The 128,867-nt window shown below is 34.0% G+C and overlaps 2 protein-coding genes and 3 long non-coding RNA genes across 10 annotated transcripts; 2 read left to right on the plus strand and 3 right to left on the minus strand.

Annotated features, from left to right (window-relative positions):
• Positions 1–1,170: 1,170 nt before the first annotated feature.
• On the minus strand, positions 1,171–15,871 carry LOC126750249 (testicular acid phosphatase homolog). 3 transcript variants are annotated; one of them, XM_050459800.1, is made up of 8 exons: positions 15,730–15,871; positions 9,264–9,410; positions 2,446–2,544; positions 2,146–2,382; positions 1,906–2,091; positions 1,726–1,849; positions 1,455–1,666; positions 1,171–1,402 (listed from the first exon to the last, which is right to left on the minus strand). In XM_050459800.1, the coding sequence occupies exons 1-8, from the start codon at positions 15,766–15,768 to the stop codon at positions 1,226–1,228; spliced, it is 1,221 nt and encodes a 406-aa protein (XP_050315757.1). In that variant the 5' UTR covers positions 15,769–15,871; the 3' UTR covers positions 1,171–1,225. The 3 variants fall into 3 exon arrangements, with proteins under 3 accessions (XP_050315757.1, XP_050315759.1, XP_050315760.1); XM_050459802.1 differs by lacking the exon at positions 15,730–15,871 and adding an exon at positions 15,501–15,548; XM_050459803.1 differs by lacking the exon at positions 15,730–15,871 and adding an exon at positions 15,240–15,381.
• Positions 4,770–8,216, plus strand: LOC126750250 (uncharacterized). The gene is made up of 5 exons (XR_007665651.1): positions 4,770–5,356; positions 5,433–5,837; positions 6,036–6,104; positions 6,235–6,303; positions 6,363–8,216. It is a non-coding gene; the product is annotated as an uncharacterized LOC126750250 (long non-coding RNA).
• A 648-nt stretch (positions 15,872–16,519) lies between the features above and the next one.
• Positions 16,520–16,987, minus strand: LOC126733553 (uncharacterized). Its single transcript, XR_007659759.1, has 2 exons — positions 16,853–16,987; positions 16,520–16,724 (listed from the first exon to the last, which is right to left on the minus strand). It is a non-coding gene; the product is annotated as an uncharacterized LOC126733553 (long non-coding RNA).
• Positions 16,918–94,129, plus strand: LOC126733550 (sialin). Of its 2 annotated transcripts, none has more exons than XM_050436884.1 (11): positions 16,918–17,079; positions 27,084–27,344; positions 36,250–36,428; positions 39,328–39,567; positions 40,637–40,721; positions 59,707–59,926; positions 59,988–60,138; positions 60,196–60,328; positions 73,173–73,286; positions 73,377–73,600; positions 82,049–94,129. In XM_050436884.1, the coding sequence occupies exons 2-11, from the start codon at positions 27,269–27,271 to the stop codon at positions 82,205–82,207; spliced, it is 1,581 nt and encodes a 526-aa protein (XP_050292841.1). In that variant the 5' UTR covers positions 16,918–17,079; positions 27,084–27,268; the 3' UTR covers positions 82,208–94,129. The 2 variants fall into 2 exon arrangements, with proteins under 2 accessions (XP_050292841.1, XP_050292842.1); XM_050436885.1 differs by lacking the exon at positions 16,918–17,079 and adding an exon at positions 17,700–18,050.
• On the minus strand, positions 42,226–45,173 carry LOC126733552 (uncharacterized). 3 transcript variants are annotated; one of them, XR_007659756.1, is made up of 3 exons: positions 44,851–45,173; positions 43,508–43,579; positions 42,226–43,196 (listed from the first exon to the last, which is right to left on the minus strand). It is a non-coding gene; the product is annotated as an uncharacterized LOC126733552 (long non-coding RNA). The 3 variants fall into 3 exon arrangements; XR_007659758.1 differs by having other exon boundaries at positions 42,226–43,579; positions 44,851–44,952; positions 45,018–45,090; XR_007659757.1 differs by having other exon boundaries at positions 42,226–43,579.
• Positions 94,130–128,867: the final 34,738 nt, after the last annotated feature.

Genomic DNA, 128,867 nt, shown 5'->3' on the forward strand with positions numbered 1-128,867 from the left:
ACTTAGTATCAGTTCATACTTAATACTCGACAATATAACTGCGTAAATGTTGCTCTTAATTTAGTGTCAAAAGTGTCCATTACTTTTAATTATAGAAATAAGAAACTCCAGTACTATACATATCTACAGTTTTGAATCTGTATTCTGGCAATGTCATAGAAAATATTGTCTTGGATCTTGGATACCAATGCTTCATGCATTTTTAAAGTTGAATAGACAGAATAGTTGTATTGACGGAACCCCTTATATTGTGTAAGTAATTTTAATACCTTTTGTAATTTAGCAATTTGAATCTATATCTTATAAGTTTCCTTGGTTCTTTTATCGCATCAAGAAACATGTTGGATTAATAATTTTTAAATAAATTTAGTGGAGGATGACCGAAGTATTTTTAGTTACCCATTGGCTTTATGCATTGTTTAGGATAATCTTTCTCGAGTTAATTTCCGTACCTTTCTACTGTATATAAAGAGATGACGATTTCTTAATATATAAGCCACAGAACACAAATATATAGCTATTAGGTATTAAGTTAAAAAATGCCTAAAAGAATACTTAAATGAAGATTTAATTCTAGCCTAATTCTGAAAATGTTTGAGGTACCAGATTTTTCTTAAATGAAATTGTTCGTGTTATGTGCTTTAACTGGTGAATAACTTATGAATAGGCAGTACTTACAAGATGTAAGAAAATAATATACATTATAATTATGTAAATAAATATAATACAACGATTTTTTGAGGTTATGTCGAATGTCAAAGTTTTGACAGATTAGGTTCTCCCGCCACCCTATTTTTGAATAAAAGTGCGCTATTGATAACGATGAGCCTATATGTGTGTTTCCAGGCCGGAAAGTATCATCACAGATTTAACTAGCTACACTAGTTAAATCGGCGGAGCTAGTTAAATCTGTGGTATCATTTCGTGCTGAAGTTCCTTCGTAATGTGTCTTTTAAGATCAAAATGATGCCAAAAACAACCTCCTTGAAAAAGGGCAAAAATCGAGAAGATAAAGTGTGGTCAATTTCAGGTTTTCTGCTCCGAAATCCTACTTGTTTTTAAACCGACTAGGCACAGCTACAGTCCGGAATATCTTACTTTGAAATCGTTTCATAGGCCTGTTATTTCCAAAAAAATAAAACTCTTAGAAAGGTAAAACAAACCACTACATTAAATTAAAACTCTTATCTATAAATATATACACATTTCCTAAAAAACTGCCTCCCTAAGGCCCACCAGGGGTAGGAACTTCATAACTGCCATCATTATGGCACTCCTGCTCCCAATCGCCTGGAATAACATCCTTTGTCAGATCTACCAATTTAGTTAGAGAGCAAAAGCTCTCGCAACCAGGCACAGTGAGTTTAAAAGGAGCCTCACTGGTCGAATTCCTTAAGTACATCTGTAAGAAAAAAAAGTAAGTTAAGACAGTACTATAATATGAAAGGATTCACCTCCACTCCATAGGTGCCATTGGTATCCTTAGAAAGTTCCATTAAAATGGTAATTCCATAGTCAGGAAACTGTGGATCCCATACTTTTAATGTTCTTAATAAGTTCACCACAGTTGAGTCGTGTCCGCCATACAAAATCCCTTTAATAGCGGTAGAGGAGGTTTCGTTGGTTTTTGCCTGCCAATCCGATAAGATTTTCTTCAGTAGAACCCCTGTAAACATACTGGAGATGTTCATAAAATAGATTTATAAGAGTTTCGGCTCATTATACCCCCTTTAAGCCTATTCATTTTATCATTCCAAGCGTTCAGGATAAAACTGAAAACAGTTGGCTCCAACATTTTATCAGGATAGTAGTCTTTGGTCCAGTCGGGCAAAGTAAGGTTAAAGGTTTCCTAAAGAACATTTTATTCATATAATAAATCATAAAACTTAAACGGATCTATTGTACTTCTGCCTTTAGTGTGCTAAAAATATCCTGAACATCATCAAAATCCTTGACAGTTCTCCCAGTAACTTCTGTCAACTCACTAAATAAACTCTCAAACTGTTTCAGCTTGTCTTGGATATCTTTCGAGGCAATAACTCGGTCTCGCTCCTTATGGTATTCTGCGCAAGGTTTTCTCACCAACAGTAACTTAAATCAACAATTTCGAACTTAAACAATTTTTTAAACAAATAAAGTTGTTACCATATCTTGGCTAAGGGGCTCGGCATGTATAGGGATCGGTTGCCAATCGAGCGGCCCCCAAATTTGTTTCCCTTTTGGGGGCCACAGTCCCGCATTGACCAATTGCATACTTGCTTTAGTCCGATCTACATCCGTGGATTGTGTGAAATATTGTTCCGGATAATAGTAATCCCCCAGGAATGTACTATAGCGGTTTCTGAGAAACTTTCCTATATCATATACCTGGAGTTTTCCTTCCTGTGGAGGAAATTTTGCATTCGTTATTCGGCTTTAAAGTGAAACTTTTATAAATGGTTTTACGTTTGTCAACTGGCCCCAGCCTATGGGGTATAATGTGTCGTTTATGTGGGGATCCGTTGGGTATGTGTCTGCGGGGGTTCTTTTACCATGTCTCATTACCTATATGAGATTAATTTTATATATATATTGTTATAGTAATAATAATAATAATAATAGAATTTAAATTTCCCGCCAAATTGTTAAGGCCTGCAATGATTTTGGCGAATTGTGACCTGTGAAAAGGGTGGGTATACTGGGTAGTTTTTAAACGCGGTGTTTCTTTTGCCTTCCGGTATTACCGGAAATAACGACGTTTAAAATTCAAGAGGCGATCCTGTATGTATGACTTATTTAAAGAGAAAATAAATAAAGACGTTTATTACCTAAATTAAATATTTTTTTAGCTTATGCCAAAGGTCAAAATTGACAGCTCTGGTCAAGGGCATCGCCAGCCGGTAAGCTAGGGAGGGGCAGCATGAAAGAACTAAAGACAAAAAAGAAAAATTTTAATTAAAAAAAACCGAACAAAATATTTACATGAAAATCAATTGAAACATAATCTTCTAGGGTTCTTTGCGAATTCATTAGTCACTTTGTTAACAAAATCGTCCAAGTTTTTAAAAATGTGTTGCCTGTGTACACTCATCATAGCGAAGCTATTGAGTCGAGTTTCAGACATGGTGCTCCTCAACCAGGTTTTGATTCTCCTAAGGCTACTAAATGACCTTTCAACTGTACAAGTCGTACAAGGTAATGCAACAAGGATCTGTAAGGCCTTCTTAATTTCAGGAAAGAAATCATCAGTTTCCTTGAGGATGTCCACAACACTCATTCTGAACTCTTCAACACTTAACACCGTAAAAATTTTTAAATTCCTCGCAAGCCTCTTCAAGTTCTTCCAAAGAAATGTTTGTCATTTGCGCCGGATGTAGTTTTGACAAAGTAAATGATGGTCTATTTTCTTCAGAAAACCTTATTTCTAGGGAATTTATAATTGAGTCCAAATAAGGAATTGTTATGGACCTGCGCCAAAATTCTGAGAGGCTTTTTGATGGGTGGTTGCTACGGTGTTGTTGTTTTTCAGCAGTACGCGGTATTGATTTCATATCCAATCCAATTTTTTCCGCAATAACAGAAGCATCTTTGAAAATTTGTTCTGTTATTTTTTCGGGATTCTCACGGTGGTTTTTGATCAGTTTTAAAATACGACCAATATGCTGTGATGCCTGAACTGCATCCAAGGAGACTGATTGGAGCACGTTTACTGTTGGTTCTAAAAGAGCGGAATATTTGGCTATCAATCCAAGGCTAAAAATAAACGAAACTTTGGAAGCTGCAGCATGGAGCTGATATGCATGTTTCCTTGTCGCAATATTGCCATCTCGAGAAAGGGTTTCTAGTGCCTCCATTATATCACAAAAGTTCTCTTTAAAAACTCTGATGCTCTTGTATTTCTCGCTCCACCTTGTTTCTCACAGCTTGGGAATATTGGGTATTAATTTTCTTCTTAGAACCGATTCACGAAAAAATGTAATTATATCTTTGATGGCCCCAACTGTATTTCGGATCTTCGGCAGAGCATTCCAGGTTGAGTTTATGTGACGAGCAATGAAAAAATAGTGCTTTCTTGTATTTTTTACGCAAAATAGTCTGAACGCCACCTTCTTTTCCAGACATCGTGGAACAACCATCGAATCCCAAACCAACGCATTTATCTGGATCGAGAGCCTCTTTCGTCAGGAATTCGTTTATTGTCGTGGCAATCGATTTAGCGTCCCAGGCTGTAAGCTCAGCAAATCCGAGGAATACTTCTTGAATGTTGCTGGTTTCCTCATCAAAATATCTTATGCCAACTGAGAGCTGGTCCTTTCCAGAGATATCCGCTATTTCGTCTGCTAAAATGCTATATGCTTGCGATATCTTCACATTTTTGATGCAATCGGCCTTAATAACATCTCCACAAATACTGATAATATCATTCTGGATGTCAACCGATCGATAACTTGCATTTTTCTTTCCATGCTCAAGATGGTTTTTTAAAATAGTGTCTCCTGCGTCAATTCGCATCTTATACAGCCCTTCCAGAATTCCATCACCATAGCTTGCCCCTCTTAATGCTAGGTCGTGGGAGCCGCAAAACGCAATGCAGGAAATAATCGATCTTAGAATTTTCCTGTTTATTTCAAGACTTTCCTGAGAGTATTTGTTAATTTACACATCTACTGGCACATTATCAAGAAAAGATTTAGCTGCTTCCAATGCCGTCTTATGAAAGTGAGTATATGCGTGTTTTCTGCAGTATTCATGAACATCTTTGAACTTACAAAACGGCCTTATAATGAACGAACCTAAAACACCTCTAACGGAGCTCAGATTGGGTGGAAATAGTGTACAGAATTTACAGAAGGCTCCCTTTTGTTGGCGGGAGTATGCTGCCGTCCTAAGTCAGAACCCTGTATCTACATTTTTTTTTAAATTGAGTTATCAGCAAAAGTGAACTGGTAGTGGTTTTTTTCTTATCTGTAAATCCCGTGAATCTGTTAAACCCCGTAATTTTCATTTAAAATTGAGTAAAATTTAAAAAATAATACACCGTAACTGCATAAAATAGCCAACATCCTAAGCAAAAAACTGGCATCGTAGAATTCCTTAGATAGAACCTGACAAATGCACGGCGCGGGCGAGTAGTTCCGTGGTTATTTCTAAGCATTATGCACATGCCAGGTTTTTCCTAAGCTTCGGTCTTGATACGGATGTAGCTGCCAGGTTTTAACTAGGCAATAACAACAAAATTCGCGGGAGTCTAAAAATATTTATTTAGTTCTAATCAGACAGGCATGTGCGTTAGTTGTGATTTTATGTTAGTGAGGTTTGCTATTATTTTGTGTGTGTTTTTTTATGGATATTTTACTGAATAATCTTTAGTACATAGGTAGGTCAAAATGTGATAATATAAGAATGATGTATGTACTATTAATATTACACAGCATATATTTTTTAATCTTTAGAAACTAAAATGTCGAAGAGATCTAAGCTTATGGTCAAATTGGCCAGAGAATGTCTTTCTTCAGAAAATCATAATGTGCTACGTGAATTAAGACCTTGCAGTACAACAAACTTAGAAAACAGTTGTCTAGTAGATGAAGAATATCAATTGGGGTTCTTGCGATTGCCTACAGAAGATTTTCGGATTGAGCCGTATATCGATAATACTGAGGATAATAATATCGATTCTAAAATGGATTTAGAGAGAGAGTTCGAGATTCCTGGTCATGAAGTAATTAATCCTCAAGAAGCCATCCCTGATAATCGCGTGTGTCAAAACCATAACGTAGTACTACCATCATATGACGAATCGGACAACTACAACATTACTAGAGAAATTGTTGAAATCAACGAACCACAAACTGACGGTAGGTGTATTTAAAAGGAAATACAGAGTGTATTACAAAGACCATGTTCCCTTATTTTAAAAATGTATCTGCCTTAACAAATATGCTGTTATTATGAAGATAAAGAGCTACCATTTTGCGGAACAATGTTAGCCCTTTGTATAAATGTTTAAAATACGACTGTAATAATAAATATTTATAAATTTAACTTTGTTTTAGAATTATCAATATTAAGAGAAGATAATGATAGAAATTAAATTAAAGGATCGATAGAACAGGAGCCAAAAGGTGAGTCCAAAGTTTATATTATAAAAAAAAATTATATACTTGTACAAATATAATAAAAACTAAAAGAACCTAAAAATGAAAAATTGAACTTAAAAATGGAATTAAAAATGTGTACACTTTCCACTTTTAGAACTACAAATACTGGAAGAAAACAGAAATATAATTGAAAATGGTGAACAGAGAGAACAGGAGCCGGAAGGTAAGTTTAAAGTTTTATTATGTTTTATTAAAAAGTATTTAAACTTCGGACAATTTTAGAACTACAAGAAAAATATACAAAAAAAGGAACGATTAGAAAAAGGAAAAAATTCAAAGAAATTAAATCAGAAAGATTAAAAGCGTTTAAAGAAAGCATTAAAAATAAACATCAGGTGACAGAATCCTGTGACAAAAACAAATGTAAAAAACAATGTATCTCTTCTATAGACGATGAAAGGCGAAAGGAAATTAATAATAACTACTGGAATTTAACCTGGATTGAAAAGAAAACATTTATTTTAAATTCGATTTCGCGCACGAACGTAAAAAGAAGAACTACTTTTGTAGAAAATCCTGTGAGACAAAATTCCCTTAAATATTATTATAAAGACAGTAAAGGGGAAGAAATAATGTGTGTAATTTTTTTTTCCTTGCAACTCTGGGATACAAAAGAAGTAATGATTGGGCCATTCAAAGTTTTTTAATTGGAATTGAAAACTCTCCGATGAGTAACCTGTCCCAACCCAAACTTGATGGACGAGGTCGTAGACCATCAGAGAAAAAAATTGATAGGAAATTTATCGAAGAACATATAGAAAGCTTCCACCCAACCATTTCCCATTATCGGCGAGAGCACGACCGAAATCGCCGCTATCTTCCAAGTGATATAAATGCTACTTTTATGCATAAAGATTTCTTGGAGAAATATCCTTAAAATACGTGCTCATATGAAGTGTACAGGAAGATAATTAAACAAAAAAACATTTCTTTTACCCAGCTTGGTCACGAACAATGCGAACTCTGCGAAGAATTTGAATCACTTAAACTGGACTGTGAAAATTGTGATAAATGGAATACACATATTCTTCAAGCCAAACGATCAAGGGAATTGTATCAACAAGATTGTGAAAAACCAGAGACAAATGACACGTTAAGAGTCTCAGTTGACTTACAAAAAATAATAATGTTACCCAGGATTGAGATGTTCAAAAAGATGTCCCGATAGGTAAAAAAAGGAAACAATCATCAGCACATGCTGTACTTTGGCATGAAGCTGTGTCCGGTCGGTAAGAAAACATTATAAGTTGTTTTAATTCCTTTTTCTTGCATAATAGAGATTATAAAAACTTTGTTATTTGGCTTGATAATTGTGCATCCCAGAACAAAAACTGGGCTTTCTTTACTTTTCTTATTTTTCTAGTTAATTCAGAATAGATTGCCGCAGAACAAATTGTGCTAAAATATTTTGAGACTGGACACACCTTCATGTCAGCGGATAGCTTCCACCATCAGTTGGAGCTTTCACTGAAACGTCAAAAAAAAATTAGATTTCCAAGATTTTGTAAGAGCAGTTGAAATGGCCAATTCTGGTCGTGTAACTGTAAAATCAATGAATCCAACAGATTTTTATTTATGGCCAAATTTTGCATCACAACAAAAGCTTAGAAAAACGAATCCCCGTCCATATTTGAGTAATATTACACAAATAATTGCCAGAAAAGGTCAATTTAAACTTCAGAATATTTCGTCAAAGGACAACAATTTGCAAGAGCTAGATTTTTTGCAAAATAGTAAAATTAAGATCGGTATAACTTTTCCAGCTTTTCAAAAAGAACCAAGAGGCGTGACAAAAGAAAAAAAGGAAAATATATTAAAAAATGTAAAGAGTATAATTCCAAAAGAGCGTTTTCACTTCTGGGAAAATCTACCTTGTGATAGATAAATTTAAGATTTTGACATCTTTCAAAATCATTGTTTTTTGTACCACAAAAGTGTGTTGTTTTTTTGTTAAAATATTGATTTGTAATATTATTTGTATCGGTTTATTATTATGTAACAATATTTGTAATAATTGTAAATATCAGCCTTATTTGTAATACTGAAATGTGATGGAGTACCTATTAATATAATCAATATTTTAATTTGTAACTTTGAAATGTTACTGAAATAAGAATAAATGTTTTCTTTAGTAACCAGTTTTTTATTTAATTTCAGTGCCCCAAATGAAAAGTTAACAAATTTCATTCAATTGAAGGAAAACCATATAAATTACTTTGTAACAATATGAAATACTTAATATAAACCATGATCTGCTACAGATACCAGGTTTTATTTAAGTAATTTTCTAGAATTCTGAAAAAAATAATATGGCATGTGCTCCAAAATTTGTTATATTTTTGAAATACATGTTTTTATTATTAATTAATATAAATTAGCTTATTTTTTGCTTATCCGTCCAAAAACTTTCTTTACAACATTTTTAGTTCAGAAAACATACCATATTAACTTTCTTTGATTTTGTTTAAAATTAACTTTTCTGTAGATGCGTGGTTCTGACGTAGAACGGCAGTATGCTAACCATGGTGAGTACATTTCCAACCAGAAATGATTGAATTTTCTTTTCAGATACTGGGCGTCTTTGGCAAAGTCGTACGTTTTCCGTAGTATCCGTTGGTTCTTGGCTCAAAGTGAGCGTAATCGTTTCAATTCGCTTTTCACTTGCGAGCGCTTCGTGCCCCCGAAATGTAAATATGTATAGGTATAGTAAAGCCTTATCTTAGATTGAAGTTACCTAATAGCCTAATTATTAAGTGAGAAAGAAAATTAGAAATTAATAAGTGATAAGTTACGAAATATACGTTTTCAAAAGTAAAGTTTCAATTAGCCGGATGACTGGTTTAGCGTTAACCTCTAGGCCTCTAGGGGGGAGGGGGCAGCTGCCTCTCTGGCGACGCCCTTGGCTCTGGTCGAGTCTTTGAGCAACAAAATGTATTTTCCAAGCCTCCTTGTTTGAAAAATTACCTGTTAGGACACATCCTATATACCCATCACTGTTTCACTCATTTTAAAAGGCACAAAACGACAAAGTCTTTTGAAAGTTGAAACTAGTCCAGTGTGCGGCATTTTAGAGGGAAATTTGAATTATTACTTGGATAACTTAGATTTTAAAAAAAAACTTACAATATGAACCATCTGAAGCTGCTTCTCTTCCCCATTACTGGTGGTTGGATTTCCCGCGCTTACTGCGACTACTATAATAACTAATATCACAACTGTAGCAGCTAAACCCATGACCAACAAACATGTGGTCTTTTTCCGTTTCGGGACCTTAAATTAATCACAGGGGAGATTAAATAATTTTTTATATACAGGGCGGTTCAAAAAACCTCCCCAACCCAGTGGTTTTCGCCATCCACGACTGGATTACGATATAATATAACTATCACTGTTCCACTCATTATAAGTTACTGCAAAGTCACTTTTAAAAGTATAATCTGGGTATAGAAATTTACAGAAACCGATTTAATGATTAAGTAAGGGATGCTACCATATTCTAAAGGCTTAAACCTATCCGAACATGTACTTAAATACCCCTTTTATGTTTGTTAGTAAGGGTAAATAACTATTTAAAAATTTGGTTTTTTGACGTTTACCGCCGCCATCTTTTTTTTTGTTGCGGGTTTTGTCATTTGCTATTAAGGGTTGCCCACAGCTTATAACAAATCTCAAATCAAATTTGGCGGGAAATTTCAAAAAAAAAACCTAATTAGTCTTATTTTGAACCACCTGCATTATACAGGGTGTCCGGAAGCTAGATGCAATCCTTTAAGGGGGTGATAGCTGATTTAATTTCAAACATTTTAAGCTAAATATGTGTAGGTCGAAATTTGTTTATAAATTTTTTATGGTAATTTTTGCATTTTTCTCAAGAAATACCAACATTTCACCCTTAAACGGTAATAGAGCGCAAGTTACAATAATTAATATCGGAGTTTCAAAGTTTATTTTGTTTTGTCTAATGTGTATTAATAAAAATACGATCAATTTCAAGCTTCTGCGTAAACTTATTGGAAAAAATACAGATATTGAAACGTAAAAAATAAATATGGAGTTAAAATAAAAATGCTTTGTTTTATGTTTAAATAATTGTTATGAAAATGCTTTCGTCGTTCAAACCTCTCTAAAAATATGCCTAGCTTCTGCCCTTTATTTTAAGATATCACTCATGCCGATGCCTGGCCAATTCTCAGAATTATGGCCTCTTTTGTGCGGCAGATCATGTAAACAAAACTTTATTATTATGGGACAGTTCAAGTAAATTATTCAAGTAAATAAAAAGTAATAAAAACAAAATTAAGCAGAAGTACCTAATAGTAGATACTGTAGGGTAAGGGGTACCTAGTAGGTACTTTGGGGTGGGAGTTACAAGTTAGGTACTCGCTTAATAAATAAAAACTAAATAAATAAGAAACTTAATAAATTAAAGCTGTGATTTTAGCCTCTTGTTGTTTAGTTTCACTCTCGCCTCTAATTTTGTAAGAGAAAAAAATTAGTTACGATTTAGATTGTCAACTTCGTACTGACTGCATCCACTGTTTTTTAAATCGAGTTTCTGCCCGTTTTATTAAACAGTATTGTAAAATGGAATTTACCAACCAAGAGTACACTGACATTGTCTTCACATATGGACGCGCTAACGGTAATGGAGCTTTGGCACGACGCTTGTCAGCAACGTTATCCAGATCGGAGGTTACCAAACTTCAAGGTGTTTCAAAACACCTTTCGCCGTCTTACTGAAGTTGCCATTGGGAATAATCCGGCACGTGGAGTCAACCCTGGCCATAATAATGTAGAGATTGAGGAGCAAATACTGGAACCTTTTACCGCAGACCCTACTGCAAGCCTCAGAAAAGTAGCTGAAGACCTTGGCCTTTCTAGATGGAGGATGTGCCATGAAAAAAGATTGACAGTATCCCTTTCATGGTACGGGGGTGCAGGGCTTACAAGAAGAAGACCCTGCAAGACGAATTCAGTTCTGCCTCTTCTTATTGAACATGGACATCGATAACCCGTTATTCTTAAGAAGTATGTTGTTGACAGACGAGTCCAATTTTTCCAGGGAGGGTATTACCAACTTCCACAACCTCTACGAATGGGCTGCCAAAGATGCAAATCCGCACTGGAAAAAACAAAAATCATTTCAGAACAGATTTTCGGTCAATGTGTGGGTCGGAGTAATAGGCAGGACTATTATCGGGCCACATTTTCTACCAGAGAATTTAAATGGTGTCAACTATTTAGATTTTCTACAAAATGATATCCCCGTTCTTCTAGACGAAGCTGGATTATTGGAACGAGAAAGACCAATAAACTTTCAGCAAGATGGTTGTCCAGCGTATTGGTCCTTGGCTGTCAGGAATTACTTAGACGACTGTTTTCCGGACGGTTGGATCGGTAGCGGCGAAACCTTTTCTTAGCCTCCTCGATCGCCTGACCTAACTCCGTTGGATTTTTTCATATGGGGCCGGGCAAAGGAGCTTGTATACACCACCGAAATAAGAACAAGAGAAGAGTTGATATGCAAAATAAATGAAGCATTTGACAGGATGAAAGAAGATATGACCATAAGAGTAACCACCACCGAAGTAACAAAAAGGGCTCGTGTCTGTATTAGAAATAATGGCAGTGGCGGCCCGTGGGAATAGGCAGAGTAGGCCGGGCCTACCCTAAAATTTTGAGCATACAAAATACAAAAATAAAATTTAAAAAATATTTTATTTTAATTAAATATCATGTTAACACACGAATTTATTTATTATCTTAAGCCGCAAAAATTTATCGATTTGTACTTGAATTTGTTCTTAAGTTGCTAATTCGTAATTTGAGGGTTCGTGGTTGAATATTTTCGTGAATTAAAAAGTTGTAGTGTTTTTAATTTAAAAGTTGTAGACATTGGTGAAGTAAAGTTGGTAAAGAACCTAATAATTAAATCCATAAATTTGCAATGTTTTTACAAGGCTTTTGCCTATTACGTTTTTTTTTTAATTTAACACTAATTGGTTGTGTAATTAAGATAAAGGCGTAAGAGGCCAAAGCCTTTTATTGGGCCTTTATTTTAAATTTTTATTTAAAAATTAAAGGCTAAGTTTGAGGACTTAAATATTACTTTTTTTGGAATGGTAAGATAATACAATAGACAAAAATGAGTTTATCTGAGCCTGAAGTTTTACCAAGTTGCAGTACTAGTACCAATAATGTTATGTTGGCACTTGGCAGTGGATTGGACATTATTGTTTCGTTGTTGGAATTACCATTGGCTAAAAGACCTGATGCTGAAAAACGAAAAATTATTTTGAGTGACAGGCCTATTCCAAAACTGTGTATTGACCAAAAAGATGGGAAAAAAGTATGTGCTTTTAATATCTCTTGGTATGGTGTGTATAAATGGCTGTGTGGAAGTTGTATTACAAAGAAACTGTATTGTTGGCCATGTTTGTTGCTTTCGAATAAAAAGTGTGTATGGAATTATGAAGGATACTCCAATTTAAAAAATATATCTGCATCGCTTAAGAAACATTCAACTAAAGAGCATTTAAGTAGTTCTTTGTCCTAAGGATGTACAAAAAAGAGAGTTTTCTGTTCGTGACTTGCTAGACTAACAGTCGAAAATTTCAAAAGTTAAGTATAATGCTGAAGTTAAAATAAACTGAGAAATTATTAAAAAATTAATTGCTTTAACTTGTACTTTAGCTAAACAGGAACTGGCTTTTCGTGGCCACGATGGGTCAGATGACTCTCTAAATCCTGGAAATTTCAAAGCAATTTGGGAATTAATGTTAAATTCAAATCCAGAACTAAAAGATCACTGGCAAAAAAAGACTTATTTTAGAGGCCTCCCAAAAACGATACAAAATGAACTCATTGATCTGATTAAAGACGAAATTTCCATTTTTATTCAAAATGCCATCATTAATTCCCAATTTTTTGCAAGTATTGTTGATGAAACAACCGATATAACTGAAAAGGCACAGTGTTCAACTGTATGCAGGTTAGTAGATGCAAAAGGCATAGTTCAAGAATATTTCTTAGGATTCTTTGATTTAGGGGAAGATCGAAATGCTTCAGCGTTACGTGATTTACTGTTTAGTGTGATTGGTAAATTTCACTGTAAAGCGACACTAATTGGTCAAACCTATGATGGAGCTAGTGTTATGTCGGGCCAACTAAACGGACTACAAAAATTAGTAAAAGACTCTGCACCATTAGCTATTTTTACCCATTGTTTTGCGCATCGCCTTAATTTAGTTTTACAGCAAAGTTGCTCCAATATTACGGCAGTAAAAATATTTTTTTCGACTCTTCAAGGAATTCCGGCAAAAGATCCCATTTCTTAAATAAATTTGTCGGAAAACGAATTCCTACAAATAGCGAAGTGAGATGGAACTCGAATGCTAATGTGTTAAATGCCGTATTACAGGAGAGAAAAAAATTAATTGAAGTATTTCAGGAGATAATGACTTGTCCAGAATCAAATGCGAAATCAATTAGGCAGGCAGATGGGTTTAAAAGAAACCTGGATGATCTGGAATTCGTATTTTTATTAAACGTTTTTCAGCGACATATTTCAACGAACAGAGCTCTTATACAATGTGTTACAGAAAAAAAAAATTACATCCAGTTTTGTAACAATTCCGTTTCCAGATGTCTTGAAGTGTTAAAAAGCTGGAGAAATGACCTGACCTTTTCTAAGCATATTAACGTTGCTGTTAGCGAGACAAATACAGAACTTAACTTAAATCGTAATGAACGTGGTTTACCTAAAAATGATGGTAATCAAAGCACATGGGATAAAGTCAAAACTAAATTTAGATGAATATTTTTTTGAAATTTTGGACAATAATATAACTCAATTAGAGCAACGTTTTTCGGACTATAGCAAGTTTCAATTTCTGCAGTTGGGTGATACTAAAAAAATTTCAGAATATGGAGGAGTATTTCCGCAAAAACCATTAGACTCGTTAATAAATACTTATGGAGCACTTTTTGATAAATCATTATTGAAAACAGAACTAGAAACCATTTTCTCACCATTACACCGTGAACAATTTTACGATAAAAGTTTGTTGGGTCTAATTAAAAGTATGCATGATAACGAAACAAATGAAATTCTTCCTAAAAGTTACAAGTTGTTCTGTTTACTAGCTACAATACCTGCAACCAGTGCTTCAGTTTATAGGACTTTTTCTACGTTAAAGCGAATAAAAACATCTTTGCGGAACACAATGACTCAAAATCGGCTTTCATCCTTATCTATTTTATCAATCCAAAAGGACATTCTCGCTCAATTAGTGGGAACACATTTTACGATAGGGTAATTGACAAATTTGCACGAAACAAAGATAGAAGAATTAACTTGCTTCATAGGTAATAAAACTCAAAACTGATAATTTGTTTGTGTTTAAAATACTTTTAAATGACTCCTTCTTTCTGTGCCATTTTTAGTAGTTACTTGATACTTTTATGTACGTAGGTAACAATAAATGTACATATAATATATATATATTTTAATAATTATATATATATAAATAATTATATATATATTTTATTAAGCTTAATTACTGTCGTTTCTTTTCATAGTGTCCCCCTTTTTAGTTCTCCAGTTCTCCTAAGTTTTTTAAATTTGATAGAAAAAAAAATGTTTTTTTTTTTGGAAAAAATTCTTAGAGTTAATGTTTTAAATGTATAATTACTTGACAACACCGGCCTATTATATGATTCTTCGGGCTTCATCGTGAGTGGGCACTCCTCCTATGGCCTACCCAAAATTTAACCCCACGAGCCGCCACTGAATAATGGATTGCATTTTGAACATGAACAATAAATAGTTTAAAAACAAAATTGTGTTTTATGTTCAATTTCGACCTACACATATTTAGCTTAAAATGTTTGAAATTAAGTCAGCTATCACCCCCTTAAAGGATTGCAACTAGCTTCCGGACACCCTGTATATGAACATTACAATTAAAATAATCTTTAATTAGAAATTCACTGCACCAGTAAATTTTGACATTTATTAGGAAACGTTGCCGGATTGCCTTCATAAAATTGTAGGTCGAAATCTGGCGCGATTTTCGAATTTTTTATGTGGATACTTACCGAATGAACACTCTGAACAACCACTGAGCATAAATTTGCTTAAAATTCAAATTTATACACGGGCAAAATGTTATCGCACACATTTTTTTTAAGTTAAGGCGATTATTTAAAAGCAAACATTGTATTTTTTAATAAAAAGTAACGATAACAATTCGATAGTATGTATATATGTATACCCTCTATCTGACATTTAATTAAACATAAGTAAATAAATAAATAAGACTTAAACCTGTTGAATTGTAAGTATTAATAATATATTACCCGTTTTACTTTTTTAGGCTTTTTTTTTGCCATAACGGAGTAAAAAGGAACACAACAGTTGCAACTTTTGTCTTTACTTGTAGGACGTGCAAACGTAACCTTGAATAATTGCAAACAGGTTCACTAATGACCCCGATTTAAAAAAAAATCAATTATCGAATCGTGCAGGAGATAATTCCATTTTTAATTAATTAAATTTAGTGCTATAATTGCATATTAATTAACTTACCATATTTTTTCGTTTTTTTACTTTTATATATAAAAACATATTTAAAACTAATTACTATGTACACGACAATTGCCCCCCATATTTGTGTATGTCTACGTACAATCTGATAAAATTTTTGCGGGATAAGATTTAAGTAGTAAACTACCTTATTATTATTATGACTGAGATAAGAACGATAAAGTCATAAAAGTATTTCCTGCTCATTCTTTTATTGTTAAACAATAGACAAACAACAATAGACCTAAGAATTTAAGGAAATTAAGGCCACTTGGCAACGTGGCACTACAATATAATTTTTTTTTAAATTAACGAGTCGCCTGTGCTCTGAACTGTCAAAGGTCACTAGGACTATGGTACACATAACCTTAAAATTAAGGCAATTAAACCCCTATTTATTACTCAATAACGCAGGTATTAATTAAATTAAGATATTTTTTACGATTTTAATACCCGGTATGACCTCCGGACAAGCAAGAAATTGGCTTGAAATTGGATCTCTCCAGCAGATTGAGCATCCGAACTATTGATATCATTTTGACAATAGTGCTCTATGGTTGATACACACATAACCTCAAAATCGAGAAGTTTAAAAGCTATTTATTGTTCAAAAATGTCTTAAATATAAACCCAATTCACCTTAAATACCAATGAAGTACAAATAAAGATTACCATTAGAATTATAGTATTATTATTAATATTAGTGCTGACAGTAAGTCAGGTGAATGCGCCGGGAAGTTTCCGACTGCTTGCTTGAGCATCTAAACTTCAGAATAACTAATAAGGTATAGAATAAAAATCAAGAATTTATTGTTCGATGTTAAGAACACAATAATTAATGTGTTTATTTGCAAATTAAATAAGAAGAATTATTACAATATTAATATTAATTGGTGAAGACGCCTGAATATCTCAACAGTTTTAGAACCTCGGGATATTTTTCAGTTTGACAGCTGACACACCTCACTGTCAACTGTCACTAAGGGGACACACATAACCTAAAAATGAAACGAATTTAATGCTTTTAATAGTTCAAGAATCAATTAAATAAAAACATAATTATTATCAATTTTAATATTTTAAATTTAAATATTATAAGAAGTGTTTGATTGGTAATATGACTTACGTGCCCCCCTTCGATGTCAAACGAATCAGCTGATTTCAAAACGTCATAATAATTGTCATCCTGGAAAAATCAATATTTTTTTTCCGACTTTTCCTAGTGGTGGTGCGAGATGGAAATGGGGCCGGGGCTTTTTACAGTTTTCCCGTGATTAAACCAGTGATACGATGTCGGGATTTTTAGTCTGCCCGGACTATCATCCTTCTTTGTTATTATTTTCAATATTTAAGGTAAGTTTATATGGTTGTTCCCTTGTGATCATCCCTCATTGGTATCACACTTTTTTTTTTACATAATTAATTTATGGTGCAACTTATGAAAAATCAATGCATTGACCAGTTTGATTTTATCAGTAGAACCACATGATAAAGGTTAAATTATATTTAAATTTTATGAGTGACTTTAAGTTTCTCGAGCGGTACTTTATTGCACTCTAAATAATGTTCATATAAAAATGCATGTAGGTAATTTATAATATTGCAATTAATATAAACCTATTCAATATGGGCCAAATTGTCTTTTCTTACCCTTGCTAGCAATATGGGAAGACCATTAGTACCAATGATCTCAGTACAAGTACAGCAAGTTTTAAGGTTGAACCATAATTTTGCATACAATTTACACATTTATTAGAAAAGAATGATTAATTAATCAACTTCTTAATCAGGCAAGATTTTTGAGAGCAATTAATTCTAATTAACCGTTAACATAGCAACAACTTTTTAATCATGTGACTCGGGTAGCTGCTTATATTTAATGTTCTGCAATAAAATTTAATTATTGTTAATAAAACTACAATCATGTTGTCATTTCGGTTTTATTAAGACCATTTTTTATTCTATCGAGTAAAATTTTCAAGGGTCCAGAGGCTTTAAGGAATCTCTACCACTATTATTTTTTTATATAGTTTAATTATTTCTATTGCAATTAATCCATGTGACGACCAATCAATCCGCGGACCGCTTTAAAACTCGACCAATGGGGAGCTTTTGAAACGTCAAGTTCGCACTTTTTCGCTTTTTAAACATTATAAAGCGCTTTTTTGTTAGTTTGTACGCGATTAGGAACGAATAAGGAGCTCGACACGTGCTTTCATAAACATTAAACTTATCGTTGCTTAATAATTGTTGTGATTTGTGAGTTTATGTTTTTTTTTAAACAATCAGTGAGCATTTCCCCTTTGGAATATTCCCTTTAAAAGGTATACATTAGAAAATGATTTTTCTATTAAATAATATCGATTTCCGCTGTGCATATTTTTAAATTTTTCATGATACCTAATTAGTTTTGTACCTATATGTTATGATAGTTTCAACCTTGTAATACTTATTTCTGTATTTTCTATAATTATGGCTGATATTGATTGTTTATATTGCATTGCAAATATTCTTTATAAATGTTCCTAAAGGTTAAAGCCAATCTAAGCAAAAATATAAGAAATTTTTTAGGCAGTTAAACGAGTACTGGCTTTAAAGTCCAATAGCTCAAAAACTATTGGGAATATTCTCATGAAACAAAAGGATAATAATTCTATAAAGTATTTTCTATTTCATCAGGGCAATTCCATGCATAAACCTAACCCATATGCTAATTGAATGGGAAGGATACTGGATAACCCAAGAATAAAAATTATTATTAAAAATAGCTAAATCATTAAATTCTTTTATAATAATAAGATTCTTATTCGAGGCGTTTAATCTGTGTGTTATCGGCACGCGTTATCCCATATTGCATAAAGTGTGGAATTTTTTTTCTAGGTCAACATCAAGAGGACATAGAAGCACGTTTTACCTTATTATATGAGAAAAAAAAGTTTTATTCAATAAATTTGCCAACTAGCCATTTTAATATCAGTTGAATTGTGTTTTTGTGGCGTCCGGTTTAACCGGAAATAACCATAACGTTTGAATGTTTAATGGAATATTCTATTCTAACTTAAAGCCATGGAAAATGACATTCTGAATAGGATAATGTTATATTTTAGTTTTTAAATTTTAATCTAGTGCTCCGTGACAATCGGTTTTCAGTCAAGTAGGCTTGGAATAATTATTTGATGATGATTTCAAAGCCTACTTGGATGCCTACTTGATTTTTAACAAAATACTATGAATTGAATTTGATGACGTCATCGTTGGTGTAAAATTCAAAATGGCGCGGATACGCGCCGACTTGATAGAAAATAAATTCAATGACGCAAATAAAAGCACACTAGATTAAAATTTGAATCTAGTGTGCCATGACAATCGGGTATGAGTCAAGTAGGCTTGCAAAAAGTTATTGATGAGTAATTTTTTTCTTAAATTACTGACGCCGCCATTTTGGTAAAAAGTGCAAAGGAGGCCTTGATGTATATACGTCGTCGTTGTTGTCAATGTCAAAATGACACATGGATGCCAACTTGATTTTTTTTTTGATTTTTTTAAATAAAACTATGAGTTATTACATATTTAATAATTAATAAATTGTTAAGTTGTATTTGATGACGTCATCGTTGGTATAAAATTCAAGATGGCGGAAAGCGCCGACTTGATAGAAAATAAATTCAATGACGCAAATAAAAGCACACTAGATTAAAATTTGAATCTAGTGTGCCATGACAATCGGTTATGAGTCAAGTAGGCTTGCAAAAAGTTATTGATGAGTCATTTTTTGTAAAATTATTTGTTAGCCTACCTGATGCCGCCATTTTGGAAAAAAGTGCAAAGGAGGCCTTGATGTATATACGTCGTCGTTGTTGTCAATGTCAAAATGACGCATGGATGCCAACTTAATTTTTTTTGTGATTTTTTAATTAAAACTATGAGTTTTAATTACATATTTAATAATTAATAAATTGTATTTGATGACGTCATCATTGGTGTAAAATTCAAAATGGCGCGGATACGCGTCGACTTGATAGAAAATAAATTCAATAACGCAAATAAAAGCATACTAGATTAAAATTTGAATCTAGTGTGCCATGACAATCGGTTATGAGTCAAGTAGGCTTGAAAAAAGTTATTGATGAGTAATTTTTTTCTTAAATTACTGACGCCGCCATTTTGGTAAAAAGTGCAAAGGAGGCCTTGATGTATATACGTTGTCGTTATTGTCAATGTCAAAATAACGCATGGATGCCAACTTGATTTTTTTTTGAGATGTTTTAATTAAAACTATGAGTTTTCATTACATATTTAATAATTAATAAATTGTTAAGTTGTATTTATACACGCCGACTTGATAGAAAATAAATTCAATGACGCAAATAAAAGCACACTAGATTAAAATTTGAATCTAGTGTGCCATGACAATCGGTTATGAGTCAAGTAGGCTTGCAAAAAGTTATTGATGAGTAATTTTTTTCTTAAATTACTGACGCCGCCATTTTGGTAAAAAGTGCAAAGGAGGCCTTGATGTATATACGTCGTCGTTGTTGTCAATGTCAAAATGACACATGGATGCCAACTTGATTTTTTTTTTGATTTTTTAAATTAAAACTATGAGTTATTACATATTTAATAATTAATAAATTGTTAAGTTGTATTTGATGACGTCATCGTTGGTGTAAAATTCAAAATGGCGCGGATACGCGCCGACTTGATAGAAAATAAATTCAATGACGCAAATAAAAGCACACTAGATTAAAATTTGAATCTAGTGTGCCATGACAATCGGTTATGAGTCAAGTAGGCTTGAAAAAAGTTATTGATGAGTAATTTTTTTCTTAAATTATTGACGCCGCCATTTTGGTGAAAAGTACAAAGGAGGCCTTGATGTATATACGTCGTCGTTGTTGTCAATGTCAAAATGACGCATGGATGCCAACTTAATTTTTTTTGTGATTTTTTAAATTAAAACTATGAGTTTTCGTTACATATTTAATAATTAATAAATTGTTAAGTTGTATTTGATGACGTTATCGTTAGTGTAAAATTCAAGATGGCGGATAAGCGCCGACTTGATAGAAAGTAAATTCAATGACGCAAATAAAAGCACACTAGATTAAAATTTGAATCTAGTGTGCCATGACAATCGGTTATGAGTCAAGTAGGCTTGAAAAAAGTTATTGATGAGTAATTTTTTTCTTAAATTATTGACGCCGCCATTTTGGTGAAAAGTACAAAGGAGGCCTTGATGTATATACGTCGTCGTTGTTGTCAATGTCAAAATGACACATGGATGCCAACTTGATATTTTTTTTGTGATGTTTTAATTAAAACTATGAGTTTTCATTACATATTTAATAATTAATAAATTGTTTGATGACGTCATCGTTGGGGTAAAATTCAAGATGGCGGATAAGCGCCGACTTGATAGAAAATAAATTCAATGACGCAAATAAAAGCACACTAGATTAAAATTTGAATCTAGTGTGCCATGACAATCGGTTATAAGTCAAGTAGGTTTGAAAAAAGTTATTGATGAGTAATTTTTTTCTTAAATTACTGACGCCGCCATTTTGGAACAAAGTGCAAAGGAGGCCTTGATGTATATACGTCGTCGTTGTTGTCAATGTCAAAATGACACATGGATGCCAACTTGAATTTTTTTTTGTGATGTTTTAATTAAAACTATGACTTTTCATTACATATTTAATAATTAATAAATTGTTTGATGACGTCATCGTTGGGGTAAAATTCAAGATGGCGGATAAGCGCCGACTTGATAGAAAATAAATTCAATGACGCAAATAAAAACACACTAGATTAAAATTTGAATCTAGTGTGCCATGACAATCGGTTATGAGTCAAGTAGGCTTGCAAAAAGTTATTGATGAGTCATTTTTTGTAAAATTATTTGTTAGCCTACCTGACGCCGCCATTTTGGAAAAAAGTGCAAAGGAGGCCTTGATGTATATACGTCGTCGTTGTTGTCAATGTCAAAATGACGCATGGATGCCAACTTAATTTTTTTTGTGATTTTTTAATTAAAACTATGAGTTTTAATTACATATTTAATAATTAATAAATTGTATTTGATGACGTCATCATTGGTGTAAAATTCAAAATGGCGCGGATACGCGTCGACTTGATAGAAAATAAATTCAATAACGCAAATAAAAGCATACTAGATTAAAATTTGAATCTAGTGTGCCATGACAATCGGTTATGAGTCAAGTAGGCTTGAAAAAAGTTATTGATGAGTAATTTTTTTCTTAAATTACTGACGCCGCCATTTTGGTAAAAAGTGCAAAGGAGGCCTTGATGTATATACGTTGTCGTTATTGTCAATGTCAAAATAACGCATGGATGCCAACTTGATTTTTTTTTGAGATGTTTTAATTAAAACTATGAGTTTTTATTACATATTTAATAATTCATAAATTGTATTTGATGACGTCATCATTGGTGTAAAATTCAAAATGGCGGATACGCGCAGACTTGATAGAAAATAAATTCAATGACGCAAATAAAAGCACACTAGATTAAAATTTTAATCTAGTGTGCCATGACAATCGGTTATGAGTCAAGTAGGCTTGAAAAAAGTTATTGATGAGTCATTTTTTTCTTAAATTACTGACGCCGCCATTTTGGAACAAAGTGCAAAGGAGGCCTTGATGTATATACGTCGTCGTTGTTGTCAATGTCAAAATGACACATGGATGCCAACTTGATTTTTTTTGTGATTTTTTAAATTAAAACTATGAGTTTTTATTACATATTTAATAATTAATAAATTGTATTTGATGACGTCATCGTTGATGTAAAATTCAAAATGGCGCGGATACGCGCCGACTTGATAGAAAATAAATTCAATGACGCAAATAAAAGCACACTAGATTAAAATTTGAATCTAGTGTGCCATGACAATCGGTTATGAGTCAAGTAGGCTTGCAAAAAGTTATTGATGAGTCATTTTTTGTAAAATTATTTGTTAGCCTACCTGACGCCGCCATTTTGGTAAAAAGTGTAAAGGAGGCCTTGATGTATATACGTCGTCGTTGTTGTCAATATCAAAATGACGCATGGATGCCAACTTGATTTTTTTTGTGATTTTTTAAATTAAAACTATGAGTTTTCATTACATATTTAATAATTAATAAATTGTATTTGATGACGTTATCGTTGGTGTAAAATTCAAGATGGCGGATACGCGCCGACTTGATAGAAAATAAATTCAATGACGCAAATAAAAGCACACTAGATTAAAATTCGAATCTAGTGTGCCATGACAATCGGTTATGAGTCAAGTAGGCTTGAAAAAAGTTATTGATGAGTAATTTTTTTCTTAAATTACTGACGCCGCCATTTTGGTAAAAAGTGCAAAGGAGGCCTTGATGTATATACGTCGTCGTTGTTGTCAATGTCAAAATAACGCATGGATGCCAACTTGATTTTTTTTGTGATTTTTTAAATTAAAACTATGAGTTTTTATTACATATTTAATAATTAATAAATTGTATTTGATGACGTCATCGTTGATGTAAAATTCAAAATGGCGCGGATACGCGCCGACTTGATAGAAAATAAATTCAATGACGCAAATAAAAGCACACTAGATTAAAATTTGAATCTAGTGTGCCATGAAAATCGGTTATGAGTCAAGTAGGCTGGAAAAAAGTTATTGATGAGTATTTTTTTCTTAAATTACTGACGCCGCCATTTTAGTAAAAAGTGCAAAGGAGGCCTTGATGTATATACGTCGTCGTTGTTGTCAATGTCAAAATGACACATGGATGCCAACTTGATTTTTTTTGTGATTTTTTAAATTAAAACTATGAGTTTTTATTACATATTTAATAATTAATAAATTGTATTTGATGACGTCATCGTTGATGTAAAATTCAAAATGGCGCGGATACGCGCCGACTTGATAGAAAATAAATTCAATGACGCAAATAAAAGCACACTAGATTAAAATTTGAATCTAGTGTGCCATGAAAATCGGTTATGAGTCAAGTAGGCTGGAAAAAAGTTATTGATGAGTATTTTTTTCTTAAATTACTGACGCCGCCATTTTAGTAAAAAGTGCAAAGGAGGCCTTGATGTATATACGTCGTCGTTGTTGTCAATGTCAAAATGACACATGGATGCCAACTTGATTTTTTTTGTGATTTTTTAAATTAAAACTATGAGTTTTTATTACATATTTAATAATTAATAAATTGTATTTGATGACGTCATCATTGGTGTAAAATTCAAAATGGCGCGGATACGCGTCGACTTGATAGAAAATAAATTCAATAACGCAAATAAAAGCACACTAGATTAAAATTTGAATCTAGTGTGCCATGACAATCGGTTATGAGTCAAGTAGGCTTGAAAAAAATTATTGATGAGTATTTTTTTTCTTAAATTACTGACGCCGCCATTTTGGTAAAAAGTGCAAAGGAGGCCTTGATGTATATGCGTCGTCGTTGTTGTCAATGTCAAAATGACGCATGGATGCCAACTTGATTTTTTTTGTGATTTTTTAAATTAAAACCATGAGTTTTTATTACATATTTAATAATTAATAAATTGTATTTGATGACGTCATCGTTGGTGTAACATTCAAGATGGCGGATAAACGCCGACTTGATAGAAAGTAAATTCAATGACGCAAATAAAAGCACACTAGATTAATATTTGAATCTAGTGTGCCATGACAATCGGTTATGAGTCAAGTAGGCTGGAAAAAAGTTATTGATGAGTAATTTTTTTCTTAAATTACTGACGCCGCCATTTTGGAAAAAAGTGCAAAGGAGGCCTTGATGTATATACGTCGTCGTTGTTGTCAATGTCAAAATGACGCATGGATGCCAACTTGATTTTTTTTTGATTTTTTAAATTAAAACTATGAGTTATTACATATTTAATAATTAATAAATTGTTAAGTTGTATTTGATAACGTCATCTTTGCTGTAAACCTCAAAATGGCGGATAAGCGCCTACTTGATAGAAAATAAATTATATGACGCAAATAAAAGCACACTAGATTAAAATTTGAATCTAGTGTGCCATGACAATCGGTTATGAGTCAAGTAGGCTTGCAAAAAGTGATTGATGAGTAATTTTTTTCTTAAATTACTGACGCCGCCATTTTGGAAAAAAGTGCAAAGGAGGCCTTGATGTCTATACGTCATCGTTGTTGTCAATGTCAAAATGAAGCATGGATGCCAACTTGATTTTTTTTGTGATTTTTTAAATTAAAACTATGAGTTTTCATTACATATTTAATAATTAATAAATTGTATTTGATGACGTTATCGTTGGTGTAAAATTCAAAATGGCGGATAGGCGCCGACTTAATAGAAAATAAATTCAATGACGCAAATAAAAGCACACTAGATTAAAATTCGAATCTAGTGTCCATGACAATCGGTTATGAGGCAAGTAGGATTGCAAAAAGTTATTGATGAGTCATTTTTTTCTTAAATTACTGACGCCGCCATTTTGGTAAAAAGTGCAAAAAGGAGGCCTTGATGTATATACATCGTCGTTGTTGTCAATGTCAAAATGAGGCATGGATGCCAACTTGATTTTTTTTTGGTGATGTTTTAATTAAAACTATGAGATTTTATTACATATTTAATAATTAATAAATTGTTAAGTTGTATTTGATAACGTCATCTTTGCTGTAAACTTCAAAATGGCGGATAAGCGCCTACTTGATAGAAAATAAATTCTATGACGCAAATAAAAGCACACTAGATTAAAATTTGAATCTAGTGTGCCATGACAATCGGTTATGAGTCAAGTAGGCTTGCAAAAAGTTATTGATGAGTCATTTTTTTCTTAAATTACTGACGCCGCCATTTTGGTAAAAAGTGCAAAAAGGAGGCCATGATGTATATACGTCGTCGTTGTTGTCAATGTCAAAATAACGCATGGATGCCAACTTGATTTTTTTTTGTGATGTTTTAATTAAAATTATGAGTTTTTATTACATATTTAATAATTAATAAATTGTTCAGTTGTATTTGATGACGTTATCGTTGGTGTAAAATTCAATATGGCGGATAGGCGCCGACTTGATAGAATCTAGAGTGCCATGACAATCTGTTTTCAGTCCAGTAGGCTTGGAAAAAATTGATTGATCATGATGATAGTTTTTTTAATTCATTTCAAAGCCTACTTCACCATGTAAGAAAAAGACAAGACGGTCTTATTGCTTAGGTATACGTCATTGTTGCTATCATTGTCGCACGAATGCCAACTTGATTAAAAAACAATTATGAATTTTAATTATCTATTCAATAAGTAATTAATAAAAGTTAAATTGTGTCTTCGTTTCTGTAAAATTCAAAATGGCGGATGAGCGCTGACTTGAAAATAAATACAATGACACCTCACACGTCATCTTTTAACGTTTTGTCTTTCAAATATTTAATTTAGTATGCCATGACAATCGAATAATCGTCGAGTAGGGTTGGGTAACGTTTATGGATGATTTTTCTTAAATTTTCTTCTAAGCATACTTGACCCTTTTAGAAAAAAAATGCAAAAGAAGCCCTTGAATGCGTCATCGTTGCTTTCAAATTCAAAATGGCGCACAAGTCCTAAAATAATTAAAAAAAAAAAATATTTTTTTTTTTAATTAAAACTGAATTTTAATTACATGTTCAATAATTAATAAAAGTTAAATTATATTATATAATACAGCGTTGTCATCGTTGGGGTAAAATTCAAAATGGCGGACGGGTACCAACTTGATAAAAAATAAATACAATGTAAAGCAATGACACAAATAACTAGATTTTCATTTTAATCTAGTGTGCTATGACAATCGTTTTTCCGTCATGGAGGCTTGGGTAACATAAATCGATAATTCTTTGAAGAATGTATTTCTAAGTCTACTTGATGTTTTTGGAAAAAATACAAAGGAGGTCTTGCTGCTTATGCGTCATCGCTGCTATAAAATTCAAGATGGCGGATGGGTGCCAACTTCATAAAAAATAAATCAATGACACAAATGAAATTTTTATCTAGAATGCCATGACAATCGGTTTTCAGTCCAGTAGGCTTGGAAAAAAATTATTGAGTCTTTTTTTTTTTTTTAATTATTTCAAAGCCTACTTGGCGGCACCGTTTTGAAAAAAAGTGCAAAGGCGGCCTTCATGCTTATAAATGTCATCGTTGCTGTCAAATTTAAAATGTCAAACGGGTGCCAACCTAATAAAAAAAATCTTCTTTTGTTGTTATTTCTAAAATCAATTTTTCCCAGTCTCCTTGACCAATTTGATACAGTCACTGGTCACTGGATTTTGCCAATTTTATTTAAAAAAAAAATAGTGTTGCCCTCTAACGGACTAATCAAGAACTGTTTTTTTCAGCTAATCACCTGATTTTTGACACTCCACATAGCAGGACGCCGCCCCCCTTCCCCATTTCCGAATATGATTTGGCCATACGAAAAACCGTAATTTCCCGCACGCTAGTAAACCCGAAAATTAATTCCCTTCCTTAATTTGATTGAACAAAAAACGAATCTCAGGAATACAAATTGTAGAGTGTGAAAATGGAAGAGCGAGTGTATAGTAGCGATCTGTCTTATCCTAAGGAAGCGAAGAAGTGCCTGATTTATAGAATATTTGGTAAGTAACGTGATTTATTGTTTGGCAACGTTGCCTACGAGTAATGGCCTGAGCCAACGTTGCCAGGTTGTGCTGCTTTTTGGATTTTCAAGGTTTACTTTTAAGTTATTCAAGGTTAAAAAAATTAGGGCATGGTTCTTGTTGCTTATTACATTATAATCAAATTTCATTTTTTATTCCTATAAAAATCAAACAGAGTTTAACGTTTACATAGGAACTAAATAACTGTTTCTTAAATATTCACTTTTGCGAATGTTTTCTGTGGTTTACCAAAAACATCTGGTCTATTTAAGTTGCGCAACCATAAACGACACTAATTTATTTAATGTTGCGCAACATTAAAATTCATTGAATAAAAAAACCCGTTCGGTTTTCCATACATCGGTTAATTAGCATGAAACTTAATATGATGAATAATTTTGTGGGTACAAACTATTGACGTTCGTCATGAAATTTGCATATTTTTTAATGAAAAAGTGCTCATTATGATGTTAGAGATTTGAAAATTAGAACATGTTTTAAGAAAAATCAAAATCAAAAATTTTAAAAATGCAGTCTTGGAAATTGATGAAATTATTTTTAAAAAATTGAAATTTTTAGGCACAAAGTGCCCATATGTCTAAAACTAGTGAAGTTAGAGATTTGAAAATTGGAACATAGATTCTTCTAAGAAAATCATTGGATACCTATTTCAGCATTTTTTCCAAACATTTTTAAAAATGGAGAAATCAGCCGTTGAATTTGATAAAAAAAAATATTTAAAAAAAATTTAAATTTTTAGGCACGAAATGCTCATATCTTTGAAACCAGTGAAGTTAGAGGTTTGAAAATTGAAACATAGATTCTTCTAAGAAAATCATTGGACACCTATTTTGGCATTTTTTCCAAGCATTTTTAAAAATGGAGAAATCAGCCTTTAACTTTGATTAAAAAAAAATATTTAAAAAAAATTGAAATTTTTAGGCACAAAATGCTCATATCTTTGAAACCAGTGAAGTTAGACGTTTGAAAATTGAAACATAGATTCTTCTAAGAAAATCATTGGACACCTATTTTGGCATTTTTTCCAAGCATTTTTAAAAATGGAGAAATCAGCCTTTAACTTTGATTAAAAAAAAATATTTAAAAAAAATTGAAATTTTTAGGCACAAAATGCTCATATCTTTGAAACTAGTGAAGTTAGACGTTTGAAAATTGAAACATAGATTCTTCTAAGAAAATCATTGGACACCTATTTTAGCATTTTTTCCAAACATTTTTAAAAATGGAGATATTATCCTTTAAATTTGATAAAAAAATTGAAATTTTTAGGCACGAAATGCTCATATCTTTGAAACCAGTGAAGTTAGAGGTTTGAAAAGTGGAACATATATTCTTCTAAGAAAATCATTGGACACCTATTTTAGCATTTTTTCCAAAAATTTTTAAAAATGGAGAAATCAGCCGTTGAATTTGATAAAAAAAAATATTTAAAAAAAATTTAAATTTTTAGGCACGAAATGCTCATATCTTTGAAACCAGTGAAGTTAGAGGTTTGAAAATTGGAACATATATTCTTCTAAGAAAATCATTGGACAACTATTTTAGTATTTTTGCCAAAAATTTTTAAAAATGGAGAAATCATTCTTGGAAGTTGATAAAAAAAATATTTAAAAAAAATTGAAATTTTTAGGCACAAAATGCTCATATCTTTGAAACCAGTGAAGTTGGAGATTTGAAAATTGGAACATATATTCTTCTAAGAAAATCATTGGACAACTATTTCAGCATTTTTTCCAAAAATTTTTGAAAATGGAGAAATTAGCCGTTGAATCTGATAAAAAAAAATTGAAATTTTTAGGCACAAAATGCTTATATCTTTGAAACCAGTGAAGTTAGAGGTTTGAAAATTGGAACATATATTCTTCTAAGAAAATCATTGGACACCTATTTTAGTATTTTGGCCAAAAATTTTTAAAAATAGAGAAATCATTCTTGGAAATTGATAAAAAAATTATTTCAAAAAAATTGAAATTTTTAGGCACAAAATGCTCATATCTCTAAAACCAGTGAAGTTAGAGGTTTGAAAATTGAAACATAGATTCTTCTAAGAAAATCATTGGACACCTATTTTAGTATTTTTGCCAAAAGATTTTTAAAAATGGAGAAATCATTCTTGGAAGTTGATAAAAAAATTATTTCAAAAAAATTGAAATTTTTAGGCACAAAATGCTCATATCTTTGAAACCAGTGAAGTTAGAGGTTTGAAAATTGGAACATATATTCTTCTAAGAAAATCATTGGACACCTATTTTAGCATTTTTTCCAAAAATTTTTAAAAATAGAGAAATCAGCCGTTGAATTTGGTAAAAAAAAATATTTAAAACAAATTGAAATTTTTAGGCACAAAATGCTCATATCTTTGAAATCAGTGAAGTTAGAGGTTTGAAAATTGGAACATATATTCTTCTAAGAAAATCATTGGACACCTATTTTAGTATTTTTGCCAAAAGATTTTTAAAAATGGAGAAATCATTCTTGGAAGTTGATAAAAAAATTATTTCAAAAAAATTGAAATTTTTAGGCACAAAATGCTCATATCTTTGAAACCAGTGAAGTTAGAGGTTTGAAAATTGGAACATATATTCTTCTAAGAAAATCATTGGACACCTATTTTAGCATTTTTTCCAAAAATTTTAAAAATAGAGAAATCAGCCGTTGAATTTGGTAAAAAAAAATATTTAAAAAAAATTGAAATTTTTAGGCACAAAATGCTCATATCTTTGAAACTAGTGAAGTTAGACGTTTGAAAATTGAAACATAGATTCTTCTAAGAAAATCATTGGACACCTATTTTAGCATTTTTTCCAAACATTTTTAAAAATGGAGATATTATCCTTTAAATTTGATAAAAAAATTGAAATTTTTAGGCACGAAATGCTCATATCTTTGAAACCAGTGAAGTTAGAGGTTTGAAAAGTGGAACATATATTCTTCTAAGAAAATCATTGGACACCTATTTTAGCATTTTTTCCAAAAATTTTTAAAAATGGAGAAATCAGCCGTTGAATTTGATAAAAAAAAATATTTAAAAAAAATTTAAATTTTTAGGCACGAAATGCTCATATCTTTGAAACCAGTGAAGTTAGAGGTTTGAAAATTGGAACATATATTCTTCTAAGAAAATCATTGGACAACTATTTTAGTATTTTTGCCAAAAATTTTTAAAAATGGAGAAATCATTCTTGGAAGTTGATAAAAAAAATATTTAAAAAAAATTGAAATTTTTAGGCACAAAATGCTCATATCTTTGAAACCAGTGAAGTTGGAGATTTGAAAATTGGAACATATATTCTTCTAAGAAAATCATTGGACAACTATTTCAGCATTTTTTCCAAAAATTTTTGAAAATGGAGAAATTAGCCGTTGAATCTGATAAAAAAAAATTGAAATTTTTAGGCACAAAATGCTTATATCTTTGAAACCAGTGAAGTTAGAGGTTTGAAAATTGGAACATATATTCTTCTAAGAAAATCATTGGACACCTATTTTAGTATTTTGGCCAAAAATTTTTAAAAATAGAGAAATCATTCTTGGAAATTGATAAAAAAATTATTTCAAAAAAATTGAAATTTTTAGGCACAAAATGCTCATATCTCTAAAACCAGTGAAGTTAGAGGTTTGAAAATTGAAACATAGATTCTTCTAAGAAAATCATTGGACACCTATTTTAGTATTTTTGCCAAAAGATTTTTAAAAATGGAGAAATCATTCTTGGAAGTTGATAAAAAAATTATTTCAAAAAAATTGAAATTTTTAGGCACAAAATGCTCATATCTTTGAAACCAGTGAAGTTAGAGGTTTGAAAATTGGAACATATATTCTTCTAAGAAAATCATTGGACACCTATTTTAGCATTTTTTCCAAAAATTTTTAAAAATAGAGAAATCAGCCGTTGAATTTGGTAAAAAAAAAATATTTAAAACAAATTGAAATTTTTAGGCACAAAATGCTCATATCTTTGAAACCAGTGAAGTTAGAGGTTTGAAAATTGGAACATATATTCTTCTAAGAAAATCATTGGACACCTATTTTAGCATTTTTTCCAAAAATTTTTAAAAATGGAGAAATCAGCCGTTGAATTTGATAAAAAAAAATATTTAAAAAAAATTTAAATTTTTAGGCACGAAATGCTCATATCTTTGAAACCAGTGAAGTTAGAGGTTTGAAAAGTGGAACATATATTCTTCTAAGAAAATCATTGGACACCTATTTTAGCATTTTTTCCAAAAATTTTTAAAAATGGAGAAATCAGCCGTTGAATTTGATAAAAAAAAATATTTAAAAAAAATTTAAATTTTTAGGCACGAAATGCTCATATCTTTGAAACCAGTGAAGTTAGAGGTTTGAAAATTGGAACATATATTCTTCTAAGAAAATCATTGGACAACTATTTTAGTATTTTTGCCAAAAATTTTTAAAAATGGAGAAATCATTCTTGGAAGTTGATAAAAAAAATATTTAAAAAAAATTGAAATTTTTAGGCACAAAATGCTCATATCTTTGAAACCAGTGAAGTTGGAGATTTGAAAATTGGAACATATATTCTTCTAAGAAAATCATTGGACAACTATTTCAGCATTTTTTCCAAAAATTTTTGAAAATGGAGAAATTAGCCGTTGAATCTGATAAAAAAAAATTGAAATTTTTAGGCACAAAATGCTTATATCTTTGAAACCAGTGAAGTTAGAGGTTTGAAAATTGGAACATATATTCTTCTAAGAAAATCATTGGACACCTATTTTAGCATTTTTTCCAAACATTTTTAAAAATGGAGAAATCAGCCGTTGAATTTGATAAAAAAAAATATTTAAAAAAAATTGAAATTTTTAGGCACAAAATGCTCATATCTTTGAAACCAGTGAAGTTGGAGATTTGAAAATTGGAACATATATTCTTCTAAGAAAATCATTGGACAACTATTTCAGCATTTTTTCCAAAAATTTTTGAAAATGGAGAAATTAGCCGTTGAATCTGATAAAAAAAAATTGAAATTTTTAGGCACAAAATGCTTATATCTTTGAAACCAGTGAAGTTAGAGGTTTGAAAATTGGAACATATATTCTTCTAAGAAAATCATTGGACACCTATTTTAGCATTTTTTCCAAACATTTTTAAAAATGGAGAAATCAGCCGTTGAATTTGATAAAAAAAAATATTTAAAAAAAATTGAAATTTTTAGGCACAAAATGCTCATATCTTTGAAACCAGTGAAGTTAGAGGTTTGAAAATTGGAACATATATTCTTCTAAGAAAATCATTGGACACCTATTTTAGCATTTTTTCCAAAAATTTTTAAAAATGGAGAAATCAGCCGTTGAATTTGATAAAAAAAAATATTTAAAAAAAATTGAAATTTTTAGGCACAAAATGCTTATATCTTTGAAACCAGTGAAGTTAGAGGTTTGAAAATTGGAACATATATTCTTCTAAGAAAATCATTGGACACCTATTTTAGCATTTTTTCCAAACATTTTTAAAAATGGAGAAATCAGCCGTTGAATTTGATAAAAAAAAATATTTAAAAAAAATTGAAATTTTTAGGCACAAAATGCTCATATCTTTGAAACCAGTGAAGCTAGAGGTTTGAAAATTGGAACATATATTCTTCTAAGAAAATCATTGGACACCTATTTTAGTATTTTGGCCAAAAATTTTTAAAAATAGAGAAATCATTCTTGGAAATTGATAAAAAAATTATTTCAAAAAAATTGAAATTTTTAGGCACAAAATTCTCATATCTCTAAAACCAGTGAAGTTAGAGGTTTGAAAATTGAAACATAGATTCTTCTAAGAAAATCATTGGACACCTATTTTAGTATTTTTGCCAAAAGATTTTTAAAAATGGAGAAATCATTCTTGGAAGTTGATAAAAAAATTATTTCAAAAAAATTGAAATTTTTAGGCACAAAATGCTCATATCTTTGAAACCAGTGAAGTTAGAGGTTTGAAAATTGGAACATATATTCTTCTAAGAAAATCATTGGACACCTATTTTAGCATTTTTTCCAAAAATTTTTAAAAATAGAGAAATCAGCCGTTGAATTTGGTAAAAAAAAATATTTAAAACAAATTGAAATTTTTAGGCACAAAATGCTCATATCTTTGAAATCAGTGAAGTTAGAGGTTTGAAAATTGGAACATATATTCTTCTAAGAAAATCATTGGACACCTATTTTAGTATTTTTGCCAAAAGATTTTTAAAAATGGAGAAATCATTCTTGGAAGTTGATAAAAAAATTATTTCAAAAAAATTGAAATTTTTAGGCACAAAATGCTCATATCTTTGAAACCAGTGAAGTTAGAGGTTTGAAAATTGGAACATATATTCTTCTAAGAAAATCATTGGACACCTATTTTAGCATTTTTTCCAAAAATTTTTAAAAATAGAGAAATCAGCCGTTGAATTTGGTAAAAAAAAATATTTAAAACAAATTGAAATTTTTAGGCACAAAATGCTCATATCTTTGAAACCAGTGAAGTTAGAGGTTTGAAAATTGGAACATATATTCTTCTAAGAAAATCATTGGACACCTATTTTAGCATTTTTTCCAAAAATTTTTAAAAATGGAGAAATCAGCCGTTGAATTTGATAAAAAAAAATATTTAAAAAAAATTGAAATTTGTAGGCACAAAATGCTCATATCTTTGAAACCAGTGAAGTTAGAGGTTTGAAAATTGGAACATAGATTCTTCTAAGAAAATCATTGGACACCTATTTTAGCATTTTTTCCAAAAATTTTTAAAAATGGAGAAATCAGCCGTTGAATTTGATAAAAAAAATATTTAAAAAAAATTGAAATTTTTAGGCACAAAATGCTCATATCTTTGAAATCAGTGAAGTTAGAGGTTTCAAAATTGGAACATATATTCTTCTAAGAAAATCATTGGACACCTATTTTAGCATTTTTCCAAACATTTTTAAAAATGGAGAAATCAGCCGTTGAATTTGATAAAAAAAAATATTTAAAAAAAAATTGAAATTTTTAGGCACAAAATGCTCATATCTTTGAAACCAGTGAAGCTAGAGGTTTGAAAATTGGAACATATATTCTTCTAAGAAAATCATTGGACACCTATTTTAGTATTTTTTCCAAGCATTTTTAAAAATGGAAAAATCAGCCTTTGAATTTGGTAAAAAAAAAATATTTAAAAAAAAATTGAAATTTTTAGGCACGAAATGCTCATATCTTTGAAACCAGTGAAGTTAGAGGTTTGAAAATTGAAACATATATTCTTCTAAGAAAATCATTGGACACCTATTTTAGCATTTTTTCCAAAAATTTTAAAAAATAAAGAAATCAGCCGTTGAATTTGATAAAAAAAAATATTTAAAAAAAATTGAAATTTTCAGGCACGAAATGCTCATATCTTTGAAACCAGTGAAGTTAGAGGTTTGAAAATTGAAACAAATATTCTTCTAAGAAAATCATTGGACACCTATTTTAGCATTTTTTTCAAACATTTTTAAAAATGGAGATATTAGCCTTTAATTTTGATAAAAAAATTGAAATTTTTAGGCACAAAATGCTCATATCTTTGAAACCAGTGAAGTTAGAGGTTTCAAAATTGGAACATAGATTCTTCTAAGAAAATCATTGGACACCTATTTTAGCATTTTTTCCAAAAATTTTTAAAAATGGAGAAATCATTCTTGGAAGTTGATAAAAAAAATATTTAAAAAAAATTGAAATTTTTAGGCACAAAATGGTCATATCTTTGAAACCAGTGAAGTTAGAGGTTTGAAAATTAGAACATATATTCTTCTAAGAAAATCATTGGACACCTATTTTAGTATTTTTGCCAAAAATTTTTAAAAATGGAGAAATCATTCTTGGAAGTTGATAAAAAAATTATTTAAAAAAAATTGAAATTTTTAGGCACAAAATGCTCATATCTTTGAAACCAGTGAAGTTAGAGGTTTGAAAATTGGAACATATATTCTTCTAAGAAAATCATTGGACACCTATTTTAGTATTTTTGCCAAAAATTTTTAAAAATGGAGAAATCATTCTTGGAAGTTGATAAAAAAATTATTTAAAAAAAATTGAAATTTTTAGGCACAAAATGCTCATATCTTTGAAACCAGTGAAGTTAGAGGTTTGAAAATTGGAACATATATTCTTCTAAGAAAATCATTGGACACCTATTTTAGTATTTTTGCCAAAAATTTTTAAAAATGGAGAAATCATTCTTGGAAGTTGATAAAAAAATGGAAATTTTTAGGCACAAAATGCTTATATCTTTGAAACCAGTGAAGTTAGAGGTTTGAAAATTGGAACATATATTCTTCTAAGAAAATCATTGGACACCTATTTTAGCATTTTTTCCAAACATTTTTAAAAATGGAGATATTAGCCTTTAAATTTGATAAAAAAAATTGAAATTTTTAGGCACAAAATGCTCATATATCTCTAAAACCAGTGAAGTTAGAGATTTGAAAATTGAAACACACATTCTTCTAAAAAAATTATTGCACACCTATTTCAGTGTTTTTCAAAAAAAAAATAAAAATGGAGAAATCAGCCTTGAAAGTTGATAAAAGAATATAAAAAAAAAGATATTCTTAGGAACAAAATGGCCATATCAAAAAAAAACTATTACTCCTAGAGATTTAAAAACTGAAATAGAACTTCTTTTAAGAAAATCATTAAGACACCTATCACATTATTTTTTTAAATATCAATTTTACTATGCAAAAAAAAACAACAAACCACCCAACCTTGACCCAACAAATAGCCAACATACATATAAACTTTTAAACCACGAAACCAACTTTCAATGACAATTATTTATTATGTAAACACACTAACAAGCCGCTATTTCACTCCTAGACAGAGTCTAAGGTTTCTGGTACATTTTCTAGGTCAAGTGCCCGCCAGGTTGGTCCTCTACCTGCTGTCGTGGTCCGGATTCCTCGTGTCGTTCATGATGAGAAACGACATCAATCTCACCATTGTGGCCATGGTGGCCGAGAGACCTCACGACAACTCATCGGTAGAATATTGTTTCATCGTCGAGGATAATAATAATACAGCACCAGAGGTAAATAGAACGTTTTATGGGTATTTTATTAACATTCCCGCTTTTATAGTACGCCCCATTTTTTCAATGTTTGTTTTGGTCACATAATATTGAGCAGATAGTATTATGGGGTTTTAATGATTTAATAATTGTTTAAATTTAATTGTCTGTATTCTCTACGCTTATGAGGTATTTAGAGCCAAAAAGAAACAAAGTTTCAGTGGTTTGGCCTATCCGGAGACAAGGCAAATACCAGCAATTATCGACCTATTAGCGTAATAAATAATTTTTCGAAAATCTTTGAAAAGTGCCTTAAAGACAGATTATTAACATATTTAAAGAAAAAAAAACTTAATATCCAAACACTGATATGGTTTTCTTAATGGATCTTGTACCACTATCAGCGTACTAAACAAATTACAAATTCACTCGATGATAATAAAAAGTGTATTGGGGTATTCTTAGATATGGCTTAATAATTCAGCACCCGAGGTAAATAGAACGTTCTAGGAATATTCTATTAATATTCTCACTTTTACAACAATACATCTCATTGAGTTACTTATTTTATTGGGTATTACGTCACTTATAGTAAAAATCAATTTAGAAAACACAATGTCACAAATTGAAAAGAAGAAGAAAATAGACTTATTCAGGTGTTTAAAAGAAATATGAATTAAACTCTTTAGCGATACCTCTCGTTATATTGAATTTAAGTTTTAAATGTAATAATTAACTTTTTTTCATCATGGTATAGTTTGAAACAAATTTTAGGATGCAATCCAATGTTGCACATCGGCGGTCGGTTTCATTGTTGGTTGACTATCAGATGCCCAATATTATCGAATCGTACGTCATGTAATGGTCGAGGCACTCTGGTTTTTCCTTGCAGGGGTTTAGTCTCAAAACTTTTCAAAAAACTTGGCGATATGTATCGTCGAAACGCCAATAAACTAACAGAGTCAGGATGATTTGTTTTCGATTTTCGCATAAGTAACCAGGCATTCACAACAGATACGTCTAATAAATATAAGACTAGTGGTCAATACCATTTCCTTTGTCGAAATCTTGATCTATAAGCCGCAACAAGACCATCTAATTTGTCCACACCACTCATATATTTATTATAGTTGGCTACTATTTTCGGCTGAGGAACGGTCTTCTTAGATCGGGTGACCCTGTCCCAACGAAGTGTGTTAGTTACTTCAGTGGTTTCAAAATTGGATGCAACAGAAACAACTTTATTATCTTTCCATTGTACGAGCATGCTGGTGTCATTTCTTTCGATAATACTTATAGCTTCCCCTTTGCTGATTATTCCATTCCTTCTTAGTTTGTACCAGACATTTCTCTAAACGATTATCTCTTATTGTGCCTGTGGCACAATAATTGTTTTTCGATAAATAGTCAAAGAGAGGAAGGCCTGTAAAGTAATTATCCATAAAATTTTATAACCCTTACCTGAAGGTAATTCCTGAACTGGGTTCATACACACTTTCAGCACTACTACCAGTGCGCTTAGAGTCTTTTATTTTCTTCAATTCCTTCCTGTAATTACTACGTAGTGTATTAATTTGCTTTTTCACATCTTCAATAGTGGCTTGTGCCTTTAAACGTACATAAATTTGAAGCAAAGCTTCGTATCCGCGTCTTTTTTTGTCTCGATCGGAATACTCTCTCAATTTGATATTCCACAACTCTGGCATTGACTTATAAGCTGCAATAAACCTCTTTAATATTGATTTTCTTGTTTCTTCTTCTTCAAAAGATATGCTGGATGAAGGTGACCCTACTGGAGACTGCATCGATTCCATGATGCCTCAATGACCACTTGAAATACTGAATTACTTTACTGCGCTCGGACGATCAATATTTTCATCAGTATTTTGGCTCCGCCTAAATACTTTCAGGACCCCGAAAGTATTATCAGTATACTGAAAGTCCATCAGTATTTGCCCTCACACGATCAGTACTATTGTCAGTATTTCGAAATACTGTCAGTAATACTGATCGTGTGAGGGCCACTTAAGTGCTCGATGTATCCCCACTTTTTTTTTTATCGCAAGGAATTTGCTGGTCCCTTATAAGGGACGCTAGGTATTAATGGGCTAACTGTGATATGAATATTGAAATTGAAAACGATGAGAAAACATACTTATTAAATAAAAATACCTAATTTGAACCAACTTTTTGGTAGTTAAATCTACTACCGTTATCAAGGTAAGTAAAATAAAATGAAATTAAAAATATGAAAATAATATACTTATCGGGTGTCCGGTAAAGTTAAAGAGACGTCTAAAAGCCGATTTTTTTTAAAAATTTTACATAGAATGTTGAGTTTAAACGTTTTATTAATAACAAGGTGAGGATAAAGTAAAAAAATGCAAAATTTTAAAAATATAAGGGATTTTCTACTTAAGTACAATTCAAAATTACACCCGGCTTAACTACACTCTATTTGCGGCTACCCATCACGTTGATCATTATGTATGCTATTAATTCAAATTAAAGCCTTAAGTAACCAAATTCTGTAACTTGTTAGGCTACCCCTTATACATTATGGCTATTGCGAGAAATCAGCAGAGAACTACACGCGTGACTTTTAATAGGTGGTTAGCGGGGTATAACCACTAGGGCTCAAAAGGATAAAGTTATATAGGAATTTTTCGTCTTATTTTTAAACAAGGATTACACCCTCGAAAGGATGTCGCTTTCTTTTGAATCACACGGTATATGCACGTTCCTAAATATCCTATTTCTAGTTTTGCAAACATATAACCTATCTAAATGAATTTTGCAATTCTCCATTTCCTTATTACCCTACCAAAGTTTGGATAAATTGAATTTATACGTTCATAATGTTTTTAGTAAACTATATTCCCCTATTTGTTTTTTTCAACTTTGATTTTACCCTTTGAAGGACTACGGAGGTACACTGGAATGGTCCACCCGCATCCAATCGTTCGTCTTGGCCTCCTTCTATTGGGCGTACATCGTTTCCCAAGTGGTGGGCGGTCTGGCCACCCAAAAGTTGGGCACCAAAAGGGTGTTCGGATACGCCCAACTGGCCACCGCGTTGTCCAGTTTGTCCATTCCGATGGCCGCCGAAACCCATTACGGTTTGGTCATCGCCTTGAGGTGCATCCAAGGATTCGCTTCGGTAAGTTCTCTCGTTCTATTTAATTTTGTTTTTTATGTAGAGTGTTTGGAAATGATGAAACAATCACCCTGTATAACTAATGTAGTTGAAGTTCGGGCCATTTTTAAACACCCTATAGAAGTTAGTTTATTGTTCCATGTACGGGGGGTGAATCTTTAAGAAGAATAGTTTGGATAAATCTCTTAACTTTTGAGCTACAGGAGGTAACTTCGTTATGTTTAATGCGGCACCCTGTTTATTATTATATATTTGGATTCTACGTGGAATTATGACGAATTTGAGGCGTTACATGGCATACTTTGGTAAAGTAGGTTTTCAGATATTTGCACTTGAAATTCGCCATTTGTTTACTTTTAGGGTATTTAATATGAAGAATTAAATGTTTTTTACTTTACTATTGAATTATTCGAAAGAGTATAATATCAACGGGTTTATCTTGATTTTCAAAAATATTTTTGCAAGTTTGGTTAATGCTATAAAAAAAAATGAGCTGAAAAAGAGGACCATGTCAATGGGTTTATTTGGATTTTTACAAAATTTGGGAAAACGATTGATGGTGCCCAAAATCTGATTTTATCATTCAATTAGTGACTAAAAAGTAGCTGAAAAAGAGTGCCATATCGATGGGTTTATTTTACTTTTTTTAAAATTTGGGAATTTTGAGAAAACGGTTAATAGTATTAAAAATCTGATTGTACCATTCGATTAGAGAGTAAAAAGTAGCTGAAAAAGAGTACCATGTCAATGGATTTATTTTGATTTTTACAAAATTCTAGTTTCATCATTGAAATTCCCGTGAAAAAATTTGCTGAAAAAAGAGTAGTATGTCAATGGATTTCTCTTTATTTTTTGCTAAGCTCAAAAGTCGAGGGATTTAAAACTAAAACACTTCTTCAACAGAAACAACCCGTATAAACGAATCACACGAATGGAGAAAAATATAAACAAAAATTTGAACCGTTTAGCGTTGAACCGAGCACGCAGAAACGCCCGAACAATGTCCGACAATCCCCGAGAACGCGGTGTTGCCGCTGATTCCGTAAAATCAATGACAATTAACCTATTTTAGGGTCTCACATGGCCTGCCATGTACGCTTTGGTCGGGCATTGGATCCCCGTGCCCGAGAGGAGTAGATTTATGTCTAGTTTTCAAGGTAAGAATTTACACGTTGTTCATTTATTAGGGCGTACGATAATCACATTTTGGCAACGACAATTTGTTTGTTTGTTTGTCTACGCGACCTTGTCACATTGTGTTATAGCGTTGATTGAATATTTGGGAAGATACGCAATCCTATGTTAAAAAGTGTACCCGGTCGACTATCGGATGGCCGTTCAGTTTTGTGCACCGTGTGGTGCTGCCGCAAAGCGTCAAATCAAGGAACGATTTATTTTAGCTGCGTGGACTTGGCTTTTGGCTTCTTTGAGTCAGGTTTTCAACGACGCTGGAATCTCCGGTTACGCGGCCGTGTTGGATATTTTTTTAAGATATGGGAACTGCCAACTATGTTTTTATAATTTTTTTTGAACATACAACACAATATGTTTTTGAGACAAAAATTAATACAAAAATATATATAAAAAGCTATTTTTACAAAATTACCATCAAAGTTTAATACAAGTTATAATTCCAACAAACATTATGTTTCCTCCATTTTGTGTTCAAGAGGGTCAAGTTTAAAAAAAAAAACCCGTTGCACTTAATTAACTAAAAACTAATATACAAAAAATATGTGGAACAAATTTTAAGATATAAGTAGGTTTCACGTAAATATTATAAAGAATAATTGAAATAATTCATAAGACTTAATACCGATGGTAATATAACTTCTTGATCAATAATTTTTTGTAAAAAGTAACCCATTTTGTCATGTGATTCAATATCTGAAAAATTGTGCAGCGTAGTGAGATCTGTAAAGTAAGGGGTTGTGAGTGAGGATGTTAATAGAAATAGAAAATAGGCCACATTTTAAGTTTTAAGCGACACAGGAAAATTCTCAATTACCAGTTGTTACAACTATACTTAAAACTATAAAAAGATACCTAGTAACAAAAAAAAACATTTTGTTTAAAGACCCCGCATCATGGTTATACAGGACGTCAATAGAGGTGGTATAATTAGAGGAAAGTTGAGCAATATAGTGTCCTTTTATAATAAAATCTAAATACTTCCTAAATTTTGCAAAAAACTGAAATTTGGCAAAATCATTTTATTTTTTTTCTGGCGTTATTTCAAAATATACGACAAAAGTATTTATTAAATGAATAAATTATTGTGACCACTTTTTCTTGCCTATACGATGACACCTTTAAATTTAAAATACGACGTTCTGTCTTTAAAGAGCCATCATCAACTTTGTTTTTCTTTGTCGGCACTATATTGACCATTTGCAGTTTAACGACGCGGGAATCTTTGGGCGCCCGGCCGTTTTGTTATTTTTTTAAGACAAGGGCGATGATGATAACAGCGCTTTTATTTATTTTGTTATTGCCGCTATTTAAATGCGCTGTGATCTCGCATAAATAACTAGATAAATGTGGTAGTCAAGTAATGTATTGGAAGGTGCTATCTCTTATAACTAATTTTATTAACAAATAATAAATTACTTACCAAAATCCTTTTTTGAGACAAAAATAAATAAATAAAAACAAAACAACAATTCAGTAAGCTTTTATTTATTAATTAGAAAATTAACAAAAATATTAAATAAAGGTGATGATATAGGTAGGTTTCACGTAAATATAAAGAGTAAATTAAATAATTAAAGATTTAATATCTATATACGGTACTATAGTTTTTTAGAGTCAATAATTTTTTGCAAAAAGTAGCCCGTAATGTGATTTTTGACAATACGGGCTTGTGAAACCAGCCAATATCTCAAAAACTGTGTAGGATAGTGAGATCTGTGAAGTACACTTTTTTTGGACAAAAATATTGAAAAATAGATACCTTTAACTGAAATTAATATAAAAATAAAATCCCAAAATTTAAAAGGTTTTCAATAAGGGTGTAACAACACTATGAAATATAGAAAATAGGCCACATTTTAATTTGCAATACAGGCAAACACTTAATTACTAATTCTTAAAACTAGAAAAAGTTAATAAGAAAAAAAAACAAATATTTTGTTTAACAGTATGAAGGGTCTCATCGCGATTATACAGGATGTCCAAAATAAGGATGAGCAGTAAATATTTAATTAGGCAAAAGTTGCGCAATATAAATGCAATGATTGAATAAATGCAATCTAAAAATTAGAAAAATGCCAAATACTTCCTAATATTCAGGAAAAAGGTGAAATTTGCCAAAATGTTTTTTTATTTTTTTCTGGCGTTATTTGAAAATATAAAATAAAATCATTTATACATTGTTGTAAACACTTTCTCTCATTTACAAGTTAACATCTTTAACTTTTAAATACGACGTTCCTTCTTTAGAGAGTCATAATCAACTTTGTTTCTTCTTGTCGACGCCATGTTGGCCACTTGCAGTTTTGAATAACCCTTTTTCAACGAGGTAATTTCTAGTGAGTAGTTGGAATCATCCCTATTAAATATTATATACCTCTCTCTTAAGTTGTATCATTATATTACAACCAGCCAGTTAAAGCTAAATTTGTTCTATATCACTAAAAATAACAGGTGTAGAATTATTTTTGGACAATTGCTAAAGAATATTCAAATTCTTTAAAAACACTAAAGTTTAAAAGAAAATTTTAACTTCCTTTATTTAGAAACATATGGTTTATGGTTGATCATTCTCACATATGCTTACTCGTTGACATATGCTTGATCTATTCAAAGACCAGAATAGATCAAGTGTTACCAATTTTACTAATTTTTAAAGAAAATATATCTCCTTAAAATTCAAGTAATTCATTTCTTATTTAGATTTTATTGCAAACAAAAGCAAATTTGGAAAAATTTACCAAACACTTACCATTTTTTGGACTATGCTGCAAAATATCAACTTGAATATGCGTGCCAGGCAATACATTTGTATCAATTGTATCTACAAATAAAAACTTTCTAAAGACTTGTATTATACTATCTGGTAAATTTAGAGACATTTAAGTACAAGTGCTCAAAATTGACCAGTGCATTCAGTTTTTTGTTTGTTAAATATTAGGATTATTATAAATATATATAATAATATTACGATTTTCGAAACACCGTCAAAGGCTAAAGTATCTAACAGAAAATTGAAAAGTAATCACCCAAAAGTAGTTTTCACTGTATTTTATTACTTAGATCTGTTATAAGTTACTTATTTTATTGGGTATTACGTCTCTTATAGCAAAAATCAATTTAGAAAATACTATTAAAAATACATTACTTGTAATAATCAATATTTAACAACTGAAAAAGATTTTAATAAAGATATCTTAATACAAAATAATTATTTTAGTTTGTTAGTTTAATTAGAGTTTGATAATGCACGTATAAAATTGAATCAACCTATTTTTACGACAAGTCTTATTTAAGAAGATTATTTAAGATAAAAAGCATTGCTAAATTTAACATAAGAATTATTTTTAAATCACAAAACACATTACGATATTTATTAAGAAAAACTTAACCTTTCAATTAAAATGAACTTAATAAAAATCTAATATATAAAATTCTTTGTACTTGTGGTAAATTTTACATAGGTGAAACCTGTAGACCATTACCAATAAGAATTAATGAAAATAAATCTTACATAAATAAATATATACCTATAGATATACCTATAGATGTAAATATAGACCCTATAAATAAAAAGTAATATCCTATAAAAAGCTTCTTTATCCCGCCCAAAAATTTTTGTGATTAACATCTTAACATCTTCTAGTTAGGAAATTAAGTGGCCTGTTAAATTTAAAATATTTGTTTGCTGTAGAACTTTTTTTGAAAAGCGAAGCTTTCTTAAAATAAATAGGCATTTCCAAATTTTGCTAAAAAACAAACAAACTTTTTATCCTAAAATGATGAGATCTATCGTCCATTTACATTTGTGCATTAAAAGAATTATCCTGTCTATATGTAAGTAATATATAATAATAATTATAGTTATAATAATATTATAATACTTATTGTCGTAATAGGTAAGGTTTGTCACCAACTTGTAAAAGAGTTTGAAAATATGCAAAAGGGCAAATAGGAATATTTTCAGTAATGCGAGCACGAGAATGAGCATTAAAAGTATACCCACTCATGTACTTTTAATACAACAGTTAAAAAAATCTGCCTCTAAAAAATAAAGTGTCATGTTTAAGTAATATTATAATATTCTTTACTTACCATTTTCCCAATTTATTGATGAAACTTTTGCATCTAAACTCTCAAGGCTTTGAGCGTTACATGAGGTATCAGGCAAAGAAATTGTGTTTCTAGAGGCCGGTTCTATAATTTAGAGTAAATTTATAACACTAATTTGGAAGGAAACAGTAAAATATCAAAAATAATACCTTTCCATGAAATTGGTACAGCTGATTTTAAAAGTCTCTTTCGCTTATTACTTACTGCAATATATATTTTGTCAAAATGTTTCTGGCCAACCACTTTGTTTTTTAATAAATTTTTATCCATAACATATGTTTCCGCATTGCCTATATTTTCTATCCACTGGTTAAGCAACACTGGTTTTAAAATCGGAAATTTGAAAAACTGAGAACATTGTTTTTACATTTTCTTACATTATTGCACCCACGATACGCACACTGATTAATTTTGCCTAAAGGAGCCATTGTCTCACAAACTAAACACATTTACATATATCTATCTATTTGTGATTATGATATCCAAGAAAATTTTTTAACAACTACCAAATTGCAATACGGCAAACACGAACCTGTGCAAAAACTCTCCCACACGACTCAGGGATGATCGGCCGATTAATAATGAGAAGCGACGGACGAAATTATTTTCGCGCATACTGGAGAGAATCGCCATCTATTTTTCACGCATATTTGCGGTCACGCTTTGGCCCATAAGGTTGCGTATCTTCCCAAATATTCAATCAACGGTTATAATGCATTAAAACGGCGTGGCTTAGTGGTAGTGGATTGTTGGTATGAAGCGGACGATCCCCCGGGTTCGATTCTCTCTTTCGACTCTCGAAATTTAAATTTTAAATAAATTTATTAATTTAAATTCTCTAGTTAATTTAACATTAAAAAATACAAAATAATGAAAGAGTTTTGTCCAGACTGGAAATCGAACAACACCGGGATCGTCCCTTTGACACTGACACCAATAGAATTTGGCGACACCGGATAATCAAGCTGGCTCCGATCTTTTTGACAATGACAGACGTCAAATATAAGTCATATGTCAAACGACTGTCAGATTTACATTTTACTGTGATAAAATATTATTAAAGCAAAATTAATAACCAATTAGAGTAAAGCGGGGGAATATGCCTCAGTTCGCTCATAGGTCACTCTGCCGGTTACGCCATCGCACTACCTGTCGACATTAACGTAGTCAACCACCTGTTTACTGATTTCCTATAATTTTCATCATTTAGTGCACTAAATAAACCCCAAAAACTGGTAAGTACCTACCAAAAATTATTTTTATACTAATATATTGGTTTGCATCTTACGATGCACGTTTGTCGATATTAAAATTCCGCAAATCATTAAAAAACTCCGGAATACACATATGTGAAGACTTAACAAAATTACGGCTCTTATTGTTCAATCGGGCTAAGCTAGCTTTTGGTGAAAAAAATACCTGGGTATGGAGTGGAAATGTGTTAGTGAGGTGCGCAGATAACTCTGTGACTAGAATTATGTCTGAGGTAGATTTAGCAAGGCTCCAACGCTCAGGAAGCAGCTAGAATTCATGAGGTATATTATTCTATTAATTATTTTTCCAAATGGTGACAATACATTTTAAAGTTAAAATTTACCGTAGCTTTTGTGGGTGTGTGATGGGGCTAATTTAAGTATAATTTTTAGGGTAATTAAACTGAAACTGCTAAAACTTTTTTTATTGTTGATACTTAATAAGTAAGTTTACAAAATCCCAGTAAAGAGAGTAATAAGCTAGTTATCTCCAATATTATTTTGTTAATGAATATTTAAACATATGTATATTTTGTTCTACTAAATGTTTTTTTTAAGATAATTCTATTGTAGGTAGATTAACTACAGAGCGGCTATAGTATAATGCCTTGTTTCACAGATTTTTTCATATTCTAGTTTTTCTTTTTGCTTGTTATTTGGTTATAGACTTAAGTAGTAATAATAAAATTTTTATAATATGTTAAAGGTTGGACGCTTAAATGTTAGATCGTTGCTGAACTCATTCGATGATATAAAAAACCACATATCTAATTACAGTTATGATATTTTTGCCATTACTGAGACCTGGTTGTCTAATAATATTGCTAATAATTCCATAAATATTGATGGTTATCTGCTAATCAGACAAGACAGACCTTCGCGAGGGGGAGGAGTGGCTGTTTATATGAAAAGTTTCCTAAAATATAAATTATGTATAAATCAAACATTAAATTTTCTGGAGCATATCTGGATTAAGGTTCTTGTTGATGGCTCGAGTCTTTTGATAGGGGTAATATACAGGCCACCCAATACCAATTGTAATGAGTTCTTTGCTTGCTTTGAGGATACTCTTTTACAGGTTTTTACGACTACCGATAAAATATTGTGCTTGGGTGATTTTAATATTGATTTCTTGGATGACAGTTCTGCAAACACCAGTACATTAAATAATATTTTACACACTTTTAATCTAAGTCAATATGTTTCTGAGCCAACTAGATTGACTAAAAAAACCCAAAGTATTATAGATTTAATCTGTTTTGATAGTGATTTTAAAATTAATACTGAGGTAGAAGATCTTAATATTTCGGATCATTTTCTCACAAGATGTAACATTCCTTTTCAAAATGAGGCGCCACCGAGCTCGACAGTGGTTTATAGAAATTTAAAAAAAATTAATTTGGCTGAATTTCAAATGGATTTAGAAATGATCGCTTGGAATAAAATTTATAACTTAGATACAGTTGATAAAAAAGTTAATTTTATTACGTCAAAATTAACAACCCTACTTAATGCACATGCTCCTCTTAAAACTAGAAAAAGATAGTTTGAAATTATTAAAAAAGTTAAGGACTGATGCACTTAATCGCTTTCGTCACTCACGTTTGCCAGAACATTGGGAATACTATAAACAGCTTCGGAATAATTTACATCAGCATTTCGAGCTGAAAAAAAAACATATCTAAATATTAAGCTTTCAAACTGTAATGAAAAATGAACGGAATTAAAAAAAGTTGGCATCATAAATAAAAAAATAAATACAATACCAGATCAGCTAAGAAATCTTAATGAAATCAACACGCAATTTGTCAATGCAGCTAACTCTACTATTTCTCCAAAACCTGAACTCTTGGATTTTTATAAAAAAAAACAAAAAAACAAATAAGGAATTTAATTTTACTCAGGTTACTGAGGAAACTATTTCTAATATTATACTTAACATGAAGTCAACTGCATCTGGAAGTGACAATATTAATAGCACTTTTTTAATATTATGCTGCCCCTTTGTTATACCTTACCTGACCCACTTAATAAATTGTTGTTTACGAGATTCAGTTTTTCCAAGTGATTGGAAATCTGCTATAGTGGTTCCGCTTCCTAAAGTGAGTAATCCTGAGACCTATAGTCAACTTAGATCCATTTCTATGTTACCATCTATGTCTAAAATTCTGGAAAAGGTTATGGCGTCCCAAATTTCAGGCTTCGTGTGGTCCAACAACCTTTTGCCAGAAAAACAATCAGGATTTCGCCGCGGTCACAGCTGTACGACAGCACTTGCGGATGTTACGGATCAACTTACTGGTGCACAAGACGAGAGTATTCTCGTGCTTTTGATATGCTAAATTATGATATTTTACTAGCCATATTATCTTATTGTGGTTTTGGTGTTAATGCCCAAGCTTTGGTTAAGTCGTTTTTAAGTAAAAGGACGCAAAGAGTAACGCTTGATAGTACATTTTCCAAACTTATGTCTATTTTTGCTGGTGTTCCTCAGGGAAGTGTCTTGGGCCCTCTTCTTTTTACCATTTATACGTCTAATTTTATAGCATCCTTAAAGTTTTGTAAATATCATTTTTACGCCGATGACACACAATTAATATACTCGTTTAAGCCGGAGGATGCTGTAGAGGCAAATTTTAAACTAAACATAGATCCTAAAACTCTTAACGCACTATCGGAAGATCATTTATTAAAATTAAATCCACAAAAGTCAGTGGCTTTACTTTTCTGCAGTGAAAGACTTCGAGAAATAATTTATAATAAATTAAGACTCACTATTGGGCAGTGTAATAACTCTTTTAAAAACTCTTCAAGGAACCTAGGTTTAATAATTGATAATAAACTTAAATTTGATGAACATATAACTTCATGTATTAAAAAATCTTATTCAGCCCTGAAATCCCTTTTTCCCCACCGCCATTCTTTAGAAAGGAAAACAAAAATAGAATTGTGTGAAGCACTTGTGTTGTCACATTTTAATTTTGCTGATAGCGTTTATGGGCTCTATTTGGACACAACTCGGGCTAAAAGAGTGCAGAAAGTACAAAACTCTTGTATACGATTTATATGCGGCATTAGACGAAGGCAACGTGTATCACATAAGCTCAGGGAACTTAATTGGCTTTCTATGTACAATAGAAGAATATTGCACTCGGCTTGCTTTTTTTATAACATTGTTAAATATAAATGTCCTATTTATCTTAATAAGAAAGTAGTATACCGTACGGATATCCATAATCTTAATATACGAAGAAAACATATTTTTACAATCCCAAGACACAATAAAGAGTCTTTCAAAAAGGGATTTTCATATAACATAGCCTCCACCCTTAATAAATTCAAAATTAATACATTTAATTTTTCTGTTGTGTATTTAAAAAATAAAATCAGGCAGCAACTCCTTTAGCAAATTTAGATTTTTATCATTGAGTTTAGCAGATCTAGGGTAGATGTAGATAATAATATTATTATTCGTCCACATTGTTAGTTTGGTTTAATGTAAGTCTTTTTGCCTACTTTATATATAATTGGGTTACTGGCAAGAATTGAGGAATTTTTGTGAAGGTTATTTGAGTGCTATAATGAAAAGTGTATAGCAATGCATGGGCTTTAACAGCCCCTTCCTTGGGAGGGATGCTGAATAAAAAGCCTTTTCTTCCAGTATTATATGTATGTAAATATTATAAACTATGTAAATGTTATGGAACAATAAAATGATTTATTATTATTATTATTATTATTATTATTATTATATTATGGTATATTATGGTAGGAGATTTTAAAAGTTTTTGTGATCCGATTAAAATAATCCTGCACGTTGCTGTGGCGCGGTGAGATTCATAACCTAACATTTAACACCTTCGCCGCTGACTGTATGTACACCGGGTTTTTGCTTTTCAGTTGAAACGTTGGTGTTGCACCGTGGGGTGAAAATGCAAGTGCGGCATATTACCCCAAGTACTTTTTTGATAGGTATAGCTCATGGTGATTCGTATTTTTTATCACTCCAGATAAACACAATGCCACGTTCTTATATTCGGAAAAATAGAAGGGCCCGATGGTCAGAAGTAGATCTTCGAAATGCAGTAAGTGATATTCGTGCAGGCAAAGGGTCGGTTCGGGAAATAAGTCGTACTTATAATGTTCCAGTTAGAACCTTAATGAGAAGAATGCGTTCCGAAAATTTGGATACGATGGCATTAGGTCGCAAAGGCTCACTTACTATGGAACAAGACGCAAGTTTAGCCAAATATATACAAAACATGGCATTTCACGGCTTTGCTTTAACTGCTCATGATATAGGAAAGCTTGCTTATTCTTTTGTGGTCCAACAAAATATTCCACATAAATTCCATACTGAACGGAAAATGGCAGGACAAGACTGGTTTCTAGCCTTTATGAGAAGACACCCTGTACTGGCCGTTCGTAAGACTCAAGGTATGTCTACTGCCAGATCCAAGGGCATGACAAAACAAGAAAGTACACAATATTCTGAATTACTGGGAAACGTTCTTAGAGAAAATAATTTATTAAATACCCCACAAAAGATTTTTAATCTCGATGAAACAGGAGGGCAAAGTTGTGGTAACAAAAGGCGCTAAAATGGTAAATTGTATCACAAGCGCTGAAAAAGGAGAAACTATTTCCGTTATAACCTGTGTAAACGCAGAAGGAACTTTTTTCCCCCACCCTGCTGCATATTTAAGGGCAAAAATACAAAAAGGGAATTCGAAGATGGCCTACCACCTGGCGGCAAGGTTGTTATGGGCGAAAAGTCAGCTTATGTCACATCTGAATTTTCTTCCAATGGTTTAAAGACTTTTTTATTCCGCGGAAAGGTACCGGTAAGGTTCTATTAATTATGGATGGACATTCCTCGCACTGTTCCAATGTCGAACTCTTAGATTTTGCTGTAGCGAATGACGTGAAAGCTCTATCTTTAATACCAAAAAAGTTATTCAAAATTTTCGATCTAAAAAAGTACATGTTAATTGTAAAAAACCGAAATTTCGATTTTTCTCAAAAACTATAATTTTTTCAGTTTTTTATAATTACGTACAAGGTGCCCATTTGCTAGGAGTACTTGGCAGTTTTTAAATGAAAGCTCTATCTTTAATAACAAAAAAGTTATGCAAAATTTTTGATATAAAAAAGTACATGTTAATTGTAAAAAACCGAAATTTCGATTTTTCTCAAAAACTATAATTTTTTCAGTTTTTGATAATTACGTACAAGGTACCCTTTTGCAAGGAGTACTTGACAGTTTTTAAATAAAAGCTCTATCTTTAATACCAAAAAAGTTATTCAAAATTTTCGATCTAAAAAAGTACATGTTAATTGTAAAAAATCGAAATTTCGATTTTTCTCAAAAACTATAATTTTTTTAATTTTGATAATTATGTGCAAGGTGCCCCTTTGCCAGGAGTACTTGACAGTTCTTAAATAAAAGCTCTATCTTTAATACCAAAAAAGTTATTCAAAATTTTTGATCTAAAAAAGTACATGTTAATTGTAAAAAATCGAAATTTCGATTTTTCTCAAAAACTATAATTTTTTCAGTTTTTGATAATTACGTACAAGGTACCCTTTTGCAAGGAGTACTTGACAGTTTTTAAATAAAAGCTCTATCTTTAATACCAAAAAAGTTATTCAAAATTTTCGATCTAAAAAAGTACATGTTAATTGTAAAAAACCGAAATTTCGATTTTTCTCAAAAACTATAATTTTTTAAATTTTGATAATTATGTGCAAGGTGCCCCTTTGCCAGGAGTACTTGACAGTTTTTAAATAAAAGCTCTATCTTTAATACCAAAAAAGTTATTCAAAATTTTCGATCTAAAAAAGTACATGTTAATTGTAAAAAATCGAAATTTCGATTTTTCTCAAAAACTATAATTTTTTTAATTTTGATAATTATGTGCAAGGTGCCCCTTTGCCAGGAGTACTTGACAGTTCTTAAATAAAAGCTCTATCTTTAATACCAAAAAAGTTATTCAAAATTTTTAATCTAAAAAAGTACATGTTAATTGTAAAAAACCGAAATTTCGATTTTTCTCAAAAACTATAATTTTTTCAGTTTTTGATAATTACGTACAAGGTACCCTTTTGCAAGGAGTACTTGACAGTTTTTAAATAAAAGCTCGATCTTTAATACCAAAAAAGTTATTCAAAATTTTCGATCTAAAAAAGTACATGTTAATTGTAAAAAACCGAAATTTCGATTTTTCTCAAAAACTATAATTTTTTAAATTTTGATAATTATGTGCAAGGTGCCCCTTTGCCAGGAGTACTTGACAGTTTTTAAATAAAAGCTCTATCTTTAATACCAAAAAAGTTATTCAAAATTTTCGATCTAAAAAAGTACATGTTAATTGTAAAAAACCGAAATTTCGATTTTTCTCAAAAACTATAATTTTTTTAATTTTGATAATTATGTGCAAGGTGCCCCTTTGCAAGGAGTACTTGACAGTTTTTAAATGAAAGCTCTATCTTTAATAACAAAAAAGTTATGCAAAATTTTCGATCTAAAAAAGTACATGTTAATTGTAAAAAACTGAAATTTCGATTTTTCTTTTAAAAACTATAATTTTTTCAGTTTTTGATAATTACGTACAAGGTGCCCCTTTGCAAGGAGTACTTGACAAAACAAAAAAGTTATGCAATCTTACTGTTTTGTTTGCCCAGCCACACCACTCATTGGCTCCAACCGCTTGATCGTTCATTCTTTAAGCCCTTGAAAGCTTATTGGGCTCAAACTTGTCAAAACTGGGTACATAACAATCCTGGTCGAAAACTAAGCCGATTGCAATTTGCCCAACTATTAAATATTGCCTGGTGTAAGGCTGCAACAATTCAAAACGGGACTTCCGGTTTTAGAACCTGTGGGATTTACCCTTTTAATCCCGATTATGCTTTTATGGTCAACGACGAACCATCGGTTGAAGATAGTCTTAACACAGAAGAGATTTCCAGTGAGGAGGAGAATGATCCCAGACCAGGTAATGTCACTGCAGTTGAGGAACCTGAAGATACGAATCCCTTTGAAGCAATTTTACCGGTTCCACGCGTCGAACCAGAACCAAGTGGTTATAAACGGAAACAACATGCCGAGATACTAACTTCACCAGAAACAATTTCTGCAAAACGTGTTAAATAAATAAAAAAATAAAGAGTTAATAATTATAATTAATTAATAACAATTTATTACTTTAATATTGCTTTAATTATACTTTAATACTTTATCTTATTAACCTGGATTAAATGAAATTTGAATGGACGGATGGCTAATAACAGGCAGGAAAAAGGGAGAGTAAAGGTATGGGAAGAGAGGCTTAGAAAATGGGTACAAGGGAACCAATGGAAGGAGGGAGACTTACTATAGACTATAGAGACAGCTCAGGGGATCTTCTCAAAGGGAAGCCGACTAGCACTAACCACTTTGGTAGAGTGGCGTGGATTCAACAAGAGTTCAATAAAATATAAGCGCCACCTGTTTTATCCCAGATGGTTAAGAAAATCCCGATGACCAAGAAAATTACTAAAAGCACTGTACCTATAAACCTGAAAGAAAATCTCACAAGGAAGAACAGACAGGGAGATTTATAAATACAATTAATTATATTGAACCTTAATATTATATACAAGTGTTATGGTGTAATTAATAAATTAACAATAAAACAAATATTAACCCTTTACTTTGGCTATTAAATTATATCCTATTGAATTAACAGCTTTAATGTGAGAGAACCTTACAACTCATGGGCTAACACCAAAAGTCGTTTGCCTAACTTAGTAGTACGAAAGTAAGGTTATCTTTCAAAAATCAAAATAAACATAAAAGAAAGGCTTTAGTTCTGAGATACATTCAAGTGAATCTATATTAAAAGAAAAGTTAATAATCAAACTTATTACTTTAAAAACAAGTTATGTAGCCCTTCCTGAATATAGTGTCTATATCAAGAGTAAAATCTCATAAGCTGTTTGGGGCTAAAAGTTCGCGTGAGTACTTTCGAAATAGGCCTATTTATCCAGTTTACAAGGAGATCTATACGGTCTATTTCAATAAAATTACTAATATGCACCTAGTTATTATGAAACTATTCAAAACAACAGTGTAGTAGTGAAATCTAATAATGAGAGTGATAAGTGATAACAATGTAATTTTGAGGTTAGTATTTAATATGATATACTACAGTAAGGCTAATAAATGTTGATAGGACTTTATTAGGTTACTAGTTAAGTGGTTTACTGACTGCTGGGTTCACTATACATCACAAACATTGATCAAACCTGGCTCCAAAAGGGCTGCATGATTGAGATGGAGGACCTGGGTGGATCGGTTTAACAGTCAATGTAGATGTTGTGGACGTTATTGGAGTAGATAAGTGGAGATTTCTACCTCTTATAATAGTGGATAAAGACCATACCGTGGGATAAAAAAAAGCCTGAAAGTGGAAGAATACCCAGATTGAGGAATCGCCAATAGAGTAAGTAGATATAAGCATTGATGATTAAACTTAACGGTATGCTTGAGTCTACTTATATAAAATTACATGTGTAATATGTAGAGTATCATAAACCAAGATGCCAAATGAAAATATTAGGACTTACCAATGGAATTGGCCTTTTCATCGGGAACACAAAACTGGACACTTAAACAAAGAATCTTGAAAAAGTTGGGATTTAACTACACTACTTATAATCCTGCACTATTGCAGTATGGCATTTAGTATCCACAAACTAAAATACCCAAAAGGTGAGTTTTCAACTTTTCATTGGAGTAAAATCGGCAAAAATACCAAGAAACAACCTTCTTCAAAGGCTTGTTCTTCAAGACTCCTAGGTCAAATAATTTTCGCGCCAGAAATGGTTTTAGTAGGGATATAGGAGAATGAGCTGGGATCTTATTGGCTAGGATATGACTTCTGACATTAGTGAAATCAAAACAATTAAAAAAAATTAATATTATGATTAATAATTTGAGTTTCATCATAAGGATTGAAAATTATTGATATCAAAAATAGAATTAATACTGAAATGATAACTATTTATTTTATTAACTTTAGTACCAGAATAACTTAGAAATTGCCTCTTAAAGTTCTATAATCCAGCTATGCTTTCGCTAACATTCTGGATTCATTTTATTTTCTTATTCTTTATGTATCTGAAGAAAATAAACTGTAACATACGGGCAAAGAAAGAAGAAAAAAAACAGAAAATTAAAACATAAAGATGAACGGAAAAAAATACAAAATATTAAGAAAACGAAGAAAACCGGGATACCAAAGAAGAAAACCAAAGAACTACCAAGCCCTTCTTCGTCAGATACCGAAACAGAAGTAGTAACGCAGGAAAGCGACGAATCCGAAGTCGATATTGATGAATCAGAATTTTGCGCACAATGTCATGGATCATTTTACGACAAAAAAGGTCCCAAATGCGACTGGCTTCAGGGCGTGACATGTATGAAATGGATCCATGAGACATGTACGAGATCCGACAGATTTTGCGTAGAATGTCCGCCATTATCCGAATTTGCTTAAAGAAACAGTTAAATTAGAGGATATCTACTAGTAGCCACTAGGAATTATATTAATAAATTTTCATGTTTTGTATTTGACTTCTTTCATTAGAAATAAATTTATGTTTTTGGGATCATTAGCATTTTTTATTAAAAAAAATTCCTAATTTCTAATTTTTACATAACGAAAACATGTTGCCATATTACCCATGGCAATACCGCATCATTGGACATTTATGATTATACTCTTTCTGACGACGAGAATATGGCAACGAGAGTTTACACGTCGCGAACCTACATGGGTACGCTCTAAGGTTCAGTGTTCGTATTGCGCGTAGGTCCGATGGAGGTCAGAATGTGAGCGATTGACATTTATGTTGCCATATTTCCCCGCTTTACTCTATAATCAATTTAATGTTATTTAATTGATTAATTAAAAAAAATTATTGTATAGAAAAAAAAACTTTAAAATAATAAATAATGAAAATATAATATACATAAAGAAAAAATAAGTTCTAGTTAATTTAACATTAAAAAATACAAAACCATGAAAAAAAAATGAATAAGTGGTGTCCAGACTGGGAATCGAACCCAGGATCATTTTCTTCACATACACATACACACACACACCATGTACAACTATGCCATGCCGCTTTGACGTGCTGTCCAACAACTGGTAACCTCAAATAATTCAACTGTTGACAGATGCCAAACACCTTGTCATATGTCAAATAGATATTTTTTCACGAGGCGTTATATTCCGAGATGTATTCCAACGGACTGTCAACGAAAATTGGGATCAGGGCATGCGCTAAAAATTCGTGCGTAAATTCAAAATAATAATTTTTATTCTAATTTTGTAATTTACGAATTTCAAATGAAGCTCGTACATACTATGTACTAAAAAATTCAAATAAAAGTATATAAATTCGTAGTTTGTACTTTAATTTTTATTTGACCAATATCTATAATATCATATTATTTGTATAACACATAGAACATAGTAATTGCTGAAAAATAAATAACAAAAACAGTCACAACTTGCCTATTCTTAAAAAATATCAAAATTAAAAAATATATAACTAGTTACCACTAACCATAACAAAAAATATAGGTTTTTTATAAGTAGCTGTGATCAAAAGTAGAGTTAGTTGAAATAAATGGTAATTTTTTGCCAGGCAGAAATGTCATCTATTTCTTCTTTATTTGGGTTTTTGATAGCTTCTTTTGCCGTTTTTTTCTTTTTTATTGTAGAAAATAATCGTTTTTGTGGAACAACATTTTGAGAAACAGATAATTCTTTTATATCCCTAAAAGTTTCTATAGTACTTTGTTTTGAAGTGGGCAATTGAAGTAAATTTTTAGCAGTCTGTATGTTACTGATAACTTGTTGAAAAATATTATCATGGTCAGAATCAAAATCATTCAATCAACTGTGAACTAATGTTTGTAAATGCGATATTTCTTTTAAAACTCTATCTTTTTGATCACATCTACCAATTGTTTCACCATTAGTTGCTTTAAGAGAGCTTAAGCACTGGTCCATTACACTAACTTCCTCCACCTCATTTATCACATCTACAATCCAGTATTGAATAGGAATGTAATGAATTAGTATTTACGTTATTATTAACAGGGGTTTTTAAAACTACAAAATGAATATGTTTACAAATCACAGTATTGATAAAATAATTTGGACATGTACAACTATATTGGTGAACACATATATCACAAAATTGACAAATTAAACTGCAACATTTTTTTAATAAGGGTATTTGTTTTACAATATATTCATTGAGGTTGTTACTCACAGCCCAAATACCAGGAGTCTGTACAACTAGATCAAAACTAGAAGAAACTGCCATTCTATGGGATTTAAAAATTTCATGGCTCTTGCAAGTGCTTTTTCCTTTTGTATGTTTTATTAGCCGATCTACAGTTTTATCTCTTAAATATTTAAGAGTTGCATGCAACCCTTTATCCAATCTTTTGACACGTTTACCGTTTAGGTAAAAATATTTAATAACTTTATGCAAGCTCTCTAGTCGCATATTAGTATTAATTCCACATTCTTGACGAAAATAATACGGCCATTTTTGATAGTTATTAGAGTAATTCTTTCCAAAATATTCTCCAAAAATTTTAGTATGAGCATTTTCACTCATATTATTAATGGCAACCCGTAAATGTTCACAAAATGTATTTATACTGTCAAAATCGGTAGTGTTTTGTAAATATTTGAAAGTTTTATAAACCCAAAACTTATCTTCTTTATTTGAAATTTTACTTAAATTTGTACGCCAGGCACGGTCCACATGCCATGAACAATATAGTTGAAACCTAGATAAACCCATAACTTGAACCCAGCCATTATAAAATGTCCCTGTTATATCTGACATAAACGTATTTGATTTAATTGTACCAACTTTTTGTTAAATTTTGCTAAAGAATATGTTATTAATAAAGGTGTCCTTTTTATTACTAAACATAAAGGCAACAGGAAATCCCTCATTAAACTCATCCACTATCATAAGGGTTGTTAATTCAAAATCGTAGTTGTTAAGACCATGCGTGCTATCTATTGCTATAATATTTTCACCAAATTGCTTAAGAAGTGATGCTTGCAAATCATTCATTATTATTAAGCAAAAGTCTGAATTTACAAAATCCTTTAAAGCCTCTCCTTGGGGTTTATAAAATAACACAGGATTATTTTCTAAAGACCTACACTCCTCCACTCAGAGTTCTATACTAATAGCGTCATTCTTATGCTTTACCCCTTCCTTATTGTGAATGTTATATCTTCTTTAAATATTGTCAACGTCTTGCCTTGTTAGTAGATCAACCCTCTTTGTTTCACCACCTATTTTATTTCTTGTATCATCTAGGATCCTGAAAATTTAATTTTTTGAGTAACACTTATGGTATTTTCAAAGTTTAATAATATTGGAGGCCACAATAACATGAAATATAAGCTGATTTCTCATGCTATACGAGGCCAGTGTTCAAGAAAAATTATTTTATTTTTAGTTTTAAATATAACAAATTCCGAGACAAATTCTTAACACCTGTATTTATTTTTTTAATTACCTTACTGTTGAGACTCCTTCTACTAATTTTACTGCAATTTGCTTTTTATCCAAACTACTTATTTTTAAATGTTCAATGGCTGTAGAATGACCATAATGTGTTATAATTCGGTGAACCTAAAACTTTCCATTGCTTCTTTTTAATGTTATTTTACTAATGCAATTATATTCCAACTTTGACAACCCTTGTGATTTAATATTTCGTTTTCTCTTTGTTACATCATCTATATTTTTTGATGTTCCTAAAATAAACAATATCACATTAAACCAGGAACTTAAGGAACTAAAATATATTACCACTTCTATTGCACACAAAATATTGTAATTCACAAGAAGGAGTTTTTTTCTTTCCAGCAAGAACAACATAATTACACAGCTCCCTTTCTTCCAAATCATGTTTCCATCATTGAAATTCTGAAACATACATAATTATAATACTACAATAGCTTGAATTGCTGTTAAATAAAACCTTTTTGACAAAAACTACTTATTATTTTATTTCTTTATCTTTTTAGTTACATGTTTGTATTGACATTGAAGAAATATCTTATTACTTAAAAGAAACCTTTGATTTATAGTTCATACCTTCTAATGATTCAAATTCCAATTTTTCTTCTTCGATTTTCTGATCGTGTTCCTTTTGTAAATGATTGCACAATTGCACATTCCTTGGGTAAGAACACTTACACATTAAACATTTAAATTTAAAAACATTTTCATCGTAAGAATGTTCTTGTATTTGCTTGCCATGGTTTTGGCGACAATGTTTATTTAAGTTAAACTGTGTGCTATATGACTTATCACAAAGTTTGCATATTACCGGCATTTTTAACACGATAAATACAAAAAAGTTCAACACGAAACGATTTAACCTTTACGAGACACGACACCATTGACACTTTTGACGGAATACATTTCGGAATTTAACGCCTCGTATTTTTTCTCCATTATAACGTAACCTCAAATTGTTTTGTAGGTTTTAGTATAGGAATCGGTATAACGTATCCGCTTTGCGGCTTTTTAATCGCCCACCTCGGTTGGCGCTCCGTATTTTACACCACCGGCTCGATCGGGGTGATCTGGTGCCTGATATGGTACCTGTTGGCCTTTGATAGTCCCGAAACGCACCCTCGAATCAGTCTTAGAGAACAAAAGTACATCAGGGAGAACACCGTGAATACTTACGAGAATTCTAGGTGAGTCTTAAGGGACACAATTACCTAAATAATCGAGTTGATTTTGTTTTTCGCATATTAGGCAGCAAAAGGTGCCATGGAAAGCGATATTAACATCAAAAGCTGCCTGGTCCATAGGCATCACCACCTTCGGGAGGATTTGGGTGCACTATACTTTTATTATCTCTGGACCAACTTATATGAAAAGAATATTAGGATTTAGCATAGAAAAGGTGATTTATTTGATCTTTAATTGAAATCTGTTAATTAATACTTGATGTTTTTTTTAGAACGGATTGTTGTCTGGAGCCCCTTTTATATGTAGTTATGTGGCTTCGGTTTTTTTCTGTTATATAGCTGACAAATTAGTGACGAGGAATTATATGTCCCTGACCAATTGTAGAAAACTTATGACGGCTCTCTGTAAGTACTATTAAAATATATTTTTTTTAATATTCCTATAATTTCATGGGAATTTGCCAGTGAATGTTTATTTTAATTGGTTTCTTAATAATTCTACTCTATACTGTACAATTTGCCATAATAATTGTAGAAATAATTGATTTTGATTTGTTAATTATACGGTTTCGAATTTGATTGATTTGATTGAACTATGATTATTAGAAATAATTACAGACAAAATTATATTTGACATTGAGATTGCATGCCGATAGGATGTGCTTTGTTTGTAATAAAATAGTGGATTATGCAATAACTTTTATAAGTAAATGAATATTTTAAACTAATTATTTATATGTGAGAAAATTATTTAGTTAGTATCAAGGGAGTCCAAGGAAGGGAGACTCTTTTATACTTACTCTATATAATTTAAAAAGAAGCACTAAAATAGGTCTCTAATAACTTTGATTAAACGATATTTCTACAAATTTTCAAGAATGTGACTTTCTTGGTTTTTGAATTATGGACATCTCGGTAAATTTTGGAAGAAAAGGAGAAAAATCACCTGGCCTAAAAATTTTATTTTTCTCAGGCACCTGTATATTCTTCTACAAATACTAAAATAGGTGTCAAATGATTTCAGTTCAGAAGAATATTTGCACAAATTTTCAAGAGTGTAACTTTCCTGGTTTGTTATGGACGTCTCGTTACGATTTATTTATTTATGTACGGAATCCATTTATATAAGTGTTACATAGCATACATAAATACAAACATAAAAAATATACCTATATATATACAGATTCAAAATTATTTATAAATCAAGGAATGGGGTATTGACAGGCCATTAGCACTCTGAACCATTCATGTAATCGGCTCATCAATACCATGGTTTCTTTGCTTTGAAAAAGTAATCTTATGGCATGGATTCACATATAGGGATGAGATCATTACACACATTATACAGCTTTACATCATCAGCGAACATTAGCACACAACAATTATCAAGTTTTCAAACTAAATCAATCAAAAAAAAAATGCTAAATAAAACAGTGCCGAGTGGGAGCTCTGTGGTAACCCAGCACCAAAATTTCAGCGGAACATTTGCCTCCAAGATTAACAATAGTACCTCTGATGAATCCCAAGATCCATGTTTTGTTTACAAACATATTCACCGATTCCCTGTTGTCAAGTTTACACGCATTTTCAAAAGAAGGAAATTTTCAGCTATATATCAACACATATAATAATGTTAATTTAACTTCTTGATGTTAGATTTTGGATTAAAAATAAGAAGTAGAAATAAATATATATTATTCTAAGCGCAAAAAGAACATCTTTAAAGCAAAAAAAATAACATTCTTATTGTAATGGAAACATCGCAGGCAAAAGCTAATGTCATTTTGCGAAATGTCATCTTGACAAATGGCTTTGTGTTTACATTAGGCATTTGTGAAGTTCAGTATTTTTTGTTAAGTGTTTGGTTGGAAAAGGTAATTTCAGTGTTTTTATGAACTGTTACGGTAGTAAAAACCTGTGCCGCACTATGTCATAACATCATATCAAGGGGCAACATAGTCGTCATAAACGTAAAATAATAAAAACTTATTAATAAATCTATAATAATTATAAAATATTTAATTTCTATAAAAATGTTTTTTATTAGATAAGTACCTTTACTCTAATGAAGTACGTTAAAAAAACGCATACAGAATTCATAAATGGTAATATTGTTTATAATTTAAAGCATAACCTATTAATTATAAGACTTTATTAATAAATTTTTATTAATAGACGTCACTGGTAAAGATTTCTTGTGTCGGTGGAAGCAACAATGCGATCGAGATAAGTTATCTACATTTATTTAACATTAAATGTTGACTTCTTGCTTCATATTTTATTAAAGAATCGGCATAGTATTATTTTGCGCTTGTCAAAATAAGTGACAAATTTTTATGATAATATAAAGTATGTTTTTTTTTTGCTATTTCTACATAAGCATTTGGCATCATTGCATCAGTGATGTTTCAACGAAACAAGCTGCCTATAGTTCCACGGCAATTTTAATTCTAGTTTTTCGATGTTCTAAGAGACTCTCTTTAGACAACCACCAAACCAAATTTATCATTCTCCCATCTAGTATGTGGTAAATGGTAAGACAAGACAAACAAACTACTTGAATATCTACTAGAGGAACGTGGGAAAGAAGTCCGAAAATTATTTTACTGATATATCCGTTGCAACAAGTGATTTTAGCCTTACACATGCATGTATCGACGAGAAAAATATTTCTAGTTTAAGTGAATAATTGTGCGAATTATGAGGTAAGTTACAGATTTGCATGCTGTTCAAGTAATTTTTTCATCATACTACACTCGCCGGCACAAAATTCCGCCACCCTGAAATATTGACCAAGTTTGATGTTTTATAAATTTTTTATTTTTTATCAGATTCTCACGATTTTGCCACCAGTTTTTAGATACATTTGTTGTGATTTTTTAAAATTATTTTGTAAATTAGCTTTTTTTCGATTAGGCTATATTATACAGGAGTAAAAGAAACTGTTGTTTTTTCTCGTAATTTCAAAAGACCCTGTAGGAAAATTAAGGTGGATAATTCTGTTTACATACTGTTCCTTGTAATCTTTGATTTATTCTAAACATTTCGATTTTTGATTCATTTCATTATCTCATTTCTGCTGCGAGCTGCAAATTTTTTATTAAAACGCTGATTTGAAGCGTATTTTTATCAGGAGAAACAAACACAGTAGGTATATCATAAAGTTAATTAAAAAAACAATTTTAATATCGTGTATTTCCTCCTCTCGCAGCAATAACAGCTTGTAGTCTTCGCGGCATCGAATGAATAAGGTTCCTTATTCTTTCTTGAGGAATAGCCTCATATTCTTCGATCAGCGCTAGTCGTCTTGTAAGTCTTGCAAGGTTTGTGGTTGTACAGGACGACGACGAACGGCCTTTTTAAGTTGATCCCAAAGATGTTCTATTGGGTTGAGATCCGGGCTACATGCGGGCCATTCCAATCTTGGGAGTCCAACTTCATCCAGATATTCGCTCACTACATGTGCAACGTGAGGTCTAGCATTATCATGCATTAATGTAAATTGGTTCCCAATGAATGGAGCAAATGGGACAACAACTTCTTGAAGGATTTCCTCAATGTAACGGTGGGCGGTTAGAGCTCCATTTTCAATAAATACAAGATTGGTGCGTGCTTCGGTAGAAATACCCGCCCAAATCATCACTGAACCGCCACGATATAAGATTTGTTCTGAAATGGTGCAGTCAGCATATCTTTCATTTGTACGTCTGTATACCCGCTCACGACCCACCGGCGTCCTTAAACAAACCCTGGATTAATCTGTGAATAGTACGTTTGCCCACTGTTCTAGAGTCCATTCAAAATGCGATCTTGCAAACCTCAGTCGGTGTTGTCGATGCCGAGGAAGTAATTGTGGACATCTTGCTGGCCTTCGTGAATAAAGTCCAGCTTCTGCTAAAAATTCCCGTCTGTAAATACCTATTCCAGGCATCTCGAACTGTAGACCGCGGAAATCTCAGAGTACGGGCGACATAACTTTTGCTACGACCATCCTCTATTAACGCAACAATTCTACCCACGTCTGCTGGAGTTAATACCATATTGATACATAACAAATTATAATAGTGACACTGTCAAACTTTATGTCACATTAATTGCGTCCTTAGCCAACGTCGATAATTTTTAACCGAAAACTTGACATTAATTATCTAAAAATAAGCTTCAAATCAGTGTTTTAATAAAAAATTTGCAGCTCGCAGCAGAAATGAGATAATGGAATGAATCAAAAATCGAAATATTTAGAATACAGTGCTGGCCAAAAGTAGAGAAACTTTTAATTTATTTTCTAATTTAATAATCTATTCAAAATTTTTGTGACACCATGTATTAAAAATGTTTATCTTAGCCTAAGCCATAAATTCATACCAAAACAGTTTGAATATTTATCACAGGAATGTAAATAGTAAACAATATTTTTTTTACTTGAGGACATAAATAGAGAAACGTTTTGTATTAAATGTTTTAAATTAAATAGGTCTCGTTTGAAGCAGTTCGTTTTCGATTGTGAAGAAGCCTATTTAGTATTAAAATACCTCGAGGTATAAATTTATCTGAACAAATAAAAAAACTTATAATTGAGAAGCACAATACGAGAGTGAAACAAGTAACAATCGCTAGAGAACTTAATCTTCATAAAAGTGTCATTTGTAAACAAATCAAATTGTGGCAAACTAGAGGCGCGACTGCCAGCATCTCTAAGCCAGGTAGACCCAAAAAAACAACATCTGCAACTGACAAGCTAATTAGACGATGTTCTATAAGAAATCAATTTTTCTCCGCCGAAGATATAAAAAAGGCATATCCCAGCATTTCCCTTTCAGTTCGATCTATTCGAAGACGTTTATGTGATGCCAACTTAAAAGCCAGGAGACCGGTAAAAAACCTTTCATTTCAACGAAAAATAGACAAATTCGTTTAAGTTTCGCAAAAGAACACTTACATTGGACCTATAATCAATGGAAAAACGTTTTATGGTCAGATGAAAGTAAGTTAAATTTATTTGGGTCAGATGGTATGAGATGGGTTAGACGTCCTGAGAATGAAAAATTCAACCCAAAGTACACTATTCCCACAATCAAACATAGAGGCGGTAATGTGTTGGTGTGGGGATGTTTTTCCGGGCATGGCGTTAGTCCACTGGTGAGAATAGATGGGATCATGAATAGCCAATATTATCTGAACATCTTAAGGAATAATATGCTTCCCTACGCCGAGGATAATTTGCCGTTAATTTGGAAATTCCAGCATGATAACGACCCCAAGCACACTTCTAAAATTGTAAAAAATTTCCTAACCTTTCAACAAATTCAAGTTCTGAAGTGGCCAGCTCAAAGTCCATATTTAAATCCCATCGAGAACTTGTGGGAGCGCCTAGACAAAAAAGTTCGACAAAAAAATCCGAATAAGTTCCGAAATAAAGACGAATTATTCCAAGTCCTAAAGAAAGCATGGAGTGAAATTTCCGGAGATATTATACATAACCTTCTTGAATCTATGCCAAGACGGTGTAGTGAAGTTGTAAAGAATAACGGTTATGCCACAAAGTATTAGTGTGCTTTTATCCACATTTTGTATTATAACATAATTATGTCATAAAAATAAAAAGTTTCTCCATTTTTGTCCTTAGAGAAAATAAATGTTGTTTGCATATTTTGTAATAAATTATTTGTTTTCAATTTTTTTTTTCTAATTATTTTTGTCACTACTAGATATAACCATAAACATTATTTACAATTACTTCGAATTAGTTCTAATAAGAAAAAAATAAAAATATTAAAAGTTTCTCCACTTTTGGCCGGCACTGTACATCAAAGATTACAAGGAACAGTATGTAAACAGAATTATCCACCTTAATTTTCCTACAGGGTCTGGTGAAATTACGAGAAAAAACAACAGTTTGTTTTACTCCTGTATAATATAGCCTTATCGAAAAATGCTACTTTACAAAATGATTTAAAAAAATCACAACAAATGTATCTAAAAACTGATGGCAAAATCGTGAGAATCTGATAAAAAATTAAAAATTTATAAAACATCAAACTTGGCCAATATTTCAGGGTGGCGGAATTTTGTGCCGGCGAGTATATTTAAGGTGTAACTAAAAACGGATTACTTTAAATCCGCATTTATAATATTTACAATATATAGGTTATGTTTGGTTGTAGAGCATAAAGAGTAGTGCCTCTTAAAAGTAGGAAATATTTTTGTGAGCCCGTTACATTTGGGGCAAAAGTCCGCAGCAGACTTATGCACAATAAGAATCAATTTTTTTTTTCATATATAAGGAAAACCGATCGTGAGATATGTACCGAGGATATGTTGGACATTGCCAAAGGAATGATTAATAATGGTTCTTCTGTAAGAACTACAGCAAAAGAATTAAAAATAGATGAGTGTACATTACGAAAAAGGTTAAAGTCAGGACACGGAGTGAAAAAGCTAGGAAGGTTTCGATTTGTTTTTTCGGAAGAAATGGAGCTTCAACTTGTACAGCATTGCAAAGATTTGGATAATCGTTTTTACGGTCTCACATTCAAGAAAAATAGCATACGAATACGCCACTTTGAATAATATAAAAAACCCTTTTGACTCAAAATTTAAAATGGCAGGCAGAGACTGGGCATTTAGTTTTATTAAAAAATATAACCTTTCGTTAAGAGCTCTTACAGCTACGAGTCTCGCACGGATGATGGGGTTCAATAAATGTATTTTTTGAAAATCTAACGAAAGTTTATAACGAGTTTAAGTTTCCTCCTAGCGCTGTATTTAATATGGATGAAAGCGGTATATCAATTGTTCCGAAGGGAAAAAAGATGGTGGGAAAGATTTCATCCGCTAAACGAGAGGAAACTGTTACTATTGTTTGTTGCATGAGTGCTGCGGGAAGCTTTGTGCCTCCCGCCATAGTTTTTTCCCGTAAAAGACTAAAAAATGAGCTTATGGATGCTGCTCCACGAGAATTCATTGCAATGTGTTATAAACAGTACTTTGTTCATACAGTGGCTTAAGCATTTTAAATCTAAAGTAAGGCCAGATAAAGAACATCCTGTGCTGCTGATTTTAGAAGCCGTGAACTACTGCAGAAAAAATTACACACATTTGTTAACGATACCACCACACAGTAGTCACAGAATTCAGCCATTAGACAGATGCTACTTTAAGGCCCTTAAAACGTTCTATGCAGATGAATGTGACCAATGGTTAACGAACAATCCAGGAAGGCAAATTAATCACTCACCAAATTTCTAAGCTACTTGGCAAGGCGTACGAACGTTGTTCGACTATGAACAGAGGTGTTGAAGTGTGTGGAATATATCCAATAAACAGGAACCTGTTTACAGAAGATGATTTTCTTCCTTCCAAATTCACAGATAAAGAAGCAGAGAAAGAGAAAAGTTACTTGGATTCTGTAGCAGACTTGGATGATATGCCTTTGTCTTATTTTCGTCCGAGCACAAGCGGAACACAAAGAATTCTGGAAACCAGGCAATAATACTACCATCCACTTCCAATACAATAAATCTTTGGACACCACAAAAGCCTTCTACATCAACACAAGTTTTCAGCAAAATTCCATCGGTGACACCTGAATAAATTATTCCGTTTCCGAAAAGAAAGAAAATAGAGAAAAGGAGGCGTCAAGGTAAAAAATCTACAATTCTGTCCAGTACGCCCAAAAAGAATAAATTGGAAGCACTAGCTGAAGAAAAATTCAGAAAGGAATGCCTAAAGTCCAAAACCTGCGCCAAGAGAAAAATTACTGATCAGGTCGAAGGGTTAAAAAAAAACAGAAAACCAAATCGAACGCATGTCCGGGCTGCCTCGGGCCGACTTTTGCGATTAAATTAGTTACGGATATTTGCCCCATATCAATCGGACTGATTCTGATGTTTAAAAACGTATTTTTAAATACAAAATAGCATTTATTTGTACTACCAAGGGATCAAACTTTTAAGTTTTATACATCAATAAAAATGTGTTGTGAAACTTTAGGTTTTATAAGTTAAGTTCTCCTAAATGCGTCTTTTTGCCCCATTTTACCATACTTACATGTGCAACGGATTCACAATGGCTTACATGAGCTTAAAGTGGAAATGGAGATGGTATATAAATGCAACCAACAACAAAGCTTCGATTGTTTATTGTGAAAGTCAAATAGGTCTGATAAATATCCACATCAACAGGTGGGATAACAGTTGGTCGGATAACTATTGGTCGATTATTAATGATTTTAGACATTGCCATAGAAAAGTATCTGAACCGGAGTTAAGACGTGACATTTTAAACGACTATTATTGTGATATACCTAATATCTTGCTCAAGGGCATTCGTAGTAACATTGATCCCTTACACTATCTTCAACAAGTGTCGGTTGAGCATTCATTTTTCTTTCATCCTGTCGAACTTACCGAAGTAAAAAATGAAATCAAACGCCTAAAAAACCATAAATCATCTGGAGCTGATGGGATATCTTCGAGGTTGTTATTTTTTTTGCCTGATTCAGCCTTAAATGCTTTAGTTTCTGCCATAAACAATTCATTACATAATGGCATTTTTCCTTCATGTTTAAAAGGGGCAGTGGTTATCCCTCTTCATAAGGGTGGAGATTTGGATCAGCCTTGTAATTTCCGTCCCATTTCTATTTTGTCTACCCTCTCTAAGATAGTTGAAAAACTTGCAAAAAGCAGAATTTTGTCCTTTTTACATCATAATGGCATTTTGTCTGCAAATCAGTTTGGATTTCAAGCCGGTAAAGGGACTCATGATGCTGTTTTTAGCTTTTTGGAGAGCGTCTATGTGTCCTTGAATTCTGGAGAGTCATCGGCGGCAGTGTTTTGTGATCTATCCAAAGCATTTGACTGTGTGGATCATGGAATACTGTTATCTAAGCTCGATAAATATGGTTTTAGAGGCGTAGCATTGCGATGGCTTGAGTCCTATCTATCAAATCGTACTCAGAAGGTTTCAGTGTCTGGGCGTTTGTCTGCTTCTAGATCCCTAAAATGCGGCGTTCCCCAGGGTTCAGTGTTGGGACCACTGTTATTTTTACTGTATGTGGATGACTTGAGTTCATTGAAACTGCAGGGCAAGGTGGTTCAGTTTGCTGATGATACCACCATACTATGGAGCCATAAAAATTCTGACTATATTAAGACTTGTATCCTTGAAGACCTTCAGATTTTATCAGGGTGGTGTGCTTCCAACAGGCTCGTGTTTAATGTAAGAAAGACGTCTATTATGGGGTTTAAGTGTGATGTTCAGGGTCTGATGTTTGACGAAAATTCCCTCTTGCAGAATAAAGAGTGCTGCAAGTTCCTAGGAATTACCATTGATGGTCGCCTTCGGTTTGAAGATCATATTTTACATTTAGCTGGGAAATTATCTTCTGGATGTTTCGCAGTAAGAATGGCAAAACAAGAGCTGGGAGGGGTGGTTGCACGTTCAGTGTACTTTTCACTTATTGAATCTCATATTCGGTATGGCTTGCCTTTTTGGGGTTTAACCAATAAGGGGCTACTTAACATTATCTTTGTTATTCAAAAAAAAGCGGTTAGATACCTGTGTTCTGCTAAGTTAAGAGATTCTTGCAAGCCCCTCTTCATTTCTGAAAAAATCTTAACTCTTTTTTCACTCTTTATCTTAGAAACAGCTGCTCTTATTCACAAAATTCCCAAACTACCCTCTGACACTGGCCATTTGACTCGTCGCGTAAATGATGTTCCCCTACCTATTCCTACGTCTTCCCTTACCAAAAACTCATTAATTTACATAAGTAAAAAAATTTACAATCATGTTCCTCTATGTGTTAGACATATATCGGATGTTAAGAAATTTAAAAGAGAATTAAAGTCGCTTTTATTGGCTAAGGCATATTATAACCTGGATGACTTTTTTAATGATAGGTTTTAACCTTGGACATGTTGGAAAGTTTTCTTTTTTTCCTTTTTTCTTCTCTAGTTTTGTCAACAAGTTTACCTTTATTTAGTAATTGATTGTTTTATTTAGTTATCTTTAATTTAAGTATGTTCAAAAAGTTTTGTCTTCTTGTGTTTAATTTTGTTCATTGTTTTGTCAATTTTTGAAATTGTATTTGTGTTTTGTTTTTTTAGCTTGTAGGATGCTTGTACACAAGATTATTCTTACGTAATATAGCACATTTTCTTTCTTTCTTTTCTTTCTTTCATATGAAGAATTTTATGAAAAACTTATAGATTGTCATATATCAACTGGTCATGGGGGTAGAGGCAAAATGAAATCTGCTTCAAGACCCAAGTTTGCAATTCCTCGCACAGCAATTGAAATTTTTGTAAAGTGCTGTACTCGCTGCGCTGAAAAACGAGGGCAACCTCAAAAAGGATTGGTAGTAAAACCTATACTGTCCAAAGATTGGAATCAACGTGGACAGGTCGATTTAATTGACTTTCAATCCAGACCGGATGGGGAATTTAAATGGCTGCTAAACTATCAGGATCACCTTACGAAGTTTGTGCATCTTAGGCTATTAAAAAGCAAAAGGGCGGATGAAGTTGCTCATGAGCTTCTCAAGATTTTTTCAAGAGTTTGGAGCTCCGTTTACTTTTTGCTCCTGGACGTGAGTTCTTCAATCATATTATTAAGGAAATGATGTCGAAATGGCCGGCATGTAAAATAATAAATGGTCGTCTCAGAGATCCCCAAAGCCAGGGGAGTGTTCAAAGAAGCAACCAAGATGTCGAGAACATGTTAAGAGCTTGGCTTTCAGACAGTAATACTCAAAATTGGTCTTTTGGTTGCTACTTTGTACAGTGACACAAGAACTCATCTTTCCATAGGATTATAGGGCGATCACCTGATAAAGCTTTGTTTGGTGTGGATTTTCAGGTTGGGCTTTATTTAAGTAGCTTACCGCATGAAACAGTTAAAAGCATTTTGACAGAAGAGGATTTAGAAGATATGATGAAGGAAAATTCAGTAAACAGCTTCGAGGAAAACGACATTATCGCAAAAAATATTCCAAATGAGACAGAACCAGATTCAGAGATCTTTAACATTGATGACATAGCAGTTGTCGTGCAGGATATTGTTGTGAGAGAAGAAGGTCCTTGTAATGGGCATCAAAGTATTTCCGAAGTAATAGTAATGGATCAGGACAATGTCGAAGAGAATAATTATATGGATGGTAATATTATTTTACAGACAACGCATGAAATAAATCAGGTTGAAGAATTTCCAAGTTTTTTGGGTAATGGGTTAACTTCGGGGTCAACGATTATTAACTGTATAACCGAAAATGAACATGTTTTTAATAAAGAAAATGGGGCAAAACGAAAACTGTGCTTATCCTGTGATGAAGGCGAAGCGATATGCAATCTTTGTGAAAAGGAAGAATTAATAAAAATACAAAGAACACAATGTACAATTGGCCGAAAACGTGCAGCTAACCAAATAGCCCAAATAACTAAAATAAAATTAAAGGATTTGCAAGTGGGGAAGCATATATCTGTGGAAGTTCCAAAATTTGATAGGGGTCCCCTTGACCCAAAAGGGGTACTAGGAAATATTCTGGATATACAAAATGGGGTATACCAGATAGGTACAGAGCATGGTCGCCTTAATCGATGGTTTTCCAGAGATGAATTAAATCCAGTTGGCAATTCTAACTTTAATCCGTTTGTCACACCAGATGTTAATACCTCTCTAAGGGAAGCAGTTTCTAAGGTTTCGCAATTTGGAGGACAAGGTTTTAAGAAATGTCAGTGCAAACTGCAATGCTGCACTAAGAGATGCCTTTGTTTTAAGGCTCACGGAAAATGTACCAGTAGGTGCCATTTTAGTGGTCCATGTTCCAATAAATGAACTTTTTTTTCATCAACGCTTATTATGTTTTTTTTATTTAATAATTAATAAATAATAAATTTGTATTCATTTGTTTTCTTCATAAAATAAAGCGTATTAACATATTCATCCAACTATCTTAAAGGACAATTTTTTATCTGCTTAGTGCTGCCAAATATGTATATTGATATCAATAATTTATATTTTATTAAATACTTTTAAATAGAATTCGTATTTTACAAACCGACTGAAATACTCCACCCGCAAGAATGTTAAATGGTGAAAACATTACCGTTTGACATTCTGGCAAATTTGTCATGGTCGTTTTATAAAATGGCTAGCCAGATAGCAAAATAATGAGTTGACAATTAATATTTGACAATCTGGCCGCCGTTTATAAAACGACAGCTTTTATATTCTGGCTACGACATACATACTAACTCTTTTTAGCCGCAATCAATACACCACCTCAAAATCACCTATGGTCTTAAAACTTAATTTTTTTCGGTCCCCTGTATATTTTTCAGAAAACTCAAGTAGGTTTCTAATGATTTTGATTGAGCACTGTTTGAACGAAATTTCAAGTCTTAGTTTCTCGGCCAGATTTCTGAAAAAAGCCTTTAAATGGGACTTTTATGTAAAAACCTTAACTTACCCTAACCTTAAATGTTCTTGGAGATTGTTGGCTTCCTTCTTGAATTATTCCTGTTAACAAATTCAGAAATTGAGAATTTCCAGGGTAATTTTTAGGGTGTTTTACCAGTTTCAAACTTTTGGATATTTTCATTTTAAAACATGTAGGACGAGTCTCTTGGTAGGAACCCCTGGTCTTAAAATGCCTGGAATAAAAATTAATTTAATTTTATAAGGTTTGGAAACATTGTAAATGACTAAAAGATACATACATGAAAATTGTTTTCCAATTCTTGTTAGTTAAATAAAATAAAATTACCCTATGAAATTAACGATATGAAATAAACGATAAAGAGGTACAGGCAGTTCAAGCCAACATCAACGAAGTCTTTGTCTCTTGGTGTAGTTAGTTCTAACTGTTTCAATTTTAAACCTTTTTTAAACTATCTTAATTTTAGTACTTTTCTTAAATCGACAATCTTATATTACTTTATGTAATCAAAAGAGCACATTAATAAATTTGAAAATTAGTTCTGAATGTTCTTGAAAAAAAGTCTGGAATGTATGTGACATTAAATGATGTCAATTAAATCTGTGGTCGGGTTTACCAAAGAACAGTCACTCACACATTTTAATCAATAATTTAAAAGACCTCACTGATAATTATCTGGCATTCAGTTCCCAAAATTGATCTTATTTTTGCCTCCCTTTCTGGATTCGAATAAAAATCCAAGAAAACTCAACAAAACGTCCAGACTTTTAGAATTTATAGTACATACTAAAGAAAACTAATTATTTCCAGCTCAAGTAGTACCCGGAGCCCTAGTACCCTTAGTTAGTTACTTAGGCTGTGATATCGACTTGGTCCTGGTGGTATGGTTTATTGCAGTTACCTTAATTACAGCATCTTATGCAGGTAAATATAAGTTAAAAAAATGGTTGTAATCATAACCTTTTTTGCTGTGTTCACTCATATTCGACTGTTGGTATTAATGAATTATTCCAGGTGCAATGGCTAACGTGGTGGACATCGCCCCAAATTTCGCCGGTCCAGTATTAGCGTTTGCCCAAACGATTCATATGTCTGCGAGTTTTTTGAGTCCTTTGGCGAACTTTGAGGTTTTGGGGGGTCGGGAGCACCTGATCACCGCCTGGAGAAAGGTCTTTTATATTACGTGTGCAGTGGCGTGCGGCACTTATGTGTTTTATCAGATGTGGGGTACCGGGGAGGTAAGCATGAGAAATCATTTGAAAAATTGTCAAGCGTTTTGGCAAGTGGTGAAATATTTGTACAAGTTTTCGGTGAAGGTCTAGTTTGGTAATTTTTTTAAAAATCGCGTCTAAAAATTACAGGCAAAGACTTGAAATGTCTTAATCTTACCGGAAACAATATTTCGAAAGTAGCGAATTTTTTAATGGTGTCTTTTAAAAAATTAATATATGTATCTAGTACGGCAGACGTCCGACCAATTAGTCTCCTCTCGGTGTTCTTCAAAATTTTCGAACGAATTATTTATTTATAAATTTTAGCGTTGATTAAAGTAATAAATGACTTGGTAATGAAGACAACAAAAGTAACTATGCTGTAAACAAATCAATAGCAAAGCAATAAAATCAATTCATTCCTGTATTTTAAAGCCTTTAGTATATGTAATTAACTTAACTTTTAGTACTATTCATCTATTGAGTCTGAAACCGGCAAAAGAATGTTAAGAATGCAATAGTTGGGTTCAACCGAGTTGCCAATTTGAGCTATATTATGCATACTTTTTACCTTATTTTATTTGAATCTTAAAAGAAGAAAAATAGGACTGACAACAGTGCATTTTTTTAACGTTTAACAATGAACTTTTACGAGTATATCGCGGGAGCCGTAACATTTTAAAAAGGTTAAAAGGAAGAAATTCGTCCCATTGGGAATTACCCATAAATTATAGAACTTGTATATGCAGATATTATATTAGTTTAATTGTCAATTTATTAGTGTATTATAAAGGTTGGATTATTAAAGAAAGTGAAATTTAGTACCTATATATTTACAAAATAATTAGTAACTTGTGACCTGCACTTACCATTAATCCTTTTTGTACCTTTCTATAGTCGGATTACCGAACAGATAGAGTAAATGATGGGCGCGAAATATAGGCCCGCCCATCGATGCAACCTTGGCAGATTTAGACGAGCAGAATTATGCCTACTTATTTTAAATTATTTTACCGTACAGCTTTGCTTTGTAAGCAGCTTTTTTTTAAATATAATACGATCGCCTGTAAAATGGGTCCAAACCAATTTTGAGGTTGTGCCAGGCAATGATATAATAATCCCTTTTAAGTATTTTGTTATGCAAAGTTATGTTAATATATTGGGGTTTTCATCCAAATTTCATCCGAATTTCATAACCATAGGCCTACTTTGATTTTTACAAATCTCAAATAATTAAATATGAATATTAATTCATTGGTACACAAAACGTAAAAATCAAAGTAGGTCTATGGTTATGAATATCAGTCGTATCTTACAGAGCTAATTTGATACCAGTAGGTAAACCAAACATGTTTTAATCTAATTATTTATGATGTATATTCAATTGGTAAATGATTTGGGGACATGGCTCTTAATCGCTTATTTTTATTAGAACCTGCCATTGTAGCCTTTTATAGTCGCCTTCGCTCTTATCGTGCGGGTTCAAAGGTCACCACGTAATATGAATCAAATTGAAAAATCAGTAGCTGCCAAAATGTTATTTCCTTGAGAGTTTGACAATACATTGAACCCCATCATGTGACATATTAAAGCCGCGTATACACCTTAGATCATAATTATTAACTGACGTGATGCCTTTAACGCTGTAAAAATGTCTGCGGAATACTACGTATCCGAGATTCGACATGTAAAACATACGTTGGTTATTTCCTTTCATGACGTGAAAAAGCCCATAAGTATAAAGCCCGTTGGGTATACGCCTTATCGGTATATGCCTAGAATCCCCGATATTCTGCTAAGTTGCCAGACATAATATTTACTTTTCTTTTTTGAAAAATTGTCGGAAATAGATGGAATTCTCAATAACAATTTTTCTTTACGCAATAATATCTAAATCTAAGCATTTTGTATTTTTTTATGAGAGCAAAAAGCCTCCCTAGCCTTTCATTAAAATTGTACATATTTCATTTAAAATTGGTTGTTACCTACATTTTTGAGAAATTAGTATACGATTTAGCATGACCCTATGTATGTGCATAACATACTAATTTGTCGATTTCAGGGCACAGCGTCTAATTTTTAACGATTATTTGATCTTGTCTTCTTCTTTGTTTATGTGTGATTGTGTTTTTTTGTAATAATTATTGCGAAACTATACATTTTGGTATAATGACAAACAATTACAAACAATTAATTTGTATTGTGTGTGATGCAGTGCAGTCAGAGACCAGAAAACTACTTTCTTTGTTTAAAGGCAAGTTCATGTTACAATCTCACTTTTAAAATGACATTTTAATTTTATAATTTGTCGTTCGACCCAATCTATACGTTGATGCACAGAAAATGAAAAAAGTTGTGTTATCTTTTCTTTTATATCAGTTAAATGTCAAAAAAAGATAAAAAATAACTAAAAAAAAAAACTGGTGAATGCGGCGGGCATTTCTATCTCCCAGGGCATTCACCAATTTATTTACTTAGCTTTGTTTAAAAAAAATTTTTGTACTTTTTAATCATACCTAAATAATAAACGAAATGCAAAAAGAAAACTAATTATTTTAATAACGAAAAAGAAAATAAGGGATTGCTTAGAATGTACAAGAAGAAGTAGCTAAAGCGCTTGGAATTAGTTTAAGAATGGTGCAAAAGGTTGTATATGAAAACAAGAACAATCTTATTTCCAAGCAGGAAACAAAGTGTAAAAGGAAGAAGCCGAAGACTGAAGATTTAAGTGAATGTGTAAAAATGAAGTAACAAATTTGACTAAAAAAGAAACTAATTATAACTATCATTATCACTAACAGAGTCGGAAAACTCTTCGTCATTTTCCGAATCTTCTTCAAATGGAGCAATGATCAATGGTTCATCTTGGATATCGAGTACTTTTTATCTCTTCCACCAGGTTCTAATAATGTTTTCTGTGAGATCCACTGATTTCCGCCAATACTTCTTTCTGATGTGATTCAATGCCTCATTCCAAACAGCTTCAACCTGGTCAGATCTAAGCCCAGCACCCACATGCTTCTCATAATAAGATTTTGACCCTGCCCATATAAGCTCAATGGCATTAAACTGACAATGGTATGGTGGCAATCTTAAAACTTCATGGCCATATTCACGTACTATTTCGTCAAGAGCATATATTTTTGGTCTTTTCAGCGATTTTGCAATTGAAAGAAGTTCGAATTTTAACATATATGGCAAGGGATTCTGATTTTCTTTTACTAACCATTCATAAATTTCGCCTTTTCTCCAACTTCTATTTGGTTGTTTATTCAAAATTCTTGAATGATACGACGCATTGTCCAATACTATTAAGGAAGGTTCTTGCAAGTTCGGTATTAACTGTTCCTTTAACCATTTTTCAAACGTTTCGCAATTCATATTGTCATGATAATCCATACTTTTAGACTTAGAAGAAAAAATAAACTTGCACCTGGAACGAATCCCGTTGAAGACGCGGCATGTAAAATAATAAATCGTTTTCCCTGACCACATCCTTTTTTTCTTTTCACGCTTTTTACAGATTCATCGTGCCAAGATTTTATTCCACTCCCGTTTGAAAATATCCAAGTTTCATCTAAGAATACCACTTTCCTTAACTTTGATTTTTCATTTTGTGTATATTGTCTTAAAAATCCTATTCGTTGGCTCACAATATTTGGTAGTTCACACAAACACACAAATATCTTCTATTGCAGTCTTTTTTATAGCGAAAACCTATGCTTTTAATTAATTTTGATAAAGCAGAAAGACCAATTTCCAAAGTGCCGCGTTGCTTTAAATCATCCCTCAGAAATGGCAGCGTTATATTTGTTTTTAGCCTATATAGTTCATAAATCCTATCCCTTACTTCCATTTTTACACATTCACTTAAATCTTCAGTCTTCGCGGCTTCTTCCTTTTACACTTTTTTTCCTTCTTGGGAATAAGATTGTTCTTGTTTTCATATACAACCTTTTGCACCATTTTTAAACTAATTCCAAGCGCTTTAGCTACTTCTTTTTGTATATTCTTAGGCAACCCTTTATTTTCTTTTTCGTTCTCTAAGTAATTAATAACATTAAGTACCATTTTTTTGGCTTGAGGATTTAGAAATCCACAAAAAAGCTTTTTCTTTTCCATAATTTGAAATTTAAATTATCTTGTGACAAATAATGTCATCCGTCAATCGAAACGAGACAGGCATGTTTGTTATGAAAGTAATTCTTTTAGAACCACTGACATTTATCATTTTATCTTCTTTTGATACATTAACGCTGCATATATCTGTTTCGTTTATCTGACGCGTTGTAGTTAAAAAACGTTGTTGCGCAAATTGAAATGAAACGTAACTACAAAAGTTTGTCGTTGATAATCCGATACACCCGCACGATAAGAGCGATTTTGACTATAGCACCCGTTCTAAAAGAAATAATGAAATACAATCACATTTTTTTAACAAATCTCATTTGCATAGAAATATATTATTTTATAAAGAAAGAAGAATTTATATTAGAAATATAAGATTTTACCGCAAAATTTAAAAACAAAAACTGAGTGAAACCATAACCAAAAAAATTTAAATATTGAACTAACACAGTTTATTACACGAAATTATAATAGTTTTAAAAAGTTACTCATAACGTAATTTAAAGTGCGGATTCATTATCTAATTAAGATAATATCAAAAAATAAGATTAATTATTGTCAAAAAATATCTATAGTTAGTACTATGAATTATATTATAACTTTTAAGTCGTGTCTATAATTTGGATTGTGTATTTGTGAAAATTTCCATAATATATTGTATTATGGTAGTGGACATGGACAAATTAATGGTTATATTATGAATTTTCATATAGCGTTGTTGCTTTCTTTAAAGGATTTTTTCTTGATTTTAAAGTGTGAGAACACAGAGGGGTTGTGTTGGATAATAATTTTTGCGTGGACAAGTTTTTGTGTTACATAATGGCCAAAAAGTGTTAGTGGACTCAAGTGATAAGCTTTAAAACATTTAAGCGCCTAATATGTGATATATTCAACGATTGAATATAGCAAGTATATGATATATACTTGCTATATTCAATTGTTTTCACTAGGGATGTAAAAAATGATCAATAGTGAATTACTGATTACTGGTCATAATATTTTTTACTTTATTTTTAATAAATAAAATAGATATTTTTTTAGTTATTTACTTTTAAAATTGTGCTTTTAATAAGAAAATAGTCTTCTAATATTTGGGATAACACAAGGGCTAGCTACTAGGTATTAATTTGTGAAATAATGAAATTTAACAATAATTTTCTGGGTATCAGGCCTCAAAGCCAGCTCAAGAGCAATAAGAAACATGCATAGGAGTCTCCGCGTTATCTAACGCTTTATTTGCGTTAAATAAAGACGCGTCACGGCACTTTTTCACTCCCATTTACTTTTTAAACGCCTTAAAAACATGAATTTTTCTTAAATTATTTAAATTTTTTAACTTTTCATACTTCTTGTAAAAAATCTGATCCCTTAATTTGCTTGCAATCGACGAACAAACATTTTCACACCGCATCAGATTTTTAGGGAAGTAAAATTGTTTTTATTTTTTAAGCAAAAACCATGCGTCGGACAAAAAAAAATTAAGAGATCAAATTTGCTAAAAAGTGATTAAGGATTTTAAAAATAATTTTTATTTTTAGAAAAAGCAGTGGCGTAGAATTTTTTTCACTTAAAATATTCAATAGAAGACCTGTAGGAACGCCACTGGCAGTTGTTTTTTTTGATGTGCACAAAAAAATTTTTTGCACATCAAAAAATGCGTCTCGATGCATAGAATACATGTACCAAATTTCATAAAAATGTCTACAATATTGTTTAAGTTATTATTAAAAAACTGTTTTTTTTTTTAAACTTTAACACCCTGCATCTCAAATGTTAAGACGTTTAGGACGTATGTTCATAGGAAGTTTTTTTCTTAAAATGGGTCCAGGAATCACCCCCTAAATATTAGCACGTCTTTAAGGAACACCCTGTATTTGAAATCAGGACTATGAAGTCATATACAGTGCTTTCATTTCAAAACGAAACACCCTTAATAACTTTCTTAAAAAAAAAAAAACACGTCAAATTAGATATACAGGGGGACGTTTACGTTTAATTATGCATTTACTGAAGTTCTGTCAATCACCTCCTCACCTCCAGCTAACTCACTTTAATATGTCAAATGGGAACCCCCATAGTGTGATACATCCTAGTAAGGAGCGTAAAATTCTCTATTCAACGGTACCAAAAAAAAATGAAATCGGTAAATGTGTAAGCAAATAGTTAGCGCAAATGTCTAGAAATAATGAATATTTTATTTACGCCAAACTTTGGTATGTCAAATGGCTACCCCATGGTGTGATACATTATTTTAAAGGGCATTCATTATGCTATCAATGGTTGTAAAAAAAAATTAAATTGATTGACCAAGAAGCAATTAAAGTCTAAATCGGTAGGGTAGAAAAACAAATTTAATTAGTTTAACAAATTTATTTTATTAAATGTTCAAAATGCGCGTCATTATTAGCAAGACAATAAAAAAGCCAATTTCAAACTCCTTACGAACATTGGCAAGGGTCTGCCCGCTAATTTCTCTGTATTCTTGAAATATTCTATTTTTTAAATTCTCAATACTCTCAGGTGTGGTTTTATAAACTTTGCTTTTTAAGTAGCCCCAAAGAAAAAAGTCTAGTGGGGTTAGGTCCGGAGACCGCGCAGGCCATTCGATTGCACCACGTCTGCCAATCCACTTTTCTCGAAAATTTTCATCAAGCCACTCTCGAACTACCAAAGTGTAGTGCGCGGGAGCTCCATCCTGCTGAATATGTATATTATTTTTATTCAATAATATAGCACCATGTTGATCTACTTGATTTTCCATAGATTGGATGATGGAAGGGTATATTGCATTTTCTAAAAGGTTTAAATAAATTTCGCCAGTCAAATTTTCTTCCAAAAAAAATGTCCCGATTATTTCATTCCCATAAATTCCTGCCGAAACATTAATTTTTTGGGGATATTGGGTATGGCCTTCCCGAAAAACATGCGGATTTTCATTATCCCAGTATCTACAGTTATGTCTGTTCACCAGGCCATTTAAAAAAAAAGGTCGTATCGTCACTGAAGCAAATGTTCTTCAATAAATGGGGATCGTTGTCAATTCGCTGGCACATCACTTCACAAAATTGAATTCTCCTATCAAAATCATCTTCTCCGAGTTCATGAAGAATATGAATTTTATAAGGAAAGAACTTATTTTTTTTTAAACTTTATGTACGGAACCAGTGGAAATATTTGTTAGTTTTGCGGCCTTTGGTATAGACAAAGTTGGATCCATAGCAAATTGTCCTAGTACTTCAACTTGGCATGCTTCATCGACAACCCTATTTTCATATTTTTTCTTATTGCAAATCGATCCCGTCTCTGCAAAGTATTGCAGTGTTTTTTGTACCTATTAGGTAGGTTTCGCAAAAAATATAAGTGAAGTAAATACACATACAAAGTTATAAGACTGCAAAGATTTTTGCAAAAAATTTGAAGACACTCTTTTTTCTCGCAAATAACGGTACACATTCTTTACATAAAAAAATTAATAATTTGCTTGAACTAAATGTACTATTTGTTACCACACATAAATAAAATATTTATTATTTCTAGACATTTTCTCTAACTATTTGCTTACACATTTACCGATTTCATTTTTTTTGGTACCGTGGAATAGAGAATTTTACGCTGCTTACTATGATGTATCATACGATGGGGGTTCCCATTTGACATATTAAAGTGAGGTTAGCTGGAGGTGAGGAGGTGATTGACAGAACTTCAGTAAACGCATAATTAAACGTCCCCCTGTATATCTAATTTGACGTGTATTTTTTTTTTTTTTTTTTTTTTTTTTAAGAAAGTTATTAAGGGTGGATCGTTTTGAAATGAATGCACTGTATAACAAAAAACTGACCATCCGTCAAAATTTGAAATTTCTAAAGAAAATAAAATTTGACATCGGATTCAAAAATTTTAAGTCAAACTCCAAAAGTTTTGTATAAATCAATTTTTTTTTACTTGTCACCAAACCCATGTAGAGGAGAGGTCAGTATATGAGGAAGACCCTATTCAATTTAAAAAAAAAATTGTTTTTCCTTAAAATTCTGTATACATTTTGAGAAACTGAAACTGAAATAGGTTATCCAGAGAATATTTATAAACATTTTCAAAGTTTTGTGAGATCAGTTCTTTAAATTCCGGACATTTTGTACAATTTTTTGAAAGGAAATATAATATATGTCAAATAAGCAATTGTAGGCCAAAATTTGCCTTAAACGCCCAAAACCATGAATTGCGGAAAATTCCATATATCAAAGAATTAAACTCCAAAACATCCTAAAATCCATACACGAATTGACAGAAGTATTTTTTTTCCCATCTCAGTTCGAAAACCAATAATTAATAAAATAATGTATTTTTTAGATACAACCCTGGAACGACCCGCCGACGTCCGAAACCGCCCTGGAAGAAGAAGAACTGATGACAAACAACCGTAAAAAACAGACCGTCATTAAAAACGGCATCCACCCAATGACGAATAACGTGTCAAATGGGATAGAAAAAGACGACAATATGGCTTAACGAATTAAAGCTCTTCTTCACCACATTTCTTTGTAGGTAAAAAATCAAATTTCGTTACGTGATAGAATAAATAGTAATGATTGATTTAAAAGAAAAAAAAACCCTATTTCCTCATGATGTATTGTGATAATATAGGTTTAGGAGAAACTACTTAAACGGTTATAGTACTTTAAATTATTATATATATATAGATATATTGTGTAGCGTTTAAAAAAATTGAAAAAGTATTTTAGAATAGTTTATGTAATAATAATAATAATTACGTTATATTGGCATATACAGGTACTAACTAAACTTAGATGTAAGAGGTTTTTACATAGGCATATAACCAAAGGATTTTCATATACGTGAAGGGTGTTATTAATTAGTGGGTGGCCTAGTTCCCAAATTGTGTGCTATTTCTGAGGTACCATGAAATATTTTATCCCAATATTAAACTTAAAATATACAATAACTGTCTAGAAAAATGACGTAAATTAATTAAATACGCGATTATCAAGAAATAAAAATGTCAGGTTCAGATGCCCGGATATATAAGAAAAGATTGCCTTGAGGAAGTCATAAATTAATCGAGACACTTGTGACTTCTTTTTTCAATATATTTTCTGAAATATATTAAGAAAATCTGCTAAATGTTAATAATTTCAAAATTGTATAGGTTTCATTTATGAACATTTTGTATAATTTTTTTAACTTTCAATGAATATTTTTATTTTGAAAAAGGTTGAAATTGCCCAAAGAATATTTCGTTCCCCAAAACACGAAGTGAGGTAACTGACATTTGCATAATTTTACAGGAGAGCAAAAAAACGAAAAAGGTGCCCGTCTGCGGGCTCTGTACTACACAATAAGATGTGTAACGCAATACTTTTTTAAAGTTTTTCTTCTCAATGTATGTCTTTTTGAATACAAACAATATGAATACTATGTTTTAAATATTTTTTGAGAAAAATTATATTTAGATCACTTCGTGTTTCCAAAATAGTTCTGATACCGATACGACGCTAAATGAATATGATATTAAAATGCAATAACAATATTTTAAATAATTTTTATTGACAACACGCTGAAAATAATAATGTATGTTAAAACTTGAAAAACTCTTTTATATTTTTAAAAACAATATTTTTACTTTAAATTATATTTATTCAAAAATTAAACGGCCAGAGTAACGTGCTTAAATTTAGTATAATACTACTGTACTTTTTATTGGAAAACATCCTATTTATATTTAAAATTGATTGCTTAATTGGCATATCTCACGGTAAATTCCATATTTCCAAATATGCTGAGTAAGTTCCGGCGGTCGTTGCTATTGCGACCCCACGGTGTCGCAATACCATCGTGACTGTTACATAAGGTCAATATAATCGCATATAACATGTATATGCTGTATAGAAGCTCATAATTAACGTAATACTTCAAGTTACAAAACATAGTTAAATATTAATTTTTAGTAAACAACTTGTGATTTTCTTTAAAAAAAAGAAAAATAGGAAAAACTAACTATTTTCGTACGGAAGATTTTCATAAAATGTCTTAACTTTTGGCACGATTATTTGGCCGAATTATAGGAGTTCTTCCATTGCAGAGGGAAACCAAATCCTTATATTTCCGATAAGAAATATTTATCGGTCAGGTGTACAGTGAAGTAACTTTCATTTGATTTTTGGTAATACCTCTCTTTAATTCGATTACATCAATTTCGTCAATTAGATTGTTACAGTTTATTTTCGTCAGATACATAAAGAATAAGAAAATAAAATGAATCTAAAATGTTAGCGAAAGCATAGCCCGATTATAGAACTTTAAGAGGCAATTTCTAAGTTATTCTGGTGCTAAAATTAATAAAATAAACAGTTATCATTTCAGTATTAATTCTATTTTTGATATCAATAATTTTCAACCATTATGATGAAACTCAAATTATTAATCATAGCATTAATTTTTTTTAATTGTTTTGATTTCACTAATGTCAGAAGTCATATCCTAGCCAATAAGATCCCAGCTCATTCTCCTATATCCCTACTAAAACCATTTTTGGCGCGAAAATCTTTGACCTCTAGGAGTCTTGAAGAACAAGCCTTTGCCGAAGGTTGTTTCTTGGTATTTTTGCCGATTTTACTCCAATGAAAAGTTGAAAACTCACCTTTTGGGTATTTTAGTTTGTGGATACTAAATGCCATACTGCAATAGTGCAGGATTATAAGTGGTGTAGTTAAATCCCAACTTTTTCAAGGTTCTTTGTTTAAGTGTCCAGTTTTGTGTTCCCGAGAAAAGGCCAATTCCATTGGTAAGTCCTAATATTTTGATTTGGCATCTTGGTTTATGATAATCTACATATTACACATGTAATTTTATATAAGTAGACTCACGCATACCTTTTAAGTTTAACCATCAATGCTTATATCTACTTACTCTATTGGCGATTCCTCAATCTGGATATTCTTCCACTTTCAGGCTTTTTCTTTTATCCCCCAGTATGGTCTTTATCCACGATTATAAGAGGTAGAAATCTCCACTCATCTACTCCAATAACGTCCACAACATCTACATTGACATTCACTGTTAAACCGATCCACCCAGGTCTCCCATCGCAATCATGCAGCCCTTTTGGAGCCAGGTTTGATCAATGTTTGTGACGTTTAGTGAACCATGCAGTCAGTAAAACAACCTAACCAGTAAACCAAAGTCCTGTCAACATTCATTAGCTTTACTGTAGTATATTAGACTAAATACTAACCTCAAAATTACATTGTTACCACTCTCATCATTAGATTTTACTACCACACCATTGTTTTGAATAGTTTCATAATAACTAGGTACATATTAGTTATTTTATTGAAATAGACCGTATATATCTTGTAAACTGGATAAATAGGCCTATTTCGAAGGTACTCATGCGAACTTTTAGCCCCAAACAACATAATATAAGATTTTAGTGTTGATATAAACACTATATTTAGGAAGGGCAACATAACTTGTTCTTAGAATAATAAGTTTGATTATTAATTTTTCTTTTAATATAGATTCACTTAAAACTGTCTGTTCTTCCTTGTGAGATTTTCTTTCAGGTTTATAGGTCCTATAGTGCTTTTAGTAATTTCCTGTTTTCTTGGTCATCGGGATTTTCTTATCCATCTGGGATAAAACAGGTGGCGCTTATATTTTATTGATCTCTTGTTGAATCCACGCCACTCTACCAAAGTGGTTAGTGCTAGTCGGCTTCCCTTTGAGAAGATCCCCTGAGCTGTCTCTATAGCCTATAGTAAGTCTCCCTCCTTCCATTGGTTCCCTTGTACCCACTTTCTAACCCTCACTCCCCATATCTTTACTTCCTGTTATTCTCCATCCCTCCATTCAAATTTCATTTAATCCAAGTATAATTAAAGCGATATTAAGGTAATACATTTTTATTGATTAATTATAATTATTAATTCTTTAATTTTTAATTCTTTATTTTTTTTATTTTTTTTATTTTTTTTAATCTAACAAGATGGCTGGTTTAAAAAAATATTTTGTTTGGATGCATGATATCTACCTTGATTTCCATTATGTCGGTCCAGTTTACTGCTTTTCCTGATGCACTTTTTCGGATGGACAAGATCCTCAAATCCTTGGACAAAGTTTTAAAATCCAAACAATCAAAAATGTCATTGGGTAAACTTTATAGGGCTGTTAGCGTCTTGCCAAATTAATAATTGGTAGCAACTGGGCTGGTTCAAAAACATCTCCCGCTTTCCCAATTGCATGAGAAATACTGCTGTGAGCCGAATTTCCTTCATTTTGCCCATGGTTCGTAACAAAAAATCTTAGCGATATCTCCATAAGCTGGGGAAAAACATTCAAAGCGTACAAAAGCATTGCAACCACAACTTTTACCTTGGTTACAGTATTCCTCCAAAACTTTAAAAATACAAGTGGCAATTTCTGATGATCCTCTTTTACCGGCTGCTTCGTGCCACACGAAACAATGGCAATCTTTACTGGCTAAGTTATAAAGAGTAAAATTAAAGTTGGATAATCTACTCTTATAAAATAGAGCGCTCTCTTTGCTGATTGGTAAGTAGATTGTAACGTGTTTTTGGAGGTTGAGGCGGAGGTGAATTATACGACTGCTTTGAAGGCGGAATGACAACTGCTTTATTTTATGAAAATGGCGTTTTATATATACATGACAAATGACATATGCTACTTGTCAATCTGTATTGACATATCGATTAAGGCTCTTGTACATAAACGACTATGAAGTATACATCACATCCCCCTTATTGGCCCAAATAAAATGCTATATCACAACTTGCTTTTTTCCATCATTTCTATCACAGTTCAAACCTATTATTAAATACATAGCCTATATTTTAATACCCTACAAGTCTCTTAACATATACACAGCCTCATTAACCTAATTGTATGTACAACACAATTCTTTTATCTATATATATAAAATATATCTTCTCTATATAAAAATCATAACCATTTAACTATATATTTTATAATATACCTATGTAATTAGCATATGCCAAACAAATTCAGAACATTACTTATTATACAATATTCAATTTAAAAACTTTTTATTTATAGATTATGTAACCATCAAACTTTGAGTTTCTCTTAATATTTCGACCAGATTTAGATGTTGACGGGAGAATGTCAGTATTTGTAAAATCTGAATCTGCATGTGCATTAGAGTTTAATTGAGTGCTGTTTGCATCACTCTCATTTTGTAATAATTCCGTAATATTCTCAGTTGGTTGATAACATGTATTATCCACCACTGACTCAGTTGACTCGAAACTACTCGTACTTGAATTTAAATCCTCTATACTCATTCTGTCATCTCTCATCTGATCTATCTCTTCCCTGTCAACATGTAAATTTTCCTTACTTAAACCTAAATACATATATTCTTGAGTTCCACACAAAGATACGTCACTTTCTGTAAACACAAAATTATCATAGTTCAACGTTGCCCTTCAGTTTTGTCGGGTTTCTAAATTTTTTTAAAAATGTTCTATTTCTGACTAAAGTTGAGCCATCCTCTGTACAGGTCTTATAGGATCTAAATCCTAATATGTCAATAATAGTACCCCTTTTCCAAACTTGAGATAACTCTCCTTTATACAAAATTTCGTCATTTACTGCCAAATCTGACAAAGTTTTCACCCCTTTCTTGTCAAAATTCTTTTTTTGTTGTATTTTATTATGATCCAGATACTCATTATACTTTTTAATGTCAAGATTAGGTTTCACATTGTAAAGTTTAGGCAGCAAATCCCTGAGAGACCTACCCATTAAAATATGTGCTGGCGATTATGTATTGGCGTGTTGTGTAAATCTAAAAGAGCTAAGTAGGGATCTCTATTTTCACGTTTACATTTTTTTAACATGTTTTTGACAGTGCCTATTGTTCTTTCTACTTGTCCATTGGACTGAGGATACCTGGGAGATGAAATTATATGTGAAAACTGCAATTTTTGTGAAAAATCTTTAAATTCATTGCTGTTAAATTCAGGTCCTCCATCTGTGCATATAACCACAGGAATACCATGTCTTGAAAAAATTGATTTTAATTGCAAAATTACATTTTTACTTGTTAGATCCCCACTTAGATTCACCAGCTCCACAAATTTGGAATAATAATCTAGAGTAAGCAAATATGCCTGACCATCTAAATGAAAAATGTCACATACAACTTTTTGCCAAGGTATTTTCGGAATATCATGGGGACTCAATGGTTCTGACTGATTGTTTTTACTATAAATTTGACATGTTGCGGAAGACAACACCACGTCCTGGCTCTGCCTATTCATAAAAGGCCAATAAAAAGATAAATTTGCCCTTTGAATACATCTGTTGACCCCCGTGTGTGAATTTGAATGTAATTTATTTAAAATATCTAGTCTGCAAGCCAAAGGTACTATTAGTTTATGTCCCTTGTATATTAAATTATTTATGTATGATAATTCCGATGTTATTTTATAAAAAACTTTTAGGTTCTCTTGTACTTCCCTTATTTTATTAGGACAACCCTCTAGAATATAGGTTTTTAGCTGCTGTAAATCTGGATCAGAGTTTGTGTGTTTAGCAAGCTCTGCTATTTTTTCATCTGTTGCATCCAGAAAATGTTTCACGATACATATTTGAGCTTCTACTTCTAGTTCTTGATTTTCATTAAAATATTTGTTTTCATACGCTCGACTTAAAGTATCTGCAATAACTAATTTTTTGCCAGGTTTATAAATTAAAGTAAACTTAAATTTTCTTAACTGTAAAACCATTCTCTGCAATCTCGGTGGACATGAACTTATTGGTTTTTTAAAAATATGTATTAATGGAGAATGATCCGTTTCAACAGTAAAATTAGCTAACCCGTAAACATATTGAAAAAACTTTTCACAACCAAACCATACAGCCAAACATTCCTTCTCAATTTGTGAGTAATTCCTTTGTGTCTCCGTCAAAGCTCTGGATGCATGAGCACAGGCCACTGCATCCTGCAATAGGGTGGCACCCATACCATCTTTCGAAGCATCCACTGATATGACTACCGGCTTTCTAGGCTCAAAAAATTTAAGACACGGAGCTACAAAGAATGTCTTTAAGATTTTGAAATGCTAACTGGTGACCATTTTCCCACACAAATTGCACATTTTTTTTTAACAGCTCTCTCAACATAGTTGTTTTTTCTGAAAGATTTTTGACAAAACGACCCAGATATGTAACCATGCCCAGAAAACGCTGCACACCCTGGACATCCTGAGGCCTTGGCATATTTTTTATGGCTTCAACCTTCGATTCATCTGGAGTGATACCCTGGATGGAAATTTTGTGTCCTAAATATGTCACCTCATTCATACAAAATTTGCACTTTTCTTTATTGAACCTAACATTATGTTTTTTGGCCCTTTCAAACACTTTTTTTAAGATTTTTAAATGAGATTCATATGTGTCACTATAAACCAAGATGTCGTCATAATAGACTCCACAACCTGAAATATCTGAAAAAATGGCTGTCATCTTTTTCTGGAAAACCTGAGGAGCACAAGATAAACCAAAAGGCATTCTCAAATATCGATATTTGCCTAAATTTCCCACACTGAAAGTACAGATCTGCGAAGATTCTTTGTCCAGTTGTATCATTGAAAATCCCTGAGTAGCATCCAGTGTTGAGAAACATTTACAATTGCTCAGCTTCGATGTTAATTCCTCTACCGTTGGAATATGTCAAAAAAATTTTGTTTTAGTTGAGCATTTAAAGCTTTAGGGTCTAAACAAATACGCAAAGTATCATCTTTTTTTTTAACTATGACAATCGGATTTAACCACTCCGAACTCTCATTACTTTTTTCTATAATCTTGTTTTGCTCTAGGTTCTTTAAAGTAAGCTTTAATTTATTTTCTAGTGCAAAAGGAACTTTACGGGGGGGTACTACAACTGGTTGATAATTTTCTTTTAAATCTATGTGAAATTCATTTTCTAAACACCCTATACCATGAAATAAAAACTCATAATCTTTCATTATTGCCTCAAAAGACTGACTCTCACTATCAACTGAATCTATTTTTTTAATCAGACCCAAATCTACACAGCTTTTTAAACCCAAAATCGCTTTACCCCTTTGACTAACCACATAAAAAGGTATAAGTACCTTTTTATTTTTAACAGAACAATTTAACTTACAGCTTCCAATTATTGGCAAACTATTATCAGTATAAGAAATTAGTATTACCTTCGTTTTTTCTAAATTCTCAAATTCAAATCCTATCTTATGCAGAATTTCTACAGGCATGATGTTGGCCATCGCCCCATTGTCGAGTGTAAACTCGAAAAGCTGTCCACTGATGTTCACCGGTGTAGTCCATGAGCCCCCATGTATCTCGTTGACCTGGCCTTCGATTGCACTGACAGTCCCTATGAATAAAATCTCATCAGCGCTACGATTTATCTCATTCTGATCATCAAAAGTGAAATTTTTTTATTTTTATTTTTAAAATTATTACATTTCTCGCTATACTTATTATAGCTTCTATGGGTACTACTATTCCTATTTGAAACCCGATTCACCTTATTTGATTTATAGTTGCCTCCAGTTTGTCCTCGTCCTCTTGCCTCAGCTTTATTGCACAACGCTGCAAAATGGTTTGCCCCTCCACATGCTCCACAATGCTTCCCGAATGCTGGACACCTTCCATAGCTGTGGCGGTTGCCACACTTTCCACATTTGTTCTGCGGGTACTTCTTGACCAAGTTTACCATAGGCGAGACTTCAGGCGTCCCCGAGTAGGTCCCATGTCCAATGGCAATCTCCCGGCCATGCTCCTTACACTTCTGAGCATTGACGCAATACTGCACTACTTCTTCCAGCGTCTTCAGGTCAGCTTCCTCCAGGAGTCTCTCTCTCTGCGAGTGTGATTTTATGCCACAAGAATTTGCCAGATTTTTTAGCTCTGTTGAAAAATTTTCAATAGTCTGTGAGTCTTTTTGTTTGCAGGTAAACAATTTATGTCTAACGTAGGTAAGATTCTTCTTAGGATAAAAATACTGATCAAATTTCTCAATTAAAGGGTCTAGCTTATCTTTTTCAGCTTCAGTAAATGAAAATGTGTCAAAAATTCGAATCCCTTCCTCTCCAATTAAGGTTAAAAGTTGGGCGCATTGTGTTACCTGCTCTTTTTTCGTAATTTCTGTGGCCTTCAGGTAGGTGATGAACCGCTGTTTCCAAAAACTCCAGTTTTCCGCGACGTTTCCCGAAAACTTCATGGGCGGCACCCCGCGGAAATCCATGGTCTTGACGATTGTAGCAGAAAAAGTTCAAAATCTAGCAGGATTTCTTCAATATTTTAAGATTTTCTTCAATATTTCGTGTTTTCCGACTGCGCCATGTAACGTGTTGTTGAGGGTTGAGGCGGAGGTGAATTATACGACTGCTTTGAAGGCGGAATGACAACTGCTTTATTTTATGAAAATGGCGTTACTTGTCAATCTGTATTGACATATCGATTAAGGCTCTTGTACATAAACGACTATAAAGTATACATCACATAGATAACTTGCTGAAGGTCGAAAACCCTACATAGAGTTGTTTTGTCAGTAGTTGAGACTTCTTTAAATTCTTTCTTTAATGCTCTAACCTTGGATTTTTCCTTAATGTGATTTTCAAAGACTTGTTTTAACTCTTCTTGTACTTTTTCATTTCCTTCCCTAAATGATGCGCACAACGAACATTGGTCTTTCTTCGCATGATGAAAAAAGAGATTTTATTTTCGAGAGGGTTTATTTTGGATATTTTAAAGTTGTAGATCTTCAATGAACATGTCGTGCATCTTTTGTAATGTTAAGTCTGGATGAAGGTACAAACGCGAAGATTTTTCGCAGCAATAATGTGACTCCATCTTCGGGTATCTTTCAATATGGACACTTATTTTTTTTTCATTTCCTCTTCTCTTTGGCGACCGCCCCTTTTTTCTTTTTCTACGATTCCTACTTCACTAGTTTTACAAAGCGCTGTTCGAACTGAACGTTCAGAGATTCCCAGAGTATTAAAAAAAAAAAAAATTACAAACAGGTAAACGATTATAACCAATTGTAAAAAAATACTTTAAAGTATAACTTCGTCGAGATTCTGTCTTCACCGTTTTTCGATTGACTTTTTGTTTCGTAACGTGATTTATTAAAAAATCACGTTGCCTTGTAAGGTTAGCCAAAAGGTAATAACTATCAAACAGGCGTTTTCTTTCTTCTTCGTCTATTAATGGCATTTTTTGCCATTCTTTAAACACTTTTCGGATCGACATCGTGGTTTTATAACCTTAGCAGGAATGTTTTCCTTATAAGGGCTTAAGTATTCTTCACCAGAGTCCTTCAATCTTTTGGCCTCTTTCTGTTTGTTAATTTTTTAAATTTTCATTTCATGGTTTTCCTTTTCATTCCCGTCAACTAAAAAATCTTCAGGCTGGGCTGCACTTATTGACTTATCGGCGTCGCCTTGTTCCAGGTCTTGTAGATTGCCGATTTCGTCGATTTCAGCTGTTATATGAGCTGTTTTATGACCAAAACGTAAACAGTCATCCGGGTCTTCTATAAAATGTTCGTAACACAAAAGAATGCTGCAAATGTGGCATGCACTGAAAACTTCTGCTTTGCATCTTCTAGCTAAGACTAGAGAAGATACAATTTTTCAAATTTTAAAAATTTGTCAAAATGTTCTCTGGACTTTTGGAATAAATACCTATTTCAGCATTTTTTAAAAAAATATGTACAAAATATTAAGCAAAAAAGTCTTTTTTCGAAAAATTTTGTTTTTTCTTTAAATTGTACTAAACATCCATAACCTCAAAACTGGGCAAGATATAATTTTGAAAATTTGTACAAATATTCTTTGGACAATTTGACTAGATAACTATTTCACCAATTTTAAAAATATGTGCAAAGCATCAAAAAAAAACTGTACAAATATTCTTTGAACAATTTGACTAGATACTTATATCACTATTTTTTAAAAATGTACGAAGCACAAAAAAAATTATAAAATTTCCAAAAAAGTACAATATTTTTGTACTTGTACTATGCAATTATTCAAGAGTGCTCTAGACTATTTGAGTTGTTACCTATTTCAGCATTTTTCAAAACATGTACAAAATATTAGACAAAAAAAAATCGAAATGTACTAAACATCGATGACTTCAAAACCTGGCAAGAAACAATTTTGAAAGTTTGTACAAATATTTTTTGGATAATTTGACTACATACTTATTTCATTATTTTTTTAAAATAAGACAAAACATCAAAAAATTAATACATTTAAAAAAAAATAAAATATAAAAATAAATTGTTATATCCATAACTTTAAGCCCGGACTAGATGCAATTTTGAAAATCTATAGAAATATTATTTTCACCATTTGAGTGGATGCCTATTCCAGTATTTATTAAAATAAGTATAAAATAATTAAAAAAAAATCCTGTTTTTTTAATTGTACAAGTTGTCTATAAGTGGACATAATACAATTTTAAAAATTTGTACACATAGTCTTTGGACAATTTGAGTAGATACCTATTTCACCATTTTTCAAAATTGTACAAAACATCAAAAAATCAATTTGTGAAGAAGTGGAGATTAGTCCTAGATTGGACCACATAGAATTTTGAAAATGTGTACAAATATTCTTTGAATGATTTGAGTAGACACTTATTTTAGCATTTTATAAAATATGGACAAAATATTTTAAAAAAATAAAAAATTACAATTTTTTCTTAATAAATTGTATAGAAAGTCCATCCCCAAACCCAACCCCAAAACTAGATCTCATAAAAATGTGAAATTTATACAAATATATTCTTTGGACAATTTGACTGGATACCATAAATTTTTCAGAAACCAATTGCCATAATGTAACTGGACACCTTGTATACTTTTAAAACCACTGGTTATATGTCTATGCATTATTATTTTTAAATGCCATATTAGGGTATGTGCACAATTTCTCTTAGTACTACCACTCAATTCAAGGTACGTAGCTCCCAAAGATTTTTTATTATTTTTCTTGACAATCATCGTCACACATTCTTTCACGGAATAAAATGCATTCCTTCTTATTTATAGTGTTTGTCGAGAAAAGTCTAGTATTTCGAATTGTACTAAATGTTTTTGCGGGTGTATGTGCGTAACTTGCCACAGTTTTTGTTAAGGTCCACAGAAACAGATTTTACTAGAATACATAAACAAATCGCCGATTCTTGATAGCAACGTTATTTAGAACAAGTTTAGATATTTTAATGCTTTGCCGGCTTTGGAAGGATTAATTATTGTTAAATCAAAATACCTATTACAATTTATTTATTGTAGAATGAGGTTAGTTGGTCAAACGGCTTCAAGAATTTGGTGTTAAATATATACATAGAGATATTTTTTTTAACACACTTGGTGATTTTATTTATCCCCCAAATAACATGTAGTTGAGCACAAAAGTTGGCACTAAAAATTCCATATCTCAGCTAATATGAGAGCTACGACCCTGCGGATCGTAGGGTCGTAACGGACAAAACCGTTGAAATTTTCCCGATAGCTCCCATAGAAGCCGAGATATCGACCTTCAAAATTTGGAATTTTTCATTTTTCGGGTATACCCCCCGTATCGAATTTTTTCGAAATCAAACTAAGTATACCTTATTTGGGTCATCTACATTACGAAAACACAGGGTTATAACAGGATCCGAGCAGAACTAAGGGAATGAGGGCACTTTGAAAATCGTGAAAAAGTCGTTTTCGACGTCCGTTTTTGAGGCCAAAAATGGGCATCAAAAACGCCATATCTCAGCTATTAGAAGAGCTACGACCTTGCGGATGGTCTCGTTGGATTCAGAACGACGAAACTAAGACAAAACCGGTGGAATTTTCCCGATAGCTCCAATAGAAGCCTAGATATCGACCTTCAAAGTTTGGAATTTTTCATTTTTCGGGTATTCCCCCCCGTATCGAATTTTTTCACCAAAAATTGATTTTTTTCGAAATCAAACGAAGTATACCAGCGTCTTATTTGGGTCACCTAGACTATGAAAACACCGGGTTATAACAGGATCCGAGCAGAATTAAGGGAATGAGAGCACTTTGAAAATCCTGAAAAAGTCGTTTTCGACGTCCGTTTTTGAGGCCAAAAGTCGGCATCAAAAATGCCATATCTCAGCTATTAGAAGAGCTAGGACCTTGCGGATGGTCTCGTTGGATTCAGAATGACAAAACTAAGACAAAACCGTTAGAATTTTCCTGATAGCTCCAATAGAAGCCTAGATATCGACCTTCAAACTTTGGAATTTTTCATTTTTCGGGTATACCCCCCCGTATCGAATTTTTTCACCAAAAATTGATTTTTTTCGAAATCAAACTAAGTATACCAGCGTCTTATTTCGGTCACCTACATTACGAAAACACCGGGTTATAACAGGATCCGAGCAGAACTAAGGGAATAAGAGCACTTTGAAAATCGTGAATAAGTCGTTTTCGACGTCCGTTTTTGAGGCCAAAAATGGGCATCAAAAATGCCATATCTCAGCTATTACAAGAGCTACGACCTTGCGGATGGTCTCGTTGGATTCAGAACGACGAAACTAAGACAAACCCGTTGGAATTTTCCCGATAGCTCCAATAGAAGCCTAGATATGGACCTTCAAAATTTGGAATTTTTCATTTTTCGGGTATACCCCGCCGTATCGAATTTTTTCACCAAAAATTGATTTTTTTCGAAATCAAACTAAGTATACCAGCGTCTTATTTGGGTCACCTAGACTATGAAAACACCGGGTTATAACAGGATCCGAGCAGAATTAAGGGAATGAGAGCACTTTGAAAATCCTGAAAAAGTCGTTTTCGACGTCCGTTTTTGAGGCCAAAAATGGGCATCAAAAATGCCATATCTCAGCTATTAGAAAAGCTACGACCTTGCGGATGGTCTCGTTGGATTCAGAACGACGAAACTAAGACAAACCCGTTGGATTTTTCCCGATAGCTCCAATAAAAGCCTAGATATCGACCTTCAAAGTTTGGAATTTTTCATTTATCGGGTATACCCCCCCGTATCGAATTTTTTCACCAAAAATTGTTTTTTTTCGAAATTAAACTAAGTATACCAGCGTCTTATTTGGGTCACCTAGATTATGAAAACACCGGGTTATAACAGGATCCGAGCAGAACTAAGGGAATAAGAGCACTTTGAAAATCCTGAAAAAGTCGTTTTCGACGTCCGTTTTTGAGGCCAAAAATGGGCATCAAAAATGCCATATCTCAGCTATTAGAAGAGCTACGACCTTGCGGATGGTCTTGTTGGATTTAGAATGACGAAATTAAGACAAAACCGTTGGAATTTTCCCGATAGCTCCCATAGAAGCCGAGATATCGACCTTCAAAGTTTGGAATTTTTCATTTATCGGGTATACCCCCCCGTATCGAATTTTTTTACCAAAAATTGTTTTTTTTCGAAATTAAACTAAGTATACCAGCGTCTTATTTGGGTCACCTAGATTATGAAAACACCGGGTTATAACAGGATCCGAGCAGAATTAAGGGAATGAGAGCACTTTGAAAATCCTGAAAAAGTCGTTTTCGACGTCCGTTTTTGAGGCCAAAAATGGGCATCAAAAACGCCATATCTCAGCTATTAGAAGAGCTAGGACCTTGCGGATGGTCTCGTTGGATTCAGAATGACAAAACTAAGACAAAACCGTTAGAATTTTCCTGATAGCTCCAATAGAAGCCTAGATATCGACCTTCAAAGTTTGGAATTTTTCATTTTTCGGGTATACCCCCCCGTATCGAATTGTTTCACCAAAAATTTATTTTTTTCGAAATCAAACTAAGTATACCAGCGTCTTATTTGGGTCACCTACATTACGAAAACACCGGGTTATAACAGGATCCGAGCAGAATTAAGGGAATGAGAGCACTTTGAAAATCGTGAAAATGGCCGTTTTCGACGTCCGTTTTTGAGGCCAAAAATGGGCATCAAAAATGCCATATCTCAGCTATTACAAAAGCTACGACCTTGCGGATGGTCTCGTTGGATTCAGAACGACGAAACTAAGACAAAACCGTCGGAATTTTCCCGATACCTCCAATAGAAGCCGAGATATCGACCTTCAAAGTTTGGAATTTTTCATTTATCGGGTATACCCCCCCGTATCGAATTTTTTCACCAAAAATTGATTTCTTTCGAAATCAAACTAAGTATACCAACGTCTTATTCTGATCACCTAGATCACGAAAACACCGGGTTATAACAGGATCCGAGCAGAACTAAGGGAATAAGAGCACTTTGAAAATCCTGAAAAAGTCGTTTTCGACGTCCGTTTTTGAGGCCAAAAATGGGCATCAAAAATGCCATATCTCAGCTATTAGAAGAGCTACGACCTTGCGGATGGTCTCGTTGGATTCAGAACGACAAAACTAAGACAAAACCGTTGGAATTTTCCCGATACCTCCAATAGAAGCCGAGATATCGAACTTCAAAGTTTGGAATTTTTCATTTATCGGGTATACCCCCCCGTATCGAATTGTTTCACCAAAAATTGATTTTTTTCGAAATCAAACTAAGTATACCAGCGTCTTATTTGGGTCACCTACATTACGAAAACACCGGGTTATAACAGGATCCGAGCAGAATTAGAGGAATGAGAGCACTTTGAAAATCCTGAAAAAGTCGTTTTCGACGTCCGTTTTTAAGGCCAAAAATGGGCATCAAAAATGCCATATCTCAGCTATTAGAAGAGCTACGACCTTGCGGATGGTCTCGTTGGATTCAGAACGACAAAACTAAGACAAAACCGTTGGAATTTTCCCGATACCTCCAATAGAAGCCGAGATATCGAACTTCAAAGTTTGGAATTTTTCATTTATCGGGTATACCCCCCCGTATCGAATTGTTTCACCAAAAATTTATTTTTTTCGAAATCAAACTAAGTATACCAGCGTCTTATTTGGGTCACCTACATTACGAAAACACCGGGTTATAACAGGATCCGAGCAGAATTAAGGGAATGAGAGCACTTTGAAAATCGTGAAAATGGCCGTTTTCGACGTCCGTTTTTGAGGCCAAAAATGGGCATCAAAAATGCCATATCTCAGCTATTACAAAAGCTACGACCTTGCGGATGGTCTCGTTGGATTCAGAACGACGAAACTAAGACAAAACCGTCGGAATTTTCCCGATACCTCCAATAGAAGCCGAGATATCGACCTTCAAAGTTTGGAATTTTTCATTTATCGGGTATACCCCCCCGTATCGAATTTTTTCACCAAAAATTGATTTCTTTCGAAATCAAACTAAGTATACCAACGTCTTATTCTGATCACCTAGATCACGAAAACACCGGGTTATAACAGGATCCGAGCAGAACTAAGGGAATAAGAGCACTTTGAAAATCCTGAAAAAGTCGTTTTCGACGTCCGTTTTTGAGGCCAAAAATGGGCATCAAAAATGCCATATCTCAGCTATTAGAAGAGCTACGACCTTGCGGATGGTCTCGTTGGATTCAGAACGACAAAACTAAGACAAAACCGTTGGAATTTTCCCGATACCTCCAATAGAAGCCGAGATATCGACCTTCAAAGTTTGGAATTTTTCATTTATCGGGTATACCCCCCCGTATCGAATTTTTTCACCAAAAATTGATTTCTTTCGAAATCAAACTAAGTATACCAACGTCTTATTCTGATCACCTAGATCACGAAAACACCGGGTTATAACAGGATCCGAGCAGAACTAAGGGAATAAGAGCACTTTGAAAATCCTGAAAAAGTCGTTTTCGACGTCCGTTTTTGAGGCCAAAAATGGGCATCAAAAATGCCATATCTCAGCTATTACAAAAGCTACGACCTTGCGGATGGTCTCGTTGGATTCAGAACGACGAAACTAAGACAAAACCGTCGGAATTTTCCCGATAGCTCCAATAGAAGCCGAGATATCGACCTTCAAAGTTTGGAATTTTTCATTTATCCGGTATACCCCCCCGTATCAAATTTTTTCACCAAAAATTGATTTCTTTCGAAATCAAACTAAGTATACCAGCGTCTTATTTGGGTCACCTAGATTATGAAAACACCGGGTTATAACAGGATCCGAGCAGAATTAAGGGAATGAGAGCACTTTGAAAATCCTGAGAAAGTCGTTTTCGACGTCCGTTTTTGAGGCCAAAAATGGGCATCAAAAATGCCATATCTCAGCTATTAGAAGAGCTACGACCTTGCGGACGGTCTCGTTGGATTCAGAACGACAAAACTAAGACAAAACCGTTGGAATTTTCCCGATAGCTCCAATAGAAGCCGAGATATCGACCTTCAAAGTTTGGAATTTTTCATTTATCGGGTATACGGGTATCGAATTTTTTCACCAAAAATTGTTTTTTTTCGAAATTAAACTAAGTATACCAGCGTCTTATTTGGGTCACCTAGATTATGAAAACACCGGGTTATAACAGGATCCGAGCAGAATTAAGGGAATGAGAGCACTTTGAAAATCCTGAAACAGTCGTTTTCGACGTCCGTTTTTGAGGCCAAAAATGGGCATCAAAAATGCCATATCTCAGCTATTAGAAGAGCTACGACCTTGCGGATGGTCTCGTTGGATTCAGAACGACGAGACTAAGACAAAACCGTTGGAATTTTTCCGATAGCTCCCATAGAAGCCGAGATATCGACCTTCAAAGTTTGGAATTTTTCATTTTTCGGGTATACCCCCCCGTATCGAATTTTTTCACCAAAAATTGATTTTTTTCGAAATCAAACTAAGTATACCAGCGTCTTATTTGGGTCACCTAGATTATAAAAACACCGGGTTATAACAGGATCCGAGCAGAATTAAGGGAATGAGAGCACTTTGAAAATCCTGAAACAGTCGTTTTCGACGTCCGTTTTTGAGGCCAAAAATGGGCATCAAAAATGCCATATCTCAGCTATTAGAAGAGCTACGACCTTGCGGACGGTCTCGTTGGATTCAGAACGACAAAACTAAGACAAAACCGTTGGAATTTTCCCGATAGCTCCAATAGAAGCCGAGATATCGACCTTCAAAGTTTGGAATTTTTCATTTATCGGGTATACGGGTATCGAATTTTTTCACCAAAAATTGTTTTTTTTCGAAATTAAACTAAGTATACCAGCGTCTTATTTGGGTCACCTAGATTATGAAAACACCGGGTTATAACAGGATCCGAGCAGAATTAAGGGAATGAGAGCACTTTGAAAATCCTGAAACAGTCGTTTTCGACGTCCGTTTTTGAGGCCAAAAATGGGCATCAAAAATGCCATATCTCAGCTATTAGAAGAGCTACGACCTTGCGGATGGTCTCGTTGGATTCAGAACGACGAGACTAAGACAAAACCGTTGGAATTTTTCCGATAGCTCCCATAGAAGCCGAGATATCGACCTTCAAAGTTTGGAATTTTTCATTTTTCGGGTATACCCCCCCGTATCGAATTTTTTCACCAAAAATTGATTTTTTTCGAAATCAAACTAAGTATACCAGCGTCTTATTTGGGTCACCTAGATTATAAAAACACCGGGTTATAACAGGATCCGAGCAGAATTAAGGGAATGAGAGCACTTTGAAAATCCTGAAACAGTCGTTTTCGACGTCCGTTTTTGAGGCCAAAAATGGGCATCAAAAATGCCATATCTCAGCTATTAGAAGAGCTACGACCTTGCGGATGGTCTCGTTGGATTCAGAACGACGAGACTAAGACAAAACCGTTGGAATTTTTCCGATAGCTCCCATAGAAGCCGAGATATCGACCTTCAAAGTTTGGAATTTTTCATTTTTCGGGTATACCCCCCCGTATCGAATTTTTTCACCAAAAATTGTTTTTTTTCGAAATTAAACTAAGTATATTAGCGTCTTATTTGGGTCACCTAGATTATGAAAACACCGGGTTATAACAGGATCCGAGCAGAATTAAGGGAATGAGAGCACTTTGAAAATCCTGAAAAAGTCGTTTTCGACGTCCGATTTTGAGGCCAAAAATGGGCATCAAAAATGCCATATCTCAGCTATTAGAAGAGCTACGACCTTGCGGATGGTCTCGTTGGATTCAGAACGACGAGACTAAGACAAAACCGTTGGAATTTTTCCGATAGCTCCCATAGAAGCCGAGATATCGACCTTCAAAGTTTGGAATTTTTCATTTATCGGGTATACCCCCCCGTATCGAATTTTTTCACCAAAAATTGTTTTTTTTCGAAATTAAACTAAGTATATTAGCGTCTTATTTAAGTCACCTAGATTATGAAAACACCGGGTTATAACAGGATCCGAGCAGAATTAAGGGAATGAGAGCACTTTGAAAATCCTGAAAAAGTCGTTTTCGACGTCCGTTTTTGAGGCCAAAAATGGGCATCAAAAATGCCATATCTCAGCTATTAGAAGAGCTACGACCTTGCGGATGGTCTCGTTGGATTCAGAACGACGAGACTAAGACAAAACCGTTAGAATTTTCCCGATAGCTCCAATAGAAGCCGAGATATCGACCTTCAAAGTTTGGAATTTTTCATTTATCGGGTATACCCCCCCGTATCGAATTTTTTCACCAAAAATTGTTTTTTTTCGAAATTAAACTAAGTATACCAGCGTCTTATTTGGGTCACCTAGATTATGAAAACACCGGGTTATAACAGGATCCGAGCAGAATTAAGGGAATGAGAGCACTTTGAAAATCCTGAAAAAGTCGTTTTCGACGTCCGTTTTTGAGGCCAAAAATGGGCATCAAAAATGCCATATCTCAGCTATTAGAAGAGCTACGACCTTGCGGATGGTCTCGTTGGATTCAGAACGACGAGACTAAGACAAAACCGTTGGAATTTTTCCGATAGCTCCCATAGAAGCCGAGATATCGACCTTCAAAGTTTGGAATTTTTCATTTTTCGGGTATACGGGTATCGAATTTTTTCACCAAAAATTGTTTTTTTTCGAAATTAAACTAAGTATACCAGCGTCTTATTTGGGTCACCTAGATTATGAAAACACCGGGTTATAACAGGATCCGAGCAGAATTAAGGGAATGAGAGCACTTTGAAAATCCTGAAAAAGTCGTTTTCGACGTCCGTTTTTGAGGCCAAAAATGGGCATCAAAAATGCCATATCTCAGCTATTAGAAGAGCTACGACCTTGCGGATGGTCTCGTTGGATTCAGAACGACGAGACTAAGACAAAAACGTTGGAATTTTTCCGATAGCTCCCATAGAAGCCGAGATATCGACCTTCAAAGTTTGGAATTTTTCATTTTTCGGGTATACCCCCCCGTATCGAATTTTTTCACCAAAAATTGATTTTTTTCGAAATCAAACTAAGTATATTAGCGTCTTATTTGGGTCACCTAGATTATGAAAACACCGGGTTATAACAGGATCCGAGCAGAATTAAGGGAATGAGAGCACTTTGAAAATCCTGAAAAAGTCGTTTTCGACGTCCGTTTTTTGAGGCCAAAAATGGGCATCAAAAATGCCATATCTCAGCTATTAGAAGAGCTACGACCTTGCGGATGGTCTCGTTGGATTCAGAACGACGAGACTAAGACAAAACCGTTAGAATTTTCCCGATAGCTCCAATAGAAGCCGAGATATCGACCTTCAAAGTTTGGAATTTTTCATTTATCGGGTATACCCCCCCGTATCGAATTTTTCACCAAAAATTGTTTTTTTTCGAAATTAAACTAAGTATACCAGCGTCTTATTTGGGTCACCTAGATTATGAAAACACCGGGTTATAACAGGATCCGAGCAGAATTAAGGGAATGAGAGCACTTTGAAAATCCTGAAAAAGTCGTTTTCGACGTCCGTTTTTGAGGCCAAAAATGGGCATCAAAAATGCCATATCTCAGCTATTAGAAGAGCTACGACCTTGCGGATGGTCTCGTTGGATTCAGAACGACGAGACTAAGACAAAACCGTTGGAATTTTCCGATAGCTCCCATAGAAGCCGAGATATCGACCTTCAAAGTTTGGAATTTTTCATTTTTCGGGTATACCCCCCCGTATCGAATTTTTTCACCAAAAATTGATTTTTTCGAAATCAAACTAAGTATACCAGCGTCTTATTTGGGTCACCTAGATTATAAAAACACCGGGTTATAACAGGATCCGAGCAGAATTAAGGGAATGAGAGCACTTTGAAAATCCTGAAAAAGTCGTTTTCGACGTCCGTTTTTGAGGCCAAAAATGGGTATCAAAAATGCCATATCTCAGCTATTAGAAGAGCTACGACCTTGCGGATGGTCTCGTTGGATTCAGAACGACGAGACTAAGACAAAACCGTTGGAATTTTCCCGATAGCTCCAATAGAAGCCAAGATATCGACCTTCAAAGTTTGGAATTTTTCATTTTTCGGGTATACCCCCCCGTATCGAATTTTTTCACCAAAAATTGTTTTTTTTCGAAATTAAACTAAGTATACCAGCGTCTTATTTGGGTCACCTAGATTATGAAAACACCGGGTTATAACAGGATCCGAGCAGAATTAAGGGAATGAGAGCACTTTGAAAATCCTGAAAAAAGTCGTTTTCGACGTCCGTTTTTGAGGCCAAAAATGGGCATCAAAAATGCCATATCTCAGCTATTAGAAGGGCTATGACCTTGCGGATGGTCTCGTTGGATTCAGAACGACGAGACTAAGACAAAACCGTTGGAATTTTCCCGATAGCTCCAATAGAAGCCGAGATATCGACCTTCAAAGTTTGGAATTTTTCATTTATCGGGTATACCCCCCCGTATCGAATTTTTTCACCAAAAATTGATTTTTTTTCGAAATCAAACTAAGTATACCAGCGTCTTATTTGGGTCACCTAGATTATAAAAACACCGGGTTATAACAGGATCCGAGCAGAATTAAGGGAATGAGAGCACTTTGAAAATCCTGAAAAAGTCGTTTTCGACGTCCGTTTTTGAGGCCAAAAATGGGTATCAAAAATGCCATATCTCAGCTATTAGAAGAGCTACGACCTTGCGGATGGTCTCGTTGGATTCAGAACGACGAGACTAAGACAAAACCGTTGGAATTTTCCCGATAGCTCCAATAGAAGCCGAGATATCGACCTTCAAAGTTTGGAATTTTTCATTTTTCGGGTATACCCCCCCGTATCGAATTTTTTCACCAAAAATTGTTTTTTTTTCGAAATTAAACTAAGTATACCAGCGTCTTATTTGGGTCACCTAGATTATGAAAACACCGGGTTATAACAGGATCCGAGCAGAATTAAGGGAATGAGAGCACTTTGAAAATCCTGAAAAAGTCGTTTTCGACGTCCGTTTTTGAGGCCAAAAATGGGCATCAAAAATGCCATATCTCAGCTATTAGAAGAGCTATGACCTTGCGGATGGTCTCGTTGGATTCAGAACGACGAGACTAAGACAAAACCGTTGGAATTTTCCCGATAGCTCCAATAGAAGCCGAGATATCGACCTTCAAAGTTTGGAATTTTTCATTTATCGGGTATACCCCCCCGTATCGAATTTTTTCACCAAAAATTGTTTTTTTTCGAAATTAAACTAAGTATACCAGCGTCTTATTTGGGTCACCTAGATTATGAAAACACCGGGTTATAACAGGATCCGAGCAGAATTAAGGGAATGAGAGCACTTTGAAAATCCTGAAAAAGTCGTTTTCGACGTCCGTTTTTGAGGCCAAAAATGGGCATCAAAAATGCCATATCTCAGCTATTAGAAGAGCTACGACCCTGCGGATGGTCTCGTTGGATTCAGAACGGCGAGACCAAGACAAAACCGTTGGAATTTTTCCGATAGCTTCCATAGAAGCCGAGATATCGACCTTCAAAGTTTGGAATTTTTCATTTATCGGGTATACCCCCCCGTATCGAATTTTTTCACCAAAAATTGATTTTTTTCGAAATCAAACTAAGTATACCAGCGTCTTATTTGGGTCACCTAGATTATGAAAACACCGGGTTATAACAGGATCCGAGCAGAATTAAGGGAATGAGAGCACTTTGAAAATCCTGAAAAAGTCGTTTTCGACGTCCGTTTTTGAGGCCAAAAATGGGCATCAAAAATGCCATATCTCAGCTATTAGAAGAGCTACGACCCTGCGGATGGTCTCGTTGGATTCAGAACGACGAGACCAAGACAAAACCGTTGGAATTTTCCCGATAGCTCCAATAGAAGCCGAGATATCGACCTTCAAAGTTTAGAATTTTTCATTTATCGGGTATACCCCCCCGTATCGAATTTTTTTACCAAAAATTGATTTTTTTCGAAATCAAACTAAGTATACCAGCGTCTTATTTGGGTCACCTAGATTATGAAAACACCGGGTTATAACAGGATCCGAGCAGAATTAAGGGAATGAGAGCACTTTGAAAATCCTGAAAAAGTCGTTTTCGACGTCCGTTTTTGAGGCCAAAAATGGGCATCAAAAATGCCATATCTCAGCTATTAGAAAAGCTACGACCTTGCGGATGGTCTCGTTGGATTCAGAACGACGAGACTAAGACAAAACCGTTGGAATTTTCCCGATAGCTCCAATAGAAGCCGAGATATCGACCTTCAAAGTTTGGAATTTTTCATTTATCGGGTATACCCCCCCGTATCGAATTTTTTCACCAAAAATTGTTTTTTTTCGAAATTAAACTAAGTATATTAGCGTCTTATTTGGGTCACCTAGATTATGAAAACACCGGGTTATAACAGGATCCGAGCAGAATTAAGGGAATGAGAGCACTTTGAAAATCCTGAAAAAGTCGTTTTCGACGTCCGTTTTTGAGGCCAAAAATGGGCATCAAAAATGCCATATCTCAGCTATTGGAAGAGCTACGACCTTGCGGATGGTCTCGTTGGATTCAGAACGACGAGACTAAGACAAAACCGTTGGAATTTTCCCGATAGCTCCAATAGAAGCCGAGATATCGACCTTCAAAGTTTGGAATTTTTCATTTATCGGGTATACCCCCCCGTATCGAATTTTTTCACCAAAAATTGTTTTTTTTTCGAAATTAAACTAAGTATACCAGCGTCTTATTTAAGTCACCTAGATTATGAAAACACCGGGTTATAACAGGATCCGAGCAGAATTAAGGGAATGAGAGCACTTTGAAAATCCTGAAAAAGTCGTTTTCGACGTCCGTTTTTGAGGCCAAAAATGGGCATCAAAAATGCCATATCTCAGCTATTAGAAGAGCTACGACCTTGCGGATGGTCTCGTTGGATTCAGAACGACGAGACTAAGACAAAACCGTTGGAATTTTTCCGATAGCTCCCATAGAAGCCGAGATATCGACCTTCAAAGTTTGGAATTTTTCATTTATCGGGTATACCCCCCCGTATCGAATTTTTTTACCAAAAATTGATTTTTTTCGAAATCAAACTAAGTATACCAGCGTCTTATTTGGGTCACCTAGATTATGAAAACACCGGGTTATAACAGGATCCGAGCAGAATTAAGGGAATGAGAGCACTTTGAAAATCCTGAAAAAGTCGTTTTCGACGTCCGTTTTTGAGGCCAAAAATGGGCATCAAAAATGCCATATCTCAGCTATTAGAAGAGCTACGACCTTGCGGATGGTCTCGTTGGATTCAGAACGACGAGACTAAGACAAAACCGTTGGAATTTTCCCGATAGCTCCAATAGAAGCCGAGATATCGACCTTCAAAGTTTGGAATTTTTCATTTATCGGGTATACCCCCCCGTATCGAATTTTTTCACCAAAAATTGATTTTTTTCGAAATTAAACTAAGTATACCAGCGTCTTATTTGGGTCACCTAGGTTATGAAAACACCGGGTTATAACAGGATCCGAGCAGAATTAAGGGAATGAGAGCATTTTGAAAATCCTGAAAAAGTCGTTTTCGACGTCCGTTTTTGAGGCCAAAAATGGGCATCAAAAACGCCATATCTCAGCTATTAGAAGAGCTACGACCTTGCGGATGGTCTCGTTGGATTTAGAACGACGAAACTAAGACAAAACCGTTAAATTTTTCCCGATAGCTCCAATAGAAGCCGAGATATCGACCTTCAAAGTTTGGAATTTTTCATTTATCGGGTATACCCCCCCGTATCGAATTTTTTCACCAAAAATTGATTTTTTTCGAAATTAAACTAAGTATGCCAGCGTCTTATTTGGGTCACCTAGATTATAAAAACACCGGGTTATAACAGGATCCGAGCAGAATTAAGGGAATGAGAGCACTTTGAAAATCCTGAAAAAGTCGTTTTCGACGTCCGTTTTTGAGGCCAAAAATGGGCATCAAAAACGCCATATCTCAGCTACTAGAAGAGCTACGACCTTGCGGATGGTCTCGTTGGATTCAGAACGACGAAACTAAGACAAACCCGTTGGAATTTTCCCGATAGCTCCAATAGAAGCCGAGATATCGACCTTCAAAGTTTGGAATTTTTCATTTATCGGGTATACCCCCCCGTATCGAATTTTTTCACCAAATATTGATTTTTTTCGAAATTAAACTAAGTATACCAGCGTCTTATTTGGGTCACCTAGATTATGAAAACACCGGGTTATAACAGGATCCGAGCAGAATTAAGGGAATGAGAGCACTTTGAAAATCCTGAAAAAGTCGTTTTCGACGTCCGTTTTTGAGACCAAAAATGGGCATCAAAAATGCCATATCTCAGCTATTAGAAAAGCTACGACCTTGCGGATGGTCTTGTTGGATTCAAAACGACGAAACTAAGACAAAACCGTTGGAATTTTCCCGATAGCTCCAATAGAAGCCGAGATATCGACCTTCAAAGTTTGGAATTTTTCATTTTTCGGGTATACCCCCCCGTATCGAATTTTTTCACCAAATATTGATTTTTTTCAAAATCAAACTAACTATACCAGCGTCTTATTTGGGTCACCTAGGTTATGAAAACACCGGGTTATAACAGGATCCGAGCAGAATTAAGGAAATGAGAGCACTTTGAAAATCCTGAAAAAGTCGTTTTCGACGTCCGTTTTTGAGGCCAAAAATGGGCATCAAAAATGCCATATCTCAGCTATTAGAAAAGCTACGACCTTGCGGATGGTCTCGTTGGATTCAGAACGACGAAACTAAGACAAACCCGTTGGAATTTTCCCGATAGCTCCAATAGAAGCCGAGATATCGACCTTCAAAGTTTGGAATTTTTCATTTTTCGGGTATACCCCCCCGTATCGAATTTTTTCACCAAATATTGATTTTTTTCAAAATCAAACTAACTATACCAGAAGCGTCTTATTTGGGTCACCTAGGTTATGAAAACACCGGGTTATAACAGGATCCGAGCAGAATTAAGGAAATGAGAGCACTTTGAAAATCCTGAAAAAGTCGTTTTCGACGTCCGTTTTTGAGGCCAAAAATGGGCATCAAAAATGCCATATCTCAGCTATTAGAAAAGCTACGACCTTGCGGATGGTCTCGTTGGATTCAGAACGACGAAACTAAGACAAACCCGTTGGAATTTTCCCGATAGCTCCAATAGAAGCCGAGATATCGAACTTCAAAGTTTGGAATTTTTCATTTATCGGGTATACCCCCCGTATCGAATTTTTTCACCAAAAATTGATTTTTTTCGAAATTAAACTAAGTATACCAGCGTCTTATTTGGGTCACCTAGATTATAAAAACACCAGGTTATAACAGGATCCGAACAGAATTAAGGGAATGAGAGCACTTTGAAATCCTGAAAAAGTCGTTTTCGACGTCCGTTTTTGAGGCCAAAAATGGGCATCAAAAACGCCATATCTCAGCTATTAGAAGAGCTACGACCTTGCGGATGGTCTTGTTGGATTCAGAACGATGAAACTAAGACAAACCCGTTGGAATTTTCCCGATAGCTCCAATAGAAGCCGAGATATCGAACTTCAAAGTTTGGAATTTTTCATTTATCGGGTATACCCCCCCGTATCGAATTTTTTCACCAAAAATTAATTTTTTTCGAAATTAAACTAAGTATACCAGCGTCTTATTTGGGTCACCTAGATTATGAAAACACCGGGTTATAACAGGATCCGAGCAGAATTAAGGGAATGAGAGCACTTTGAAAATCCTGAAAAAGTCGTTTTCGACGTCCGTTTTTGAGGCCAAAAATGGGCATCAAAAACGCCATATCTCAGCTATTAGAAGAGCTACGACCTTGCGGATGGTCTCGTTGGATTCAGAACGACGAAACTAAGACAAAACCGTTAAATTTTTACCGATAGCTCCAATAGAAGCCGAGATATCGACCTTCAAAGTTTGGAATTTTTCATTTATCGGGTATACCCCCCCGTATCGAATTTTTTCACCAAAAATTGATTTTTTTCGAAATTAAACTAAGTATGCCAGCGTCTTATTTGGGTCACCTAGATTATAAAAACACCGGGTTATAACAGGATCCGAGCAGAATTAAGGAAATGAGAGCACTTTGAAAATCCTGAAAAAGTCGTTTTCGACGTCCGTTTTTGAGGCCAAAAATGGGCATCAAAAACGCCATATCTCAGCTATTAGAAGAGCTACGACCTTGCGGATGGTCTCGTTGGATTCAGAACGACGAAACTAAGACAAACCCGTTGGAATTTTCCCGATAGCTCCAATAGAAGCCGAGATATCGACCTTCAAAGTTTGGAATTTTTCATTTATCGGGTATACCCCCCCGTATCGAATTTTTTCACCAAATATTGATTTTTTTCAAAATCAAACTAACTATACCAGCGTCTTATTTGGGTCACCTAGGTTATGAAAACACCGGGTTATAACAGGATCCGAGCAGAATTAAGGAAATGAGAGCACTTTGAAAATCCTGAAAAAGTCGTTTTCGACGTCCGTTTTTGAGGCCAAAAATGGGCATCAAAAATGCCATATCTCAGCTATTAGAAAAGCTACGACCTTGCGGATGGTCTCGTTAGATTCAGAACGACGAAACTAAGACAAACCCGTTGGAATTTTCCCGATAGCTCCAATAGAAGCCGAGATATCGACCTTCAAAGTTTGGAATTTTTCATTTTTCGGGTATACCCCCCCGTATCGAATTTTTTCACCAAATATTGATTTTTTTCAAAATCAAACTAACTATACCAGAAGCGTCTTATTTGGGTCACCTAGGTTATGAAAACACCGGGTTATAACAGGATCCGAGCAGAATTAAGGAAATGAGAGCACTTTGAAAATCCTGAAAAAGTCGTTTTCGACGTCCGTTTTTGAGGCCAAAAATGGGCATCAAAAATGCCATATCTCAGCTATTAGAAAAGCTACGACCTTGCGGATGGTCTCGTTGGATTCAGAACGACGAAACTAAGACAAACCCGTTGGAATTTTCCCGATAGCTCCAATAGAAGCCGAGATATCGACCTTTAAAGTTTGGAATTTTTCATTTATCGGGTATACCCCCCCGTATCGAATTTTTTCACCAAATATTGATTTTTTTCAAAATCAAACTAACTATAGCAGCGTCTTATTTGGGTCACCTAGATTATGAAAACACCGGGTTATAACAGGATCCGAACAGAATTAAGGGAATGAGAGCACTTTGAAAATCCTGAAAAAGTCGTTTTCGACGTCCGTTTTTGAGGCCAAAAATGGGCATCAAAAATGCCATATCTCAGCTATTAGAAAAGCTACGACCTTGCGGATGGTCTTGTTGGATTCAAAACGACGAAACTAAGACAAACCCGTTGGAATTTTCCCGATAGCTCCAATAGAAGCCGAGATATCGACCTTCAAAGTTTGGAATTTTTCATTTATCGGGTATACCCCCCCGTATCGAATTCTTTCACCAAAAATTGATTTTTTTCGAAATTAAACTAAGTATGCCAGCGTCTTATTTGGGTCACCTAGATTATGAAAACACCGGGTTATAACAGGATCCGAGCAGAATTAAGGGAATGAGAGCACTTTGAAAATCCTGAAAAAGTCGTTTTCGACGTCCGTTTTTGAGGCCAAAAATGGGCATCAAAAACGCCATATCTCAGCTATTAGAAGAGCTACGACCTTGCGGATGGTCTCGTTGGATTCAGAACGACGAAACTAAGACAAAACCGTTGGATTTTTCCCGATTGCTCCAATAGAAGCCGAGATATCGAACTTCAAAATTTGGAATTTTTCATTTATCGGGTATACGGGTATCGAATTTTTTCACCAAAAAAATTTTTTTTTTCGAAATTAAACTAAGTATACCAGTGTCTTATTTGGGTCACCTTGATTATGAAAACACCGGGTTATAACAGGATCCGAGCAGAATTAGGGAATGAGAGCACTTTGAAAATCCTGAAAAAGTCGTTTTCGACGTCCGTTTTTGAGGCCAAAAATGGGCATCAAAAATGCCATATCTCAGCTATTAGAAGAGCTACGACCTTGCGGATAATCTTGTTGGATTCAGAACGACAAACCTAAGACAAAACCGTTGGAATTTTCCCGATAGCTCCAATAGAAGCCGAGATATCGACCTTCAAAGTTTGGAATTTTTCATTTTTCGGGTATACCCCCCCGTATCGAATTTTTTCACCAAATATTGATTTTTTTCAAAATCAAACTAACTATACCAGCGTCTTATTTGGGTCACCTAGGTTATGAAAACACCGGGTTATAACAGGATCCGAGCAGAATTAAGGAAATAAGAGCACTTTGAAAATCCTGAAAAAGTCGTTTTCGACGTCCGTTTTTGAGACCAAAAATGGGCATCAAAAATGCCATATCTCAGCTATTAGAAAAGCTACGACCTTGCGGATGGTCTCGTTGGATTCAGAACGACGAAACTAAGACAAACCCGTTGGAATTTTCCCGATAGCTCCAATAGAAGCCGAGATATCGACCTTCAAAGTTTGGAATTTTTCATTTATCGGGTATACCCCCCCGTATCGAATTTTTTCACCAAAAATTGATTTTTTTCGAAATTAAACTAAGTATACCAGCGTCTTATTTGGGTCACCTAGATTATGAAAACACCGGGTTATAACAGGATCCGAACAGAATTAAGGGAATGAGAGCACTTTGAAAATCCTGAAAAAGTCGTTTTCGACGTCCGTTTTTGAGGCCAAAAATGGGCATCAAAAATGCCATATCTCAGCTATTAGAAGAGCTACGACCTTGCGGATAATCTTGTTGGATTCAGAACGACGAAACTAAGACAAACCCGTTGGAATTTTCCCGATAGCTCCAATAGAAGCCGAGATATCGACCTTCAAAGTTTGGAATTTTTCATTTATCGGGTATACCCCCCCGTATCGAATTTTTTCACCAAAAATTGATTTTTTTCGAAATTAAACTAAGTATACCAGCGTCTTATTTGGGTCACCTAGATTATGAAAACACCGGGTTATAACAGGATCCGAACAGAATTAAGGGAATGAGAGCACTTTGAAAATCCTGAAAAAGTCGTTTTCGACGTCCGTTTTTGAGGCCAAAAATGGGCATCAAAAATGCCATATCTCAGCTATTAGAAGAGCTACGACCTTGCGGATAATCTTGTTGGATTCAGAACGACGAAACTAAGACAAACCCGTTGGAATTTTCCCGATAGCTCCAATAGAAGCCGAGATATCGACCTTCAAAGTTTGGAATTTTTCATTTATCGGGTATACCCCCCCGTATCGAATTTTTTCACCAAAAATTGATTTTTTTCGAAATTAAACTAAGTATACCAGCGTCTTATTTGGGTCACCTAGATTATGAAAACACCGGGTTATAACAGGATCCGAACAGAATTAAGGGAATGAGAGCACTTTGAAAATCCTGAAAAAGTCGTTTTCGACGTCCGTTTTTGAGGCCAAAAATGGGCATCAAAAATGCCATATCTCAGCTATTAGAAGAGCTACGACCTTGCGGATGGTCTCGTTGGATTCAGAACGACGAAACTAAGACAAACCCGTTGGAATTTTCCCGATAGCTCCAATAGAAGCCGAGATATCGACCTTCAAAGTTTGGAATTTTTCATTTATCGGGTATACCCCCCCGTATCGAATTTTTTCACCAAAAATTGATTTTTTTCGAAATTAAACTAAGTATACCAGCGTCTTATTTGGGTCACCTAGATTACGAAAACACCGGGTTATAACAGGATCCGAGCAGAATTAAGGGAATGAGAGCACTTTGAAAATCCTGAAAAAGTCGTTTTCGACGTCCGTTTTTGAGGCCAAAAATGGGCATCAAAAATGCCATATCTCAGCTATTAGAAGAGCTACGACCTTGCGGATGGTCTCGTTGGATTCAGAACGACGAAACTAAGACAAACCCGTTGGAATTTTCCCGATAGCTCCAATAGAAGCCGAGATATCGACCTTCAAAGTTTGGAATTTTTCATTTATTGGGTATACCCCCCCGTATCGAAATTTTTCACCAAAAATTGATTTTTTTCGAAATTAAACTAAGTATACCAGCGTCTTATTTGGGTCACCTAGATTATGAAAACACCGGGTTATAACAGGATCCGAACAGAATTAAGGGAATGAGAGCACTTTGAAAATCCTGAAAAAGTCGTTTTCGACGTCCGTTTTTGAGGCCAAAAATGGGCATCAAAAATGCCATATCTCAGCTATTAGAAGAGCTACGACCTTGCGGATGGTCTCGTTGGATTCAGAACGACGAAACTAAGACAAACCCGTTGGAATTTTCCCGATAGCTCCAATAGAAGCCGAGATATCGACCTTCAAAGTTTGGAATTTTTCATTTATCGGGTATACCCCCCCGTATCGAATTTTTTCACCAAAAATTGATTTTTTTCGAAATTAAACTAAGTATACCAGCGTCTTATTTGGGTCACCTAGATTACGAAAACACCGGGTTATAACAGGATCCGAGCAGAATTAAGGGAATGAGAGCACTTTGAAAATCCTGAAAAAGTCGTTTTCGACGTCCGTTTTTGAGGCCAAAAATGGGCATCAAAAATGCCATATCTCAGCTATTAGAAAAGCTACGACCTTGCGGATGGTCTTGTTGGATTCAAAACGACGAAACTAAGACAAAACCGTTGGAATTTTCCCGATAGCTCCAATAGAAGCCGAGATATCGACCTTCAAAGTTTGGAATTTTTCATTTTTCGGGTATACCCCCCCGTATCGAATTTTTTCACCAAATATTGATTTTTTTCAAATCAAACTAACTATACCAGCGTCTTATTTGGGTCACCTAGGTTATGAAAACACCGGGTTATAACAGGATCCGAACAGAATTAAGGGAATGAGAGCACTTTGAAAATCCTGAAAAAGTCGTTTTCGACGTCCGTTTTTGAGGCCAAAAATGGGCATCAAAAATGCCATATCTCAGCTATTAGAAAAGCTACGACCTTGAGGATGGTCTCGTTGGATTCAAAACGACGAAACTAAGATAAACCCGTTGGATTTTTCCCGATAGCTCCAATAGAATTTGAGATATCGAACTTCAAAGTTTGGAATTTTTCATTTATCGGGTATACCCCCCCGTATCGAATTTTTTCACCAAATATTGATTTTTTTCAAAATCAAACTAACTATACCAGCGTCTTATTTGGGTCACCTAGATTATGAAAACACCGGGTTATAACAGGATCCGAACAGAATTAAGGGAATGAGAGCACTTTGAAAATCCTGAAAAAGTCGTTTTCGACGTCCGTTTTTGAGGCCAAAAATGGGCATCAAAAATGCCATATCTCAGCTATTAGAAGAGCTACGACCTTGCGGATGGTCTCGTTGGATTCAGAACGACGAAACTAAGACAAACCCGTTGGAATTTTCCCGATAGCTCCAATAGAAGCCGAGATATCGACCTTCAAAGTTTGGAATTTTTCATTTATCGGGTATACCCCCCCGTATCGAATTTTTTCACCAAAAATTGATTTTTTTCGAAAATAAACTAAGTATGCCAGCGTCTGATTTGGGTCACCTAGATTATAAAAACACCGGGTTATAACAGGATCCGAGCAGAATTAAGGGAATGAGAGCACTTTGAAAATCCTGAAAAAGTCGTTTTCGACGTCCGTTTTTGAGGCCAAAAATGGGCATCAAAAATGCCATATCTCAGCTATTAGAAGAGCTACGACCTTGCGGATGGTCTCGTTGGATTCAGAACGACGAAACTAAGACAAACCCGTTGGAATTTTCCCGATAGCTCCAATAGAAGCCGAGATATCGACCTTCAAAGTTTGGAATTTTTCATTTATCGGGTATACCCCCCCGTATCGAATTCTTTCACCAAAAATTGATTTTTTTCGAAATTAAACTAAGTATGCCAGCGTCTTATTTGGGTCACCTAGATTATGAAAACACCGGGTTATAACAGGATCCGAGCAGAATTAAGGGAATGAGAGCACTTTGAAAATCCTGAAAAAGTCGTTTTCGACGTCCGTTTTTGAGGCCAAAAATGGGCATCAAAAACGCCATATCTCAGCTATTAGAAGAGCTACGACCTTGCGGATGGTCTCGTTGGATTCAGAACGACGAAACTAAGACAAAACCGTTGGATTTTTCCCGATTGCTCCAATAGAAGCCGAGATATCGAACTTCAAAATTTGGAATTTTTCATTTATCGAGTATACGGGTATCGAATTTTTTCACCAAAAAAATTTTTTTTTTCGAAATTAAACTAAGTATACCAGTGTCTTATTTGGGTCACCTTGATTATGAAAACACCGGGTTATAACAGGATCCGAGCAGAATTAGGGAATGAGAGCACTTTGAAAATCCTGAAAAAGTCGTTTTCGACGTCCGTTTTTGAGGCCAAAAATGGGCATCAAAAATGCCAGATCTAAGCTATTAGAAGAGCTACGACCTTGCGGATAATCTTGTTGGATTCAGAACGACAAACCTAAGACAAAACCGTTGGAATTTTCCCGATAGCTCCAATAGAAGCCGAGATATCGACCTTCAAAGTTTGGAATTTTTCATTTTTCGGGTATACCCCCCCGTATCGAATTTTTTCACCAAATATTGATTTTTTTCAAAATCAAACTAACTATACCAGCGTCTTATTTGGGTCACCTAGGTTATGAAAACACCGGGTTATAACAGGATCCGAGCAGAATTAAGGAAATAAGAGCACTTTGAAAATCCTGAAAAAGTCGTTTTCGACGTCCGTTTTTGAGACCAAAAATGGGCATCAAAAATGCCATATCTTAGCTATTAGAAAAGCTACGACCTTGCGGATGGTCTCGTTGGATTCAGAACGACGAAACTAAGACAAACCCGTTGGAATTTTCCCGATAGCTCCAATAGAAGCCGAGATATCGACCTTCAAAGTTTGGAATTTTTCATTTATCGGGTATACCCCCCCGTATCGAATTTTTTCACAAAAAATTGATTTTTTTCGAAATTAAACTAAGTATGCCAGCGTCTTATTTGGGTCACCTAGATTATGAAAACACCGGGTTATAACAGGATCCGAGCAGAATTAAGGGAATGAGAGCACTTTGAAAATCCTGAAAAAGTCGTTTTCGACGTCCGTTTTTGAGGCCAAAAATGGGCATCAAAAATGCCAGATCTAAGCTATTAGAAGAGCTACGACCTTGCGGATGGTCTTGTTGGATTCAGGACGACGAAACTAAGACAAAACCGTTGGAATTTTTCCGATAGCTCCAATAGAAGCCGAGATATCGACCTTCAAAGTTTGGAATTTTTCATTTATCGGGTATACCCCCCCGTATCGAATTTTTTCACAAAAAATTGATTTTTTTCGAAATTAAACTAAGTATGCCAGCGTCTTATTTGGGTCACCTAGATTATGAAAACACCGGGTTATAACAGGATCCGAGCAGAATTAAGGGAATGAGAGCACTTTGAAAATCCTGAAAAAGTCGTTTTCGACGTCCGTTTTTGAGGCCAAAAATGGGCATCAAAAATGCCAGATCTAAGCTATTAGAAGAGCTACGACCTTGCGGATGGTCTTGTTGGATTCAGGACGACGAAACTAAGACAAAACCGTTGGAATTTTTCCGATAGCTCCAATAGAAGCCGAGATATCGACCTTCAAAGTTTGGAATTTTTCATTTATCGGGTATACCCCCCCGTATCGAATTTTTTCACAAAAAATTGATTTTTTTCGAAATTAAACTAAGTATGCCAGCGTCTTATTTGGGTCACCTAGATTATGAAAACACCGGGTTATAACAGGATCCGAGCAGAATTAAGGGAATGAGAGCACTTTGAAAATCCTGAAAAAGTCGTTTTCGACGTCCGTTTTTGAGGCCAAAAATGGGCATCAAAAACGCCATATCTCAGCTATTAGAAGAGCTACGACCTTGCGGATGGTCTCGTTGGATTCAGAACGACGAAACTAAGACAAAACCGTTGGATTTTTCCCGATTGCTCCAATAGAAGCCGAGATATCGAACTTCAAAATTTGGAATTTTTCATTTATCGGGTATACGGGTATCGAATTTTTTCACCAAAAAAATTTTTTTTTTCGAAATTAAACTAAGTATACCAGTGTCTTATTTGGGTCACCTTGATTATGAAAACACCGGGTTATAACAGGATCCGAGCAGAATTAGGGAATGAGAGCACTTTGAAAATCCTGAAAAAGTCGTTTTCGACGTCCGTTTTTGAGGCCAAAAATGGGCATCAAAAACGCCATATCTCAGCTATTAGAAGAGCTACGACCTTGCGGATGGTCTCGTTGGATTCAGAACGACGAAACTAAGACAAACCCGTTGGAATTTTCCCGATAGCTCCAATAGAAGCCGAGATATCGACCTTCAAAGTTTGGAATTTTTCATTTATCGGGTATATCCCCCCGTATCGAATTTTTTCACCAAAAATTGATTTTTTTCGAAATTAAACTAAGTATGCCAGCGTCTTATTTGGGTCACCTAGATTATGAAAACACCGGGTTATAACAGGATCCGAGCAGAATTAAGGGAATGAGAGCACTTTGAAAATCCTGAAAAAGTCGTTTTCGACGTCCGTTTTTGAGGCCAAAAATGGGCATCAAAAATGCCATATCTCAGCTATTAGAAAAGCTACGACCTTGCGGATAATCTTGTTGGATTCAGAACGACAAACCTAAGACAAAACCGTTGGAATTTTCCCGATAGCTCCAATAGAAGCCGAGATATCGACCTTCAAAGTTTGGAATTTTTCATTTTTCGGGTATACCCCCCCGTATCGAATTTTTTCACCAAATATTGATTTTTTTCAAAATCAAACTAACTATACCAGCGTCTTATTTGGGTCACCTAGGTTATGAAAACACCGGGTTATAACAGGATCCGAGCAGAATTAAGGAAATAAGAGCACTTTGAAAATCCTGATAAAGTCGTTTTCGACGTCCGTTTTTGAGACCAAAAATGGGCATCAAAAATGCCATATCTCAGCTATTAGAAAAGCTACGACCTTGCGGATGGTCTCGTTGGATTCAGAACGACGAAACTAAGACAAACCCGTTGGAATTTTCCCGATAGCTCCAATAGAAGCCGAGATATCGACCTTCAAAGTTTGGAATTTTTCATTTATCGGGTATACCCCCCCGTATCGAATTTTTTCACCAAAAATTGATTTTTTTCGAAATTAAACTAAGTATACCAGCGTCTTATTTGGGTCACCTAGATTATGAAAACACCGGGTTATAACAGGATCCGAACAGAATTAAGGGAATGAGAGCACTTTGAAAATCCTGAAAAAGTCGTTTTCGACGTCCGTTTTTGAGGCCAAAAATGGGCATCAAAAATGCCATATCTCAGCTATTAGAAGAGCTACGACCTTGCGGATAATCTTGTTGGATTCAGAACGACGAAACTAAGACAAACCCGTTGGAATTTTCCCGATAGCTCCAATAGAAGCCGAGATATCGACCTTCAAAGTTTGGAATTTTTCATTTATCGGGTATACCCCCCCGTATCGAATTTTTTCACCAAAAATTGATTTTTTTCGAAATTAAACTAAGTATACCAGCGTCTTATTTGGGTCACCTAGATTATGAAAACACCGGGTTATAACAGGATCCGAACAGAATTAAGGGAATGAGAGCACTTTGAAAATCCTGAAAAAGTCGTTTTCGACGTCCGTTTTTGAGGCCAAAAATGGGCATCAAAAACGCCATATCTCAGCTATTAGAAGAGCTACGACCTTGCGGATGGTCTCGTTGGATTCAGAACGACGAAACTAAGACAAACCCGTTGGAATTTTCCCGATAGCTCCAATAGAAGCCGAGATATCGACCTTCAAAGTTTGGAATTTTTCATTTATCGGGTATATCCCCCCGTATCGAATTTTTTCACCAAAAATTGATTTTTTTCGAAATTAAACTAAGTATGCCAGCGTCTTATTTGGGTCACCTAGATTATGAAAACACCGGGTTATAACAGGATCCGAGCAGAATTAAGGGAATGAGAGCACTTTGAAAATCCTGAAAAAGTCGTTTTCGACGTCCGTTTTTGAGGCCAAAAATGGGCATCAAAAATGCCATATCTCAGCTATTAGAAAAGCTACGACCTTGCGGATGGTCTTGTTGGATTCAAAACGACGAAACTAAGACAAAACCGTTGGAATTTTCCCGATAGCTCCAATAGAAGCCGAGATATCGACCTTCAAAGTTTGGAATTTTTCATTTTTTCGGGTATACCCCCCCGTATCGAATTTTTTCACCAAATATTGATTTTTTTCAAAATCAAACTAACTATACCAGAAGCGTCTTATTTGGGTCACCTAGGTTATGAAAACACCGGGTTATAACAGGATCCGAGCAGAATTAAGGAAATGAGAGCACTTTTGAAAATCCTGAAAAAGTCGTTTTCGACGTCCGTTTTTGAGGGCCAAAAATGGGCATCAAAAATGCCATATCTCAGCTATTAGAAAAGCTACGACCTTGCGGATGGTCTCGTTGGATTCAGAACGACGAAACTAAGACAAACCCGTTGGAATTTTCCCGATAGCTCCAATAGAAGCCGAGATATCGACCTTCAAAGTTTGGAATTTTTCATTTATGGGGTATACCCCCCCCGTATCGAATTTTTTCACCAAAAATTGATTTTTTTCGAAATTAAACTAAGTATACCAGCGTCTTATTTGGGTCACCTAGATTACGAAAACACCGGGTTATAACAGGATCCGAGCAGAATTAAGGGAATGAGAGCACTTTGAAATTCCTGAAAAAGTCGTTTTCGACGTCCGTTTTTGAGGCCAAAAATGGGCATCAAAAATGCCATATCTCAGCTATTAAGAAAAGCTACGACCTTGCGGATGGTCTTGTTGGATTCAGAACGACGAAACTAAGACAAAACCGTTGGAATTTTCCCGATAGCTCCAATAGAAGCCGAGATATCGACCTTCAAAGTTTAGAATTTTTCATTTTTCGGGTATACCCCCCCGTATCGAATTTTTTCACCAAATATTGATTTTTTTCAAAATCAAACTAACTATACCAGAAGCGTCTTATTTGGGTCACCTAGATTATGAAAACACCGGGTTATAACAGGATCCGAGCAGAATTAAGGGAATGAGAGCACTTTGAAAATCCTGAAAAAGTCGTTTTCGACGTCCGTTTTTGAGGCCAAAAATGGGCATCAAAAATGCCATATCTCAGCTATTAGAAAAGCTACGACCTTGCGGATGGTCTTGTTGGATTCAAAACGACGAAACTAAGACAAAACCGTTGGAATTTTCCCGATAGCTCCAATAGAAGCCGAGATATCGACCTTCAAAGTTTGGAATTTTTTCATTTTTCGGGTATACCCCCCCGTATCGAATTTTTTTCACCAAAAATTGATTTTTTTTCGAAATTAAACTAAGTATACCAGCGTCTTATTTGGGTCACCTAGATTACGAAAACACCGGGTTATAACAGGATCCGAGCAGAATTAAGGGAATGAGAGCACTTTGAAAATCCTGAAAAAGTCGTTTTCGACGTCCGTTTTTTGAGGCCAAAAATGGGCATCAAAAATGCCATATCTCAGCTATTAGAAAAGCTACGACCTTGCGGATGGTCTTGTTGGATTCAGAACGACGAAACTAAGACAAAACCGTTGGAATTTTCCCGATAGCTCCAATAGAAGCCGAGATATCGACCTTCAAAGTTTGGAATTTTTCATTTTTCGGGTATACCCCCCCGTATCGAATTTTTTTCACCAAATATTGATTTTTTTCAAAATCAAACTAACTATACCAGCGTCTTATTTGGGTCACCTAGATTATGAAAACACCGGGTTATAACAGGATCCGAACAGAATTAAGGGAATGAGAGCACTTTGAAAATCCTGAAAAAGTCGTTTTCGACGTCCGTTTTTGAGGCCAAAAAATGGGCATCAAAAAATGCCATATCTCAGCTATTAGAAGAGCTACGACCTTGCGGATGGTCTCGTTGGATTCAGAACGACGAAACTAAGACAAACCCGTTGGAATTTTCCCGATAGCTCCAATAGAAGCCGAGATATCGACCTTCAAAGTTTGGAATTTTTCATTTATCGGGTATACCCCCCCGTATCGAATTTTTTTCACCAAAAATTGATTTTTTTCGAAAATAAACTAAGTATGCCAGCGTCTTATTTGGGTCACCTAGATTATGAAAAACACCGGGTTATAACAGGATCCGAGCAGAATTAAGGGAATGAGAGCACTTTGAAAATCCTGAAAAAGTCGATTTCGACGTCCGTTTTTGAGGCCAAAAATGGGCATCAAAAATGCCATATCTCAGCTATAAGAAAAGCTACGACCTTGCGGATGGTCTTGTTGGATTCAGAACGACGAAACTAAGACAAAACCGTTGGAATTTTCCCGATAGCTCCAATAGAAGCCGAGATATCGACCTTCAAAGTTTGGAATTTTTCATTTATTGGGTATACCCCTCCGTATCGAAATTTTTTCACCAAAAATTGATTTTTTTCGAAATTAAACTAAGTATACCAGCGTCTTATTTGGGTCACCTAGATTATGAAAACACCGGGTTATAACAGGATCCGAACAGAATTAAGGGAATGAGAGCACTTTGAAAATCCTGAAAAAGTCGTTTTCGACGTCCGTTTTTGAGGCCAAAAATGGGCATCAAAAATGCCATATCTCAGCTATTAGAAGAGCTACGACCTTGCGGATGGTCTCGTTGGATTCAGAACGACGAAACTAAGACAAACCCGTTGGAATTTTCCCGATAGCTCCAATAGAAGCCGAGATATCGACCTTCAAAGTTTGGAATTTTTCATTTATCGGGTATACCCCCCCGTATCGAATTTTTTCACCAAAAAATTGATTTTTTTTCGAAATTAAACTAAGTATGCCAGCGTCTTATTTGGGTCACCTAGATTATGAAAACACCGGGTTATAACAGGATCCGAACAGAATTAAGGGAATGAGAGCACTTTGAAAATCCTGAAAAAGTCGTTTTCGACGTCCGTTTTTGAGACCAAAAAATGGGCATCAAAAATGCCATATCTCAGCTATTAGAAAAGCTACGACCTTGCGGATGGTCTCGTTGGATTCAGAACGACGAAACTAAGACAAACCCGTTGGAATTTTCCCGATAGCTCCAATAGAAGCCGAGATATCGACCTTCAAAGTTTGGAATTTTTCATTTATCGGGTATACCCCCCCGTATCGAATTCTTTCACCAAAAATTGATTTTTTTTCGAAATTAAACTAAGTATGCCAGCGTCTTATTTGGGTCACCTAGATTATGAAAACACCGGGTTATAACAGGATCCGAGCAGAATTAAGGGGAATGAGAGCACTTTGAAAATCCTGAAAAAGTCGTTTTCGACGTCCGTTTTTGAGGCCAAAAATGGGCATCAAAAATGCCATATCTCAGCTATTAGAAAAGCTACGACCTTGCGGATGGTCTCGTTGGATTCAGAACGACGAAACTAAGACAAACCCGTTGGAATTTTCCCGATAGCTCCAATAGAAGCCGAGATATCGACCTTCAAAGTTTGGAATTTTTCATTTATCGGGTATACCCCCCCGTATCGAATTCTTTCACCAAAAATTGATTTTTTTCGAAATTAAACTAAGTATGCCAGCGTCTTATTTGGGTCACCTAGATTATGAAAACACCGGGTTATAACAGGATCCGAGCAGAATTAAGGGAATGAGAGCACTTTGAAAATCCTGAAAAAGTCGTTTTCGACGTCCGTTTTTGAGGCCAAAAATGGGCATCAAAAATGCCATATCTCAGCTATTAGAAAAGCTACGACCTTGCGGATGGTCTTGTTGGATTCAAAACGACGAAACTAAGACAAAACCGTTGGAATTTTCCCGATAGCTCCAATAGAAGCCGAGATATCGACCTTCAAAGTTTGGAATTTTTCATTTTTCGGGTATACCCCCCCGTAACGAATTTTTTCACCAAATATTGATTTTTTTCAAAATCAAACTAACTATACCAGAAGCGTCTTATTTGGGTCACCTAGGTTATGAAAACACCGGGTTATAACAGGATCCGAGCAGAATTAAGGAAATGAGAGCACTTTGAAAATCCTGAAAAAGTCGTTTTCGACGTCCGTTTTTGAGGCCAAAAATGGGCATCAAAAATGCCATATCTCAGCTATTAGAAAAGCTACGACCTTGCGGATGGTCTCGTTGGATTCAGAACGACGAAACTAAGACAAACCCGTTGGAATTTTCCCGATAGCTCCAATAGAAGCCGAGATATCGACCTTCAAAGTTTGGAATTTTTCATTTATCGGGTATACCCCCCCGTATCGAATTTTTTCACCAAAAATTGATTTTTTTCGAAATTAAACTAAGTATGCCAGCGTCTTATTTGGGTCACCTAGATTATGAAAACACCGGGTTATAACAGGATCCGAGCAGAATTAAGGGAATGAGAGCACTTTGAAAATCCTAAAAAAGTCGTTTTCGACGTCCGTTTTTGAGGCCAAAAATGGGCATCAAAATGCCATATCTCAGCTATTAGAAAAGCTACGACCTTGCGGATGGTCTCGTTGGATTCAGAACGACGAAACTAAGACAAACCCGTTGGAATTTTCCCGATAGCTCCAATAGAAGCCGAGATATCGACCTTCAAAGTTTGGAATTTTTCATTTATCGGGTATACCCCCCCGTATCGAATTTTTTCACCAAAAATTGATTTTTTTTCGAAATTAAACTAAGTATACCAGCGTCTTATTTGGGTCACCTAGATTACGAAAAACACCGGGTTATAACAGGATCCGAGCAGAATTAAGGGAATGAGAGCACTTTGAAAATCCTGAAAAAGAAAAGTCGATTTCGACGTCCGTTTTTGAGGCCAAAAATGGGCATCAAAAATGCCATATCTCAGCTACAAGAAAAGCTACGACCTTGCGGATGGTCTTGTTGGATTCAGAACGACGAAACGAAGACAAACCCGTTGGAATTTTCCCGATAGCTCCAATAGAAGCCGAGATATCGACCTTCAAAGTTTGGAATTTTTCATTTATCGGGTATACCCCCCCGTATCGAATTTTTTCACCAAAAATTGATTTTTTTCGAAATTAAACTAAGTATGCCAGCGTCTTATTTGGGTCACCTAGATTATGAAAACACCGGGTTATAACAGGATCCGAGCAGAATTAAGGGAATGAGAGCACTTTGAAAATCCTGAAAAAGTCGTTTTCGACGTCCGTTTTTGAGGCCATAAATGGGCATCAAAAATGCCATATCTCAGCTATTAGAAGAGCTACGACCTTGCGGATGGTCTCGTTGGATTCAGAACGACGAAACTAAGACAAACCCGTTGGAATTTTCCCGATAGCTCCAATAGAAGCCGAGATATCGACCTTCAAAGTTTGGAATTTTTCATTTATCGGGTATACCCCCCCGTATCGAATTTTTTCACCAAAAATTGATTTTTTTCGAAATTAAACTAAGTATGCCAGCGTCTTATTTGGGTCACCTAGATTATGAAAACACCGGGTTATAACAGGATCCGAGCAGAATTAAGGGAATGAGAGCACTTTGAAAATCCTGAAAAAGTCGTTTTCGACGTCCGTTTTTGAGGCCAAAAATGGGCATCAAAAATGCCATATCTCAGCTATTAGAAGAGCTACGACCTTGCGGATGGTCTTGTTGGATTCAGAACGACGAAACTAAGACAAAACCGTTGGACTTTTCCCGATAGCTCCAATAGAAGCCGAGATATCGACCTTCAAAGTTTGGAATTTTTCATTTATCGGGTATACCCCCCCGTATCGAATTTTTTCACCAAAAATTGATTTTTTTCGAAATTAAACTAAGTATACCAGCGTCTTATTTGGGTCACCTAGATTATGAAAACACCGTGTTATAACAGGATCCGAACAGAATTAAGGGAATGAGAGCACTTTGAAAATCCTGAAGAAGTCGTTTTCGACGTCCGTTTTTGAGGCCAAAAATGGGCATCAAAAACGCCATATCTCAGCTATTAGAAGAGCTACGACCTTGCGGATGGTCTCGTTGGATTCAGAACGACCAAACTAAGACAAACCCGTTGGAATTTTCCCGATAGCTCCAATAGAAGCCGAGATATCGACCTTCAAAGTTTGGAATTTTTCATTTATTGGGTATACCCCCCCGTATCGAAATTTTTCACCAAAAATTGATTTTTTTCGAAATTAAACTAAGTATACCAGCGTCTTATTTGGGTCACCTAGATTATGAAAACACCGGGTTATAACAGGATCCGAACAGAATTAAGGGAATGAGAGCACTTTGAAAATCCTGAAAAAGTCGTTTTCGACGTCCGTTTTTGAGGCCAAAAATGGGCATCAAAAATGCCATATCTCAGCTATTAGAAGAGCTACGACCTTGCGGATGGTCTCGTTGGATTCAGAACGACGAAACTAAGACAAACCCGTTGGAATTTTCCCGATAGCTCCAATAGAAGCCGAGATATCGACCTTCAAAGTTTGGAATTTTTCATTTATCGGGTATACCCCCCCGTATCGAATTTTTTCACCAAAAATTGATTTTTTTCGAAATTAAACTAAGTATACCAGCGTCTTATTTGGGTCACCTAGATTACGAAAACACCGGGTTATAACAGGATCCGAGCAGAATTAAGGGAATGAGAGCACTTTGAAAATCCTGAAAAAGTCGTTTTCGACGTCCGTTTTTGAGGCCAAAAATGGGCATCAAAAATGCCATATCTCAGCTATTAGAAAAGCTACGACCTTGCGGATGGTCTTGTTGGATTCAGGACGACGAAACTAAGACAAAACCGTTGGAATTTTCCCGATAGCTCCAATAGAAGCCGAGATATCGACCTTCAAAGTTTGGAATTTTTCATTTATCGGGTATACCCCCCCGTATCGAATTTTTTCACCAAAAATTGATTTTTTTCGAAATTAAACTAAGTATACCAGCGTCTTATTTGGGTCACCTAGATTATGAAAACACCGGGTTATAACAGGATCCGAGCAGAATTAAGGGAATGAGAGCACTTTGAAAATCCTGAAAAAGTCGTTTTCGACGTCCGTTTTTGAGACCAAAAATGGGCATCAAAAATGCCATATCTCAGCTATTAGAAAAGCTACGACCTTGCGGATGGTCTTGTTGGATTCAAAACGACGAAACTAAGACAAAACCGTTGGAATTTTCCCGATAGCTCCAATAGAAGCCGAGATATCGACCTTCAAAGTTTGGAATTTTTCATTTTTCGGGTATACCCCCCCGTATCGAATTTTTTCACCAAATATTGATTTTTTTCAAAATCAAACTAACTATACCAGCGTCTTATTTGGGTCACCTAGGTTATGAAAACACCGGGTTATAACAGGATCCGAGCAGAATTAAGGAAATGAGAGCACTTTGAAAATCCTGAAAAAGTCGTTTTCGACGTCCGTTTTTGAGGCCAAAAATGGGCATCAAAAATGCCATATCTCAGCTATTAGAAGAGCTACGACCTTGCGGATGGTCTTGTTGGATTCAGAACGACGAAACTAAGACAAAACCGTTGGACTTTTCCCGATAGCTCCAATAGAAGCCGAGATATCGACCTTCAAAGTTTGGAATTTTTCATTTATCGGGTATACCCCCCCGTATCGAATTTTTTCACCAAAAATTGATTTTTTTCGAAATTAAACTAAGTATACCAGCGTCTTATTTGGGTCACCTAGATTATGAAAACACCGTGTTATAACAGGATCCGAACAGAATTAAGGGAATGAGAGCACTTTGAAAATCCTGAAGAAGTCGTTTTCGACGTCCGTTTTTGAGGCCAAAAATGGGCATCAAAAACGCCATATCTCAGCTATTAGAAGAGCTACGACCTTGCGGATGGTCTCGTTGGATTCAGAACGACCAAACTAAGACAAACCCGTTGGAATTTTCCCGATAGCTCCAATAGAAGCCGAGATATCGACCTTCAAAGTTTGGAATTTTTCATTTATTGGGTATACCCCCCCGTATCGAAATTTTTCACCAAAAATTGATTTTTTTCGAAATTAAACTAAGTATACCAGCGTCTTATTTGGGTCACCTAGATTATGAAAACACCGGGTTATAACAGGATCCGAACAGAATTAAGGGAATGAGAGCACTTTGAAAATCCTGAAAAAGTCGTTTTCGACGTCCGTTTTTGAGGCCAAAAATGGGCATCAAAAATGCCATATCTCAGCTATTAGAAGAGCTACGACCTTGCGGATGGTCTCGTTGGATTCAGAACGACGAAACTAAGACAAACCCGTTGGAATTTTCCCGATAGCTCCAATAGAAGCCGAGATATCGACCTTCAAAGTTTGGAATTTTTCATTTATCGGGTATACCCCCCCGTATCGAATTTTTTCACCAAAAATTGATTTTTTTCGAAATTAAACTAAGTATACCAGCGTCTTATTTGGGTCACCTAGATTACGAAAACACCGGGTTATAACAGGATCCGAGCAGAATTAAGGGAATGAGAGCACTTTGAAAATCCTGAAAAAGTCGTTTTCGACGTCCGTTTTTGAGGCCAAAAATGGGCATCAAAAATGCCATATCTCAGCTATTAGAAAAGCTACGACCTTGCGGATGGTCTTGTTGGATTCAGGACGACGAAACTAAGACAAAACCGTTGGAATTTTCCCGATAGCTCCAATAGAAGCCGAGATATCGACCTTCAAAGTTTGGAATTTTTCATTTATCGGGTATACCCCCCCGTATCGAATTTTTTCACCAAAAATTGATTTTTTTCGAAATTAAACTAAGTATACCAGCGTCTTATTTGGGTCACCTAGATTATGAAAACACCGGGTTATAACAGGATCCGAGCAGAATTAAGGGAATGAGAGCACTTTGAAAATCCTGAAAAAGTCGTTTTCGACGTCCGTTTTTGAGACCAAAAATGGGCATCAAAAATGCCATATCTCAGCTATTAGAAAAGCTACGACCTTGCGGATGGTCTTGTTGGATTCAAAACGACGAAACTAAGACAAAACCGTTGGAATTTTCCCGATAGCTCCAATAGAAGCCGAGATATCGACCTTCAAAGTTTGGAATTTTTCATTTTTCGGGTATACCCCCCCGTATCGAATTTTTTCACCAAATATTGATTTTTTTCAAAATCAAACTAACTATACCAGCGTCTTATTTGGGTCACCTAGGTTATGAAAACACCGGGTTATAACAGGATCCGAGCAGAATTAAGGAAATGAGAGCACTTTGAAAATCCTGAAAAAGTCGTTTTCGACGTCCGTTTTTGAGGCCAAAAATGGGCATCAAAAATGCCATATCTCATCTATTAGAAAAGCTACGACCTTGCGGATGGTCTCGTTGGATTCAGAACGACGAAACTAAGACAAACCCGTTGGAATTTTCCCGATAGCTCCAATAGAAGCCGAGATATCGACCATCAAAGTTTGGAATTTTTCATTTATTGGGTATACCCCCCCGTATCGAATTTTTTCACCAGAAATAGATTTTTTTCGAAATCAAACTAAGTATACCAGCGTCTTATTTGGGTCACCTAGATTACGAAAACACCGGGTTATAACAGGATCCGAGCAGAATTAAGGGAATGAGAGCACTTTGAAAATCCTGAAAAAGTCGTTTTCGACGTTTGTTTTTGAGGCCAAAAATGGGCATCAAAAATGCCATATCTCAGCTATTAGAAAAGCTACGACCTTGCGGATGGTCTTGTTGGATTCAAAACGACGAAACTAAGACAAACCCGTTGGAATTTTCCCGATAGCTCCAATAGAAGCCGAGATATCGACCTTCAAAGTTTGGAATTTTTCATTTATCGGGTATACCCCCCCGTATCGAATTCTTTCACCAAAAATTGATTTTTTTCGAAATTAAACTAAGTATGCCAGCGTCTTATTTGGGTCACCTAGATTATGAAAACACCGGGTTATAACAGGATCCGAGCAGAATTAAGGGAATGAG

The sequence above is a fragment of the Anthonomus grandis genome, chromosome 2 (genome assembly GCF_022605725.1).
Source record: "Anthonomus grandis grandis chromosome 2, icAntGran1.3, whole genome shotgun sequence".
Lineage (NCBI taxonomy): Eukaryota > Metazoa > Arthropoda > Insecta > Coleoptera > Curculionidae > Anthonomus > Anthonomus grandis.

Excerpts from the sequence above, each read along its gene's own strand:
- LOC126733550 (XM_050436884.1), top strand. The coding sequence starts at position 27,269 with ATGGAAGAGCGAGTGTATAGTAGCGATCTGTCTTATCCTAAGGAAGCG. Across the intron at positions 59,927-59,987 it reads AATACTTACGAGAATTCTAG|GCAGCAAAAGGTGCCATGGA; the intron begins GTGAGTCTTAAG and ends TTCGCATATTAG. Across the intron at positions 60,329-73,172 it reads AAAACTTATGACGGCTCTCT|CTCAAGTAGTACCCGGAGCC; the intron begins GTAAGTACTATT and ends AATTATTTCCAG.
- LOC126750249 (XM_050459800.1), bottom strand. The coding sequence starts at position 15,768 with ATGTTTTTATATATAAAAGTAAAAAAACGAAAAAATATG. Across the intron at positions 2,383-2,445 it reads GCTGGGGCCAGTTGACAAAC|GAAGGAAAACTCCAGGTATA; the intron begins GTAAAACCATTT and ends TTTCCTCCACAG. Across the intron at positions 1,403-1,454 it reads ATGGCACCTATGGAGTGGAG|ATGTACTTAAGGAATTCGAC; the intron begins GTGAATCCTTTC and ends TTTTTCTTACAG.